The sequence below is a fragment of the Enoplosus armatus genome, chromosome 17 (assembly GCF_043641665.1).
Source record: "Enoplosus armatus isolate fEnoArm2 chromosome 17, fEnoArm2.hap1, whole genome shotgun sequence".
Lineage (NCBI taxonomy): Eukaryota > Metazoa > Chordata > Actinopteri > Centrarchiformes > Enoplosidae > Enoplosus > Enoplosus armatus.
The window spans coordinates 21,557,545-21,677,107 of record NC_092196.1 but is presented as its reverse complement, the minus strand read 5'-3'; the positions used below and the strand labels follow the sequence as shown (position 1 = coordinate 21,677,107).

General features: G+C 43.9%; 7 protein-coding genes across 8 annotated transcripts; 2 read left to right on the top strand and 5 right to left on the bottom strand.

Annotated features, from left to right (window-relative positions):
• Positions 1–944: 944 nt before the first annotated feature.
• LOC139300118 (E3 ubiquitin-protein ligase TRIM39-like) lies at positions 945–7,685 on the bottom strand. The gene is made up of 12 exons (XM_070923113.1): positions 7,563–7,685; positions 6,938–7,375; positions 6,591–6,695; positions 6,381–6,476; positions 5,797–6,030; positions 5,537–5,711; positions 5,362–5,451; positions 5,135–5,161; positions 5,018–5,044; positions 4,238–4,413; positions 3,994–4,149; positions 945–3,104 (listed from the first exon to the last, which is right to left on the bottom strand). Exons 1-12 carry the CDS (start codon positions 7,680–7,682, stop codon positions 2,898–2,900), a joined length of 1,851 nt encoding a protein of 616 aa, XP_070779214.1. The 5' UTR covers positions 7,683–7,685; the 3' UTR covers positions 945–2,897.
• Positions 7,686–17,193: 9,508 nt separating this feature from the next.
• utp18 (UTP18 small subunit processome component) lies at positions 17,194–23,318 on the bottom strand. Its single transcript, XM_070923526.1, has 13 exons — positions 23,100–23,318; positions 21,732–21,877; positions 21,499–21,594; positions 21,348–21,409; positions 21,116–21,234; positions 20,780–20,905; positions 20,496–20,670; positions 19,701–19,801; positions 19,336–19,426; positions 19,128–19,251; positions 18,489–18,663; positions 18,237–18,379; positions 17,194–17,788 (listed from the first exon to the last, which is right to left on the bottom strand). Exons 1-13 carry the CDS (start codon positions 23,316–23,318, stop codon positions 17,764–17,766), a joined length of 1,602 nt encoding a protein of 533 aa, XP_070779627.1. The 3' UTR covers positions 17,194–17,763.
• A 5,385-nt stretch (positions 23,319–28,703) lies between these two features.
• On the bottom strand, positions 28,704–39,507 carry LOC139300635 (WAS/WASL-interacting protein family member 2-like). Its single transcript, XM_070923790.1, has 8 exons — positions 39,442–39,507; positions 38,342–38,640; positions 33,582–33,610; positions 33,197–33,325; positions 32,237–32,911; positions 31,722–31,946; positions 30,468–30,569; positions 28,704–28,786 (listed from the first exon to the last, which is right to left on the bottom strand). Exons 1-8 carry the CDS (start codon positions 39,505–39,507, stop codon positions 28,746–28,748), a joined length of 1,566 nt encoding a protein of 521 aa, XP_070779891.1. The 3' UTR covers positions 28,704–28,745.
• Positions 39,508–48,745: 9,238 nt separating this feature from the next.
• nr1d1 (nuclear receptor subfamily 1, group d, member 1) lies at positions 48,746–58,369 on the bottom strand. Its single transcript, XM_070922764.1, has 8 exons — positions 58,324–58,369; positions 53,475–53,741; positions 53,014–53,102; positions 52,521–52,665; positions 51,662–52,368; positions 51,387–51,572; positions 50,521–50,731; positions 48,746–50,240 (listed from the first exon to the last, which is right to left on the bottom strand). Exons 1-8 carry the CDS (start codon positions 58,352–58,354, stop codon positions 50,020–50,022), a joined length of 1,857 nt encoding a protein of 618 aa, XP_070778865.1. The 5' UTR covers positions 58,355–58,369; the 3' UTR covers positions 48,746–50,019.
• Positions 58,370–61,480: 3,111 nt separating this feature from the next.
• Positions 61,481–74,846, top strand: med15 (mediator complex subunit 15). Of its 2 annotated transcripts, none has more exons than XM_070923047.1 (18): positions 61,481–61,618; positions 62,966–63,053; positions 63,185–63,236; positions 63,413–63,436; positions 63,605–63,769; positions 63,997–64,292; positions 65,264–65,662; positions 67,632–67,748; positions 68,690–68,842; positions 69,417–69,535; positions 69,617–69,744; positions 70,081–70,215; positions 70,367–70,430; positions 70,510–70,576; positions 70,944–71,101; positions 73,471–73,637; positions 73,768–73,866; positions 74,169–74,846. In XM_070923047.1, exons 1-18 carry the CDS (start codon positions 61,551–61,553, stop codon positions 74,303–74,305), a joined length of 2,436 nt encoding a protein of 811 aa, XP_070779148.1. In that variant the 5' UTR covers positions 61,481–61,550; the 3' UTR covers positions 74,306–74,846. The 2 variants fall into 2 exon arrangements, with proteins under 2 accessions (XP_070779148.1, XP_070779147.1); XM_070923046.1 differs by having other exon boundaries at positions 74,166–74,846.
• Positions 74,847–75,929: 1,083 nt separating this feature from the next.
• On the bottom strand, positions 75,930–79,446 carry thoc6 (THO complex 6). Its single transcript, XM_070923354.1, has 13 exons — positions 79,306–79,446; positions 78,302–78,393; positions 78,151–78,215; positions 77,777–77,880; positions 77,553–77,590; positions 77,405–77,453; positions 77,183–77,254; positions 76,994–77,096; positions 76,868–76,917; positions 76,641–76,703; positions 76,433–76,543; positions 76,208–76,336; positions 75,930–76,068 (listed from the first exon to the last, which is right to left on the bottom strand). The coding sequence occupies exons 1-13, from the start codon at positions 79,318–79,320 to the stop codon at positions 75,988–75,990; spliced, it is 972 nt and encodes a 323-aa protein (XP_070779455.1). The 5' UTR covers positions 79,321–79,446; the 3' UTR covers positions 75,930–75,987.
• A 10,400-nt stretch (positions 79,447–89,846) lies between these two features.
• LOC139300526 (zinc finger protein 850) lies at positions 89,847–104,480 on the top strand. The gene is made up of 4 exons (XM_070923654.1): positions 89,847–92,419; positions 93,100–94,209; positions 95,376–96,238; positions 104,053–104,480. The coding sequence occupies exons 1-4, from the start codon at positions 89,847–89,849 to the stop codon at positions 104,478–104,480; spliced, it is 4,974 nt and encodes a 1,657-aa protein (XP_070779755.1).
• Positions 104,481–119,563: the final 15,083 nt, after the last annotated feature.

Sequence of the window (119,563 nt, the reverse complement as noted above, 5' to 3'; positions counted from 1 at the left end):
TCCTTCCACCAACACATTTGGAGGAAGATTTCACTCACATCATCCTGCACTGACACATTTAACCAGCTGGGGGCGCCACGCTTCAACCAGCTGACCGTCTGCTCCAAAACCAGCAACAACCCAAGTGACTTCTTTGGGTTTAGTCAGATTGCAGCCAATCAGCTGACAGCAGCGGACACAGGAGGAACATACAGGAAGTGAACTGATGGTGTGAAACCATTTCCTGGTTCCAGCTGCTCAGATGCAGATGTGCTGCTTTTCCTCTGAATGCTGTTAATAATTGAAATGTCTTGTTAATAATGTGGAGCTTTGTGAAGGCGTCACTTTGGGCTCTGGGTCATTGTGACCAAACAATCCATCAATTAATGGAGAAAATAATCAGCTGATTCATCCACAATGAACTAATAATCATTAGCTGATAGTTCAGAATGAGCTCCACCTCAACCAACTCCAACAGTAACATCCTGCTTCACATTAATGATGAGGAATAATCCTCTAATGACAGAATCTATAACAGGAGGACAGACACAGGGGACATCTGACTGCTGGAATACTTTAAGGACAGTTTACTGATTATACTCACAGGACTTTTACTGTGAGTATTTGTGCAGTGTGGTATTAGTACTTTTGTCCTTATTTATTTATTTTCATCATCTTCATGAAAATTAGTCTGAAATATTTGTGACATTTGTCTTTATTTAACAGCTTTGCTCAAATGTTGCGTGAGCGAATCCTCATGATTGGCTGAAAGGTGAGGGGGGCGGAGACAACTCCACTGTCATTAAAGGCGACATCATGAAGTCAAAGTCATATTGGGAAAATGCCATTATGAAATAAAACAGACTTTTTAAAAAACGGCATTTTGAGATATAACATTATGTGAATTTCTGATAAAATAACATTTAATCATGAGTTTGAATAATTTATTAATTACGCAATTCATGTTTATGAATGTCATTGTTTATTTGTATATTCATTTATTTCACAACATTTTATTTAATTATTGAACTCTTTGAGTGTTGTTGAACTTGTTGTGTTCTATTAAGAAGATAGTAATAGAAGCTCCAACCAGGCTTCTCCACTTTTCTGCCTCCATCACCCAGAAAACCAAAGTCCAGACTCTTTTACCAGAAACATGACTTCAGACTTCTGATGCATCTTGTTTTTACTGCAGTGCTTCCACCGTGACAAAAAACATTTGCTTAGTTTCAGGAAAGACTCTTTTCAAATAATAACAGAATATTTCATATTTTTTCTTGTTTTATCACAAAACGTTCTATTAAGTCCACAAAATCAACAAGAAAGGATCTTGTTAGAACGCGTAAAGGATCTTGTTAGAGCGTGTACAGGATCTTGTTAGAACGCGTAAAGGATCTTGTTAGAGCGTGTACAGGATCTTGTTAGAACACGTAAAGGATCTTGTTAGAACGCGTAAAGGATCTTGTTAGAGCGTGTACAGGATCTTGTTAGAACACGTAAAGGATCTTGTTAGAACGCGTAAAGGATCTTGTTAGAGCGTGTACAGGATCTTGTTAGAACACGTAAAGGATCTTGTTAGAACGCGTAAAGGATCTTGTTAGAGCGTGTACAGGATCTTGTTAGAACACGTAAAGGATCTTGTTAGAACACGTAAAGGATTTTGTTAGAACGTGTAATGGATCTTGTTAGAGCGTGTAAAGGATCTTGTTAGAGCGTGTACAGGATCTTGTTAGAACACGTAAAGGATCTTGTAAGAACACGTAAAGGATCTTGTTAGAACACGTAAAGGATCTTGTTAGAACACGTAAAGGATCTTGTTAGAGCGTGTACAGGATCTTGTTAGAACACGTAAAGAATCTTGTTAGAGCGTGTAAACGATCTTGTTAGAACACGTAAAGGATCTTGTTAGAACACGTAAAGGATCTTGTTAGAGCGTGTACAGGATCTTGTTAGAACACGTAAAGGATCTTGTTAGAGCGTGTACAGGATCTTGTTAGAACACGTAAAGGATCTTGTAAGAACACGTAAAGGATCTTGTTAGAACACGTAAAGGATCTTGTTAGAGCGTGTACAGGATCTTGTTAGAACACGTAAAGGATCTTGTTAGAACACGTAAAGGATCTTGTTAGAGCGTGTACAGGATCTTGTTAGAACACGTAAAGGATCTTGTAAGAACACGTAAAGGATCTTGTTAGAACGTGTAAAGGATCTTTTAGAGCGTGTACAGGATCTTGTTAGAACACGTAAAGGATCTTGTTAGAACACGTAAAGGATCTTGTTAGAGCGTGTACAGGATCTTGTTAGAACACGTAAAGGATCTTGTTAGAACACAAAGGATCTTGTTAGAACGTGTAAAGGATCTTGTTAGAGCGTGTAAACGATCTTGTTAGAACACGTAAAGGATCTTGTAAGAACACGTAAAGGATCTTGTTAGAACGTGTAAAGGATCTTGTTAGAGCGTGTACAGGATCTTGTTAGAACACGTAAAGGATCTTGTTAGAGCGTGTACAGGATCTTGTTAGAACACGTAAAGGATCTTGTTAGAACACATAAAGGATCTTGTTAGAACGTGTAAACGATCTTGTTCGAACACGTAAAGGATCTTGTAAGAACACGTAAAGGATCTTGCTAGAATGAGGGACTTTTTAGAACTAAGGGGATATTGTGTTGCCATGGCAGCAGCGATACTCTGCTGTATGTTTCCACTTCTGTCTGACGAACAAACCAACATCTGTTTCATCGGTGGTGACATTCAGTTTCTCCACATCCGCGTCCTCCAACATGGCTGCCAACAGCCAGTAACATCCCAGTGCTCCCCCTTTCTTCCTCCCTCCTGCCCCATTCTTTCCTGCTTGTTTCTCCCCCCCTCCTCTCAGGTTTTGTCTCCGTCTTTGCGTCTTCATCTGGTCCCTCGTCCCTCAGGCCAGCTGGTGCTGTGTGGTCATGAGGACCAGGGGGACCTCTTTGTCTCCGGTGCCCAGCAGAGGAAACATCTTCCCGGTGAACTCGGAGGATCTGGTGAAGCTGTAGATCTCTGAGCCCGACTTCACGTTATAAAAGGACACCTGACCCTCGTCCATGTCCAGAAACACGCCTACCTGACGCAGCTTCGGAGGACTCTTCACCTGCACAGTCGAAACAAACACATATTAATTTATCTAAATAAACTAAACTAAGATGAGACAACAACTAAATCTGAGTTATTAATGTTTTCTGATGTGGTTGAAAGTTTGTTTACATCAGTTATATTTGGTTTTTGATTCAGCCAGGTTAATGCATCTGTGAATTATGGAAGCCCAAATACGGCGGGAAAAGAAACAAAACAGTTATGAATGATAAAAATGAACTTTTCAAGTCAAAATTATGAATATTCTAAGTATGACTTTTTAATTTAAAATGATCAGATACAAAGCCATAACTGTTCAATTTTAATTAAAAATATGCCTTTTTAATATGACTTTTAAAGTCAGTAATAAGAAACAGGTCAGAAACTTTACATTGGAAGTCAAAGTTATTTCCTTTTAATTCAATCTAAATTATAAGATACAGTCAAATTTATTAACTTTTATTTCAACATTACTTTTTAGTTCAAATTTCAAAATCAAAATCATTTCAATTTTATTCAAAATTAAGAATATTTACTTCTATTATTCTTTCCTTTCAAATTGTGATTTTTTAAAGTCATAATTACAAAAGTCAAAATTAAATGTTATTTTTCAGTCAAAAATCTTTTGACATTGTAAGTAAAAAGTATGATATATGACATGAGTTATGATTAGGACTTTTTTAGTCAAAATCTTCACTTTCTAGGTCAAAATCATGACTTATTACCTCATAATGGGAAGTAAAAACTTCATTTTGTAAAATAATTTTTAACTTTTCATCTTTTTTTCTGGCAGAAGTGGGCTTCCATATTGAAGCACCGCGTATTATTTAAATGTTTAAAAGGCTGATAGAAAGACATATGACCTCTGTCAGTGCTGGAATATGAAATAGAACATCATGTGTTTAGACCTTGGTAAGAGGCGGTGCGGTGAGCGCTCTCAGCTGGCTGCCGCTCCACCAGATGGCGTAGTATCCGTTAGAGGGACTCATGTCAAACAGACCCTTCCTCTGAGCCGACTCACTGACCACACCCAGCTTCCAGTCCTTACTCTCCCCAACGCACACCTGTCACAGGTGGACAGAACAAACAAGAGAGTTGTATATTTCACACTGGACCTGGATCAGTATTATCTGACTGTGTCCTGGGTCTGACCTCCCAGTAGTGTCGTCCGGTACCGAATCCCTCTTTAGCGAGGACGCAGGACCAGACGTCGAAGCGTTGCTGACTGTTTCTGTAAAACTGCAGCTTCTCGCCTCTCTTCACCTGCTTCCTGTCCTCAGACAGGATCAGGAAGGGATATGCCGTGACCGGGTTCAACGTCACGTCCTCTGGAAACAGCAAGGACACGACGAGGGGAGAAATGAACAAAGATTAAAGCATTTAGAGTGTTTGCTTATTAGCTTGCTAACATTAACAGTTAGCTGACTGCTAATAACAGAATATTAGCATAGCTGTAGTTATGTGAGCTGTGGTTTAACCTGAATGCTAATGTTAGCAGGCTCAGCTCAAACCACAGCTAATATTTATGTAATATTTAACATGTTGATGGTAAGATGCTAACTTGTTGCCAAAGGTAGCCCGTTAATATTCTATATAATAAATAAATAATAATAATGATAATAACAACAATCAATTTAAAAACTGGACTTTGTCAATCTCAGCTGGACTCAGCTTTCATCATCTTCAGAGTGTTTGCTTGTCATATTGTTAATGTTAGCATTTCAGCATTTTATAATGTTGTCAGACTCTAATATTAACAAATACCAACATTACAACACTGGCATGCTAACATCGTAACAACAAAAGTTAGCATGCTAAAAGTCCCTAAAACAACTGGGTGAAAACAAATCTGAGGCAAGAAAAGTTTGAAGAGAATAATCTATAATAATAAAAATAAAATAATAAATATTCACATTACAGTAAAGTCCTCACCCATGTAGACTCTGGCCTTTTTGTGTCCTGCGATAGAACAAACAAGATCATGATGAAACTCGTTCATTAGCACTTCAAGTCATTAACATATAATTTATTGATTAAACAGACACGTACCTGAGACCGCTTTGTTCTTCTTCAGATCTGAAGGGAGACAGGAAAGCACAGGCAGTTATTCTTTCACATGAAAAGTCCCCACTTTCTCATCAAAATAAAACTGTTTCTGTCTCAGTTTGTTTTTAAAATGACTGTGATGCAGTTTGTGTGCAGTCGGCTGGTCCAGAATCAGATATCTCGACAACAGTAATGCAGATATTCCTGCTGATGTTGGATCAGTCACTGACCTCTCAGAGACCATTGACTCTTCCTCAAACTGGCGCTGCTTCCTCTCAGACTGAGCATGCTCTCTGCCAACATCAGATCACCGGACGAGACTAAAACACAGACAACAGACGAGGCCAGGACTGTAGCGTTTGACTACCACATGACAAATATATATGTATACATATACACACTCACCAGAGCCTCTGGACCCTCTGGAGCGGACCTCCACCATCCTGATATCGTCCATCTTGTCCTTCACCTCAGACAGAGCGCTCTTCACCTCCCCCAACTGGAAGTGGAGGGAGAACTCGTCCTCGTCCACCTCGTCCTGCTGATCCTCAGCCAGAGGAGCTGTGGCCTCCTCATAACTCTGAGGGGAGGAGAGAGGGGTGAGGAGGTCCCAGGTCATGATATCATGCTAACAGGTCCCAGGTAAAAAAGTCTTCAGTTCTCACCTGCAGGAAGCTGATGTGATCCTGACTGATGGCCTGGACCTCCAGCGTGGCCCTCCTGTCAATAAGCTGGCTAAGCTCCGCCTCCAGACGGCTCACCAGCCCCTCCCCCTTTGACATCACAGCGTCCAGCTGGTTCTCGATCCCGCCCACCACCTGAGACCGGATCCTGTCCAACGAGCCGGACACTTCGTCCAGGAGGTGTTCCACCTCACCTCGCTCTCCATCTGCGTAGTTCTGAAAATAAATGACAATATCAAATATCAAATATCAAAATCAACAATGAGATAACAGCTAGTTCAGTTCATCAACAGTTGAATCGCCCGGTTTCCTGCGACTATCTCCAAAATGTTTGGAGTTTTGTCAACTACAAAATGAAAATAAGGATGAGGCTAAATATGAATCAAACTCTCTTGAACTTTTGATCAAAGACTTAACACGACTTCAAACCTCCACCCTTCTTTTAAAGAGCTCCATCTTTCACAGAATTACAATAGTAACACAGCCTATGAGCGAGGCACCTCCGTTCACTCTCACATGTTTCAAATACTTGGCAAAATCTAGAGAAAATGAACAAGATGTCCGACCTTGACTCCCTCCAGCTTCCTCTTCAGCTGAGTCACATGGATCTCTTTCTCTTTGATGCGGTTCAGGATCTCCTGCTCCGTCCTCGCTACCTGTTTCTGAACACACAGGTGAACACGAGGCAGCTCTCTTATGAGGAAGAAACACTAAGAACTAGTTTTAATGATAATGAGTAATGAGTAATAATAGGACCACATTTTCCTCCTCTCTACCTGTTTGCCGAGTCTCTCGGTCTGGACGGAGACAGTTTTGTGTGTTCGATGTTCCTCCAGGACACAGATGGCACAGATACAGTGCTGACACGTCCGACAGTACACCTGGACAAGTAAACACATCAGGAGGTCAGACAGGTGAAACTCAACAGCACAGTATGTAAGAATGAATAACAATGATAGTTGATGATAGATGTGCTCTGCTTTTCTCAGGTGGAAAAACGCAGTGTTTAAATCACACCCCCACCCCCCCACTACTTTGAATGTATGATGTATGTAAACTGACCTGAACAGTATGGATCAATCAAACACCACAAACGTCATAATAAGTATGTTTTTCCACTCACCTCCAGCAGGCGGTGGTGTATTGAGCAGGTGCGGCCCCTGAGGGCCTCCTGGGGGTCCATCAGTGGGTGTTTAGCGTAGAAGGGTGTGGTCTGATGTGGCTGCACATGCTCAACGCAGTATGAGGCGGTGCAGGTGAGACAGGAGCTGACAGCAGGCTGTTTAACACCTGTACAGACGTCACACCACACCACGTCGTCTGAAGCCGTCACAAACGGGTTGGGGCTGCCGGTGTCCGAGATCGTCGTAGCGGCGCCCGCCGGCGTCCCGTTCCTGGTCGGCACCGGTAGCCCTGCGGCACCGTAACGAGCCAGTTTGTATTTATCTGCGATGAGAGCGAAGACTTTGTTGACGCTGAGCTGAGGACGTTCATCAAACTGACGCTTACAGAGAGGACAGGTACAGACCGGACTGGACGCCCAGTAACCTCCAATACACGCCTGCAAATAAACAAGAGAAGAAGAAGAGGAGATGATGTCCCTGATTTAAACACAGGAAGTTCACAGTGTATCAGGATGTGGTTCAACTGTCTGTTACAGGACTTCACCTGTTTTTATAAAACAACTGAGTGAAAAACAGGATCAGACTTCGGGACCGGGTCTCAGGTGTTGTGTACGTGTATGTTACCTGGCAGAAGTTGTGACCACAGGGAGTCGAGACCGGTTCATCAAACAGGTCCAGACAGATGGAGCAGGTTAACTCCTGCTCTGAGAACAGATCTTGGGCCGCTGCCTCTGCCATCATCATGCTGCTGCTGCAGGACAGAAGAGAGGAAACACTCTGAGCAACATGACACAGCTGAGCTAACTGTTAGTGCTGCTGTGCTAACTGTTAGCGCTGCTGCATAATGAGTACTTCTAAGTATATTTTGATGCTAAGACTTTTGTACTTTTACTTAAGTAAAGTTTTCAATGCAGGACTTTGACTTGTAACAGAGTATTTGTATGATAGTATTACTACTAGAACTTCTTCCACCTGGTAGCTAACACCACATGGAGGTTTAAATAACCTGTTGGTTTGTTTCCTGAAACTTGTCGGCCGTTAAATCTGCACTGTATTTTCTTTAATGTTTTAGTTTCAGTAGGAGTCACCTAACAACCCAACCTGTAACAGAGAAGCTGGATCATCACTTTCCTTCCAACGGTTTGAGCCTCCTCACAAAATCTAACCTCCGATAAAACAACAACATTTTCTTCGTAGTATAATCTCTGCAAACCTTACATGAAAAAATTTACAGTTTCTCAACTGGTTTCCAGATTATTTCCAGTTAGTTTCCCACCCCCCCTCTCAAGAAGTCAGACACCTCCCTCCTGTGTGCTGATTTATCAGTCAGCAAATCTGAAACCTAAAAAACCATTGAACCCGTCCTGAGGACAACACAATGTTAATCGTGCACAGCTTCTCCTGCAGCTTCACTACAAAGTTTCACTCAAAGTGTCAACGAGCGTCTGCTTGTTGTTTTTCTTTGGAGTCAACTTCAGGTGACTTTGGAAGTTCATTCAAAAAGTAGAATTTACCTTCAGACTAAAAATAATGGTTGTTCAAAAGACAAATCACAGACTGACTGAAACTTTCTTGAAAAGGTTCCTTATGGTAACAACAGGAACAAAGAACCATCAATAAATGGTTCTTTAAATACTCATTGACAGAAAGGGTTCTTTAAAGAACCTAAACCATGAAACTATACAGAGTGCTTTTCAAAGTCTGCCACTGTGGCCTGAGTTAGCAGTAGTACTAAGGTTTTTAAAGTAGCTTAATATCCTCCATGGTTGCAGTTTTTTTTTTTTTTTTACTTTATATGTATTGACTCATTTCATTCATTTCAAACACAGGAATCTCAGAAACAGCTGTAAAACCTGGTGTATATTTAGATTGCTTTTCTCCCATTGACCTTCACCAAATTACTAAAACCATCTCTTCATCTAAGCCATCAACTTGTCTTGTCTTAGATAGACCCCATCCCAACCTGGCTGCTCAAAGAGGTTTTACCTTTAGTCAGCATTTCTTTACTAGACATGATCAATCTGTCTTTATTAACAGGCTACGTACCACAGTCCTTTAAAGTAGCTGTAATTAAACCTCTTCTTAAAAAGCCCACTCTTGATCCAGAGGTTTTAGCCAACTATAGACCTATATCTAACCTCCCCTTTCTCTCCAAGATTCTTGAGAAAGCAGTCGCCAACCAGCTGTGTGACTTTCTACATGACAATAAGTTGCTTGAGGACTTTCAGTCAGGTTTCAGAGCTCATCATAGCACAGAGACAGCACTGGTGAAAGTTACAAATGACCTTCTAACTGCATCAGACAGAGGACTTGTCTCTATACTTGTTTTGTTAGATCTTAGTGCTGCATTCGACACCATTGACCATCATATCCTATTACAGAGACTGGAACATTTAATTGGCATCAAAGGAACCGCACTAAGCTGGTTTAAGTCGTATTTATCAGATCGATCTCAGTTTGTACATGTTAACGATGAATCCTCCATGTACGCCAAAGTCAGTCATGGAGTTCCACAAGGTTCTGTGCTTGGACCAATACTATTCACCTTATATATGCTTCCTTTAGGGGATATTATTAGAAAACACTCCATACATTTTCATTGCTATGCAGATGATACCCAGCTATATTTATCGATCAAGCCAGAAGAACCTCATCAGTTAGCCAAGCTCCAAGCATGCCTTAAGGACATAAAGACCTGGATGACCTGTAATCATCTGATGTTGAACTCGGACAAGACAGAAGTTATTGTTCTTGGCCCTGAACACCTCCGAAACACAGTATCTAAGGATATTGTTACCCTAGATGGCATTGCCCTGGCCTCCAGCGCCACCGTGAGGAATCTCGGAGTTGTGTTTGATCAGGACATGTCCTTTAACTCTCACGTAAAACAAACTTCAAGGACTGCCTTCTTTCACCTCCGTAACATTGAAACATCAGGAAGATCCTGTCTCAAACAGATGCAGAAAAATTAGTCCATGCATTTGTCACGTCTAGGCTGGATTATTGCAATTCCTTATTATCAGGCTGTCCCAATAAGTCCCTGAAGACTCTCCAGCTGATCCAGAATGCTGCAGCACGTGTACTGACAGGAACCAGGAAAAGAGATCATATTTCTCCTGTGTTAACTTCGCTGCACTGGCTCCCTGTAAAATCTAGAATAGAGTTTAAAATCCTTCTCCTGACCTACAAAGCTCTTACTGGTCAGGCACCATCATATCTTAAAGAGCTCATAGTACCCTATTACCCCACTAGAGCACTGCGCTCCCAGAGTGCAGGGTTGCTTGTGGTTCCTAGAGTCTCCAAAAGCAGAACAGGAGCCAGAGCCTTCAGCTATCAAGCTCCTCTCCTGTGGAATCAGCTCCCAGTTTGGGTCCGGGAGGCAGACACACTCTCTACTTTTAAGAGTAGGCTTAAAACTTTGCTTTTTGTTAAGGCTTATAGTTAAGGGCTGGCTCAGGCCTGCCTGGACCAGCCCCCTAGTTATGCTGCTATAGGCCTACACTGCTGGGGGACTTCCCATGATGCACTGAGCTTTCCTCCTCTCCCTCTCCATCTTTACACATTCATGTCCCTCCAATGCATGTTACTAACTTTATTTCTTCCCCCGGAGTTTCTTTGTGCTTTCTCGTCTCGCAGGTTGCTGTGGATCGTGGTCCTGGTACGCCTGGGTGCTGCTGCCGCCATGGGCCTGCCTGACTCTCATCACTACAGTTATTATGTTTAGTCGTAGTTCTGTTACTATTAAAGCTGCTATTATTAATCTCAGCTACTATTACAGCTGTAACTACTATTATCAGTCATAATTCAATTATTATTATAATTATAACTGCTATTTCTACTGCTAGTGCTGCCATACATCTCTGCCTGTCTGTCTGTCTATCTGTGTCTCTACGTCTATCTCTCTCTCAAACCCAACCGGTCAAAGCAGATGACCCCCCCACCTAGAGTCTGGTTCTGCTGGAGGTTTCTGCCTCTTAAAAGGAAGTGCTTGCTCATGGTGGGACCTGTTGGGTCTCTGTAATAACATTATAAAGAGTCGGTCTAGACCTGCTCTGTTTGTAAAGTGTCAAGAGATGACTTCTGTTGTGATTTGGCGCTATAGAAATACAACTGAATTGAATTGAATTCATGCACATTCTTTGTTCACTGTGCTACAAACTCACGTCACCGTGCAACATCATCAGAGAACATAGACATCTTGTATAGATCCAGTATCCATATTTCTTTATGTGCAAAAAACTAAAAACAATCACAAAATAATAATAATAATACAAAAAGAATAAATAAATAAAACCAACAATAACAATAATAATAATAATTAATTGAGATTCACTAAAATAATGATCATCATAACAAAGTAAGATAAATGTTATAAAAATTTATCTCATACTAATTAGACAATAAACACAAGCTGATGGTCAAACAGTCATAGAAAGGAGGGACTCTACAAACTTCTCCCCCAGCACCCAAGACAAGAGAGAAAGAGAAAAATCAATGAATAAGTAAAAGTAGCATTATGAACAGCAATGTAGAAAAGCATCACAACTACAGTTACATCGTCATCCATTTCAGTTCATCTGGTTGCCGTACTCAGTCGTATTTACTCCATCTATTGTCTGCGATGTGTCTTTGGGTTCTTAATATGTGCCTTATTCTTTCCATAGTGTTGCTTGGTTGGTTGCAGTTTGTACCTTCAGTTATCTGCGTCCACAGTTTGACTAAATGCAGATTTGATCTTAAATGGGAAACATGTTTAAACGGGAAGTCTAACATCACAAAAAACTCTGTTCTAAAGCCAGAAAAGAAAAGGCTGAGTCTGTTTTGGTATCATGTTATATTAAACGACCAAGTGTCAGCTAAAGAGGCCAGGTCAAACAACATTCCTCCTGAAACAGCTGAACTCCGACACACAAACAGAACAGAACAGCCATCAGGTGAGTCACTGAGCGGAAACAGACAGACAGAAAGACAGACAGTTTTTCTCTACCTGTCTGCAGTTTCCTCTCTGTGTTTCTGTCTCTATTGAGGCTGATAACCACCTGTTCTGAACAGGTGTGAACAGGAAGAGAGGGGGGCGTTCAGTGTAGCAGTGTTCAGAGTGTGGACACCATGTGGCCAACAGCTTTCTGCAGCAGAAAGATGATGTAATGGTGTGAGGAAACAGCTCATTCATGGAATATTTATTCTCATTATGCAGAAAGGTCCATTTGAGAATAATATAAATGATATTAGTGGATTATAATTATTGATTCATTAATGTGTTCATCCCTTTAATGTTGCAGCTGGTCATTTTAATGACTTTATATTCTGCTGGCTTGTGAATTTCCCCACAGGGATCAATAAAGTTTTGTCTTGACTGATAATCATCATAATTTATTTGTTGATTGTATTTTGTTTTATTATTCTGAATCTGCAAAGTAACTTAAGTTGTCAAATATATGTAGTGCAGTAAAAAGTACAATATTTCCTACTGAGATTTATTGGAGAAGAAGTATAACATAGCATAACATGGAAATAATGTATATACAGTACTTAAAACTAGCTCCTTAAAGTACTTAAAACTAGTAAAATACTTTAACCACATGAAGCTGATAGTACTTTTACTGATTTAGGATTTTGAATGCAGGACTTTTACTTGTGATGGAGTATGTTTACATTAATGTATTGGTACTTGTACTTAAGTTAAGGCTCTGAATACTTCTTCCACCACTGCTCCTTATGGCAACAAGCCTAGAAAAAGACACACAGACTTCACACAGAAACCTAGTGAGAAATCATGAAGCTAACAGGAAGCTAACAGGAGGCTAACAGAGCGGGAGCACACATTAATACATCTGTTGTCACCGTGACGACTGCACCAGAACAGCATGTGATGAGACTGTTAGCTTTGGTCAGCATGTAGCATTTATCAGCCTGTGTCACGTCTGCATATATGCAGTCTGCAGTGTTTAAACCTCTGAATCGTCACGAAATCTACATCAGTCAGATTATTAATAACAGGCAGTTTGTGATTCCAGGAAGTTAAACTCTGGAAACGAATGCTCCAGATGGAACTGTGTCTGCATTTATTGACAGAAAACTTTGAATCAGCTCTCCTCAGATACGTGGAAATTCACAGTTTACACAGAACAGCACAGAAAGCTTTATCACATCAGGAAATATGCAAAATATGTGTGTGAACAGGAACAATACACAGGTAGAGACACGTGTTTGTGATGGTGACGATAATGTTGGTAACACTGTCAGTCTGAACACACAGACCTCTAAAGCTTAGAACGTGTTTATTTGAACCTATTTACTATAAATCCTGCATATTCAATAATCAAGGTTGGATCAACATGTGAAAACATTAACTTATGGCAGATGGATCCTGACTAAACTGCGACCGTCTCACAACGTTAACCACGCGTTAGAAAGCCTTTAGTTAGGCTTAGGAAAAGTCCACACAGAAGCAAACCACCTTTCCACTCAGCCATCCAGCTCAACACGTTCATCACATGGACTCTGTCGTCACCTGACGTCCTGAAGTCTCTCTGCGACGCCGGGTGTAAACAGACACTCGTTAACTTACAACATGGAGAATGTATATTTAAAGTTAAAAGACACAGCAAGATATTGGAGGCTTAGTAACAATAAGAATGAGAGATGTAAAACCTCACTCAGGTCCTCATTTCAAATTGGTACAAATGACAAGTGACTAAAAAATTGTAACCAACCAGACAAAGTGGGCAACTGCTCCAAACCCAGTGGTGGACAGATATAGTTACTAGTTACTGTCAGATTTTAACATTAAATTCCTCTATTAAAGACCTCTTACATAAATCTAAGTTCAAAAAAGTTTGAAACTCAAAGAAGTAAAAATATAAATAAAATACTTCCCCCAAAAATCAGAGATCATGGAAAAGTCAAAAAACTGGAAACAGATTTCTGAATCAGAACTTAGTTTCTTCGTCTTTCCTCTCCCATTAATCATCTCATGAGATTTATCTGGTGACTGTTTGGAGGGGCCAAGTCTAAACCCTGAAATAATCCGTTAAACCCTTGTTAAATCTTCAAGAGGGAGGTGGGTCTCACACCTGACACCCCACATCTGGTCTGGAGAACAAATTAATATATATGGTTTATTTGAATTTTTAGACTTGGTTTAAGGGTTGGAAACTATTTTATTTTTTTGTTTAGTTTTAAGTTGGGATAAGGTGTCATCTTATGTTGAACGCTATAAAATCTGTAGCACTGCAACTAAAGATTATTTTCATTATCAAATAATCTGACAATTCATTATTTCAATTAATCGGTTCATAGTTTAGTAAATAAATAATAGTGAAAAATTGTGAAAAGTGAAAAAGCCCAAGATAACTTCATCAAACTGACATTATGAGGACAACCCACTACCTTACAGGGACGCACCTCCGTTTTGGGGAATGAAAAGCAGGTTCCCACAACTTTATGGTTTATCTTAGGGTTTAGGTTTGGTTTTAGGGTGGACTATGAATACGTTTGGTTCAGGTGAAGCTGCTATAAAATAAATGTATCGTTTCTTTTAGGGTTTAGATTTGGTTTTAGAGGTAAAACTAACAACACAGATGTCTGGGAGGACACTTTGGAATTTGGGGGCGCTGTAACAAAGTCAGCGAGTTTGTCTGTACAGTGGTATGTTTTATGTTTATTGTGTTTAACATGTACAATCTGAATCTCCCGAGTAGCTTGTTGATACAGATGTGAGTTAAATGTAGTTGATTAAAAAGTATAAAGTTTTATAAAATGGAAAAAACATTCCAGTAAAATGATAAAGAAGAAAAGAAACAGTTTGACATTTTGGTTAAATGGTCTTCTTCTTTTAGAGCGTGAGATGTTCAGATGGACATCAGACTCATGTCTGTGTGTTCAATAAGAAGTTGGAGTCAGGACATGGTTAGCCTAGCTTAGCATAAAGACTGGAAACAGTAAGAAACAGCTAGCCTCCCATGAAGGTCCGTGCGGACCCTGTGCAGATGTCCACGTGGCGCCCAAAATCTGTGACTGTCCGTTCTACAAACGCACCGACTGAACATGCACCAGGTAAACAAACTGGATGCTCGTTTCGCACATTGAATCTTTGTACTTTATTTGTACTTTTCCCTGATTCTGTTCTCATTGGGCAGTCGCACACACATTGTTTTCTTCTTCTGACTTCTTTATGTTGTTCAGCCAAATACAACAAAGGAGCTCTTCTTCTTGCTGTCAGGAGGTCGCCATCTTGTTTCGTAGTGTGCATGTGTGGAACGTGTCTGTGTGAAAGTGTGTTTTTTTACATTAACACACACACGAGACAGATATCCATCTGAACATCTCACCCTCAGAACGAAAAAGACCATTTCTCCAAATGTCAATCTATTCCTTTAAGTGAAGCTAAAGATACTTATGTCTACACACAAGTATTACACAAAACCACAACAAACAACAAACAGCATCATGATGAACCAACGATGACAGACGTGGTGATTTGAACGATCCCTCTGTGACAAACACACCGGACTTTAAATCTACGCTGCAAGAAAACAACTAGAGAAACAAGTCTCTAAATCTCACATTCAGTTTCAAGATTTTCCTCAAATCAAGAAGAATTCTGATCATTTCACCTGGTTGGGAAGTTTCCAGAAGTTTGTTGAAACAAGACAGAATGAAACAGATTGCTGAAGTAAGCTCAAAGAAAGCTGACTTGAGAACCCTTCCTGAAACATCCTGATCTGTGATTGAAAGAGATCTTTGTAAAAAATGAGGTTCAATTTTAAAATCAACAAGTTATCTCACAAATACTTCAAGTTTCGGGTGTGCGCAAATGTTAAAATGAACTTCAACTTGACTGTGTTTCAGATAAACAGCAGCAGTTTCTTACCTTTCTCTGTGAGAGTCGAGTTGCTTCTGTCAGAAATCTTGAAACTCAGGTTACTGTCAGCCTGTGATGTCATCAGTGGGCGGAGACTCACTCATGAATGACAACAGGTGCAGAAAGTTGTCAGGTGAGTGTGGAAGGAGGAGATGTTTGTTTATACTGGTTACACTTTTATACGATGGATGTCTTTCTCTATTGGTGGCAAAAGATAATAACATCAGTGAAATCAAAAGATAAATACAAAACAACTGAAAGATAAAGAAAAGAAATACAAAATCCCTTTTAACATTCAAAAAAAATAAATTCACAATGTTTTTTTTCACATACTTTGTTTTCCATTTAACTTTGTAATTATATTTTATATTTCATATCATTTTGTAAATGTTATCTCCACTCTGCAAGTGAGATAATAACTGTGGCGCAGAAAATTAATTTATTATTTAGCTTCTTTTCCCTTCTTCTAACCCTAACCCCAACCATTTCAGAACAGCCATATAAAACTCACCATCTTATTTAACATTTTTTACACATATTTTATTATTTTAAGAAAAAATAAATAAAAATACCAAAATATATCTTATAAAATATAATAAGACAGAAATTAATATTACATCAAAATAATATAAATACACTACAATTGAGGAAAAATGAACATGATAAAATAAAATAAATATAAACTAGATTAAGTAGAAATAATATAAATACTATAAAAAATTAAATAAAGGGATAAAACAAACATGAAGTTAACAAAGAAATGAACACTTATAGTATAATTAAATAGATTCTCATGCATACACCTGAAGACAGACCTGAAGACAGACCTGAAGACAGACAGGACCGAGGACATTCCTGCTGCATGGGCGTGTGTGTGTGTGTGTGTGTGTGTGTGTATGAGGTGGTGAATCCTGTTTGGCGGTTGGTCCTCTGTGTTGTGCAACTCTGCTTGTTGACTCTTACTGTTTTTACGTAATAAAAAACACCCCTTCACTGTATGGAAGCTCATTTCAGACAGAAATTTAAAGTTATGATTTTCAAGTTAAAACTAAGTCCAAAAGTTGGAAGTTTTAGCAGCAGTCAGTGTTGGAGCTATTGGTTGATAGGGTCACGTTTGAGCGTCCAACTGTCAAATAACTTACTTCCAGGTTTAGTTAGCTTAGGTCCTGCTAGCTTAAAGTTAGCTTCTATCACTTGACCACTCAACTTAACTCAACCCAGTTGATTATAGGGTGGATTGGTGACTAATGTTAGCTTGTTAGCTAACAAGATAAACACATATAAATCAGACAGACTGAGTTGTTGGTTAAGCTTCCTTCTGCTTCCAGTCTTAGTTCTCAATATTTTTGGTTCTGGGTAAAAGAAAAACACAGAGACATAACACACGTTGAACTGTTCTATTATACAATCACTTCATACAGATGATAAAAAAACAATCATGTGGACAGAACGATGATCTTTTCCATCACACAACCTCTCCGTCCGTCAGGACATCCACAGTCAGTCAGTTGGTCAGTGTGGTCTGAGCCAAACTCCATAGGAAATTTTCATGTTTTAGCCCCAAGAACTACAAAGCCTTTCCATTCCTGCTGATCATTTTCCAAGTCATCCATCAGTTTTTAGATTGATTAGGCTATACTCGTTCCAGGCAGCCGTTGATTTAACTTAATTTCTATGAAACTATATCAACTTTCAGAGACTTAAAACAGAATCAGATCCCCGGGGGGGGGGGGATTATACAAAATGTAGATTTCTGGTCTCAAGTTTTGAATATTTCCCTGCTGGTGCATTCAAGGAGGCACCTTCTGAGATTTGACATGTGATGATTTAGGAAATGATCAGATGCAATGAAAGTATACAGTATTTACAGGGAATAGGCAGCTAAAACATGAAAAAACAAACAGTAGACTGGTCAGACAGATGTGCTGTTCCTGATGCTTCAGCCTCCAGAGTTCCTCTTCAGAAGTCTTTGTAATGAAGCAACCTGAACACACAGACACAAGATGGTAACACAGCAAAACATTCAGTCAAAACGGTGTTTAAGTTATGATGTTTGTAGCAAAAAACACCAAATATGTCAACCGTCTTTTTGTGGTTTAGTTATTTTTATTTACTGCCTCTCATGTAACCCCATCCAGGACCGTCTGATCCGGTTTGTAGGACATGTGAAAGGAACATCTGGGAGCATCATGCAAGTCATTCATTTATCTTATTTAAAATTGTAGGTTTTATTTTGGGTGGATGCTGGAAGTCAGCAGCTTTTGTTTCCCACTGGTGTTTACTGGAGCTCACTGATTTTAATCTATTAATCTATTAATTAATTACAAAAATACTAAACTACTAAAAAATTACAACTTAGATAAAATAAATATAAACATAAATAAAAGACAAATAAAGATAAGAGAGAAAGAGGAGCCGATTGGCTGTCTGACCTGAAGAGAGGGGCGTGTCCTTTGTTGTTAGCCAATGAGAAGAAGCCGCTGTGTGGGGAGAAGTCGAGGCAGCTGGTTCGATAAACGATCTTCTTCTTAGCGACGGGGAAGTTGGAGAAGACGGTGAAGCTGGGCAGGTGGACCTGAGGGGACACAACCAGGACAGGTACAGGGTTAATGTCCAGGTTCACAGACGCCCATGTCATCGAAGCACCATCACCATCATCATCACCATCATCACCATCGCCTTACCAGCCGTACGGCCTCGTCCTCGGCTCGGGAGGCGATGGCCAGGATCTCAGACGAGGGGTTAAAGGTCAGAGAGGTCGCAGAGGTCAGCAGGTTCATCACTGCTTTCAGAGGCTTGGGATTGGCTGAATTTAGACACGCCTCCTGGGAGTAGAGGTTGACCACGCCTGACTGAGAGCTGAAACAGAGACAGTGAATACTGACAAAGCTGGATACCATATTTACTGTTCATATCAATAACCACCGGTTCTATAAAACTAACATTCACAGGTTGTATTTATACAAACTTCTGTTATTAGTGAATTACATTAATATTATTTGTATTTTAATAATAGTTTGAGGGCTGGAGAGGTAATTATTCACTAATACAGAGTAGACAAAAGAAAAAATCTCCCCCAGACAAACATGAAGGGAACAAAATGTAAACATATTAGTTTTCTCAATGAAAGTCTTGGTGCTAATGACGGTGACATTTATCATGAAGTCATTATCATGTCTTTATGAGGTCACCAGGGAGTCGGTTACCGTCACTACATGATGTCTCATTGATGACTGATTTTAATTGGATATATTGCCTCATGATTCTAACAGACGGCTGTCAGCCAATCAGAGAGCGGGGTGGTATGTGTGGGCGTGTCTTACCCGCAGGCGAGATAGCGTCCGTTGCGTGAGGCGGCGATGGACGTTCCCTTCACACAGCCTTCGTCTGTAAACCTGTTAACACACCGACTGCTGCGCATGTCCCACACATACACCTCCCCGTCCTCTGCGCGCACACACACACACACACACAGTTTAATCACATGACTGACAGTTGATATGTGATGTCACTCTCTGAACATGGACTCACCTGAGTTGGCGAAGACTTTGCTGCCATCATGAGAGAAGGCGATGCCGCTGACATCACCGTTCATCTTCATACTGCAGACCACCTCCTTCGTCTGAACACACACACTCACACTTATTCATTTCATTCATCATTCAATTTGTATTTTGTCTTTCTATTTTGTCATTATTGTTAGTTTTTTGTATTCTAAATTTATTTTTTACCTTTAACAGTCTAGTTAATTTAGAGATACTGAGAATTAAAACACACGACAGTCAAAATATGAGCCGTAAAGATGAAGACTGAAGCTGTGACATCACACAGAGGACTTCCTGTCTGACTCGAGACTAAATCCTCCAACAGACAAACAGCAGAAGAAGAAGAGTCACCTTGAGTGTGAGGAGGTGCAGGTATCCGTTGGTTCCAGTGAGCAGCAGAGCGCCTCCTTCAGGACACACAGTGAACTCCTTCACTCTGGCTTCATTCAGACCTGAACACAAATAACATTTAACCATCTGACAGATCTGAGAGCAGCTTCATGAGCCACACAGACTGATGACCTCTGACCTTTCTCTCTCTGCTAACAGTGACCTCTGACCTCTCTCTCTCTCTCTGCTAACAGTGACCTCTCTCTCTCTCTCTCTGCTAACAGTGACCTCTGACCTCTCTCTCTCTCTGCTAACAGTGACCTCTGACCTCTCTCTCTCTCTGCTAACAGTGACCTCTGACCTCTCTCTCTCTCTCAGCTAACAGTGACCTCTCTCTCTCTGTCTCTCTCTGCTAACAGTGACCTCTGACCTCTCTCTCTGCTAACAGTGACCTCTCTCTCTCTCTCTGCTAACAGTGACCTCTGACCTCTCTCTCTCTCTCTGCTAACAGTGACCTCTGACCTCTCTCTCTCTGCTAACAGTGACCTCTGACCTCTCTCTCTGCTAACAGTGACCTCTGACCTCTCTCTCTCTGCTAACAGTGACCTCTCTCTCTCTGCTAACAGTGACCTCTCTCTCTCTCTCTCTGCTAACAGTGACCTCTGACCTCTCTCTCTCTGCTAACAGTGACCTCTCTCTCTCTCTGCTAAAAGTGACCTCTCTGTCTCTCTGCTAACAGTGACCTCTCTCTGCTAACAGTGACCTCTGACCTCTCTCTCTCTCTCTCTGCTAACAGTGACCTCTGACCTCTCTCACCTCTGACAGTGTGAACAGGTGTGACTCTGCCCTCCATCATGTCGTACAGGTAGAACATCTTGTTCTTCAGGCTAGTGGCGATCACCGTCTCTCCGTCGCGGCTGAACTGAGCTCTGTGGACGGGGAATCTCTCCAGGTGGATGCTTTGGATCTTTGGGTTCGTCTTCCCGTCCACCTGCAGGAGGAAACACAGACATGAACATTTTAAAGTCACGCGATCTTCCCCGCCTGACGATGAGTCCTTTGCTGTCTGATGTTAGAGAAAGCCGATTGGCTGTCTGTACCTGGAAGAGGGAGACTGATTGGTCGAGGCCGGCTGTCATGACGACCTGAGCGGAAGGGTGGAACTGGACGGTGGTCAGTCTGTCCTCTGATGGACGGGTGCTGTTGGCATGAAGACATTTCTTCACCTGAGACAGGTGAGACAAAATGTCAACGAATGTTCACCAGCGGCTCAAATTCAATACAGAGCCGGTCTGCAACGCCTCAGCACGCTGTGATTGGCTGTACACCAGGAAGTGAACGGACGCTTTGTGTTCACGCCGCAGACCAACTTTACATTTAATTATTTCATATCTAATTGTGTTCACTGTGTGTATGTGTGTGTGTGTGTGTCTGACCCTCAGGACGCCGCTGGGCAGACTGTCTGAAGATACCACGAAGTTTCCTGTCCTCCTCAGCAGGTCATCCTCCTCCTCCTCCTCTTCATCCTCATCTTCTTCATCATCAGCAGCAGCAGCTTCAGAAACACACGTTTGATTTTTACCAACAATTCATTTATGTTCACTCACTCACACACACACACACACACACACACACACACACACACACACAGTTGTATTAAAGTTCTACCTTTCTTCTTCTTCTTCTTGCTCTCTGCCCATGAGGGAGTTCCTCCCATCGACTTCTGAAACCTGAAACACACCAGGTCCAACAGGTAAACGTGTGTGTACAGGTGTGTAGGTGTGTGTAGGTGTGTGTGCGTGTGCGTGTGTATACTCACTGCTCTCTCATCCTCTGCTGTAGTTTCTGTTTGGACATGGTGGACTCCGCCTCTCCTCTGATCAGGTCTCTACGGTAACGATGCTTCATGTCCACCCTGAAACACAAACACATGAAACACCTGGTGCTTCTGTACGCTGCGACGTCACCGCCTCAGGGACGAGGCTTCAAATTAGACTCAGCCTGTAACCATGCTGAGAGCTCAGCCCACAAACACCAACACTCAGCACTTACTCTTCCTCCAGCTCGTCATCCTCATCCACCCAGGCAGCTTCTCTGGTTGGCTGGACCTGCAGATGAGCCCCGTCCTCAGCCTCCGATTCACCTGACTCATCGTCTTTCTCCTCCACCAATAAAGTTCCAGTCTGCTCCTCATCCTCCTGCTCAACGACAGGAAATGATGTCAGAGGTCCAGTTAAACACTCCTAAGTTATGTCGAACAGTAAACAGAAAGGTACAAAAAAAGAGGTAACATGAGAACGCAAATACAAGCTTTTAAAGAAGAACTTGGCGAAGGGGCACATAATGCCCCATTTTATGACCAAAGGCCAAACTCCATTCCAAAAGTATACAATTTTACATTCCTTGGCATGGGTATCATCAGTGTGAAATGAATCCGACAGTACAAATGTAAGAAAATACCAACCTGTTTCACCTTATTGTCACACAGTAACACTTAATGTGCAACCTACAGCAAATAGCTTGATTCAAAATTCAGTTTGACACCAAATCGTAGTCACATGTCAGAGGATAACTAGTGAGCGAAAGTTACCTGAAATGCCTGGAAATTCTTTAAAGTTACTGTATTTTGTTCTCAGACACAAGTACTTTTGCCTAAAACCGAGAGAACACAAAATTTGCAGAATTTTGAATGAAGTCTGGTAGGGAACATTCTAAAGCAAAAGGTTACTTACTAAATATAGTGAGGTTTGCTATCAGATAACTAGTGAGCTGGGATTACCAGATAAAAAGTGAAAATCATTTAAAGCTATTGTATTTTGTTTTCAAACACAAGTACATTAACTCACGTTAGCCTAAAGCTAAAAGGAAGTTTTTAGATTAAATTTAGATTAATATCTCATTTGATTGAGAGTCAAATGTTGCCCATGAGCAAAAGAACATAAAATGAAAACAATTTTGAATAAAGTTTGGTAGCAAAGAGCTTAAAGCTGAAGTTTGCCTTATACTAGATAACTTAGCACAAATTTCTGAATATATTTATTATCTAACAGTCTAACGTGAACAACATTTAGGTTGACATCTATCATTTAACTTAAGTTTACCCAATTTACCGGAAAGGTAATCATTTCTCAAAAGTTATCATATTTTGTTCTCTAACGTACTTTGCCTTTAAACTAGACAAAATTAGTAGAATTTTGAATGGAGTCTTGTAGCGAACAGCCAAAAGAGAACACGTTTCGTTTCCCGATATTTCGATCTCATTGAAGTGTTGCTAGTAAACAACAACTGGGCCGACGTTACCAGAAATAACTGAAAATTATTAGCAGTAATCACATTTTGCTTTAAGACACGGGTGCTTTGCCCACGAGTAAGAGAACCTTAAATTGGAAGCTTTTTGAACGGGGTCTGGTGAAAAGTTACCTCCGCGAGTCTTTCCACCAGCTCATCCTCCGCTCCGAACACCAGGTCCTCCAGCAGTTTCACCGAGCTGTCCTTCTCTCCCAGCACAGCCAGTCGCTTCACGTTTTTCTGCCGCTTTTGTTCCTCTTGCTCGGGGTCGAACTTCGGTGCTCGAGTTCTCTTCTTGGCCGGTCGTCTATCCTCCGTCACCGGCAGCTTGATAACGTTCATGTCCTCCATGTTTTTTAAACGCCAGCAAAACCAAACTCCTGACTGAATTGTACAGATCTATCCCGTCACCATACAGACATGTGAAATACAGATAATCTTTATGTTTTTCTTCCAAAAAACATCCAGCAGCTAATATTTGCACATGTGGAGATCAGTGTTTTCTTCACGTGCTTCCGGAAAGGTGACCTCTGAACATGCGAAAATAAGAGCCTGCCCCCTAGTGTTCACTGACAGAAATGCCTCTGTTCCTTTTTTTCTCATGTCAAAATTACTAAAACAAAATACTTCATTGGGCCTGTTTTTGGTCGATATTCTTCTCAGTTCTTGTGAATTGATGATCCATTTTATTGTTCTGTTACTATCAATAATACAAAAATATTCACTTTTTTTCTATTCATTATATTATAATTATTCTAATTCAAGTTGATTTTCATTAATATTTCAGACTTCAGACTGACGAGAGGAAACAGAGAAATGATGTAGAGTTTATTTCAGACAGCTGCAGTTAAAATACAGAGACCAGTAAGAGAGAGCATGCTGTTAAACTGGGACCAGTACAAACCATCAGTCCCAGTTTGAATCTAAAGCTACGATCATCACTACAGTACAGTGCGACTGTCTGTCCTCCATCACAGGAAGTAAGTCACTTTTTAATAATTAATAACATGTTTAGAAGCTTTTTACAGTTTATGACTCAACGAGGGGGGGGGGGGCTTCCTGTCGCAGTTAAAAATGCATCATCACCTCTACTGCACGTGTAACTGTAGTTTATAAAATGATATGACTTGGAGGAAGATTGAATGATCAGTAACGATGGAAAATTAATACAACAACAACAACAATTGATATTAATACTAATAATTATAGTTCATCATCAGTTTTTAAAGTAAAGCCTGTAACTCTCTCCTCTACAGGCTACAGGAGGGGGGACATGGAGGGGGACCATGGAGGAGGACCATGGAGGGGGAGGGGGACCATGGAGGAGGACCATGGAGGGGGAACATGGGACCATGGAGGGGGAACATGGAGGAGGACCATGGAGGGGGACCATGGAGGAGGACCATGGAGGAGGACCATGGAGGAGGACCATGGAGAGGGAACATGGAGGAGGAACATGGAGGGGGAACATGGGACCATGGAGGGGGAACATGGAGGGGGAACATGGGACCATGGAGGGGGACCATGGAGGGGGAACATGGGACCATGGAGGAGGACCATGGAGGAGGACCATGGAGAGGGAACATGGAGGAGGAACATGGAGGGGGACCATGGAGGGGGAACATGGAGGGGGAACATGGAGAAGGACCATGGAGGGGGAACATGGGACCATGGAGGGGGAACATGGAGGGGACCATGGAGGAGGACCATGGAGAGGGAACATGGAGGGGACCATGGAGGGGGACCATGGAGGGGACCATGGAGTAGGAACATGGAGGGGGAACATGGGACCATGGAGGGGGAACATGGAGGGGGAACATGGGACCATGGAGGGGGACCATGGAGGGGGAACATGGGACCATGGAGGGGGAACATGGAGGTCGATGGATGAAGTCGTCGTTTGACTTTTCGGCAGCAGAGGCGATTCATCTTTAACTGTGACTGAAACTCCACTGAGACTCAAAGAGCCGATCACATCAGAATCAATAACATTGATCTTCAAACTGAGTTGATATTTTTTAACCTGAAATGATTTTTTTGATCAATAAAACATGAAAACAGAAAAGTTCTCGGTGTCATGATTCAAATCAAAACATGAATTCAAACACAGAAGAACAACAACAGGAAATTATGTCATCATGTGGCACTGAGAGAGAAAACGTTAAACTGCTTCAGATTTATTGAGACGCGACTATATATATATTATATATATAAATATATATAATATATATGTATATGACAAAGGGTTAGGACTGAGAATAAAGTAGGAAATAAAAACAAGTCAATATTACAGGAACAGAGGTGTCATTTTACGAGTAAAGGTCTTAATAATGAGAATAAAAACAATATTAAAGCACTAGTTCTAATTTTATGCAAAGTCATAATATCAAAATGAAGGTGTCATTTTCAGGGTAAACGTCACAATATTATATATTTAAAAAATCCTGTTACAACGAGCTCAGATTTAAGGGTTTCAGGACAGATTATATCTGAGGAGTAATATAACAGGAACAAAGCTTTATCTTGACATCATGAGAATATTAATATATTAAAGCATTCTTATAATATTCGACTTAAGATAATTACGATTATTCTCATTGTGTCTTTTTGTCTCAACATTTTGATTTAATTCTCAAGAAATTACATCTTTTAAATTTCAACCTTTCTTGTCAAACCATTAACTTTTTTTCCTCATTCTGCAACTTTTCCTCAAATTTATAACTTTATTCTTTAATATTTAGATTTTCCATCTGTGAAATTATTTATTTACTTTCTTCTCATCATGTTGTCTCAAACTTGTAAAATTATGACATTCCTCATAAACTTGTGACTCTTTTAATCGTCCCATTATGACTTTTGTAAAATTTGGAATTTAAATCCGTTTACAACTCGTTTCTCCTTCAACATCAAAACTAATATAATAATATTACAACTTCATTCTCATGACTTTTTATTTGTAAAATAACTTACATTTTTAATGATATGATGACTTTACTCATTTATAATTACAGTTCATAACATTATGATTTTATTCTCATTAACTGCAACGTTTTCTCATAAAAAGATGAAGCCCTGATACTCATCACATCAAACTGTCAATGTGTTGAAGTTCAATAAAAAACACTTTGCATTATGGGTAATTATTTAACACTGCATGTAGAAACCAGAAGCGTCAAAATAAAGACGACATGCAACAAGTTCAGTTTGCAGTTAGAGGAGACGAGGGAGGGAGGAGGGAAGGAAGGAAGGGTCGTTGCTGCAGGTGGAAGACTTCCTGTTTGTCTGTCCCTTCACCCCCCCCCGTCATACCAACATGGTACGACCCGCTGACCGGCCTGCAGCAGGAGGAGTCAGGTGAGTTCAGGTGAGTTTGTTTTGTCCATCTTGGCACTTAAAGACTCAACCTCCTCAGAAACAAATCTGTGTTCGCGTCGGAGGTCACGTATGGGAGGTCACGTCAGGTCACGCCAGGTCACGTCAGGTCATGCCAGGTCACGCCAGGTAATGTGTGGGAGGTCACATCAGGTCATGCCAGGTCACGCCAGGTAACGTGTGGGAGGTCACCTCAGGTCACGCCAGGTCACGTCAAGTCACGCCAGGTCACGTGTGGGAGGTCACGTCAGGTCACGCCAGGTCACGTCAAGTCACGTCAAGTCACGCCAGGTCACGCGTGGGAGGTCACGCCAGGTCACGCCAGGTCACGCCAGGTCACGTCAGGTCACGTCAGGTCACTTCAGGTCACGCCAGGTCACGTCAGGTCACGCCAGGTCACGTCAGGTCACTTCAGGTCACGTCAGGTCACTTCAGGTCACGTCAGGTCACGTCAGGTAACGTCAGGTCACTTCAGGTCACGTCAGGTCACTTCAGGTCACTTCAGGTCACGTCAGGTCACGTCAGGTCACGTCAGGTCACTTCAGGTCACGTCAGGTCACGTCAGGTCACGTCAGGTCACTTCAGGTCACGTCAGGTCACTTCAGGTCACGTCAGGTCACGCCAGGTCACTTCAGGTCACGTCAGGTCACGTCAGGTAACGCCAGGTGATGATGATGCAGGTGAGTTGATGTATTTACAGGTGTTTTCTCACATCTGTCTGTCTGTAAACTGTAAATCCTTCATGTTGGTTCAGAGTGTCAGAGATCCAGATCCAGATCACTGAGATCAGCGTGAGTTTGTCTTCATGGTTTATCAGGACCTCTGAATTATGAACATTAGAGGAACAGTTTGTTTGTTTCGAGTCAACTGTTTTTATTCAATTTGCTCATAAAACTGAGAGGAAGTTAAAAAATAAAAGTGTAGAAGTCTGTCAGAAGAAGTGTTCCAGAAACAGACTCAATGAATAAATGAAGCCGAGACTGAAAGAGCTGGAAACAGCGATGAGGAGGCTGTGTTCTCCACATGGTTCTCCACATGGTTCTCCACATGGTTCTCCATCGTCTGAGCTTCCACTGGAGCTCTTTAATGACGTCATCTTGTCGCGTCCTCTTCTTCTGTGGTGGTTTAACAGCACTGACTGGAGAATTAGCTCCACCAGCTGGTTATTAGCTCCACCAGCCAGTGAACTCTGCAGCAGTGGATGAAACAGGTTCGATTCAGCTGAACTTTGAGCTCCGGCAGGATGAGCTGGACTTTGTGTGTCATGTTGAATGTTTTCAACATCTAAATCCAGAATTATTTACATCCACGTTCAGTAGTTTTCAGTCTTCTTCTTCAGGGCTTATTAACGCATCACAGCGTCACCTGCGTCCTCGTGCACAATACTGATAACACAGGGAACCTTTAAGTACAGAGCTGGAGTCGGCACGTGGTTAGCTTAGCTTAGCAAAAAGACTGGAAACAGGGGGAAACAGCTAGCCTGCCTCTGTCCTGCTGTGCTTCTATCACACGTCTGTCTGTCTGTCTGTTGTTCTTGTTGTTCACTCAGATCCTCCCCAAGAAAACAGTCAGTGAATGTAAATATTAGCTGATCACATGGAGAGTAGAAGCTATGAAAAATATGAAAGACGACTCTACTTTGTGTCTCGGAGTTAGTCAGAAATCTTAATGAAGTCTGAATCTGATTTTAGTGAAGCCGTGACCAAATGTAGACAGAATGTTTCCACATCAACAGACGAATAAATGTTCCTTCTTGCTTCTTTGACAGTTTGGGAGGTTTTCTTTTCAGACCTTATGCAAATAAAAATATATGAACACATTTAAATGAGCTTCTTTAAAAACATGTATTCTGTTAAAACACAACAGTTAATCTTCAATGTTCATAATCCAGGAGCACTCCCACAACACACTCCTTCATGGTCGTTATGGTCGCTTTACACTCCACCCAGAAGAGTCTGCAGACGGACCTCCACCTGTGGAGCTGCAGACAAAAAGTGCAAGTGCAAAAAAACTAAAGGGCCGTTCTGTTCAGAGAAGAAGAAGCTAAAACAAGAAGAGCGGGCGGCTCCGTCGGTCACATGATCACACCTCCCCTCAGCCAATCAGCTGTGAGCATAGATGAGGTGGTGATGGAGGCATCGAGACGCTGGACGTGATGTCATCAAACAGGATGGAGGTGTGTTTTTGTGTGTGTGTGTGTGTGTGTGTGTGTGTGTGTGTGTGCGTGTGTGTGTGCGTGTGTGTGTGTGTGTGTGTGTGCGTATGTATGTGTGTGCGTGTGTGTGTGTGTGTGTGCGTGTGTGCGTATGTATGTGTGTGTGTGTGTGTGTGCGTGCGTATGTATGTGTGTGCGTGTGTGTGTGCGTGCGTGTGCGTGTGGTCCAGCTGTGATGTCGTTGTCATGGTTCACCTCCCAACAGGAGGAAGTGGAGGAGCTCCTCTCATCACTGCAACAAACAAACAACAGAAACAAGTCATGCAGCAGCTGCAGACACAGCAGCGCCCCCCTCAGGCTGCAACACTCATCACACTAACATTAAGTTTGTCCTGATGGTGGCGCCAGAGCAGACGTCCTGATGTTACACAAATCTAAAGGGTTTATCTTCTGTACCTCCTCAGGACATTTCAAACTCACACTGTCAGACTGAAGGTATTTCCACACCAAATCTGAATTTACGTGTTTAAACTATGAAATATATTCACGCCAAACATTTGAAACAACGAAGACGGCCGAGTGGTCAGACTGACGCTGTGGTCCTGTATCTGGACAGGAAGTGATCCTCAGTCCTCTAGTGGAGCCGACAGTAAACATCTCTGTTTCTGTGGTTGGCTCTCACTCATAGACTGTGTATAAAGATGGCCGACGCGTCTCCACCACAGACTGTGTATAAAGATGGCCGACGCGTCTCCACCACAGGCTGTGTATAAAGATGGCCGACGCGTCTCCACCACAGACAGTATATAAAGATGGCCGACACGTCTCCTCTTCCTCCCACTGTATAAAAATGAAGCCAAACTCTCCCGGATACGGCCGCTGCCATCTTGCTCTGGTGACGTCAATTGGAGCCAGAGTCTGCACAGTGGGGATTGGTGGGTGGAGCCACAGTGCGAGGTCCCGCCCATACACTCGCCTGACCCAATCGCAAGCACACCATGGTCAATCACAGCTGTCAATCATGATGTTTCACCCATTTTCTGATCATTTTGGTTTAAAGCCAGACTTTGTGGACTGGTGAGACTCAGGTCTTTTGGAGTGCAGGGGGCACACCTGAAGACCTTCTTTGACTCGGTGGTGGCATCAGCCATCTTTTATGGAGTGGTCTGCTGCAGCATCTCAGCTGCCGACAGGAACAAACTGGACAGACTGATTAGCCAGCTCTGTTCTGGGACGCCCCCTGGACTCAGTGGAGGTGGTGGCAGAAAGGCGGATGATGGCTAAGCTATCATCCCTGAGGGAGAACATGTCCTACCCCATGCAGGACACTCTGGCAGCACTGGGCAGCTCCTTCAGGGACAGGCTGCTTCCCCCGCTCTGTGTGAAGGAGAGACACTGCAGGTCTTTCCTCCCAGCTGCTGTCAGGCTCTACAATCAGACCTGCTCCCAGTACACCTGCTCCCAGCAGACCTGCTCCCAGCAGACCTGCCCCGGCAGACCTGCTCCCAGTACACCTGCTCCCAGCAGACCTGCCCCAGCAGACCTGCTCCCAGCAGACCTGCTCCCAGCAGACCTGCCCCAGCAGACCTGCTCCCAGCAGACCTGCCCCAGCAGACCTGCCCCGGCAGACCTGCTCCCAGTAGACCACACACACACTGGAACGGACAATCCACATATCTCTGAATGTAACAACGGTGTAATACCCACACCTCTATGTGCAATACAGTACAATCCCTTTACCTTCATTTCTTTCTTCTGTGAATTTGTACATTTGTAAAGTACAGTTGTTTTGTTTTATAACAGTCTTTATTGTTTTTATTTATTATATCTTGATTCTCTACTTATGTCTCTATTGCACTATCCTGTATGCTGCTGGAACAATGCAAATTTCCCCACTGAGGGATTAGTAAAGGATTATCTTATCTTATATAGTAGAAACACACAGTACTGCAGTTCTGTCGCTCTGTGAGTACCTCTGTTGGCCTTGCTGGGGTAGATCTTGGCAAAGTGTCGGTACTCGTCTGGAGGAGGGAAGTCGTCCAGAGGATGAAACGAATACTTGGACTCAAAATCATCTGCAGAGGAGACGATACGTCATTTTCTCTCTTCTTCACTCATTTACAAGCTTCTATTTGATAAACAACTCAATACTAACAAACATTTCCAACAAACTCTGAGGTGGAAGACAAATAAAGGAGAAGTCAAAGGTGAGAAACAGACTGATGGAGGAAGAGAAGGAAGTCATGGAGAGACGGAGACAAACCATTAATGAATCTGACGTCTTAACCTCCTAAGACCCAAGCTCTATCTTAATTTCTCTTTGCTATTTGGGCTTATTGGGACCTGATAAGTATAAAAACTAAGCATCATCTGTTGACATGATGTGGTTCCACATACAGGGACAATTTTGAATTTCCATATAAGCAGAATTAAGTATTATGGTATAACCCAAAATGTGATGTCCACGCATGTGGATGCCAGGTCTTAGGAGGTTAAATAAAAGCAGCAGAAACAGATGAAGGCTCACATGGTAACTTCAGTCTAGTTACAATCTTTGGCATAAAGACAGAAACAAGTTGTTCTGATTAATCACAAATATAAGCACAAACGTCAGCATCTCACTTCCTCTCTTTAACACTCTTCTCATTCACTTGCTGTTGAGCTTCTGTCAATGACACGCAGCACTTCCTGCAGATGTTTCACATTAAAAGCCTTCCAGGAATTTTTAATAAGACTCCACACAGGAGGCAGTACTGGTTGTCAGTAGTATTAATATTAGAACAAAGACATCTCTTTGTGTCCTTTATAATCATTCATCCATTCATTACATCTACAGCAGGGCCGATGAAAAATAAAGAGAAACTAGTTTGATGATCGAATTCAAGCTCAAATATCCACTATTAGATAGTCCCAGCTTCTGAACGGGCTTTTCTTTACGTGTCAGTAAACTGAAGCCACCTTGGGCTTCAGGAAACATTTTATGTCCTAAACAATTAATAATCAGCAGATTAAATTAATAATGAAAATGATCAATGCAGCTTTAATTACATCCATTCAACACAAACAACAACTGGATGTTGTTGTTTTCTCACATTTTTTAATCTCTGGTTGTCTCACAGGTCTGGAGACGGTCTGAGGTCTGAGCAGGTTCAGGGACTCTGGACTGTGAGGAACTACAATAAACTCTGTTCTGATGTTGGACGGACAGACGAGACAAACAGACTCACCGACAAAAGAACGAGGGATGGAGGAGGAGGAGGCGTGTCCGTTGCGGAGAGGAGGGGGAGGCGGGGGAGGAGCAGCGGGGGTGCGGGTGGGAGGGGGAGGAGGTTTCCCTCTGGCAGGGGGGTCAGAGGAGAGGGAGGGGCTACCATGTGTCCTGTAAGGAGGGGGGGGCGGGGCTTCTCTGCCACCTGCCCTCAACGACGACGACTGGACCGGAACAGGAGGAGCTGAGGAGAGAGATCAGTCATCAATACTCCTGATCAATACAGGCAATCAAAACTCCTGATCAATACAGGTGACCGATATTGGTGATCAATACAGGTGATCAATACTCCTGATCAATACAGGCAATCAAAACTCCTGATCAATACAGGTGACCGATACTGGTGATCAATACTCCTGATCAATACAGGCAATCAAAACTCCTGATCAATACAGGTGACCGATACTGGTGATCAATACAGGTGATCAATACAGGCTACAAACAGCTGTGTGATGACGTGTGTTGAGTTCTCACCTGCTCCTCTACCTGGCGTCTCTCTGATGGGGGGCGGCGGCCTGTTGGCACCCTGTTGGGAGGGGGTGGGGGACGAGGGGGGAGGAGGAGGGGCAGGGCCTCTGGTGGGGGTGTGGCCTCCAGGTGAGGGGGCGGTCCTCTTGTTGCTGAGAGAGTTGTGACGCTGCGGCAGCTCGGGCGCCACCTCGCCACCGCCACCTGCTGGACCGTTAGTGATGCGGTAAGGTGGAGGGGGCGGGGCCAGAGAGGAGGAGGAGGAGATGGAGGAGGCGGGGTTTCCTCCTGAGGTGGGAGGTCGTCTGCTGTTGCCAGGAGACGGGGGAGGTTTGGAAGGGAGGGGCGGGGTGTTGTTAGGGGTCGGGGGGAGGGGTTTCTCTCTGTTATAGGAAGAGGAGGAAGAGGGAGGGGAGGGGGCGTTACCACGGCGACAGACAGGAGGAGGGGGAGGGGGGGCGGAGGAGGAGTGCTTCATGCTGGTGGAGGGGGAGGAGGCTGCAGACGAAGGGGAGGAGGGGGAGGGAGAGGAGGACAGGTTGGGCAGAGAGGGGCGCTGGGAACGAGGCGTCTCCATCGGCGACAATGCCTGAGGGGAGGGGCTTTCTGTGTCGTCATGACGATGGCTGGGGGGGCGGGGAGCTGCAGCTCGAGTGGAGGGAGAACGTCCAGAAGAGCCGTCTGCAAGAAACATGGAGGTCACCAAGTTTACCAAACTAACGTATAATAAATAAATAGTAATACTAAAAAAACTAAAATAAAGTAACCTTAAAATAATAAAAATACAAATACTATGGGGTAAAAAATAATGATAATTATTATGAATTTTTTAAACAATATAAATAACACAAGTATAGTGTAGTATGTCAATAGAAATTAATTATGAAATATTTTATAAATATAAATAAATAGTATGAAAAAATTACAGAAATAATAGAATAAGTTACAAACAATCGGACTCCTCACCTCCGACTGGTCGCAGTTTGGGAACTCCGCCCGTGAACAGCCCTCCAATTGGTGGAACAGAACCTGATGGGCTTCCTGCTGTGCTGCCATTGGCTCCTCCTGTTGTTGCTGCGCCACCTCCTTTGGGCTCTGAGAACCACAACCATTGGACAGGTGAATGAAGGCTCCGCCTCCTGAGGACATGATGTCACTACACTACATTGACACTACGATGACACTATGATGACATCACTGACTGTATGAATAAATGTGTGAAGGTGAGGAGGGACGCAGGTGAGATCAGGTGAGTATGTCAAACACTGAGGTGAGCCGAAGTGAGATGAGGTGGGGTGAGGTGGGGTGAAGTGCAGTGAAGTGCGATGGTAAAATTGAATGAAGTGTTTACGGTCCCACGCAGCTCCGATGACATCATCGACAGCACAACATGAGTGACAGACAAACAGTCGAAAACACATTAAAATCATAATCTATGACATCACAGGGCTTTGAGGTCACTTCATCATAAAACACAATTAAACAATCCAAATTCATCTTAAAGACATTTTCTTCTCACGTGTTCAGATCATGGACTGTATATAAAGATGGCCGACATGACAGCTCCCAGAGAGTGAAGCCAAAACACCCCTATCGCCCCCTGGTGGCTGGCTGCAGCATAGGCCATAAACCCCGAACCTCCATGTTAGCGGACGGGACATGGGCCAAACTCAAAAGTCAAAGTACACGTCAAATAAACGTTTCCCAAAGATGGTTTCTGTCATTTCAGGTCGTTCTTATCAGGTGTTCGTTTTTCTGATCAGTTTGGTTTCAATTAGCTATTTGATGCTACAAAAGGGGGTGAGACGTAATGATTGACAGCTGCACAGACTCTGGCTCCAAATGACGTACCCGGGAGAGTCTGGCCGTCTTTATATACAGTCTGTGGTGGAGACGCGTCGGCCGTCTTTACATGCAGTCTGTGGAGGAGACGCGTCGACCATCTTTACATGCAGTCTGTGGAGGAGACGCGTCGACCATCTTTACATGCAGTCTGTGGAGGAGACGCGTCGGCCATCTTTACATGCAGTCTGTGGAGGAGACGCGTCGACCATCTTTATATACAGTCTGTGATGGAGACGCGTCGGCCATCTTTACATGCAGTCTGTGGAGGAGACGCGTCGGCCATCTTTATATACAGTCTGTGATGGAGACGCGTCGGCCATCTTTACATGCAGTCTGTGGAGGAGACGTGTCGGCCATCTTTATATGCAGTCTGTGGAGGAGACGCGTCGACCATCTTTATATACAGTCTGTGATGGAGACGCGTCGGCCGTCTTTATATGCAGTCTGTGGTGGAGACGCGTCGGCCATCTTTATATACAGTCTGTGGAGGAGACGCGTCGGCCATCTTTATATGCAGTCTGCGGTGGAGACGCGTCGGCCGTCTTTATATATGGTTTATATACGGTTCAGACAGAATACAAAGCGAATTTTCACCTTAAAACGTTTTCTTAATTAATGAACGCGTCTTCGCCTCAGTTTGTGAACTGAATCTGCATCTGGTCACGTCTTTCCATCGACTTTGTGTGATAGAAAATGACTGAGGTGTAAATTGTGAAATTGCTGAATCATCTGCTGAATAACTCAAAAGTTTGACAGGAGGTTCAGACTGTCCAGCTGTGAAGATTAGAAGACCTCGGGTGTGGACAGTTGGACAGTGGAATATTAATTATAAGGTTGACATCGTACTGTGTGTTTTTAATATGTACTGTGATAAAGACAACGGAGACGGACCAGAGAGTTTCTTTTTTCATCACTTTATATGCAATCGCAGCGCCGCTAAAATTCACTTCAGGTTGTGTCTGAACACGGAGACTGTCAAAAAAGAAAATGACTTTAAGGCCCCTGCACACCTGTAGTCCCCCCTCACAGGTGCGTTCACTTAACATGACCTGATTAGACCTCCTCTCAGGACTCTGTGTATAAACAGCTTCTGCTGGTTTGTTGTACCTGTAGGGGCAGGACAACTTCATCATCATCATTCTCATTAGTACAGAGTTTGGTGACATCATGTTATTCCCAGCATAGCTCCGCCCACCTTACACCTGAGCAGAGGTCTGATCAACCAGAGTGATAACACCTGTGTGGGAGCCTCTAACGGACAACTCTGGTTCATTCCAACATGGGTCATATTCTCAAACATATTTGGAATCAAAAACATTTTTTACTATTTATGTTGGGGTATATAGAGTATATATAGCGTTTATGTAGTGTGCATATATGTTGTCATGCTTCAGACATGATGCACCTCTAAGCTGAGAGTGATGCTATAAACACAGGGCATGAAGGGAGGTTTGGTTATTTTAAACATTTCTTAAATTAATTTACAGAACAATCACTATCATTATATCTGTTACTAAATGTTACTGTGACATAAAATGAGAAATACCGTAGATTTTGGCCATATTATCCGAAGAGTACAGAAAGAGACTCAAGTACTGTACTTATGTAGAATTTAGAGGTACTTGTAGTTTACTTGAATATTTCCATTTCATGCTACCTTCAACTTCTTCTGCACCGCCTCTCTGAGGGAGATATTGTACTTTATACTGCACGACATTTGTCTGACAGTTTTAGTTACAGATTCAAATAATTAACACAAAATACAATCAGCTAATAAATGATGATCTATTATTGTAGATTAAATGATCCAGCAGAGTATAAAGTTATTAAAAGGAGCTGCAACATTAAAGTGATGAACATCAATAATTACAATATAATATTGCAACATACTTTTGGTACTTTGAGTATATTTTGATGCTAATACTTTTGTAGTTTACGTAAGATTTTGAATGCATAACTTTGTCACACACACTTGTACTTCTTCCACCACTGTGATCTGGTAGCTAACACTATTGAAATAATCTGGATGACTTGTTGGTTTGTTTCCTACCTGTCTGATCACCTGACTGCTCGAATCAGATAATAACAGTCTAATTATTATTTCTTATACAAATGATGGACAACGTGACCAAAATGAGACCTGAGTTGGAATAAATCTGAATCATCAGTCAGATGTTTCGGTGCTGTGCATCTGCTGCGTGGCTACATCGACACGATGTCTGCCACCCAGTCAGGTGTTACAGTCCTCCACGGCAGGTAAACAGGAAGCTTTATGTTGGCAGGAAGCAGGTGAGCTGAGTAGCCTTAAATCTGCTCATCAGCTAGCTTAGCACAGCCACGTTACAGCTAGGTGTAGCAGCTGCTGCAAATGCCTTTATAATGACAACTCAAAGCATTTTTATGCTAATAAACTAGCTAACAAGCTAGCGTGCTAACACATTCTGCTGCATGCTCAGCTCTGTAACTGGGGAGGACTGACAGAGTTTTACTCCAAACTGGAAACATCACAGTGGCTCCTCTGACTGACACTGTGACCAGTTGGTTTGATCCAGACACAAACACTTTGTGGTTTAAGACGGAGTTACATGCTGCAACTCATGACCTCAGTATTTCTTAAATCAACAAAAAGTAGTTCCAACATGTAACTCCCCCTAAAACTGTGTTTTTTTCATTTCAGATGAAACAAGCGAGATCCACCGTGTTAATCAGGGAGCCTATAACTGACAGCAGCAAGCATCATCACTTCAACAGGCGCTCTGCAGGATGCTGCAGGATCTGTCCTAACCAGCCGCTCCGTCACCTGTCTGTCAACTCAACAGACTGTTTGATGACGTGATTGTGATCTGTGGAATTACAGGCATCCTGTGTGCTGTGAGAGCAAGTGTTTAAATGTTTAAGCCAGGACGTGTGAATATCCAAACCACAAATCAGCTCCAATTCAGAAAAGATCAGTAAAAAAGGAAAGAAAAGTTAAAGCAGAGTTAAATCATTATTGTCAAAGTAAAAGTCACAAACAATAGGAACATATCAGACGTGGAGGGACAGTAAGAAGTGGAATAGAAACAAACAATAAAACATGAACAAACACAGAAAATCTGTCCTGTCACATATGGCAGATAAATATAATAAACCGTGTGTGTGACATGTTTACTGTTCTGGATCAGATTCAGCTTCAGCCTCAGAGACCTGCAGCTCGCAGAGTCATTGAGGGTTAATGAAAATGTAGGGCCTCACCAGTAGCAGCGCTAAGATAAAGATAGAGCTCCATTCAGACTGTGATCCTGTCTGTAGGGGAGGTGGGCTGATTTTAACTGGCTGCTCCTCCTGTCCTTATATATTAAAGTGGATCTCTGGGGTTTTCCCTTCTACTGTATTCTATCAGGTGTGCTGTTGTAATGTCAGCTGCAGGTCTCTGCTGCTGCTCTCTGTACAGACCAGTTTTTTAGTCTATATTTGTTCACATTAGTCACATGGTCTCCATGAAAGCAGCTGAATCAGCTGTTAGCTTAGAAACAGGAGGGTTCTCAGGCAGGTTCTGCAGCATGAGAGAATGATCTCCTCTGGAAGTGGAAGTCTCACTGAATGATTCAACATGTGTTTCATGTCTGTGAGTTCAGATCAGATCTTTCTCTGTTGTCTCTGTCCAGCTGAATGTCTCCCTGTCTGTCACAGAGTTAAATTAAAATAAATATTCATAATAAATATTTCATTCCTGTGATGTTAATACTGTCTGAATGGAGCTTAATAGTAACAATCAACAATCATTTTAAGTGTGACAATATTAACAATGACTCACTTGCAAATGTATTCAGCTGCAGCTACTAATTCTAGTGAGTTTGTCAAACTACAAAAAAAGTCTTGAATGTAGTCTGGTTAATGAGCTCTTTGTACTGAATCCTGGTGTTTAATATATAATGCTTAATATACATGCCACTGTTTAATGTCATTTTAACCATTTAACAAGCTGTTTGATCCGTGATTCAATGATGAGGGGAAAAAGGAAAACAAACCTGTGACAAACTAAATGTTAGTTTGACTAAAAGATGATTCCACTGAGAGGTAACGTATTCAGTATTCTGAGGTTTCACCTAATAATTAGTTTGTTTAGTTATTTTAACATTTGGATTCAGTGTGGATCTGCAAGTATTTCAGTCCAGTTTGGAGCATCATAAGATCTGGTTTGAAGGTTTTGGAAACATGGCGGCTGGCTGAAACCCTGCTGCCTCCTGCGTCGTCCTCTAACATCACAGAAAGTTTGTTGTCTTACTCTCTAGTGACAGAGCAGAGCTCTTATCTCCGGCCGTCCTCTGCTGCTCCTCAGACGGCGCCCCCTGCTGTTTAGGCTGGCTCTGTTGCTGGTGTAGGTATTGGTATAAGCGAATGTATGGGTGATCTGTGGGAGGTGTTTGGCTCTTTGGTGTTTGGCTCTTACTGTCGAGCAGCGGAGCGCTGCGGTCGTTCACCACCGCCACCTTCTTCAGCCTGGTGCCTTTACAGATGTCCGTCAGCAGAGCGCCGCGACCTTTAGCCTCCTCTCTGCTCAGCTTGGGAGGGCTGGTGTTGGCCTGGGGGGGTGAAGTGGAGGGAAAGAGGGGGAGTTACACCATCAGTCTACCGTACATTAAATCTAAACTGGTGTGGGACTCTAACTGCTGCTGAGGCCACTCAGTATTGTCTCTCTCACTGCATGCTAACGAAACGTCACCTGCCACCTGTATTGTTATTACAATTGTTAAATATGGAGCCAGGCAGGTGTAAAGAATAAAAAACTACTAACGTGTGCACACAAGGTGGACATTTCTTTTACAAATTTGCACACAAATAAACCGAACGTGTGAGAAACATTTTACACAACTAGAGCTGTTTTCATTATCGATTAATCTGCCGATTAGTTTCTTGATGAATCATTGAATTCTTTGTCCTATAAAATGTCCAAAAGTGAAAATGTCTATTACAAGTTTCTGAGGCGTGAGGTGATGTCATGAAGTTGCTTGTTTTGTCCAACCAAACTTTAAGACTGCTGGAATTAATTAATGAATTAATGAATTCATCGACTAATCGGTTCGGCTCTTAAAAGACACTATTTGTGAGTTTGGTCTGGATGGGACTCTGGGGACAGCAAGCAGACCTGAACCCAGACCGCCTGAGAGGTCTGGATGGAGGGACATAATATAAGCCCCTGTCAGCCTGCAGCTCTTCAACATCAGCTCATGTCAGAGGACTGAAGAGGATGATGAAGGCAGAGAGAGGAGAGGATGATGATGAAGAAGAAGACGACAGACGAAGACGTAATGGAGTGAGGCTGCGAGGCGGGAGAAGAGGAAGAGATAGTGATGATGATGATGACTGTGTGTGTGTTGAGTTACCTGGCTGAAGGTGGGGGGAGGTGGGGGTCCCCCTGGTGGTGGGGGAGGAGGGGGAGGGATGGGCATCCTGCTGCTGTTACACACACCTGATCCCCCTGAAACTCACAAACACAGCTCATTGCAGTCATTTCTGCTGTTGTATCCATGGAAACCAAACAGGAGAAACTAAAATGGGATATTCTTTTGGTTTCATGACGGCGCCTCGTTTAGAGGTTCTCTGCTGCTCATTCAGTCAAAAGTAATCTAAAAGCTTCATTATTAAACAGCGTTTATCAAGTTTCAGGTCAGACATGTTGACCGGCCTCCATATTACCTCTTTTACTCTGACCTCTCACATATTAGCATGCTAAAGTTAGCTTTGTCAGCTGGTCCAGCTCTGTAAATGTTCAGTCATGTCTACGTCAGAACCACTTAGTGTTTAAAGTAGTGATGCTAAAACTCCACTCAGTGACACTGACGTCAGAACGAGGCTCAGTTTGACTCATGAACAGCTGGTCAGTGAACACAACATGATTCTTCACACATCTCTGCAGGATCTCCAGCTCGTACCCAACGCTGACAAAACTAAATGTGTTTTATTCTCAAGAGCCCATAATTCCAGTTCAAATCTCCTGGACATCCAAACACTGGACGGTGCTGAAACGCAGTGAGTCTGACTTTTAAACAGCTTGTGGGGCAACTGGCTCAGAAACTAAAGAGAAATGTTCCCTTATCAGAATAAAGTTTGTGTGACAGTCAACCACCATGTCTGTGCTTCACTACAGAGATTTCCTTCATTCTCATGCTGCTCCACCTGAAAACACCTGGATGCAGTTTGTGTTTCAATACAGGAGTCAGCTGGTCCTCACATGCAGCAAGAAGAGGACTACATCCCATCACCTTTATTTTGAAAGGTCTCCTGCAGAAGCTGCCTCAGGAAATCTCTCAAATCTAACACCACTGCTTAGCAGAGCAGGTCTCAGGTCTGTTTAACTGTAATGACCTCCTCTACAAACCATCCAGACCACATCAGACCAGATCTTGCTTAAAAGCCACAATACTTAAGACTTGTCAGACCTGGACTATGTTCACATGGTGTCTCAAAATCTGTTTCAAATTAGCGAACCTTTTTTTCCTCTATATCAAAACAGAATACCATGAAGACTTTACTGCCTTTTCTCAGACCACATCAGACCAGGTCTAGATAAAGTCAACTCTACCGGGACTAGTTTAACTATTAGACTCTAAAGACTGTTTAACACCCAAATTCAGATAGATGAAACATTGATTATATTTGTTCAAACAGAAAAGAAGCGATGCTGTTTCTCAGCATCGTCAGCTGAATTAGCTCCGAGCTAGCATCATCAGCACCGGCCTGACTCTGAATCTCTGCAGTCTGCTAAGCTAACACTTTAGCTTCTCTCCTAAGTTCTTCTCCAGCTGTTTAGTTTAATGATCAACATCTGTCCGGACAGACACACAGATACAAACCGGCCCGTTAGCTTGTTTAACACGATGTTAAAACAATGAGTTATTGATATGCGGAGTTAGCTAACCAGCTACCCCAGTGTTAGCATTAGCAGGAGGTCTGGGCAGCATCACCGACACATCCAGGTGAAATAAATCCTACCTGTGAACGTTACCGGCTCTCTGCAGGTTAACTCATACTTTAATCTGTCTGTCGGTGTTAAACCTGCTGTATGTATCCCCAGAGGACAGTTAGCTCTGCGGTTAGCCGTTAGCTTCTCTGCTGCAGATCTCTGCTGAGATTTTTTTTATTTCTCTACAGTCAACACACAGGAGCACGTGACCTGACCGGGAGGAAACGTACTGCAGCTGCAGGCTGGACGTTACACTGGAGCCACAGACTGTATATAATATATAATATGTATATTATACATTTGATTGATATAGTTATATACAGTCCATGACTGGAACCATGAAATGTTTTTACATGAAAAATGACTTCAACCATCAAAATAGTTGCCAATTCATTTTCTGTCAATCGACTGTTGGGGAGTTTTATTTATAACAAAACATCATATTTTATAAACTCTTCATATGTTTTGTGTGTACAAATCTTAATTTGAAAAAGTAACTAGTGAAGTAAAAAGTACAGTGGAGTAAAAGTAGAAAGAGTTAATAAAGTACAAGTACCTCAGATGTATACTGTATAGTAGAGTACTTGAGTAAATGCACTTAGTTACATTCCACCACTGATTTATTGTGCTCAGCTGTCACCTGTATTTCCATCCTTTAATGATATCATAATTGTATCACATTTGATGTTTTTCGTCTAAATAAAAAGGAGAAACTCTGCTGAAATGTAGTCACATTTTATATATATAGATACAGTGTAAAGAGACTAGAAGGTCTTCCTTTTGGAGTGAGCGCCTCACTATTATCAGCTGACTCGTCTGTTGGCTAGATGACTTTTTCTGCCACTGAAGGGAATGAAAGAAGTTGGTTTCAAGATAACATTGTTCTTGTTTGTTTCTGTGCATCACATTAGAATTGTTTTGTTAAGGATATTAGGAATTGGAGAAAACTGATCTCTACAGAATATTTTTTCTCATATCTAATAAAAGTAAAATATTTTCAGTCAATTCACACTTTGTATCAAGTGAGGTTTTTCCTTTAGACGTCTAATAATGTTGGATGTGATTATTATTATGTCACTTTTACAAATGTAAATTTACAGAAACGTATTTTTGAAGGAAATTGGGCGTTAGACTGCTAAAACATCACAGTCGATAAATATGTATCACAACTTTACTTATATTTTAATTTATTTTTATTATTTAAATGTTTAATGTCATCACTGTAGTTTGTCTATTCATGCTATTTTAATTGTAGTCACTAGATGTCACTGTTACCACATTTAATGTCAAGGTGCTACAGCGTCATCATCGACTGACCAATCAGATCGCTCGTGGTACCGCGGATATTTGAAAATAGAAATGGCTGAAGTTCGAACGTAAGTCTCTCACATTTAACCAACACGTACCGCTCTATAGTCACAGTTAACGTCTGTAAATGTTGCGTAACGCTCAGTCGGCTGTTTTCTGTTCCAACTGATTTAAAGTTCAAACGAAAAACTGAGCTGAAAACGTGAGAATTAGCGACAGTGAAGAATGTTAGCAAGCTAGCTGAAGCTAACTGACTGAGCTAACGCCGGTTGTTAATTATCTCTGCTGACGGACTGTTAGCTTTCAATCTGCCTGTAATAAACCGCTTGTGTGTGTGTGTGTGTGTGTGTGTGTGTGTGTGTGTGTGTGTGTGTGTGTGTGTGTGTGTGTGTGTGTGTGTGTGTGTGTGTGTGTGTGTGTCAGTGTACTGCAGCGCTGTGATCCTGCTCTCCTGGATCCCTGTGGAGACCCGGAGCAGCCGGACTGTGCTGAAGCGGCCAGGATGGTCCTTTACCTGACGGTCTGTCTGCCTCTGTCCAGGGGTGACCAATAGAAATTCATGTTGGGGATGGGGCGGACGCTAACGAGATAAAAATCTTTGTATGATTACATGAAATAATAACAAACAAACGAGATGTATCACTCCAAATAACCAAAGCAGGAAGACTGTTTGTCACTAATGACAGTAGACCCCATTATGTGTTCTCCACTGGGAGGACTGCAGATTCCTCCCAGTGGAGAACACTGCCTCATCGATCATGTAGATCGTATAGATGTAGTCAGTGACTCAAAGTAATGATCCTACCATGTTGGTGGGTGGGACTTTTCATCCAGGCAGTCAGCTTGAATAAAGTTGAGGCGGCACTTTTGACAGTTAACTGTGTGTGTGTGTGTGTGTGTGTAGGACAGCCGTCGTGTCCAGAAGGTTCTGTGGCGTCAGCTGTTTGTTCTGGACTCCATGATGTCTCAGTTGGAGGGTCTGGAGTCTGCCCAGCAACTGATGACACAACCCTGCCCCCCCCAACCCGGTACACACAGTATACAGAGTACATATAGTACACACAGTACATACACAGGTCCATAGAAATACTGAGATCATGGCCCACCTGAGCCACTAACCAAAATTGTATCACATTTTACTTTTCAATCATGTTTTAGTCTCCGTACACCAGAGATCAGCAGGGCCAGGCTGCCTCACACCACGGTCTAAATGTTGTTTCTACTCTTCTTTACAGGTGGAAAATACTACATACATTTTATTTTCATTTATCATAAATTTGTTGATAAAACCTTTAAAATATTAAGATATTTAGTCTAAAACACATCAGAATCAGTCTTAAAAACACAAGGATGAATTACTGAAGGAGCCAACACAGGGACCCAAGGACTGCCCATACTCATCTAACATGTATTTTCTTTATATTTCCCTACAGAATAATAAAATTGCGCCATGCATAATTAGGCTACAGATATTACAATATTTTGGGTACCACTGTCTCCCTTCTTTCGCTTTATTAACGGTTCATAGACTTTATAGATCAGTTACCAGAAGGTGGTGCCTTATGTTTTATAGTATGCGTATAATATGTGTCTGTAACCTGCAAATACCACAGAAAAAGATTCAAAATGACCTCAAACAGCATGGGAGGGGATGATTGTGTTGTATTGAACATAAACTTTTGATGCCTTGAAACCACCATTTCTTTTACTACTACTGTTTATACTTGTTTATACTGTGTGTGTGTGTGTGTGTGTGTCAGAGGGTGGGGCTCGGGGCAGGTGGAAGGCCCTGAAGGCGGAGAGCAGGTCGAAGGTGGAGGAGACGGAGACTCTGCTCAGATCTCTGCAGGAGAAAATCCAACAAATCCACAACAGACGACACACACTAACACAGCTGGTCCAACAGCTGCACAACAAGGTGTCAGCACACACACACACACACACACTCACACACACAAACTGATAGTTAATTATAATTTAAAAAAAAAAATTCGGGGGGGGGTGTGTCATGGCATTAGTAGTGGTTGCTACATGGTTGCGATGGTATTTCAGAAAACTCACGTGATCAGAGTCATGTTACTGTTTACTGTTCAACTTTTATTACAGTACCCAGAATTCACTGCAAGTACTCCTTTCCTCTCTCCCTTTCTCCTCCCCTTATCTCCTTCAGAAGCAGCAGTGTGAACAGCTGGGGGAGTCTCTGCAGAAGGCCCAGAATGCATTGCAGTCATGTGATCGTCAGCTGACCCAGCTGAAGTCGGAGTCAGAAGCGGCACTCAGTCAGCTGATCAGCTGGCAGCGACTCAGAGACGAGTGAGTGTCATCAGGTCAGGTGACCCTCGGTCAATCGTTCTGATTGGTCTCTAACTCAGCCTCCTGTTCACCTGTCAGGCTGCAGGTGTACATCTCTGCTGTGCAGGACGTCATGCAGATCAACCTGCTGTCCTTCAACCAATCTGAGCTGTGTGTGGAGCTTAGACCACGCCCCTCCTCTAACCAGTCGTCGAATGAGCTGGAGCCACTTAAGCTGTCAGTCACCTGGAGCCATGATGACCGCTTCAGACTGCAGGTAACTAATCCAGGTTAACATGACCCTGTTCGACTCAATCAGAGCTTTGATTCGTTATTCTGAGATGAAGCTAAATGCTAATAGCAGCATGCTAACATGCTGGTGTTTAGCAGCTATAATGTTCACCATGTTTACCATCTTAGTTTAGTGTGTTAGCATGCTAACATTAGCTAGTTATCAGTAAACACAGAGTCCAGCTGAGGCTGATGAACGTCATCAGTTCTGCAGGTATTTGATCATAAACCGAAGTATTGGACACATGAACATGTTGACCTGATGATGGCCCAGATGAAGAGTCAGAGGATCACCAGAGTTATTACAGTTCATCCTGAGGGGACCATGAAGGTCTGAACCACATCTCACCACAGTCCATCCAGCAGCTGTTGATCTCAACAGCTGCTGGATGGACCGGTTTTCCAAGCCTACACTGTGTGTCCCCCTTCAGACAAAAGACCACTCATGGACAGATTATCATGACCCTGGTCTCACACACACACACACACACACATACAAAGAAAAAAATTGGTCACCTGCAAGTTGAAAATGTTTGCAAGCTGCTGATTTGTTAGTCCTTCTTAAAGTGACAGTGTGTCTGTGTGCAGGTGAATGAGGGGACGTTTGGCCTGGTGGAGGACTGTATGTCGGGCAAACGGGCTGGACTGAGCGCCGCCATGCTGGAGGTGATGCAGAGTTACATGGGTCAGTTCGAGCTGCTGTCTGAGATCCAAGGACTGAGATCCAGGTGAACCTCCACTTGCTGTTTGTTCTCCTGTCAGTTGGTGATGACGAGCGAGACCTCTGATGGTTCTGATTGGACTAAAACCCGTCAGATCAATAATCAGTAATCACCTGTCATGAAGAGCTAACACTGCTGAGACTGACCAGCTGCTGTTTCATTTATCTACACTTCTATAGTAGATGATTTAATTCAACAGTTCCTTTACAAACAGAGGCATTAGAGGTGTTTTTAAAGGAGCAGTCCAACAGATCAATAATCATCAGCAGGAGAGACACAGTCCACCTTCTGACTCTCATGTTGTATGTTGTTTAGAAACAGAAATGTAAAGAGGAGACTTTGTGGTTGTAGCAGCAGTTAGCTTTGGAGCTATTTGTTGTTGAGTCCTTCAGTTTTTACCCTCAAATACCTTTAATTCATCAGTTAGTCATTAATGAACCCCAGATTTGGGTTCAGTCTTGCTTATCAATAGAAATATTTTGAGATGCAAATTCAGAGGTAGTTTCCATGGTAACTGCTGGATTGGAAGGGTTTCCTACTGGATGAGCCTGTGTGACCAGCTTGTCAGCTAACAGCAGTTGGATTTTTTTGTGCATTTATCTTTGTGCTAAGCTAGGCTAAACACTTCCTGGACCTCTGTCTGTGTGTACTGGACGCTGATCTTCTGTGTGTGTTTTCAGTTTTGCCATCGACTGGCGTCCTGCTCAGCGTCTGCTGGTCTACCTGAAGTCAGCGTTGTTGGTGTGTCACCTGGAGTTGGAGGAGGGATACCCGGGCAGCGGACGAGCCCGACTGCTGTCAGTACGAAGGGATGGACAACCTCTGGACACATCTGGACTGAAGGTAACAGTGTACAAATCCTAAAATATACTTAAAGCACTCTACCTAATTAAAAAGCACTCATTATAATAATAGAATAATAATGTATATATAGAATAATATATATTATATTATTGATGCATTAATGTGTTCATCAACATTCTGACGTAAATCGTTTATTCTGATCTCGCTGGGAATCTGACCTGTTGACAGACATTAAGACATCACTGTATAGAAACAGCCAATCGTCTCGTTGATAGTCTGGTCAGTAGGCATCAGTATCAAACTGAGACGTTTCATCACCAAACTCCTTGTTGCTGCTCTCATCTGAAACTAAAGGTGTCAGATGGATGTAGTGCAGTAAAAAGAACTATTTCCCTCTGAAATGTGGTGGAGTAGAAGTACAAAGAGTCAAGTACAAGTACCTCAGAACTGTACTTAGTTACTTTCCACCACTGTTAACTCGTCATAATAACAATAACATAAACACCTCATAACATTACAACTTTATTATCTGTTTTTTCTCCTCACAGTGACAGCTCTCTACTCATGAAAGTGAACTAATCTGTCTCTCTGTCTGTCTCTGTCTCTCTGTGTGTGTGTGTCTCTCTCTCTCTGTCTGTCTGTCTGTCTGTCTGTCAGCCTCATAAACCTGATCCCAGTCTGACGGACTGGTTGGCGTTTCTCTGCAGCAGTCCACTCATCTGACTGGCTCGTCTTCCCTCCACCTTTGACTCTTTGTCCTCCCTCTCATGTCCACTAGATGTCAGTCTCTCACCTGTATATTCCCCCTGTGTGATGATCTTATTTTCCTGTTGTGTCTGTTTATCACATGTTGTTTATTCCTGTCATCTGATCTTCAGTGTTTCTGTTGGTGTTTATTTGATCACTGCACTAAACATCAAAATGTAAATAAACCTTTTGCACCAAGAAAAACAGTGAAATGTTAATTCTTATATATTCATCAAATCTGTGAAAAACGACTTTTTAATAAAACGACAGACTGTCCACGTATTTACACAAAAGCTCATTAATGTCTGAGTTGAGGTGGGGCTTTTATTTTGTGAAGCTGCCCTGCAGTGCTGCCCTGCGGCCACCAGGAGTCACTGTTTCTTGTCTGTTTGCTGCCTCTCTCTGTTGGTCTCCCAGCATGCACTGCTGCACTCCTTACTGTACACTGTGACATAACACACACACTTTTACACGTGTTGAGATAACATGACAGGGAAAAGACTCCAGACCAGACAGACTGAACATGTCCCCTATCATGGAGGTTCAAGGTACAACTCAAGGATTCAAGGACTTTTATTTGTACAGGATGTACAGTTAATCTAACAGGTGACATACTGGTACTTTACTTTGTACTACATTTATTTGACAGCTGTAGTCACTAGTTTTTACATAAGAAAACATAATATGCTGATATGATATAACAGGACTACTCTACTAATCTATCCAGTAGTACACAACGTGTCTAAAATTGGCTCCAAATTGGCATCCATTTTAATGTTAAAATAAATACTGCAAAGAATATAGTCCAGGCCTGATCCCTGATCAGTCTCTGAAGCAGAATCTGACTTCAGTTAAAGTGTCGACTTGTTTCCATCAGCGTCTGCAGATGAAACATGTCATCAGCTGTTGATGGACTGTGATGAGATGTGGTTCAGACCTTCATGGTCCCCTCAGGATGAATTGTAATAACTCTTCGTCTGGCGCCATCATCAGGTCAACATGGTAAACATTATATGTATCAGTGATGTATGAATCAGTCTGAAACTGGGACACTCGTGTCTCCGCCTGCTGGCTCCTCATTGGTTGGTGGGGATACTGAGGTTTTTGAAGCAGCTGACCAATCAGAAAGCAGAGTGTAAAGTTGGTTATGAGCCTCCAGTTTGACCTACTTCTCATCCTGTGACTCACTCATTTCTGCATCTCTCTGTCTTTGTGTAAAAACCTCCTAAAGAAATACAGAACGTTAAATTATTAGCTAAAATAGTATAAATTATTTTCATTATTCCTTCAGTAAAAAAACATGATCTTTCTGTTTTTCTCTCAGTATAGACTGAGTGTGAAGGTGCTGATTATTATTTATGATTATATATATCGTGTGAAAATAACTAGTGAAAGGTTCCTGTACATCTATGTATGTGGTTATTATTTTTGTTTTATTTTTAATTTAATTTAATTAATTAATTCATACATCTTTAAATATACTTTTTCTGTTATATGTCTATTCTTTTTATTCAAATTACTTAATTTGTGCTCTCAAAAGAAAAACAAGACGTTCAGGACTCTGATGTGTATTTTTATACATAATGTCTTTACAACATAAAACACATTAAAATACATCTCATGTCCATTAGATGCATTTCATACTCAACACTGTTTAAAATCTTGTACATACAGTTTGTGCTCCACACACTTTTATACAGTCATAATATTTGCACAGGCATATATTCATATTAACAAAAAATATAAATGTATAATATATCTTTGTGTGTCGAACACAGTTCTTCAAACAGTTCAAGCATAACTGGATATTTGTATTTATTTACAATTTTCATACAGATGTTCTGCTGCATGTTTGTTAGAGAGACGACAGTTTGAGGCTTCTCACAGCAGCTCACTGTAACGTCAGATTTTCTGATTGTACTTAAACACATCGCCTCTCCTGCAGCGCCTCATTGGTCAGTGGAGCTGTCCGTCACTGCCCTTCCTTCGTACGATTGGCTGGTGTTGGTGGACTCTGCCTCCTCATGTTCACAGATTCAGACAAAAACAAGTTGCCACTTGAATATTAAAAGTAGGACGATGAAGTTAAGATGAAGCTTTTGTCTGTTTGTCGTTTTACAACAAAACAGCAAGTCAACTTGGTGCTTGGAAGTTCTGGATGTCCCCTTTCGCCTGGAAAAGTTTGTACTGGAAGAGTCTAACATTTTAATAAATCCAGTTGACAGTAGAGTTCAGACCCATCAAAGAGGGTTTCCTGGGTTAGTGGGCTTCAGGGATTTAGATTGATAGTGATGGGGTCAACAAAAAGCTCCGATGCTAACAGCTGCTAAAACCACAATGTCTCCTCCTTACATTTCTATTTCTTCTGTTCCATAAACAACATACAACATGTAGTTGTTGGGATTTTTTCTGTTTTGATGGAGCTAGGCTAGCAGTTTCCCCCTGCTTCCAGTCTTTGTGCTAAGCTAAGTAAACCACTCTGTACCGGATTCACAGAGATTCAATTATTATTGATCACCTCTGGGTCAAACGGCTAACAAGTGTTCTTAACATGTGGGACTTTAACTCGGCCAGTCGGAATGTAAGCTGTAAGCTGCAGACTCTTATTTTGGCAGTGAGCTGTGTGCTGAACAGTTCTGTTGATGACATCAACATATGTCAGGTGTTGGCAGCGATGACATCATCAGCACACTGGGATGATGATGTTATGAGCTGGCATCGTGGCGATGGAGAGCACCACATGATATTGTATTTATTCATTTGTTATCCTCAGAGACCACAGGAAGTGATGCTGATCTGAGTCAGTGATGTCAGTGACATCATCAGTGAGGTCATCAGGCGTCGATGCGGAAGGACAGCAACTTCTCAGAGTGCATGTTGTTGAGCGTTCGCAGGTCGGGCAGCTTCAGCAGCAGTTTGGTGAAGCGCGGCGAGTCCACGTTGTGATGGTTGTTGCCGGGGGCGACGGCCGACTTGCTGACCAGCGAGCGAAGAGCTCTAATCAGGTTCTCCTGCAGCTGCTCCACCGACGCCACGTTCTCGATACCGGACCGGTCTGAAGAGGAGGAGAAGAAGAACAACACTGTTCTTGAAAACTGTTCAATATAAAGATAACATGCAGAAACAGTAGAATATTAGTGTCCAAGATGTAGAGCTACTGGTTCATTGATCCATGCTTCATTGATCTGCGACTGTTATATTCGAGATAAATGACTCGGCAGAAATGAGGCGGAAATAATGACAGGTTAGCAACAGTAACTAAGGGAGGCGGGGCTTAGCAGCCTGCCAATTCAGATGATAAAGGAGAATTTTGTCCACTGCCCCTCCCTCCTCACCTGCAGACACCAGGACCACGGCGGTGAACAGTCCCAGCTCCTGGGCGTTCAGCTCCAGTGCAGCTAGTTTGAGGCTGAAGTCAAACATGGCTCCCAGCAGCTCGCTCATCCCCATTGCCCTCAGCTCCTCCATGCTGTAGGTGGCGCCAGAGATGAAGGTCACTGTCTGTTCCTTCACGTTGAACAGGGATGCAAAGCGCACCATCAGCACCTGAGACAAGAGAGAAGATGTTGGAGCCAATAAGCTGCAGTTCCTCTAACGGCCACTAGATGCTGCAGGAAACAGGGAAACATCCAACTCCTCTTTAGAAATATAAAGTCAGCACATTTTGACTCGACTAAATCAGGTCTTCTTTTGGGGAAATCCGCTGATTCTCTTTCTTGTTGAGAGTTTAGTCGGTTAGCTTAGCATAAAGACAGAAAACAGCTAGCTTGGCTCTGTCCAAAGGTAACAAAATCCAGCTAGCTGCAGCACTAAAGCTCACTGATTAACACGTTATATCTCGTTTGTTTCGTATGTACACAAACCAAACGGGGGGTTTTGGCCGGGGAGCAAGTGACTTCCTACAGTCAGTTTACTACAATTTCATTACCTTTGGATAGAATCCCTCTTTCCAGTCTTTATGCTAAGCTAACCGGCTGCTGGCTGTAACTTCATATTTACTGTGCAGACATGAGAGCGATATCAAACTCTCAGAGAGAACGAGAAGAGGACTTCACAAAATATTGAATGAAAAGAGAGCCCACCCATCTTTACTAATTTAAAGTCTCTCTTTCTATCCCCTCAAACATTATCAAACATGAGATGAGCTAACTGACTAACAGAAGACGTGGCGAGCGTTAGCGTGACGCTACATCTGTCGTACCTCGAAGGTGCCGGCCTTGAGCAGGGTGACCTGGTCGTTCTGGGACAGAGAACCGAATCCTGGGATGTGTTTGGCGAACTCCACCACCTCCTTGACGGCAGGGGTGAAGGACAGAGAGAAGTCCTCCCAGATCTCCTGGGGTGTCTTTGAGGGGTCGGCCTGAGGCTGCATGTTCATCGGACAGGCCTGGAGAGAGAGGAGAGGTCGATCAAACTGTCAGTAAACCCCTCCCCCCTGAACATCCACCGTCCAATCACTTTTTGATTGGTTCTTACCAGCACTATCGCCGTGCGGTTCTTCATTGGACAGTTCTGCCCCTGGGTCACATGATCACCGAGCCCGTTTCCTCCAATCAGGTTACTGTTGTGCAGGCTCCGCCTCCCGTTGCCATGGTGATGATGTGTGATGTTTCGGCTGTTGTCCGGCGGCAGGTAGCGCCCCGTCCCCATGTTGTTGTTATGGTGATAGATGGTGTTGAGGCCATTGGCATGGTAACCGTTGGGGCACCGATTGGGTCCCCACTGCTCCGCCTCCCCATTGTGGTGGTGGGCGTGGTTATTCTGATGCTGAGGTGGTGCGTGGGGATTGGCCAGTTTGTCGTGAGCATACAGGAAGGTCTCTCGGTGAGCGCGGGCGATGGCGCTGATGGTGGAATCCAACCCGGGGCTGGGGGGAGGGGAGGAGGAGCTCTGACAAGGGGGAGGAGGAAGAGGAGGAGGAGGGGGTGAGGAGGAGGAAGCTGGAGCAGGAGGGGAGGGGGAGGAAGGAGCGAGTGGCAGGGCTGAAGGCTGGGGCTGGGAGGCGATGGTCACCCCTGGGCAGGGAGAGGAGGAGGAGGAGCAGGAGGAGGAGGAGGAGGAGGACAGGCTGGTGAGCTGGAAGTCGTTCTGCAGCTGGTTGTTGACCATGTTGTTCATGGCGCTCTGCATCTCAGCCAACATCCTCTGTTTCTCACGCTTTGGGATCCGACCGAAACGAACCGCTGTGGACAGGAGGGGGGGGGGGGCGTATGTTCAGAATCACAAATACTTTATTGATCCCCGGGGGGACAGGTGTACAGACAGACGGCTGCTCAGACAGACAGGTCTGCAGGTGTACAGACACACAGGTGCGCAGACAGACAGGTGGTCTCACCGTCTCGGCTCATGCCCACAGACAGGCACTTCTTGAAGCGACACTGCTGGCAGCGGTTCCTGTTGATCCTCATGATGGTGCAGCTCTCGTTCTTCAGACACTTCTTGTACTGGATGTTCTGCTGGATGCTGCGACGGAAGAAACCCTGCAGGACGACGAGAGGAAAATCAATAACTAAACTTAGCTTGGCCTAAGGCTAGCCGCAGCTATCTCACAAGCTAGCTTCCACTTCCTCAGCCCTCGTACATTAGCTGTCTTTCTACGAGTGCAGTAATACTCAGCCAAAGTACAGATACTGCGTTTTGGGTTTTTAGGTCTGTTTTGTTCTCTGACATAATATTTAGAAGTTATAACTCCAGTGGGACCAAATATGTGATATATATGAAGCAGAACAAACAGTGATGAGGTCATGTGATGCAGATGATCAAATATTCTGTGAGTGTGTGTGTGTGTGTGTGTGTGTGTGTTTGTGTGTGTGTGATGAATATCTCACCTTGCAGCCTTCACAGGCGTGAACTCCGTAATGGAAACCTGAAGCTACGTCACCACAGACCTTACACAGCAACACCATGCCGTTCAGCTCTGAAACACACACACACACACACAGTTAGTCGCTATTTTAAAACCATCTGAATGAGTCACTTTAATGCAGAAACAGATCTGAGGACAGCACTGTGTTCTCTCTGCAGCCATTAAACATGTTAAAAAGTCGACTATTGTTTGTTATACTGTTGTTAATGATTTATCATTTTCAGTTTATTAGAAAACTGTTTATTAATGATTTATTCAGAAGGACAGCCAATTAAATAGCATTCAGCAATGACTGTTTCTTCATCAGGTCGCCATTTTTGTTTGGGTGAAGAAAGACGACACACACCCTGAGAACCTGGAACCTGCTGCCTTTCTCTGAGGCTCAACTGTCATAATCAGCTGGTTTAGCTGTCAGGCTCTTACTGGTAAGACTGGCCACGGACTTGCTGGGCGACGCCCTCAGAGAGCCTCCGTCATCTCGGCCTCGAGGTGAACCTCCTGCTGAGGAGGAGCCGTCTTCTCCTGCAGAGCCTGAACTGGAGCTGCTGCTGCTGAGGAAGGAGGGAGTTAAAGAGGAGGAGGAGAAGGTGAAGCTTGGCTGGGAGTTGGAGTTCTCGCTGTACATGGAGACTGGACTGGTCCGGGTTGGAGAGCCTCCACATGAACCCACATAGGAGATCACACCTCCTGCAGAGACAGACAGACAGACAGACAGACAGACAGAGAGTTGGAGGTCAACAGCTGAAAGAACAGATGTCTATCAGATCTGTGTCTGGACCAAAGAGAAGGACAGACAGACAGACAGTGTTCATAAGTAAGAGCAGCCGAGTCAAAGACATCATGAGCTCCTGACAGCCGATAGCGACAATATCTCCCAAAAGTGTCGACTAACTGTGAGGTGAGCTCCGTCTGAGATCCAGCAGGACGACGTCACACTGCTCATGATGAGTTTTAACGATGTGACAACAGACAGAGATACAGGACACACATCCATTAACTCAACTCTCAGCATCTCACAGTCAGTTAGAGAAAGAAGAACTCTCAGCAGCAGCAGCTGGTCTGAGATCAGTTTAATGTCCTCACACTGCCAGACATGAGGGGGCGGAGCCATCTGCGTTGTGTGTGTTTCTGTGTGCGTGGTGGGTGGGGAGGAAAAGAGGGGAGGATATTTATGCAGAGGAAGCCTGGCTGTTTTCCTGTAACCATGGTAGCCGCTGGGTGGAGAGAGGTGGGGGGTTGTTCAGTGGTAAAAGTTCACAACAAGACTTTCTAGGAATTTAGGCAACGTGGGTGGGGGGGCAGGATGAGATGAGATGATCATCAGCAGAACGTCACAGAAACAGACTGATGAGCATCAAGTTTCATTATTTGAGGTCTGTTGTGTTATTTTAGTGAAATGTAATTTAAAATCTTCATTATTAAACATCATTTATTAATATTTAAGTTTCAGGTCAGACATGTCGACCGTCCTCCATATTACCTCTCAGAAATTAGCATGCTAACGTTAGCTTTGTCAGCTAGTTCAGTTAGCTACACAACAGCTACAGCTGCAGTTAGTGGCTGCGAGCAGCTAATTGCTAATTAGATTATTATCAGTAAACACAGAGTCCAGCTGAGGCTGATGAACGTCATCAGTTCTGCAGGTATTTGATCATAAACCGAAGTATTGGACACATGAACATGTTGACCTGATGGTGGCGCTGATGAAGAGTCAGAGGATCACCAGAGTTACTACAGTTCATCCTGAGGGGACCATGAAGGTCTGAACCACATCTCATCACAGTCCATCAACAGGAACCCTGCAGCTGTTTAAACTACAGGTGTGAATGTAGTGTTCTCATCCTGCAGCAGTGTCTGTTTCCACGTGTCACTGCTGCACGTGACGCAACACACACACACACACACACACACACACACACACACACAGTCTGCTGCTTCAATAACAGCACAAACACAATAAACACGTCGATGACTCACATTATCTGGTTGTCACGTGCACTCAGATATTCTGTTATTAACGCCTGTTGATGCTTTTAATAATTATGATGTTGAGAGTTTATTGAGCAGCTTCATAGCTGAGGTTTGAAGAGATATCAAACATGTTCATATATATTGTAACGACTTCATGTCATTGTTGTTAAAAACACCAATGTGTTGCAATGTGCAGTCAAAAGCACCCTCTGCAGTTTTAATAGATGGAACTGTTTACTGAGTGTTTGCCATGCGTCCTGACTTCAGGTCTCACACACTAACAGCAGCAGGAGTTTAGGTCCGTAGTCCTGGTGTGTTAAATATGTTGTTGGATGAGGATTAATTCACCTGTTCATGTTGCCATACAAGGCGGCCATGTTGCATTCACTAAAATGTTACCAAACAGTAAAAACAACAGCTGGCAGAAAGCAGCAGACATCTAACAGAAGACGCTCTTACTCTCTCCAACAGGAGGAAATGGTGCATCTGTTGGGGACTATTTTCAGCGGCGGATGAATCCACATGTGGTGCTCTAGCGAGTATTTGGGGCAGCAGGACGGTGTGTGTGAGTCAAGATAAACTACAGTGTGTGTGTTCATGGTGATGAAGGAAACAACAGTGTGGCTCACTCACATGTTTTAATAATAATAATAATAATAATAAGTAGCAGATATATCAGCTGTGATACACACACGCCGTCAGTAGAAACATTCACTGCTGCTTCGAGTCTGAACATGAAGAGAAATACAGAAAGGCTCAGTGACATAATCAAAAAATCAAAAAAATACAATAGGAGTATTGTACAGTAATATAGGAATATTATAGAAATATGTGAGTACCCCCCCCCCCCCTCGTGCAGGCTCTGTGGGGGGGGTGACTCGTGCGTTGTCAGTGGTCACACCCCTGAGCCACGTGCCTCCTGCACACATCAGACTCTGCAACGGGACTGGCTCCAGACCGGCCCGCCCACACACACACACACACACACACACACACACACACACACCTCCCTCTGCTGCTGCTCTCACGTTCCCTCCGTTCATCACCAACACAGGCTGGACTGATATACTTGTGAGGACCCTCACTGACACAGTACAGTTCCAGGCCAGCTCAATGCCTTGTATCTCTATCAGTCTAGGTGTCCCGTCTGGGGGTGGGGGGCCTTTTACATGTCTGAGGGGCCGTCGTCTCATAATCTAACTTAAACCTGATTCTGACAGGAACCTCACGGCTGCGTTCACACCTAATTAGGTGTTGTGGTGAAAACTGTCCTCCATTCATTTGAATGACGGTTTAGACTGCCACGGGGGGGGGGGGGTGCAGCACCACTGCAGTGAGAAGTTGAAACCAATCGGTCCTCACAAAGATAGACATATATGAACAGACAGGATTCAAACCATCCATGAAGGTCTGATTCTGTTACTGCTGTCATATGTCAGTTTGAATCCACATCTGTGAGTGGAGAGTTTAGATCTGGATCTGGATCTGGGACACTGCACTGTACCACCAGATACTCCTCTAGGACCTGATCCACTTCCCCTCCACCCTGATCCACGCAAGTTAGCAATAATTTCATCCATTCACTCATCCTCCGATCGGCTGCTGCTCCATTCATGCTTCAATATCACTGGCTCATTGACAGCTACCAGCTGACCCGTAACGTCCAATCAGGTTCAAGCAGGTGTTCAACATAGACATTACAATCTGACCCCGTTGGTCAGCTGACGCTCACAGTTCCCTCCAACAGTCTACAGTTTAAACTTGAGACAAAGCTGAAGACAAAGACTGACAGTCAGACGTCAGACGAGTAAATCCACCAGACACCACACTAGACCTCTGCTCAGAACCACTGGACCTCTGCACTCGACCTCCGCTCAGGAACCACTGGACCAGAACCACTGGACCTCTGCTCAGGAACCACTGGACCAGAACCACTAGACCTCTGCTCAGAACCACTGGACCTCTGCTCAGTAACATATCAACACCAGCTGACCCAGACTGGAGCAGACCCAGTCCACCTTGGTTCCATCATCAGAGGAACAGTCCTAATGTGTGTCCGTTGTTAAGATTTAAAATGAATGTATTTGTGTCTCTTGTCTCTGAATCTAAATGGGATCCGTTCTTTAACAGAAGTGACTGAAGGATTTATTGGCTGGTCGGCTGCCTGGTGTGACCGTGGAAACCAGAGGGAAAGGAGAGAAGGTGATTGGTTTCTGCTGCTGTTCCACTTTCTCTCACAGGAGGGGGGGTGGAGGGGGAGGGAACACCCAATCAAAGCTGCACATGGCTCAACAGGCATGAAGGAGGAGATCAGATAGGAGGAGGTGAAGAGAGTGTCTGTCTGAAAACACACAAACACTGACTGATCGGGACAAATATATATATTGATCAAATATCGGTTATATGTGCCAACATGTAGCAGAACTATTTGTTTTGCACCTGCTGTATTTATACATGTATGTATTTTATATTTATTAACTTAATGTGGTTCAATACAAATGACAGCGGTGTGATATAGCCTATAAATAAACACGTGACACACATTCACATCTGATGCCTCGTGTTAATAATTCCTCCAGTTATCAGATGATTGATTCATTTTAATAAAACGTCCAGATGAAGAGAGACAGTGAGGAGGAGGAGGAGAATTATGTAATGAGCTCAGTGTGCGCAGCAGCCAATCACAGCGCGCGGACTCAGTGAAAACAAAGCGCACATGGCCCGGTTTGCCGGTCCATGTGCACCGCGCGCACACACACGCCCGTGCATTCACATACACATCCCTGCTGGTTCACTGACACCAGGAGACTCAGCGACCGACCGCCGTCATCATCATGACCCAGTTCCTCGAAACTCAACCGGAATCACGGTGACGGTCCCCGTGACGATCCGCCTCAGACACACAGACACACTCCTCGCGTCTTTCCAGGCCTACATTTCTTTACGTGTCACGGTGTCCTGCCGTCTGACCGAGCAAACAGCTTCGGTTATAGATCACTGATTGGTTTCCTGTCACATTCTTTCAGACCACCCTTCCCCGTGTTTGAGCAGAGCGGCAGAAAGCTGCAGGTTCCCCGTGGTCGTGTTGGTGCTTCACCGGACCCGTAACTCGTTGATTTATGTTTCCCATGTTAACCAGAGTCCAGCCTTCAACAGTCCTAAAATCTAACATCTGAAATGACACGTCAAACGCAGGTGCTCATAAACTCACGTTAAACAGAGACGCCGCGCGTTTGGCATCACCTTTCCTTGAATGGGGGGTATTTACCTGTGGTGTTGTTGTTGTTGTTGTTGTTGTTATTGTTGTTTGTGTCCATGGCAGTGGTCGCCATCCTGACATCCAACAGCGTCACGCACGAGAGCGTTTTTTAAAAAATCCCGGATATTTTCCGCTCCGCCGACCGCATCACAAAGAAGGAGAGCGACAACCGGACAGACGAAGAAGACGAAGAAGAAGAAGAAGACGAAGAAGAAGAAGAAGAAGAAGAAGAAGACGAAGAAGAAGAGGAAGAAGACGCAGCGTCTCTCGTGACTCCCTTGTTCGGTTCTTCTCTCGCTCACTTTAACAGAAGTGGTGTCTGTCATTTGCTGCACGCGCTTCCCTCTGTCTCCGTATTTTTTTCAAACAGAGCGCGCGCGCAACAAGCAGTCTGCTGGATGACGTGAATGTGCGGGGGCCAGCGCCCGCACGCGGCAGAAAACGGGACCATGTGACCGCGGGGAGAGCCTCGTGCCCCAGTGACACACTTTCCCGCCCCTCCTCTCTCCACTCCGTGTAGTACATACTTTAACTCCCAGAGCACGTGGAGCAGCCCGCTGCTCTCCAACAGCGGGGGGTTGTGGGAAATGTAGGCGTGGAGATGAGTGAACGGAAGGAGAGGAGGGAGAGAGAGTTTACGTCAGCACATGAAATGTTTTGGAAATGATTTTGTCGTTTAAAGTGTTTTGAGTAAAAATACAATAGAAGCAATGGGAAAGTAATGCACACGAAAAAAGAGATATACGTGTAAAATGTGAATAAAAGTGATGAAAACATACAATAAACAGTATTAAATGTTTGTATTTGTTTATTTGTAATTATTGTAACACAGAGCTGCTGCTGCTCAACTTACAGGCCATGCTTGATTTCAGTATCATTCATATCATTTAAAAGAAATACTGATAAAATAAAAATGTTTAATTGAATAATCTTCAGGAAAACAACTGTAATAACTTGCCTGTTGAGTTTTTTTCAATCATCACTTCTATTAGAGACCATTCACACGCATTTAATACAGTTTCTAATATATATTCCTACATTTGCAGGAAAATCCACAACTATTATAAACAAGCAGTTAGTATTTAATTTAGTTTCAGCCGTTATCTTGAAGTACAGATATACATGTTCACATGCAATATTCTTTAAAAATAAAGCCACCCATCAACATTAGAAATGTCATAAAAATATAATAATAATGATAATAAAAATATTTACTATGTCATTACATGTTTTCTCGGCACACATGACTTGGCAGTTACTTGTTTTTCTGACTTATTTGTAGTTATTTTAAAATGATTGACAAATTACAACTAAAAGTAAAGTGAAAGAAATATTTGGAGGAGCACAAGTTGTGTTCATGAGAGCAAAAGCTATTTTGATGTGGATCTCTGACCTTTAGAATAAAAATAGTGTGGGGGGTTAGATAGTGCAAATGTAATGCCATGTTATTTATACCCACTGAAAGCAAGAGAGACAAGTCAGAGTCAAAACGCCTGCATGTTCAAAACAAGCAAGAGTCAAAAAAACAGAGGACACAAGTCTGAGTCAAAGGTCCAGAGACAAGGAGCCTCTTTGATGAACCAGATTCTGCAGGTTCTGTCTTACTTCACTGAAGTACTGCTGAATCTCACGCTTCTGCCTGCTGTACCTGTGATCATAATAAGCCTCAAAATATTTGCCATAGTAACCCTGAGTATCAATGGCATGCCACTTTGAATCTTCATCCACCAGATATCTACTTATAACGACCATGTGGGTCGCCGACCCTGTCTCCCTGCACCTTTCTTCTATCACTTCCCTGTGCTTTCTGAACAGCAGGTCCAGGTCGCTCAGGTAAACAGAGAGGAGTCTCTCTGCAGGGTCGCAGGTTCTGAACCCTCCGAGTCTCACCAGGTGAATCAGCATCTGGATGTGGAAGGCTGCCCCGTTCACCCAGGCCTTCAGAGCCTGAGACGACATGTGCCCGTCCCTCACCATGGAGTTCTTCAGCTTGGTGAGGGCGGCGCTCAGCTGACTCTCGATCCGCTCAATGTCGCTCCTCAGCTTATCGTTGTTCTTAAAGTTCATCACGCATCTCTTCAGGCACTCATCGATCTGGTCCCAGACCTCGGAGGCCTTCTCCTCAGCAAACACACATCGCAGAGCGTCCTTTGTGCTCTCCTCAGGTGGACTGAAGGAAACAATATCGATGAGGACGGCGATGGCCAGTGATCCGAGGCCCGCTACTCCAGGTGCTGGTGTCAAGTCGCCCAGCTTTTCCACCAGGCTCTTGATCCAGTCGGCAGCGCAGTCTCCCGCCTCCATTGCCCTCTTCACGTAGTGTTGTCGCAGGTGGTCTGAAGAAGCCAGACTGGTGAACCTCATGATGCTCTTATTGACTCTCAGATCTGGACCCTCCTCGAGTCGCTCCACAAATTGTTCCAGTTGTTGCTTTTCTTGCTCCCTCCTCCGCTCCTCTGCTCTGCTCAACACATCACCCATCTTCTTGTTTTCAGGATCAGATCAAAGATGAAGGTTGTAGTTTTCTGTGTAACACCACAACACACACACAAATCAGTCTGAGAGAGAGATGTGTCCAGTTTCAGTCTGCCGAAGATTTTCAGTCCGACCTCAAACTCTGATCTTTGAAAGTCAAACCAGATCAGCTTCTGGTTTCACTTTCACTTTCAAAATGAGCCCCACCTTCACCAGCTGCAACGTTAAAGTGACAAACACATTTCTACTAAAGAACTGAGAGAAAGAGAAGGATGACATGAGAAATGGAGTGAAAGTGAATACTTCCTCCTTAATTAAAGTTGCTGATGATTCTGAATACATCTAAATGGAGCATCTCGTTTTATTGTTGAACTTACTGTCTATCTTCACTTCACTTTATCTTAACACTGTGCTACCTTCACTGAAGATGTGAACAATAAAAAAAGACTTTCAATATTTCAAATGAATTTAACTTAATTTAAACTTGAACGAAGATCAATGGGTGGATTTCATATGACTTAATGTTTGTACCATGTTTTTATGACTGTCGTGGTACCTCGTCGTCATAAATAAAGAAACTTCATCATCATGGGCAGATACATTGACAGTTTGTTGTATGTGGGCTCGTTTGAATCAGCTGCAGTGAACAGTTCACCGTTCAGTCCAGCAGGCGGCGGTAGTTTATTAACACAAACACAGCAGCCGCCATTTTCCTCGGAGCGGAAGGAGGAAGAGCAGAGGGAAAACATTAAACTGTTCAAGTAAAAACCCTCCATAAATATCTAATTTCTGTAATGGAAGTCCCCGGGCCGGACAGCGACTGGAGGAGCCCACAGTTCCGACAAAAAGTGGTCGCTCAGATGTGAGATATTTTGGTTCAGTGTTGTGTTTTTAACTAAATCACTGTTTCTGTCTCTGTTGCGTTAGCCTAATGAGCTAGGCTAACGTTAGCTCGGCAGGAAAGAGCGTCACGTCAAACCGTGTCTAAAAATCGGTAAATTAAGACCAATTTGTAAAAAGGCAAACTTAGCACATGTCCATAAACACAGTAGAACATATTTGGCGAAAGGTTTGGGTCCACTCTTTAATTCGGCGTACAGAAAAGTAACAAAACAAAGTTAAGTGGGAGTTTCTATCAGATTTCATTATTAGCATTATTAGCTGCTAACGTTAGTCAGTTCATACAGCGAGTTAACTCTTTACTTGGTGTAGCTCTGACCTGGTTAGCATCACTCGTTAATTCTGTACTGAGTAGAGATAAACAAACATTTCCTGTGGTTGAGTCATTTAATGTTCTCTTTCTCATAATGTCAAAGTATACATTATATCTGTATTTTTGTACATATATATTATCGTATATGATCACATTAAGTATTTGACTATGAATGTCTACATATAACGACATAACACTATATTTTTAATGAAAAATAAGACTTATATTTAGCATAAATATTAGTTTTGTATATTAACTATACTATTTATGTTGGCATACTTGTATTTCTAATATACAATATGTTGTGCAATAAGACATATTCAACATAAAGCTATGTATTTGTAGTTTTATTTGGTCATACCATATACGTGTAATGAAAATATGGCTTTACTTAATATAGGTGTGTAAAATATTAATCACAGCTACTGTGTAGCCCACTGAGATAATGAAGTGTCTTTTGCAATTTTCATTTTATTTTGTTCACAGCAAATATTCACATTTTAGAAGCTAAAAACTGAATCTTTGAAGTATTAGAAATATTTGAAATATAAGGAAGTTCTTCCTCTCCTCTGTCGCCAAAGTGCTTCTCATGGTGGGAACTGTTGGGTCTCTGTAATAACATTATAAAGAGTCGGTCTAGACCTGCTCTATTTGTAAAGTGTCATGAGATGACTTTTGTTGTGATTTAGTTAGTTTTTATAACTGAATAATTACTGAAGTTTGTTATAACCATAACCAAGAAAAGTGATGCATGAATGAAGGTGCGGGGTACTTGTTACCATGTTATCAGAATCAGAAATATTTTATTGATCCCCGGGGGGAAATTACACAAATGAATTATAGACATTAAAACTACAGAAAGGTGTTACTATATTACAGATTTTACAGATTAAAAGCCCAGAAATCTGCAGTGGGAATAGGATAAAAAAAACGTTGTTAAAGTTATTTGAAGTTATTAAAGTGTATTGATCAGTGTGATTCCTATGTTTCCTCCAGTGAAGAGGCGATGAGGAAGGCAGGAACCGCACACACCAAGTCCAGCAATGACATGGAGAACCACGTTTATGTCAAAGCCAAATCCAGAGTAAGTACTGGATCCCTGCAGCAAGTTTTTCAGACCAATCAAGTCTTGTTAAAGACTTAATGAACTATGTGTTTTTCTTAAATGATGGTCGTAATGCGTTTTAATGGACCTCATTGTGGTTCTTTTTCCAGGAGGAGTATTTATCTCTGGTAGCGAGGCTGATCATACACTTCAGAGACATCCGTAAGTATTTGAAACGTGGACCAACAGCATTAACACATAACAATCAAACTGTGGTCTGCAAGCTGACTCACAACATGAAGTTCAGTGGGCAGCCCCCGTCCTCACCATTAATCAGACAGTGATTTAAAAAGGAATTAGAGTGGAGTAGTTACTAATGACTTGCGTCTTATTTACAGACAAGAAGACACTTGGAGGTCCAGGTAGGTGGACTTTGTTTTTGTCTCTGTTTGGGTCACTTTTGATTTTGTTTTTTCTTTGCTGTGTTCTGTCCTCTGCTGGATCTGTCACCACCAGACTCATGGTGTTCATGATTTCTGCTGTGCATGTTGGAGCTGCGTAATATTGTCTGTTGTCTACCCTTCTGCTAGATCCCATGAATGCCCTGACTAACCTGACAGGGGTTGGAGGGGGCCCGGGCGCCATTGGCATGGGGCCTCGCCCCACCGGTGCTCCAGTGGGTGGCATGGGGGCCATGGGGCCGATGCAGATAGGCCAGCATGCCATGGCAGGGGTGGCTGGAAACCCACAAGCCAGTGAGTGTTTCCTCCATGTGGTGTGTGTTGGCTATAAATTCACATCCTCAGAGCGTTCGCTGGATGCTGGCTGCGTCTCAGCTGCATATTTTGGTGTCGGAGCCGGTTTTTACTTTCAGTCTCTGCTTTGGCATGTTGTGTGTGTTTGAGACTCCAGAGCTCTCCTCAGACCAGTTTTGAGATGTAGACTGGGTCTGTCCTTCATCTTCTTGTCACTCACTCCACAGTAGGGGGTCCAGGCCAGATGCCGATGCAGCAGATGGTGCAGGCGCAGCAGCAGCAGTCCATCCAGTTCCAGCAGTTCCAGCAAGCCCAGCAGCAGCAGCAGCAGAACGCCATGCAGCAGCAGCAGAATGCTGCCATCCAGCAGCAGCAGTTCCAGGTGCAGCAGCAGCTAAGGGCGCAGCAGCTGCAGCAGCAGCAGCAGCAGCAGCAGCAGCAGCAGCACCACCAGAACCAGCAGCTTCAGCAGCAGCACCAAAACCAGCAGCAGCAGGCTCAGAACCAGCAGCAGCAGAACCAGGTACACAACCATGCGAACACCAAGTTGAATATAGCATTACACAGTGGCCACAAAATGGGTGAACATCCTCATGTTAGCTCTGAAGCAGCTCCAGCTCCCAGTTACTCTCATGGCAGCCGACATATAGGTTTTTCGTTACAGTGATTGTCTCCGGCTAACAGCTGGTACCGCCGTTGCGCTGTGTGTTGGCTCACTGTGAAGTCACCAGATATATCAATATTAGCTCCTGTTACGGTCACCCAAAGGAAACTGGTCCCAGACCAAATCAAAAACTCTTATGAAACTGTAATTTTGTGACAGAGCTACCTCTGCTAATATCTGGCCTTCTCTAAGTCTTGAGAATAGCTTGAGAAGAAGACCCTTGTTTACCTTTTAGTGAAAGTAAATGTGTGTTTTTAATCTGCTGATGTGGACAGACGATCACTCGTACGAGCAGGGGTTACAGTTCTTCTTCTTCTTCTTCTTCTTCTTCTTCTTCTTCTTCTTCTTCTTTTGTTGTTTAGAGGCAGTTGGCAAACTGCTTTTAAGTGCATTACCGCCACGTTCTGGATTGGGGGGTTAAAGTTCACAACCTGACGTCACACAAATGGCCACGTAGTGTCACTCCCACATCGCCGCAACCGCTGGATTCGGTCTGAATGCAGCCTAAATGCAGCCTAAATGTCTCAAAGTCGTTAGGTAACGTTAGCACTTTACGTACAATGAGGGTAAAAAACACTGATCTCAGACCTTCTGCTTTCTTACTGTGCGTTCACGTTTTAACCAACCAGATGTTGCTGGTGAGCTTTTATCTGTGTTTCCAACCGAGCTGCCTCACTGTAACTGTACTTCAACATCTTAGAAAAAGATTCCAATACACTGACGGAAACCCTGAATGCTGCCGAACTATAAATCAAAACTACGCTGCAGTTATCCACAGCTGGACTGATGTTAACCCCTCGTGACCTGTCCTTCACACACTGTGTCTGCAGATGCACCAGACGAGGATTCAGCAGCAGCAGATGCTGCAGCTCCAGCAGCAGCATGCTCAGGCCCAGGCCCAGGCCCAGGCCCAGGCCCAGGCTCAGGCCCAGGCTCAGGCCCAGGCTCAGGCCCAGGCCCAGGCCCAGGCTCAGGCCCAGGCTCAGGCCCAGGCTCAGTCCATCCAGCACATGGTGCAGCAGCAGCAGCAGCAGCAGCAGCAGGTTCAGGCCCAGGCTCAGCCTCAGCCAGGTCAGATGCCTCCACACCCTCAGCAGCAGCAGCAGCAGCAGCAGCCCGGCATGGTGCCTCAGTCTCTGGCCGGACAGATGGCGTCCGCTCAGCATGTTCCCATCAACTCGCTCAGTCAGCAGCAGCAACAGCACCAGCTGAAGATCCAGGCCTTCCAGGTGAGACGGAGCAGGTCCCTGCAGATGTGTTCAGGGTTTGGAGCTCTGCATATCATATATATACGTATAACACCTGCAGCTATGAAGGAACACATTCGGCTGAATTATTTGTTAACTCAGTCTGACAGGAATCACCGGTTACTCCAAACACTTTGTGGATTATTATATGATTTATGATTCATTGTGCCGCAAAAAACCCAAATCTATTACCTTCAGAGGTAAAAGAGAGTCATGTTTCAGCACTGCTGTGTCTTCATCAGAGTTAGAGTGGACAAAGACAAGAAGCAATACACATATAGTCAACCTAGAATTATTAAAGAGGACCTCTTATGCTTTCCCTTATTTTCTGTCATATACATCGTGTTACAATGTTGGATATTCCTATTAAATGTTACTAAAGTTGCCAAATAATGAGGAAAACGTATGTAAAAGTAATCCCTGTGAGCCGAAAGCTCAGTCTTCAGACTGCTCTGAACGCTCCCTTCACTTGTCGTGTCTTATGTCCGTGAGACGTATTACGTAATAAGCCTCAGGGATGGTCATCTGCTCAGGGCACAGCAGTGACAGCACGCCCACCAAGAAGAAGGAGAAAGAAAACAAAGCACGGCCACAAAGTAGAGGGCCGCTCACCCCCCCTCAGTCTGTCTGAGTTGCTGCTCTGCTCAGGACGGCTCTTTACTGCTACTCAGGTTGTTCAGTGTCTCACAGAAAGAACTTTTTCTGTAGTGAAGGAAAGTACTTAGGTAGGAGGTTGTTTCTTGATGGACAGATGGCTTTACTTGTTGCTAAAGTCATCGTTAACTACTGCTAACTGTAGCTGCCGTTCGCTAGTTAGCTGTGCAGCTAGCTGTCCTCTTAGCCATAGATATATATCTATATCTATGCTCTTAGTTAGCTGACTCTAACCATCTGACTCTCTGAGGCCAGGACTGAAAACCTCCTCCTCCCGGCGGTCCAAAGCTCCTGTGCTGCCGGTGTAAACACCAACACTCCCCTGGTGCTCAGAGCGAACTGACCTAACGGCAGCTACAGTTAGCAGCAGTTAGCGGTTACTTTCTAAAGCTTTCTGTCCATCAGAGAGTTGAGGCAGAGCAGCCGGAGGACATCAGAGGGAAAACCAGAAAACATTTTCTCCATCAAATGATGAAGTTTCACTAAAATCAGTGAATGAAGTTGTCTGTTTTTGTACAGTAATCAGTGAAGCCCAGTCGCCAGCAGCATCTATCATTTTTCCAACCTACTTCTTGTTTCATTTGTGGTCTGATAAACAGGAAGTTCATCACATTCAGTCCCCAGGTCTCTATTGTCCAAGCTAAGTTACTGTTGCTGTCACGCAGTCGACCACAGCGGCTCAGTATGAAGCGGTGCGCTGTGCTCAGGGCCACAATAAGATGAAGAAGGACTTGTGGACTCTGTGAATCATGCAAAGCTGCTCTAGTGGAGTCCCAGAATAAAGATGTAGAGCTGGACATGAGCAGAATACCTCCTCTTTAAACCTGAAATACTTTTCACATGAAGGTAAAAAGATACTCCTTTATAAATGTTATTGTCTAGTTGCTGAAATGTCCTTGTGGTTTATCTATATATATATAAATATATATATATATATATATATATATTTGGTGCTCCTCTTCATACTGGCCTTGGGATTACTGGACTGGAAATCTTTTTAGTACAAAGTTCCCTCTGAAGATAGACGTGAAAGATGGTGAGAGCCCTCTGTGAAGCTGCAAACCATCAGTGTGAATAAGTTTCAGTCTTTGATCTGAGAAACACCAGATTCAACAAGAACCAAATCACCAAATCTGTTGGGCCAGACTGCCAGCTGATAAATCACCATGCAGGGTTCCAGTAGTCTTGCTTACCCTTCCCTCTGCTTGCGTGCTTTGCTGTGTGTGTGTGTGTGTGTGTGTGTGTGTGTGTGTGTGTGTGTGTGTGTGTGTGTGTGTGTGTGTGTGTGTGAAAGCAGGCCCGTGCAGCCTTGCAGCAGCAGCAGCAGGTCCAGCAGGCGCAGCAAGCAGCGCAGCAAGCCCAGCAAGCTGCAGCACAGGCGCAGCTCAGTGCAGCAGCCGCCGTACCTGGACAGGTGAGACTGCAGCCACCTCATCCTCAGGTGCTCAATGTGTAACAACTACAAACAAATCACAAGACGCTGCATACAACACTGAGCAAACACCTGCACACCTTTCACTAATTTCTATCATGCTGTGAATTATTACTCCGGTGTAAATTGTAAGCTGCGTGGTATTTATTTAGGGTTAGAACAAACTGTATAGCTTTCCTGTCATCAACTTTGAATGCCATTTTGTCATCATTTCTGTATTAGACCATGTGGCAAACAACACACTTAAACACAAGGTAAAGAAAAGATGTGGAAACAGAGTATTATGAAATATGTGTGTCAGTGGTCATGTTAAAAGTATAGACTCCTGTTGCTCCTGCAGGTTCTGGAGCTTCTTAAAGGGGGGGGGGGGGGGGGGGGGGGGCGAGTCGTTCAGACAGAAAGCATAGTAAACACAAACTGCTCCAACGGTTCAACAGTCGAGTTCATGTGAAAGTCGTTTTCTGTCTGAAGAAATCATCTCAGTCTGCATAATTGGTGTGTTGTCATAGCAACCACCCCATCCTAACCCCATGAGAGGGAGTGCATGGTTACCAAGACGAAACTCAGCTGTGACAGACAACATCTGTATCTGTGCATGTGTGTGGGCTTGTATTGCTATTTTTATGGGGACGAATTTTTAAAGCATTGTAGTGAGGACTTTTCTGCTTTGTGAGGACATTTTGGCCGGTTTGAAGGTTAGGACTTGGTCTTAAGGTTCAGGTTTGAAGGCTAGGACTTGGTCTTAAGGTTCAGGTTTGAAGGTTTAGGTTAGGATAAAAGAGAGGCTGTCTACGTTGGTTGTTTAGTTTTGGTGATTAGCAGCTAGGGAATACATTATGTGGGTCCTCACAAGTATATACAGACAAGCGTGTGTGTGTGTCTGACTCCTCCCTGTTCACCTGTCCTGGTGTGTTCCTCTGTAGTTGGTCCGTCCTGGGATGCAGATTCCAGCCCGGTTGCCTCGAGCCCCCCTGAACACCTCCATCCCTCCTCCAAATGCTGCTGCCGCCGCCGCCGCTGCCGCCGCCGCCGCTGCAGCTGCTGCGGCGGTGGGAGGACAGCCAATGACACAGCAGGTATTTATCCCCAGTCTGACCTCTGACCCCTTGCTGCTCATCCTGTCCTGCTGCTTCCACCTTTTTAGGGTCAGACAGTCAGCTGAGGGAACATGTGTTCGTATGAATCTGACAAACTAAAATCCTCCGACTGTCCAGCTGCCACCCCCCAAGTCTACCTCTGAACCCTGAACAGAGCCCCTCCACGTAGTTTTGGGGATAAAAAAAGTCATTTCCTCCATGTTTTAATTCACTTTCAATATTCTCCTGAAAAGATGAGAATGCAGGTTGTGAATGTAAACGATCAGTCGATCAGTAGAAAATCAATCGGCAATAATTTCAAACATGAGAATTTGCTGCTTTTCTTGGTCTTACGTTGCTGTAAACTGAATATTTTGGGTTTTCGTTTGTTGGACAAAACAAGACGTTTGTCTTTGGTTTATAAAACATGAGAAACAAACGATTAATATTTGCAGATTGTTGGATAATGAAAGTAGTCGTCTCTGACGTCGTGAAGTTCAGTTCCAGCAGCTGCAGCTCCTCCTGTGATTGGTTAATTCGCCTTCTCTTGTTGTCCAATCACTTCCCTCCACAGGTACAGCAGCATTCAATGATGTCATCGCCCTCACCGGTGCAGGTCCAGACGCCGCAGTCGATGCCCCCCCCTCCCCAGCCGTCGCCTCAACCCCCCACCTCACAGCCCAACTCGGCCAGGTACGACAAGTGTTCTCAGGTGCATCTCGGAGGCCGACCGTGATGCTGGTTTTTAAAATCTGTCCCACTTCATCTCTCCAGCTCTGGTCCCACTCCGTCTCCGGGGGGTTTCCAGCCCAGCCCGTCCCCTCAGCCCTCACAGAGCCCCGCCAACGCCCGAACCCCCCAGAACTATGGAGTCCCCTCTCCTGGACCGCTCAATACTCCAGGTACTCACTCAACCTTTATTTATATATTTACAAATCAGAAACAAATCCGAAAGGCCAAGAGCCGGTTCAAAGGTTTGACTTTTGGTTCCTGAACGCGATGATCTTTTATTCTTGTAAACAAAGGCTACATACCTGCCGGGACATCAACACAGCAGCGTGCCGATTGGTTTAGAGATGTCACAACAATAGTGACACCTGTCCCCCTCCTGTCCTCACCTGACCCTCTCCTGTCCCCCTCCTGTCCTCACCTGTCCCCCTCCTGACCCTCTACTGACCCTCTCCTGTCCCCCTCCTGTCCCCCTCCTGTCCCCCTCCTGTCCCTGTCCTGTCCTGCAGGTAACCCCAGCTCAGTGATGAGTCCTGCTGGAGCCACGTCTCTGGAGGACCAGCAGTACATGGAGAAACTGAAGCAGCTCTCCAAATACATCGAGCCTCTGCGCAGGATGATCAACAAGATCGACAAAAATGAAGGTCAGAGCCGAAACGAACAGAAAGTTCCAACATTTCCAAGCTGAAGTGGAGACGTCTCCTGGGACCCGAGCTTCAGGCTCCGCTTGTTTATTCTCATATCTACGAGACCAGACGAGTCCGGGTTCAGATGTGTGTTTGTTTGTGTTCACAGACAGAAAGAAGGACCTGAGTAAGATGAAGAGTCTGTTGAACATCCTGACCGATCCAAACACCAGGTAACAGCTGATCACCGACGTCCACGCTGCTCCTCAACAGCGACTGGTTGATTAAACACCTGTGTCCTCTGACCTGCAGGTGTCCCCTGAAGACGCTGCAGAAGTGTGAGATCGCTTTAGAGAAACTGAAGAACGACATGGCCGTGGTGAGAACGTTAACTCTTCCTCTGGAACCGTTTGTTGTTTTTAAAGGTGTCTCTTGTCAAACAGAGCTGTTCAAACTAACACGTCCTTCTTCAGACAGTCTCTGTCCTCAGTACTGTCTTAGTTTTATGTTCTGTCTTCATCCTGAAAACCTCCCAACAGGCTTCTTCTCCTTCATGTTAATCTGGAGGAGGAGGTGGAGGAGGTCTACAGTTTTTAGTTGACCATGTGAGGAGCGCCCTCTGCTGGAGCCTCAGACGCTCTGTTGTGATGACAGACTGGAAAGTTTGAATTCAGCTCAAACTGTGAATAAAAAGTGACGTCCTGTTGTGAGAACGTGTCTCAGTGAGTCTGTCCCTGTTGTTTCAGCCGACCCCCCCTCCCCCCCCAGTGGCCACTAAACAGCAGTATTTGTGTCAGCCGCTGCTGGACGCCGTCATGGCCAACATCCGCTCTCCGGTCTTCAACCACTCTCTGTACCGAACCTTCGCCCCGGCCATGACCGCCATCCACGGACCCCCCATCACGTACGTCTCCCCTCTGCAGAACATCTGGAGCCAGATAAGATTTAAAGGGTCACTTCGACCAAATAGCAGAAACCATTGGTCCCAGAGTGATCTGCTGTCTCTGTTGAATATTTGAAATGTCATGTTGTAACAACTCAAACTGCTGCATGAAGAACATCTGGGTGAACTGACCAAACTCAAGCATCTTAAAGGGACACTTCACCCCAAAATGAGCTGCTGTCTATCATCCAGATTGTTCCGCAGATGTCGGCGTTCTCTCCAATATAATGGAACCAGATGACCCGCGCAGAAGGAAGCGTGCGTCTGCTCGCGGACGGGAGGCAGGATGTGGACATTACTGCCGTCCTCTGACATTAGCTTATAGCTAACTGCTAGCTCAGCTAGCACCACCGAGCTAAGAGTAGACGCACGCTTCCCTCTGGACGCGTCTTTCATTATACTGGAGAGAAGGCAGACATCTGTCCCGTTAACATGAGAGGAGGAGGTGAGGTGAGAGGAGCTGAGAGGAGGAGCTGAGAGGAGGAGGTGAGGTGAGAGGAGCTGAGAGGAGGAGCTAAGAGTAGACGCACGCTTCCCTCTGGACGTGTCTTTCATTATACTGGAGAGAAGGCAGACATCTGTCCCGTTAACATGAGAGGAGGAGCTGAGGAGGAGCTGAGAGGAGGAGGTGAGGTGAGAGGAGCTGAGAGGAGGAGCTGAGAGGAGGAGGTGAGAGGAGGAGGTGAGGAGGAGCTGAGAGGAGCTGAGAGGAGGAGCTAAGAGTAGACGCACGCTTCCCTCTGGACGCGTCTTTCATTATACTGGAGAGAAGGCAGACATCTGTCCCGTTAACATGAGAGGAGGAGGTGAGGTGAGAGGAGGTGAGAGGAGGAGCTGAGAGGAGGAGGTGAGGTGAGAGGAGAGGAGCTGAGAGGAGGAGCTAAGAGTAGACGCACGCTTCCCTCTGGACGCGTCTTTCATTATACTGGAGAGAAGGCAGACATCTGTCCCGTTAACATGAGAGGAGGAGGTGAGGTGAGAGGAGCTGAGAGGAGGAGCTGAGAGGAGGAGGTGAGGTGAGAGGAGCAGAGAGGAGGAGCTAAGAGTAGACGCACGCTTCCCTCTGGACGCGTCTTTCATTATACTGGAGAGAAGGCAGACATCTGTCCCGTTAACATGAGAGGAGGAGGTGAGGTGAGAGGAGCTGAGAGGAGGAGCTGAGAGGAGGAGGTGAGGTGAGAGGAGCAGAGAGGAGGAGCTAAGAGTAGACGCACGCTTCCCTCTGGACGCGTCTTTCATTATACTGGAGAGAAGGCAGACATCTGTCCCGTTAACATGAGAGGAGGAGGTGAGAGGAGGAGCTGAGAGGAGGAGGTGAGGTGAGAGGAGCTGAGAGGAGGAGGTGAGGTGAGAGGAGCTGAGAGTAGACGCACGCTTCCCTCTGGACGCGTCTTTCATTATACTGGAGAGAAGGCAGACATCTGTCCCGTTAACATGAGAGGAGGAGGTGAGAGGAGGAGCTGAGAGGAGGAGGTGAGGTGAGAGGAGCTGAGAGGAGGAGGTGAGGTGAGAGGAGCTGACAGGAGGAGCTGAGAGGAGGAGGTGAGGTGAGAGGAGCTGACAGGTATGGTGAGAGGAGCTGAGAGGAGGAGCTGAGAGGAGCTGAGAGGAGGAGGTGAGATGAGAGGAGCTGAGAGGAGGAGCTAAGAGTAGACGCACGCTTCCCTCTGGACGCGTCTTTCATTATACTGGAGAGAAGGCAGACATCTGTCCCGTTAACATGAGAGGAGGAGGTGAGAGGAGGAGCTGAGAGGAGGAGGTGAGGTGAGAGGAGCTGAGAGGAGGAGGTGAGGTGAGAGGAGCTGACAGGAGGAGCTGACAGGAGGAGCTGAGAGGAGGAGGTGAGGTGAGAGGAGGAGGTGAGGTGAGAGGAGGAGGTGAGCGGAGCTGAGAGGAGGAGGTGAGGAGAGGAGGAGCTGAGAGGAGAGGAGGAGGTGAGGTGAGAGGAGCTGAGAGGAGGAGCTGAGAGGAGGAGGTGTGGTGAGGCTGAGAGGAGGTAAGGAGATGAGGAGCTGAGAGGAGGAGGTGAGGTGAGGCTGAGAGGAGGAGAGGAGCTGAGAGGAGGAGGTGAGAGGAGCTGAGAGGAGGAGGTGAGAGGAGGTAAGGAGATGAGGAGCTGACAGTAGGAGGTAAGGAGCTGAGAGGAGGAGCTGAGGTGAGGAGGAGCTGAGAGGAGGTGAAGCACTAAAGAATGAATAAAAACACAAACTGAAGGTTTGGCTGAAGGTCTCCATCTACAGATTAATACTGAAACATTGAACCACAGTGATGAGTGTTGTATATCTCCTCTTCCTCCTCCTCCTCCTCCTCCTCCTCCTCCTCTTCCTCAGGGGGCCCAACGTCTCTGGTAGAAAGAGGAAGCACGAGGAGGACGAGCGGCAGACCATCCCCAACATCCTGCAGGGGGAGGTGGCTCGCCTCGACGTCAAGTTCCTCGTCAACCTGGATCCTTCGTTCTGCAGCAACAACGGCACCGTGCACCTCGTCTGCAAACTGGGTGAGACTGACCGACAGACGCACGCGGATCAGTTCTGCAGCGGGACCTGGACCCGCCCGGTCCCGCTGAGACGGTCTGTGTTGAGATGTGATGATGTTTTAACCCCGTTGTGTGTTTGTTGTGCTCTCAGATGATAAAAACCTTCCCAGCGTTCCTCCTCTGCAGCTCAGCGTTCCTGCCGATTATCCGGATCAGAGTCCGTACTGGGCCGACGACGGGGAGCAGTACGGTGAGTCCAGCATCTTACATCATCATCATCATCATCACTGAACATGAGGAAGAGGATCAATGATTCATCAGATCTCTGTAGTGAACTGTGTGTCGCTGTTCTGATCAGAAACCTGGATCAGGTGTCTACAGGCCCCAGTATCCTGGTTTCTATAGAGAACTCCAAGTAGCTTATATGGAAACCAGGATAAGAGGTTTATAAGCACGATTCAGAACCAGGACCCACGTAAACACAGAGTCTGTAGTGATTCATTTGTTTTCAGCTGGTTTTGATGACGTGACCTGGTCTGTGTGATCCAGCAGGTGCCAACAGCTTCCTGCAGACGGTCCACAGAAACATGACGTCCAAACTGCTGCAGCTGCCGGACAAACACTCAGTGACGGAGCTGCTCAACACCTGGGCCCAGAGCGTCCGGCAGGCCTGCCTGTCTGCTGCCTGAAGCCCCGCCCACCTCTCGCCTGACATCACCTGCTGCAGCCACTCACACGTTTACATGGACGTTACAGTCGGATCTGATCTCAGACCTGTTACTATAAACAAACTCTCATTAAAGGCTGTTAGAGACGAGCTGAGCAGCTGTCGTTCCCCACGCTCATCTTAGTCCCTGAACGCTCCGTGACTGTCAGGTGGATCAGGCCAAAGTCATGTGGTCTGATTCAGACATTATCCCTGATGAAGACTCTTTAACTCCTCCCTCCTGCGATCATCAGCGTGTCTGTCTGTAAATAATGTTGACTCTCGTGTTTCTGCAGCAGCAGGTTGTTTCAAGCTTCCAGGAAACACAAAGGGAAGAAACCCAACTGTCATTTATCCCGATATATATTCTGCTCCATGAACGCAACACGACTTTCAGTGTTGTACCACAGGAGGGCGCTGTTGTAAAGAGAAACGCTAAATAGGGTTCGTGCACTTTGCTTTTCAAAGTGAAAATATAAATGTATTTTTTGCATCATAAATAAAAACTTTTCAGTTTCACTTCATCACTGATGGAAATGAGTTTTATAGAATATTCACATCAAATGTCAACTTCAGGTTCACTGGTGGGCAGGGAGTGTGTACCTGACAGTCTTCATAGTGACTCGGCTCCTGGTCTATCTGTCCCGGTTCGCTCTCGGCTCCTGGTCTATCTGTCCCGGTTCGCTCTCGGCTCCTGGTCTATCTATCTGTCCCGGTTCGCTCTCGGCTCCTGGTCTATCTTTCTGTCCCGGTTCGCTCTCGGCTCCTGGTCTATCTTTCTGTCCCGGTTCGCTCTCGGCTCCTGGTCTATCTATCTGTCCCGGTTCGCTATCAGCTCCTGGTGTATCTGTACCAGTTCGCTCTCGGCTCCTGGTCTATCTGTCCCGGTTCGCTCTCGGCTCCTGGTCTATCTATCTGTCCCGGTTCGCTATCAGCTCCTGGTGTATCTGTACCAGTTCGCTCTCGGCTCCTGGTCTATCTGTCCTGGTTCGCAGACAGACTCAGAGACCAGCTGCTGAACATAGTGCAGCATTTAGCAGCTAAGGAGCCAGATGTTTCCCTCAGGAGGTGGAGGAGACCAGAACCAGAGCTAACAGAGAGAGAAGACTGGACTCAAACACGACTCCACATGGAGGACCATGTTGCTCTGCAGCTGCTGGAGGTGGAAATAAGCAGCTGCTTGATCACAAGTTCAACATATAAACGTTAATGTTGAGTGCAGCTTTAACTGAAATCTTTAGTTTAATCAGGTCTCACTGGATATAAAGTTAGTCTCTTAAGAGAGTAGCATCACGACCGTCTGAACAGCAACACAGTCGAGGTGAGTCAGACAACTTGGAATCAGTGATTTTCTCTTCATTCTATGTAAACCAGCGTCTTCAGACTGTGAGGACTTAAACTCACATTGAATCATTCAGAGCGACGTCCTCTTCAGAGGAGACCATCACCTCTGACGTCCGTCAGAATGAACCTGCAGAACCTGCCTGAGAATCCTCCTGTTTTTAACTTTCCTTCAGTTGGACTTCGTTGTGGAAGTTCAGATGATTATAACAAATAATAAAAGTTTGTTTAAAATGAGACAAAATATTTTATTATCTTCAAACTACATGATCTCAGCTTTTCTAACAGTAAAAACAGCGACAGAGTAATGAACGACAGAGTGTGTCAGAAGCGCAGTGAAAACGCTCTGTACGACAGGTTGGTGAACACGTCGACGTGGTCGCTGCTGCCTCCGGCTGTCAGCACCTGCACAAACACAAACATCCCACAAGTCTAGTTTTAGTTCAACTGAATCTTTTTGGATGAAAATAAACGTCAGCTGGACTGATGACCACGTCCTCAGCCCCTCTGATGTCATGTAGTTGTGATGCGTTCACTGACTCACCCGGTGCTCCGTGCTGTTGGTGTTGAGCTGCAGTGTGTTGAGGCTCTGTGGTGAACAGGGGATCTGAGCTTTGACCTCCCCACCCAGCAGACAGTGAGACACAAAGGGACCTTCACCTACAGCCAGGATCTGAGGAGGAGGATGATGAGGAGGAGGTCAACGTGTTACACACACACACACACACACACACACACACACAGCAACAGCGTCTGAACGTGTCCTCACCATGTCCTGGTGGAAGGCGGCTTGTCTCTGGCAGCCTGTCAGAGGGAAGATGGAGGTCGGAGACAGTGAGCGGAGATGCCACAGAGACAGAGACGGACCTCCACCACACAGCTGGAGGACACAAACACACAAAGTCAGAAGGGTTGAAGAATTAAGTCATTATTAATAAGTAATTCATTAGAATAAATATGTTGGAGTGGTTTCTTACCATCCAGTCGGAGTCGGTGGTCACACAGCTGATCCATTTACCGTACTGAGGCCGAGCACAGCTCTGAAACACACCAGACTCTGTTCACTTTTCTCTGTTTTAAACTGCAGTGACCTCTGTTACACCCAGACTACATTCATGTGGATCTCGAATTATTATTATTTATGGGTATGTTTGTTTTATTAAAGATCAGCTGGACAGACGGACGTCCAGCAGCGTTTTCTCACCTCGTACTTGTGGACCTCGATGCAGTGGACGGACTGACCCGTCCTGCCGTCTGAGGAACAGGACATCAGTGTTATTATTAAAACTTTTTTGATAGACGTGAGACCAACATGGCCGCCATCACTCACCCCACATCCTCACCGCTCCGTCCTCCCCCCCCGACAGGATCTCGGCCTCCCTCTCTCTCACGCTCACACAGTGGACGTAGTCCGAGTGACCCTGAAGGACCGACTGAAAACAAGAGACCGTCACACAGAGCTCAGCTGCAGGACCGAACGAAAAACCCAGGACTTCCAGGACTGATAAACCTGACGGACCTTGAAGACTCCCTGCTCCAGGTCCAGGATGTGGATGTTGTTGTCTCCTCCTCCGACTACAAGACTGTTATCCTGAAACAGAGAGAGACAGAGCTGAGCCCCTGAAGGTGTCAGACATCAACACCGACTGATGTGTTTCCATGGCAACAGGCATCAACAGCTGTGTTTCTGAGCTCAAATGTTGGTCCAGATTCTTAAAGCTGTTCCAGGGTCTGGACTCACTCTGGGGTTGATGACCATGGCGTTGATCTCTGGGATCTCCAGACTGGATCTGAGGACAGAAACACAACAGAGACCTCAGTACCGGCAGTCAGCCGTGACGTCCTTCAGGACCGACAATCATGAACTAAGACACAGAGAGTCGTCTCACTTGTAGTCGGGTCTCTTTGTCCACAGAGGTTTGACGTTCTGGGGACACAAGAAGACAAAAGTCAGAGTGAGGACTGTTGTGTCCTTCAGGATGGGAGGACAGACACAAACTGTTACCACGGTAACAGAATTAAGTCTGTTTCCCTGGACTAAAGGGTTAACAGACTTTCTGGAGCAGATCCCAGATCATCTGATGTACGTGTTGTGGTTTAAAGTGACAGTCACCTTCTTGATGAGCTCGGTCCAGCTCCAGGACCTGATCTCTCCGTTTCCTGCACTCAGCAGGTGACAGTCAGTGGAGAGCAGAGAGAAGACCGGACCTTCATGAGCTGACGGAGAGAAGAGACCAGAAGACAAATCCATCACAGACCAGGAGCCACTCACAGACCAGCTGAGTCAAACTGTATTACAGAGACCAGGAGCCGCTCACAGACCAGCTGAGTCAAACTGCATTACAGAGACCAGGAGCCGCTCACAGACCAGCTGAGTCAAACTGCATTACAGAGACCAGGAGCCGCTCACAGATGATAAAAACATCAAAAATAAAAACACAGATGTTTGATCTCAGGACTCGCTGCTTCCTGTGTGTTTTCACTCACCTGTGAATGTGAGAACTGGTTTCTGACTCAGTCCGGTCGCATCTGGACTCAGAGCTGCAGACAGGCTGCAACAGTTCAACACAGTGATTATTAATAATCATCAATAACACACCTTCACTCTGACGACAGCAGCTGTGGTAAACGCTCCCACCTGAAGAGGGCGATCTCTCCGTAGTTGTTTCCAGCTGCCAGAAATCGACCGCAGGGAGAAAAACTCTGAGAGAAGACGGACATGTGCAGCAGCTGCAGGACAAACACTAGAGTTCAGTCTCTGGAGAACCAGGACCTGATGAACAGGCTGAGGTTCCCGCTACACAAGTAGTCAGTGTCATTAGCTCTGTGCGTGGACACATGCAGCAGACATGTTGTATTAATAATAAACTCTTCTTTTTTGTCACTTTGGCTCCATCTGGTGGTCACATGAAGAATGGCACTTTGTTACACAGCCAAGCACACTAACATCAGTATCATCTCCTCAAAAGATCCCATGTAAAAGAACAGCGACCTGTTTATCAAGTGAGCACGTATGAAACTACTGACTGAGAGGAAGGACATGTTCAAAAGGTCTGAAAACACTAAAGCAGGTTTGGAAAACTAAATAATAGTAATGTCGTGGTCATTTGTGATAAATGGGCTGACTCATGCAAAAACACTGGCAAGGTCCTTTAACATTAGCCCAGAATCGATATATATATATATATATATATATATATATATATATATATATATGTACGTCTCACCAGCAAGGGTTAGGGTTAGGGTTTGATTTATGGCTGTAACGGCCGGGTAACTTATTCAACCGCAACCCGAATTAACCGGGAGATTCTGTTTAACAAGAAAGTGAATTAAACGTGTTTTCATGTGTGAGCATTTTTAATAATTAGCAAGAAAAGACACATTTAGAAGAATTCCGAACGGAGTTTGGCATAGAGCTCTCCCTCCTCATACAAAGGAGGCACAGACAGCAAAAGGGGATTAATTACCGTTAAACTCGATGTTTAGTAACTTATTGTAAGTTTTACATTAAACCATCAGAGAAATGTATCAGATGCTAACGTAGGTAGCCACGTTTGTGACGACAAGACAACACAAAGCGCGAATCCAGCCCGGAGCTGAGAGTGTAAATGTCGGCTGAACAAAGATGTTAAAGTTTACCTCTACGGGACCCATCCTGCGGGACACACCGCACTGGGACACACCGCACCGCGACACTCTGCACCGGGACACTCTGCACCGGGACACTCTGCACCGGCTCCTCCGAGAACCACTACCGATACAAGGCGGTGATTAAAACAGTAAAATCACAAACGAAGCGAAGAGGGAAAGAGTTGAATACAGGCGAGGAAATATGACGTCCTTACTGACGCAAAGGATTCTGGGACATGTAGTAAACAATCAAGCAGTGGGGTTTTGATTGTATTTGAAGGACAGAGAAAACTATAATTAATATAACAAAATGTATTTGTTGTATCGTATGAAGAATACGATACAACAAATACAAATATTAAGCGTTATGTTATTATTATTATTATTATTATTATTGTTATTATTATCATTATTATAGAAACATGTCCTCTCTGTAAAGGAAGAAAAAGACAAAGAATAAATTATTTTATTTTAATAAAAAGTCAATAAAATCAGAATCAGAATGAGAAATACTTTATTGATCCCCGGGGGGAAATTGTACAGTACCGGTGCTCCCATTCAAGAGTAGAAAGTAGCATGAATAAATACCGGTTTCTCACTTTTCAATGATGAGTTTGAGTTTGTAGTATAAATGTTTGAATATTTATTCATATTTATTTACTTCACAGTCACAAAAAATCAACCTGATGATGAAACTGTTAAATGTTCTTTGATTTCTTTTCAAAACCTCATTTTTTGCACTTGTGAAGGTGGATCACTGAACAAAGACTCAAAATCATCAAATACTAATAATAATTTGTTTACATGTTCTAATGAATGAAAGAATGTAAACACATGAGATATACATTGGATTGACAGTCCCTGTTATCGTCTGTATGAGCATCCTGATGTGAACCACTGCATAAACATTCAGCTGCAGCTTTTATTTATGTATTATTAATTATTTATTTTAGCTCCTGGTTCAGAGTTTTTGTGGAGAGACATTACAAAAGTGTCCCACATCCTGAGAGTGCAGCTGATTATTTTGTACATTATTTATTTTCCCATCGTCAGGAGAAAGGCGTTTGTTGACTCGACAAACATTACATTAAAAACATTTTCATATGCATAAGAAATACATAAACAGAAAATATATAAACAATGAAAAACTGTAAAGATAAAAAAAACGTATTTGTTTTTATTTTCATTTGATTTGTTTTTGGATGTATCAGTGAGGGTGATGAAGAGGAGTACAGGGCTGCTGTGGACAACTTTGTCACATGGTGCGAGCAGAACCACCTGCAGCTCAACGTGACAAAGACAAAGGAACTGACTGTGGATCTGAGGAGGACCAAGGTGCCGATGACCCCTGTTTCCATCCAGGGGGTCAGTGTGGACATTGTAGAGGATTACAAGTAGCTGGGAGTCCACATAGACAAGAAACTGGACTGGGTAAAGAACACTAATGCCCTCTACAGGAAGGGCCAGAGCCGTCTCTATTTTCTGAGGCGGCTGAGGTCCTTCAACATCTGCCGGACTATGCTGAGGATGTTCTATGAGTCTGTGGTGGCCAGTGCTATCCTCTATGCTGTTGCATGCTGGGGCAGCAGGCTGAGGGTGGCGGACTCCAACAGACTCAACAAACTGATCCGCAAGGCCAGTGACGTTGTGGGGGTGGAGCTGGACTCTCTGACGGTGGTGTCAGAGAGGTGTCAGGTGTTAGAGGGGAGACTTCCCAAATGTACAACAGAGCGCCACAGGAAATCATTCCTGGACCTGCTTCACCTGCCATATACTACCTCACTATTTATTCTTTAAATAATAACACTTAACTATTGTAAATGTGTATATTTTTTATTTCTTATTTTTTTATATTTTATTTTTGTACATACTTTTATTTCTAAATTTATGCTACTTTCTACTCTTGAATGGGAGCACCGGCACTGTACAATTTCACCCCCTGGGATCAATAAAGTATTTCTGATTCTGATTCTGATTATTAAGTCCAGCTGAATCAATCAGGATGTTAATGGATCAGTGGACTGACAGGAAGTGAACTGATGGTGTGAAACCATTTCCTGGTTCCAGCTGCTCAGATGCAGATGTGCTGCTTTCCCTCTGAATGCTGTTAATAACTGTAATGTCTTGTTAATAATGTGGAGCTTTGTGAAGGCGTCACTTTGGGCTCTGGCTCATTGTGACCGAACAATCGATCCATTAATGGAGAAAATAATCAGCTGATTCATCCACAATAATCATTAGCTGATAGTTCAGAATGAGCTCCACCTCAACCGACTCCAACAGTAACATCCTGCTTCACATTAATGAGGAGGAATAATCCTCTAATGACAGCATCTATAACAGGAGGACAGACACAGGAGGACAGACACGGGGACATCTGACTGCTGGAGTACTTTAAGGACAGTTTACTGATTAAGTGACGTTCTCATGTGAAAACTAAAAACAACATTAAATAATGTAGAAATCTTTCTACCTACAAACTTACAAACAATATTTTAACAAACGTGTGACTCTTCGAGGACAGACGGCGTCACAGATTGTCAAGTCCACATCCATCAGCGTCCATCAGGACGGAGACAAACATTGAATGTCTGACATAAATAGGAATAAATAGAAAATCGGAACTAAAAATCTACAAAATGGAATCATGTCACAAAAGACAACAGCTGCATGAGAGACATCCAGATGTAATTATTTAACGTCCTGCTGTCCAGCAGACATTATTCTGCCTTTGTTTTAAAGGTTGATTAAAGGACAAGACTTATTTACAGGAAGGAGTCCGGACTCATCTTAGACTTCCACAGGTCAGTTTAGTGACGGGAGACTTCCTCCACAATATAATAATCTGAATAGGACTATATCAATAATCTGTACACTAATAATAATATAATAATCTGAATAGGACTATATCAATAATCTGTACACTAATAATAATACAATAATCTGAATAGGACTATATTAATAATCTGCACAATAATAATAATACAATAATCTGAATAGGACTATATTAATGATCTGCACAATAATAATAATACAATAATCTGAATAGGACTATATTAATGATCTGCACAACAATAATAATACAATAATCTGAATAGGACTATATTAATGATCTGCACAATAATAATAATACAATAATCTGAATAGGACTATATTAATAATCTGCACAACAATAATAATACAATAATCTGAATAGGACTATATTAATGATCTGTACAATAATAATAATAATAATACAATAATCTGAATAGGACTATATCAATAATCTGTACACTAATAATAATACAATAATCTGAATAGGACTATATTAATAATCTGCACAACAATAATAATGCAATAATCTGAATAGGACTATATTAATGATCTGCACAATAATAATAATACAATAATCTGAATAGGACTATATTAATAATCTGCACAACAATAATAATACAATAATCTGAATAGGACTATATTAATGATCTGTACAATAATAATAATAATAATACAATAATCTGAATAGGACTGTATCAATAATCTGTACACTAATAATAATACAATAATCTGGATAGGACTGGGTCCTCAGACCTGATCCCAGTCTGGTTTGTGCTCTTTGATGTTAACAACACAGTCAACAAACCAAAGAACCAAGTTAAGTCCACATCTGTGAAATATGAAAACCTGTCAGGTGAAGAAAACAAACAGATGACACATCAAACACAACGCTCAGTGGGGGGTGGAGGTGGAGGTGGGGGGGTCAATAGGGGCCCGACAGCAGATAACTGGCTGAGGGAAACCTGCAGTTGATGATCAAGAACAGACTAATCAATGATGACTGTCCGCAGGACGCTGAGGACCCTCTCTGCAGTGAAGCCCCCCCAGGTTCTCTCCCAGGACGCCCACATGTGTCCCGAGCTGATAAAATGACCTCCGGGTGTCATTTGTCCCTTGATCAGCCAGCAGCAGCAGCCTGGCTCGGCTCGGCTCGGCTCGGTTCGGTTCGGTCATTCCCGGCGGCCGACAGGCCGAGCGGCACCAAGTCTGTGTGTTTGTCTCAAATCTGCATCAAAATGGACACAAGTGGCCCAACAGAGCTCCGCGAGACTCTAAGTGAGACCGCGCGCCTCCCGGGGAGCCGTAACACGGTGTTTAGACACCAAACGGGAGGTTTTCGTTGCGGGTGAAATTTTGTTCTGCGCATGATGACGCGTGACAGTGTGCGCTCCGGCGCCGCACGGCTAGCAGCGGCAGCGGCAGGAAGTATGTTGTTGAAGCGGCGGTAGGGGGAAAAGAGCCAAGAACCAAAAGTCGGTGGTTGAATAGCAGGAGGAAGAAATAACCATGCCTAATCCGTGAAACTTGCACATTTTGCATCTCCACGCTGTGCATCGTTCACGCTGCGGGCGCAGACGCCAATTGAGGGGTAAGTGTGGCGCGGAAAACGGCTCAAAAACGAGGTTTTCCATCAATGGGGGCCGCGGTGTGTTTGTCGAGATCTTTGTGTAGCTCCGGGCTAGCCTGGGGTTGCTAGGGCTAGCTGGAATGCTAACCTCTGCGAGCTCATGCAGCGGCGACAGTTTCCACTCAGGCAGCCTCGGTGTGCTTCATGTGGAAATGAATCTGAGCGCGTCAGTAAAACGTGCACTTTTGTGTTCGGGTGGTTTGTTGCTTTTGTTTACCATTTTGTTGTTTTGAACTTCCGTTTTACCCCCTTTCTCTCATCGCGGGGGGTTGCTAACTAGCCTGGCGCTGATGCTAACGTTAGCTCGGCCGTGTTTCCGACTGCCTTTCACCTCATATCCACAAAATGCTGTTTTTATTAAAGCCTAAAATCATCACGGTTATTTATATCGGTATATGCATCTTGTTTTCAATAAGCACAGCCCCCAGCCTGTAGCTGTAGCCGGCGTGCTAGCAAGTTGTGTTTGTGGGGCTAAAAAGCGAGGCTAGCCCGTTAGCATGGGGAAAATGGCTTGCTGCTCGAAAGCCATTTTCCGATGGAAATGGGGTCTCAGTGAAAGTGGGCTGATGGCTGTAGGTGTCGTCCCTGCTCTGTTGGTGGCATCATGCCGGAAATACATGGCCAACACTGGACGCTTTCTACGGTGAACCCCCTCCCCGTGTTCCCCTCCCCGGCCGGCCGGACTCGGGTGTCACACTCCCGGTTAAATTGGGGAGTCGGCCGAAGGAAATGTCGGCCGTGTCTCGGCGGTGAAAGCTCCGCTTTTGTCCCGATAGATGAATGCCGAGGCTGAACCCGACCGAGAGGAGACGGGCCAAGGTCAGGGAGCCCCGCCGCGGCGGTCACGGATGTGGATGTGTCACATCTGCTCTCATTAAAGTAAATGTTGGTTTTCTGGTGGGAGTTTAATCAGCGGACAAACGGCGGCGGCTCGAACCGTTGAAGCCGCGGATGTTTCCGCCGATTGCCTCCAAAACAACGCATGTGTGAACAGATCCGGTTCTCTGTGCACGGAGTTTGAGTCCCGGCGACCTGATCCGGTCTCAGGACCGAAACGGTGAGATGCACCGACGGTCTTTCTGAACGCAGAGCGAGTTTAATGAGTCCGGTCGGTTTGTTTACATTATCGGGCCGAAGGAACAAACTACAAGCATTTGATTGGCTGCTGCTGAGAGGCCTGATTCCAACCTGTTTGTGAATGAGAGGCTTCATTTGTAAAATCTGCAGATTATTGATCTCCAGGAGGGAAGTTCAGCCTCACAGCAGAAACACACACAAATACCATTTCAATCCAACTCATTAAGATGTGAATCCTTTTCATGAGCAATGACTTGTTCGACCTCTTCAGAAGAAGAAAAGCAGCAGATGTTCATTATGTTCAGGTGAATTGTTGACTGACGGGTTCTAATTATTAGAATCACTCAGTATAAGTAAGAACGCTGTTAGTTTCAATATATTAATATGAAAGGAGTCGATGTACAGAAATATGAATCGGCCACTGAATCTGAGCTGTTGGACTTTGAACATGTGATGGAGGTTTTTCAGCGTTTATTGATTAAACAATTCATTACAAAACTAAGTGATGGATTAATTGATAATGATAACAATCAGCCACATTGAACATCTTTGGAAAATGTTTTCATCGTCTGATGTTGGATGTGGGTCAGTTTCTTTGTCCCCCCCCCCCCACTTTGACCTCTTCTTCACTTTTCCTTCATTAAACTGAGCTGCTTCACCTGCTGACTGACGGCTGCAGCTCATAGAACACGTTCCTATCAATCATTGTCATGTATGTTCATTTAGTGAAAAGGAGACATGATGGTTTTAGCAGCCGTGACCTGTTGATAAAAAACTCTAAAAGGGATCTCATTCATGGATTATGTTATTATTATTATTATTATTATTATTATTATTATTATTAGACTTTCTGCACAGTTTCAGGGGGTTTAAAGGGTTAAACATTTAATGGCTTTAATGAGACCCAACAACACATTAAAATCCCCTTTTAATGTGCTTAAATCATTATTGATTAATTAATTAATTAATTAATTAATTAACCCTAAAGTTACCCCAAAACTGTCATCAAAGCCGTTCATTCATTCAGGTTGAAATAGAAGTCATTTTGAACACATTCATTAGTTTGTAATTAGTTTTCAAGATACTGTAATACACAACATATCACACACTTTCTCTGCTGATGGAGCCACGCTAACAGTTTCCCCCTGTTTCCAGTGTTTGTGCTAAGCTGGGCTAAAAATGCCGATCTCCTCCTTGAAGAGGTTGTAGGATTCTTTGAAACTGTTCCTAATAGAGGAGGTTCAAGGGGTCCTTGGGGAGGTTCCAGCAGTCCTGGAGACCGTTTCAGGAACAATTTAGGAAGTCTGGTGGCACAGAGGAGGGTTCCAGGAGTCATTGAGGGGGATCTCGGTGTCCCTGAGGAAGTCCCCAGCCTTTGTCGGGGTATTCTGTTGGCTATGAGTATGTTACAGGGGTCCTTAAGAAGGTTCCAGGAGTCCTTGAGGAAGTTGTAAGGGATTTGAAGGAGATGAACGGATATTTATACGTGTTGTTGTCTTAACCCTTTCAGTAATGTAATGGGCCAGTTTGGGTCTCTGGGTCCTGGTCTTGAATGAGGTGGTCTGATCTCCAATTCAGGACCGAAACTGTCCTGACTGACTGTCTGTGTGTGTGTGTGTTGTGTGTGCTTCCTCTCCCATCAATCAAATCCTCTACACCTTTATTTTCCACTGTTTTCCCTTTTTTTCTTTCTTCATCTGTAGCTCTACCTGCCCCCTCGTAGCCCCCCCCGCTCCCTTTTAATGTGTTGCTCAACCACAAGAGTTCATACATACGAGTGTGTGTGTTTGTACTTTAAGAGTTAATAAACAGACATTTTGACTCGTGACATGAAGTCCTGCCAGATGAAACCACATGAGAGCAACTATCGATCACTGTCCTCGTCGATGAATCTGTCGAGTGTCTTTGATTTGTCATTAAGCTCAAAGGAGTGACATGTGTCCATCAGTCTTCAGCTGTGGAGGCAGAGTCTGTCTTGAAAGTCACGGGACAGTCCTTGAATGTTTGAATCCTGGTGCAGGTTTGTACAGATTAACATGGCCGCCTGCTGTAATCTGCTACAGATTACAGATCAGCCTGTTAAAACTGTCTCAGACAAACAGTCACTTTAATCACCTCTGCTGCTTAAGGAGTATTGATCGGATCACTGACTGCTTACTGTGTGTGTGTGTGTGTGTGTGTGTGTCTGTGTGTGTTGTCGGTGGCGGCGTGGATGTTTGGAGTTTTTTACTCTTCTGTTGACATTGTCTTTAATAATAATAATAATAATAGCTACATCAACCACTGTGAAATATTTTCTGTTCTTCTGACTTTTATTAAATAATTATTAAAACAGAAGATGTATAGAAGTATTAAGCCTTTACTTTGACACAAACTGGAGTTGATGAAGGTGACAAATTATAGGAATGACCATAAAGCAAAGCGTCATGTTAACCTCCATAGTGAGGTTACTGTGTAAGGACAGATGGACGAGTGTGAAGTGACCACAGATGATGTAATTCACCAGGTTTCACAGCTGGAGACTCCAAACACAAAGACTGCTTCATTCTCTGAAACATGTCGTCAGTTCAACATCAGTCTCATAACATCTGAAAAAGTCCTGAAAAATCAAGATGACCAAACAAAGTTCTGTAAGAGGCCGAGGTCTCCTGGACCTCAAACGCAACACGAGGGTCTCATTAACAAACAACGACATGAACAAACAGACCTGTTCCACTGCAGGAGGTTCAGGTTCAGGTTCAGTCCACAATGATTTCAAACGAGCAAATCTGCATATTTTTAATAAAATGACAAACGATTCACAAATGACTGAAGTTCAGTCAACTAATCGCTGAATAATGAACCTTGAATATCGTCGGTGTGTCCCAGGTGTCCTGAAGGGGGACAGACGTGTTTCCTTGGTGTGGAGGATGTTGTGGTTTGGTTGGAGGGTGAAGCCTCTCTGCTGGTTCTGCCTCCTTTAAACATGTTGGCAGCTGCAGCGTCACGTGACGTCAGGAACAAACAGGACTGTGTCAACACGAGAGCTCCTCTTCTTCTTCTTCTTCTGTCCATCGTTTCAACGTGGACATGAACAAATCCAACAGTCAAAGAATAAAGCAGACCAGTCGTATCAAACTGCAGGGCATTCTGGGTAACCACCAAATCAGAAACAGGCACTTAGTCAAACGTCTGGTAATGTTGACTTTTATATTATTATTTTATATTCTGGCTGCGACTATTATTAAAGATTGTTTTCATGAATTAATCTGCTGGTTTCTTTGAAACATTTAACTTCATTCTGGGACATTTCAGATAAAAGAGTTCTGCTGCTAAAAGCCCATAAAATGATCTCTATTAATAAAGATCGATAGAAAATTAATTAATCAAATATTCCCTTGTTGCAGCTTCTTCAATGTGAAGGCTGTATTATAGCTGCAATTTAAGATTATTTTCATGAATTCGTGTGTGCATTGTGTTTTGTTGACAGCATTTCATAGAACTGAAGAAGGTATATAATGATGTCCCAGAGTCTAAAGGGGGTCTTCCTGGTTTCTGCGGTGTCTCATCCCGCCAACAGTCCAGAAGCCAAAAAGAAGTTCAGTGTATTTTCAGAAATGACAAATTCAAGGTGCAAATCTTCACATTTTCAAAATGTGTTGGGCCACGCCCTCTTCAACATCGGGCCCCATGTTTCTTATCATAAAGTGAGGTTACCTGTAGAATTTGAACAACATCGTCCTCATCTGCCGTCTTTGTCCAGCTGCGTTCTGCTGTAACGGTGTAACTAACTTACAGTGGATGCCAGCAGTGTCGTGAGCGCAGGCTGTGTGGTTGACCGTCTGTGGGGGGGCTTGTTGATCCTGTGGTGGTTCCACAGCGAGTCCTGTCCTCTTTACACTATCAACAAAGGTGTGTCCTGCTGTCAGGTGTGAATGCTGCAGAGTCTCGAGCTCCGGCCACTTTGATCGTCTCACATCAAGGGAAACGTACTGCTTCAAAATACTGAGTCTGTGAGATGAACTCGAGATGTTGAAATTAGATTTGAAACAATAAGTTGATCGACATCATTGATTCATTGTTCAAGGAAAAATGCCAAACATTCACTGTTTCCTGCTCTTTAAAATCTGCTTTCTCTGTTTTATATCACGGTATAGTGAATATTTTGGGCTGAAGAACATCACCTCTGACAAACTGCTGCACTGACTGACAGATTCATCAAGGAAATAATCCTCAAATTAATAAATAACGTACTAATCAAAAGTTGCAACCCTTAAATTCATACATTTGATTTCCTTTTTGTGGCGAAAACATTTAACCTCAAACTGAAATAGTCCATTCATTTATAGAGCCCAACTGATATCAGTATTAAAGAGCTAATAATAAAATGTAAAACAATATTTATTTCCCTCTTCACATAAAGACAAATGTTTCAGAGCAGGATACAATGAATTTGTCTCATATTAAATAATTGTGACACCATTCACATATTGATATGAAATATTATTAGGGCTACAATTAATGATTGTTTCCATCATGTATTTGTTTATTTTTTCAATTACCAAATTAATAGTGACAAATGGCCATCACAAGTTCCCAGAGTCTGAGGCTACGTCTTGTTTATTTCAGCCAACCCAAAGATATTGAATTATAACAATATAAAAGACAAAAGAGCTGAAAATACATTTTAGAAGCTGGAATCAGAGAATGATTGAACTTTTAAGTTATTCATCAATCTAAAATTCAATCATCAAAATGTTGTTTAATAATCTGTTACACGTGTTCGAGCTAAAACAGAGAGTTGAATTCTTCTCGTTTCCTCTTGTCTCCACAGTGATACCTCATTGGCTGGTGTGACCCCACAGGCCCGCCACCTCCCAGGGTGGGCCCCGATTGGCTGGACCTGACTGACGGCTCTTTGGGAGAAAATGGCCGGCGCCGCCACGCCCAGCTGAAGAGCTAAGCCCCGCTGTTTCCTCCACCTCCCTAACATCACTGTTCATTGCTTTGTTGTGAACCGTGATTCCCTCCAACCAATTTGCTTTAGAGTACTATGGCAATGCATGATATGAGTCGTGCCAAGGGTTTCCCCTGTAAAGAGTGTGATATGGTTTGCCCGAGTACTCCAAGTCTTCTAGAGCATATGAAAGCACATTATCAGCAAGAAGAGACAGGACGTTTTGAGTGTGAACAGTGTGGCCGAATTTACAAGCACGCAGCTAGCCTAGCCAATCATAAAAAATCTCACGAAGTGGGTTCATTCCAGTGTCCTGTTTGTACGCGCACCCTGCCCAACGCAGTAGCTTTGAAGAACCACTTACGTATTCATACATTGTCCCCCAGTAGTGCACACACAGAAGAAGAGAGCGAAGAAGTATCAGAAGAAGCAGGCCACGACGAGAGGGACTACGGCCTCGCCCAAGACCTCTCTGACGGGTTTGGGCGCTCCCATTTGAATAATAGTGGTATGGGACATAGTGTCCTACAAAGCCACGAGACAGACGACCACGGAAAAAAAGGCTCACCTGAATCCGACGACGCTTGGGACAGACCATTCAAGTGTGATCAGTGTGACAGAACCTACCGGCACCACGGTAGCCTGGTGAACCACAAGAAGTGCCACCAGCAAGGAACTTTTAAGTGCTCTGTGTGTTTTAAACAATTTAGCAACCTGGCTGCCCTAAACAGCCACGAGAGAACTCACTCGAAGTTCAAGACCCCCGGGGCATCCATGGTGAGCAGCAGCAGTAGCAGCAGCAGCCTCCACGACTCGGAGCGCAGCAGTGGCACCCAGTCGTCCCAGAGTGACGACACGGCCTCCTGTTTCTGCCATCTGTGCCAGGTAGCGCTGCCGAATAAAACGGACTTCCAGGAGCACATCCTGCTGCACAACACGGCCTCACCCTCCCTCGGGCTGCCACGCAGTTTCCCAGGCATCATGCCTCACAATCTGAGTGCGGTTCGATCCCCAGCATACACCCCCACCCTGGGGGACCCTCTGCCTCTGCCACCCCTGCCCAGTGAGAAAAGAGGGCCCTATGACCCCATAATGGGTCCTCCAGTTAACAATCCCATTTACACATGTGCATACTGTGGCGCAGGACACCCAGATCTGGAGACCTTAAAAGTCCACTATCTGACTCATGATCCCCACCCTGCCTCCCATGGCCAGGACAACTCCATCCTCAACTCCGACACACTAAGCTCTGGATCCCAGGGCTCGGTGTCTTCCCCGTCCGGAGGCCGTGTGCCCCAGGCCAATTCTCCAGATGATGGAGAGCGGCGCTTTAAGTGTGGGGAATGTGGCAAAAGCTACCGCCATGCAGGAAGCCTGGTCAACCACAAACGCTGTCATCAGACAGGCCACTACCAGTGCACCATCTGCTGTAAGCAGTACCCTCACCTGGCAGCGCTACACAGCCACCTACGAAGCCACAAGGGGCGTCCCTCAAACCAGCCAATTGGTAACGACAGCAATGACTGGTTATCTCCAGAACCGCTAACTCTGGACTCCCAGCAGAACTACGTCCAGGAAGGCAGTGGTGCCACCACTCCAATCTCACTGCCAGGAAATCTTGGTGATGCTGCCCACTTTGTCCCAGATGGTGGCCACAGCAGTGGGTTGGACTCTCTTGAGTTCCATGATCGCTTTGATGGCAGCTCACTTTCACAGAGCAACTCTGCTCACCGTCAGGCGGACAGACATGTGTGTGCTGACTGCGGTGAGATGTATGGAGATGTATCTGGCATCAAGTCGCACATGTGTCCCCGCCGTGGCCAGCAGCAACAGCAGCAGGGCAACATGTCCAACGGTTTTATGGGGAACATGAACTACCACAGCTCCAGTGGAACCTCGCTGCCTGCTGGAAGCTCCAGCAGCCTGAAAGAAGGCAGCAGCCAACGGCAATACTCCCAGAGTGGAGGCAAGAGAATGGGGAGCAATGACAAAGATGATGAGGATGATGGAGAAGTGTATCAGTGCTCTGTGTGCGGCAACCACTACGCCAGCCTCAGAGCGCTCAGGAGCCACCTGCGTAGCCATGCCAATAACCCAACAGGGGCAGGACCTTCCAACCTGGAGCAGGAGTGGAGGATGATCTGCTCCACCTGTGGCCAGAGCTTCTCCAGGAAGCAGGACCTCTTGAATCACCAGTTAGTCCATGGCCCCCAAAGGCCGGACAGCCAGCAACAGGGTATTGGAGGCAGCTCAGCTAATGGCAATGACAAGATGGATGGGCGCAACCACATTTGTGTTGACTGTGGCATGTTTTTTGCTGACCGCCACCACCTCATCACCCACCTGTGCCCTGGTAAGAATCGGGCCAGCTCACTCAGCAAGCAGGGCCTGAATGGAGCCAAAGGGATGTCGGGAGGAGATGGCGTTGGTGGTGGGGTCGCTGGAGGAAGCCGCGATGTTGGTGGTGATGGACGTAGGCCTATGGTTGACCAAAGTGACAAGCCCCACAAGTGTGACCAATGTGGAAGAGGATACAGACACCCCTGCTCACTCCTTAACCACAAGAAGTCCCATAAGACTGGCGTTTTCCGCTGCTTGGTGTGCCAGAAACGCTACTACAATCTGCTGGCTCTCAAGAATCACCAAAGGACCCACTTTGATCTAAAGAGGTAGGTCCCTGATTCTGTCCATTTTATGTTATGTTTTATTTGGGCAGATGTTGTAACAAGTTTAAGAATAATCCTACATTTTATATGAATTAAAAAAAATTAGAATATTGTTTGACATTAGGGTAAAAATGTGTTTTGTCTTGGTTTACAAAGTGAATGAGTAAAATAATCTTATTCTACTTTTGTTGTGACTCGTCCTAAATGTGGACAATGTGACAAAACACAACTTCTGCTTTGCATTTGGTCAGCCGGTAAAGTTTGTATGTAAAGACGAGGCATGTTTCGGATATATCTATGTTGATTGAACCACGGCTAGATTTCAGCACAATCAAGGTTCCAAATGTCTAATAGTTGATTTGAGACTTTTGAGCTCTGTGGAGGCTTATGGGCTTCAGTATTATTTTTTGTGGACTGTTGGCCTGGGTAGACTTCTGATTTTTAACTTCAGAGTCAATTTGTTGCCAGACATGTTGCTCTTTAGTTGATCATAATAGCATTGTACCAGGACTGCCAACCTTATTAGGGATTTGACTTATGGGCCATAATTCATAAAATAATAGCCTCCACAAAGGGCCATGTTTGATACCATAGCTGCCTTCGTATTGGTTGAAATGTATTTATTTCATGTGTTTACAGAGATTCTATTGTGTTTTCCTCATCTCTGTCCATTCCTGCTGCAGGCACAAGTGTGAAGAATGCGGCAAGGCTTTCAAGATCCAAAAGCAGCTGATCAACCACCTCCGTCTCCACGAGGAGCACCGGGCTAAAGGTCTTGTTCGGTCTGGCCCCAATGGTTCCCGCTTCCAGCAGCCTGGTCCATCTCAAATGCAGACTATGAGAGGGGAGTCATCAAAGGGCCAGGTGATGGGCGTGAAATACAGCCATCAAGGGTTCAAAAAGCCCTACTCTTCAGCTGGAACTTCCAGGCCCCAGAAATTTGACCCAGCTGAAACTGGACGGCGGCCTTTTTCCTGTGAAGAATGTGGAAAGACATACCGCCATGCAGGCAGCCTGGCCAATCACAAGAACCTTCACAAAATTGGGGAGTACCACTGCAATGTTTGCAACTCTACATACCCCAACAGGCTGGCAATGAAAAACCACCTACGTCTCCACTTTGCCCAGAAGAAGCACAACTGCCAAGAGTGCGGAAAGGGCTTTCGCACCCAGAGGCAGCTTGCTACCCACACTACAGCTGGCCTGTGCAAAGGCCCGCAAGGCCCCGGGGCCCAGATGGATTTTGAGTGCGATGGCTGCTGTGAAGGCTTTGCCACTGCTGATGAGCTTGCAGCCCACGACTGCCCAGCCCAGCACTTGCCTTCGTCCTCCTCCACCAACAGCTCCACCAATATAAGCATGGAGAGAAGCTCTGTGGACCTGGACTCTGACGAGAGACCCTACGCCTGTGACCTGTGCAGCTGCGCTTACAAACATGCAAGCTCCTTGCTGAACCACAAGCACACCCACAAGACGGGCAACTTCCGGTGCAACTTCTGCGACAAGCCCTACACCAACTACATGGCGCTACGCAACCACATGCGCATCCACACGCAGCGAAAGAAGCACATCTGCCATACGTGTGGGAAAGCCTTCCGACTGGCCAGGTTCCTCCGCAACCACCAGAAGGTCCATGAGGAGGGTGCTACCCCCTTTGGCTGCCCCACCTGTGGGAAGAGTTTCCAGGGGAGATCCGGTCTGGCCAGGCACCGCTGCGGGGACAACCAGGTAGGCATGGAAGTCAGGAGGAAGGCCACTGCACCCACGGGAGAGGGCGAAGAGTGTCGGTACACGTGAGTTCTTGTCAGTTGTTTGTGATTCTTCGAAGTTGAAAAAAAAATAGTGAAGATAAATTTAGGTCTCTACATGTCTATTACAGGTATATGATCTCCAATCCGGCTTCCTTGGGACCATACGCGTGCCGGAATTCGGATTTTTCTGAAGTTTGGACAAATTGAATTAGTGGAGAGACCAGATAAGTCAACCCTGTTTGCTTTCAGTTAGCATATATCACACACTTTAGTTTTTTTTAGGCTACCTACAATCAAACATTTCATGTTTAGATGTATTGTTTTCATGCTTTCAACTTTGACACAGATTTGATTTAAGTAGTATTTTGTGTGTAGCATAATAGCAAAATTTAAAGTATTGATGTTGTGTGTTCCTTGCTCTTGTTATGATTTTGATTTTAGTCTTTGATTTGTTTGTGTTTGTATTCTTTAGGTAGTATGATGATACTGGCCAGTTATGTGATGGGGCTCTTGCATTTTGATGTCTTGGCAAACTGAAATCACAGGGAAGATTAGGAAGTATTTGGAGCTAGCTGCACTGCACATGTCTAGAGGTTATTATTCTTAACAGTTTAAGGATTCTGTACTACAGCACAGTAGCTGCAAGCAACCACAGTCTGGCTTGGTAGAGGTTCTTTGGGCATGTTTGATGGATTTTCATCATTACATTCAGAATTTAGTAATCACCCAAAAGAAGGCTGTGACAGAAGGTCTTTGAAATTGTTTTCAGATGTGAAAGAAGCTGTTTGAAGCTTGTGTCCATTTGTGCAGTGCAGGGAGCGGCAGATACCTCCCAGTTCCCTACATGAATCCCAGTTGTTTATCCATAGTTTCTCCCATGTCCCTCCCTCCCCCACCCAGCAGTCCTCTCCCCTATGTCTAGAAATCATAACTTTAAATGGTACACCACTTTGTAGTAGTCTTCTTTAAAAGCTTTAAGCCGGATTTCAGATCATATACCTGTATGTGCAACATCTTAGATGATGAGTGGTCAAAATATTTGAATAATTCTAAAGAAAAAGTGGTAACCAGTAACTGAGATAAACTTGGCTAGAACAGTGAAAACAAACTACCATCTTCTGTTACTAATCTCCCTTTTCTTTCCTTCTGTCCCTACTCCCACCCCCCTTGTTCCTCCCCCTTGTTTTTCCTTGTTTGTCTCTGCACAGATGTGATCAATGCGGCCGCTCCTACCGCCATGCCAGCTCCCTCCTCAACCACAAGAACACCCACACTGTCGGCATCTACCACTGTGCCGTGTGCCTCAAGACCTACTCCAACCTGCTTGCCCTCAAGAACCACCGCCGTATCCACTCCGAGACACGGCGCCACCGTTGCCATGACTGCGGAAAGGCCTTCCGTGTTTCATCCCAGCTCTACAACCACCGACGCGTCCACCAGAAGCAGCGGGAGCTGACCTGCCGGTCCTGCCAACGAGCCTTTCCTACACATGCCAGCTTCAGGCTCCACATGGAGATCACACATGGCCAGGCGCCGCAGCCCCGCCAGCCCAGACCCCAGCAGCCCCGACCGGGGGGCTCCCAGGAGCTGGGCTGGGGGTCAGGCTTAGACCTCACCTTGATGCAAGAGCAAGGACTCGACCCCAGCAGTATGACCAAAGCCCGCAGCCGTGGGGGCAACAGTGAGGTCATCAAGTCTCATGTCTGCGACCAGTGTGGTCGCTCTTACCGCCACGCCAGCTCCCTGCTCAACCACAAGAACAGCCACAAGACCGGGACCTACTTCTGCAACTCCTGCCAGAAGGAGTTCCCCAACCTGATGTCCCTCAAGAACCACAGACGGATCCACACCGAGCCCAAACGCTACCAGTGCCCCGACTGCGGCAAGTCGTTCCGGGTGTCCACCCAACTCATCTGCCACCGTCGCATCCACACCAAGGAGAAGCCGTTCTCCTGCCAGCAGTGTGACAAGCGCTTCTCCTCCAAATCCAACCTGAGGCACCACATGAAGGTGCACTGGAGCAACTCGACGGCGCCCCCTCCCATGGCCATGGGTGCGCCCAACTTCCTGGGTATGCCCGGCGGCCCCTTCATATAACCTAAGGGATTGGGGGGGGGGGGGGGGGGACATGGGGAGGGGGGGCCAGTCACATGCCAAGGTTTCTGGAGGTGCCAAAACGTAGCTCTTCCTACTGCTCACCCTCCTCTTCCTCATTTTCCATGTGTGGCTGTAGTGTGTGTGAAGGACATGGTGTTTAGACTCAGTCCAGGTCCTGCATGACAGAACATACACACAAAGCAGGAGGGAGAAAACAAAATGGACGCCACACACACACACACACACACACACACACACACACACACACACACACACAGACTGAAAATGGAGGACGTGCACACACACGCACACACACTCTGTTGCTCACACACCTCCAACGTCTTTCCTGACCTTTTCCCGAGCTGAGGCTTCCTTCACGGACTTTCCAGCAAGGCCCTGGTTGTAGACCTGTCTGACTGTCCCACACAGACTGACTGACAGGCAGACAGGCAGGCAGGCAGGCAGACATGGACGGTAGACAGACATGATGTAGTTTTTTATAAACTGCATGGACTTCACTACACCTGCCTTACTCCCTACTGCATGTTGCCCCGTAAGTTGAGGTTTTTGAACCCTCTCGCTCTGGACCGTCGATGCCCCACTCAGCTGCAGTGACTGAGCTGTAACCAGACTGTTTACTAAAGACAAAGCCCAGCTCGTAAAGACTGACGAGTCCTGTGGTAGTGACTTGATTGACAGACTGCCTGTCGGAGCAGAGCTGCTGTAAGGGTCCACATGAAGGCGTGAGGAAGTCTGATGTTTGTTTTCGAGTAAGGAGCCATCTTGTCCGTTTGAATCCCAGGAGCTGATTGGTTCTGTGTTGCAGTTGGTTTCCCTGTTTTCCGCTCCAGCCCCGGTTCAGATGATGTTTGTAGGGAGTTTTGTCTTGATGAAATCTTCTCTCGTGGCCTTTGTCACAATGTTTTTAAACCATATTCTGACCGAGTCAGTCTAAACAAAGTTCAAACTGTTTTTATCTGTGACCAACATGTCGGTGCAGTGGACGTGCTGGTAAAGACGGAGGTTTGGTTTGTTTTTCCTTTTTTGTACCTAAGTGGTTTGACGGGAGACAGGAATGACTTCTGGGAGTTTTTAGGCCTGAAGACGGGACGCTTCGGTCTCTGAGGGTCTTGTTTAAATGTGTGTGTGTTTTTGTGTGTGTGTGTCTTTCAGCACCAAGATGAGCTTTATATTCTTGTAGCTTTCCAAACAGACCACTTCCTGACGCCTTGTTCTCACACGCAGATTCAACAGTAGCAGCAGTGTCTCGTCTCTCATTAGACTGAAGCTTGCAGGTGTGTTGAGCATTAAATGTGCCTTTACACACTCGGTTCAGATTCTGTCGATGTGCTGACGATGAAGCCGTTCGTTTCCTGAGCAACATGTTTCCGCTGATCGCTGTCCCTCGTAGAGAAGCTGTTCACCGCGACAACCAGCTCCTGAACGTAGTGACGCAGAGTCATTAACTGGACGTTAAGTAGCCGTCGTTCTGCAAACTACTGTTTTCAAGTTCAAGAATCAAAATGAGCGCGATTCTTCGTGCTGTCACGTCTCCGGCGTTCAACGTGCCATTTATAAAGACACGGTTACTATGGTAACGCACTACAAAGCGATGCGTTTCCACGAATCATTTCTTCAAGTCTCGGTGGCTCGTCACAGTCAGACCCTAGAAGCCGTTAACCGACGATCGCTTTGTTCAAACTGCTTTTTTCTGGGTCAAAGAGTCAAAGATAGTAAGTGGACCTTGAGTTTGGATTATTTTGTCAAATGACAAAGTCTTCTTCGCTTTTGTTTCTCTAGAGAATCAGAATGAGAGCTAAAGGACGAAACAGGACTTTCATTAGAGATTAAACACAAACACGTAGCGGCCGTCATCCTGTCACATCTGCTGTCTTTGAATCTGAGCGTGTGAACAAGTGCTGAATCTCTTCTTTGATGTGACATTTGTAGATTTCCCGTCCGGCCCTGATCTCTGTCTCGAAGGTTTCTGAATGTGGCTGTAGGTTGAAAAAAGGAGAAAGAAACCTGAAACCTAAAAACACATCAAGTAAAGAAAGATGTATATTGTTCGGCCTGAGCCGACACAATTCTGTTTGTTTGATCCTGTATTGTAATCGTACTTCTGACTGTATTACCTGCAGTACCTCTTTTATAAGAAGGAAAAAAGACGACAGATCATTGTAGTAATGCATTTATTTATATTATGATTATTATGATTATTATTATTATTAACACTTGTAATGGACGGCGCTAGTCTTTAGGATGTGTGAGTTTAGAGCTGTGTTGATGTAAAACACCCACCTGACACCCCCTCCTCTACCCACAATGCCCCTGTCCTGTGGAGATGATGGACTCTGAACACTGGGCTCCACTGAGACTCTACTCTGTTCTGCTGTGTGAAGATTTAAGGAACTGTAACCACACGATGGAAAGTGTTTTTCTTGCCTTTTACCAAGTGATGTTGTGACGGTCTTTCTCAGTCGAGCCTTCCCATCATCCCTCTCTTCCATATTTATCTCTCCACCAAGTTTGACTGACCCCCCCCCCCCCCCCATGTTTCACTAAAATCAACTCACATTGAAAAGGGACGACTCGGTGATTCTCCTCTTTATTTGGAGTGTCCTCATCATTTCAACCTTTTTTATGTTACACTTTATGGTAACCTCTTGTATTTATTGGTGTTATTTTTTCCCCTTATATTTAATTGCGTTTTATGACTATTTGGAAGCCTCTGTGTGTGTTTTTAAAAACACAGTTTGTCAGCGTTTTCAGGAGCACTGGTGCTAGTTTTAAAAAAGAAAAAAGACAAGAAGTCAAAGCCGTGCAGTGACCGTCAAGTGCTGTAGGAGTCGATGTGATCTTGATCTAGAACACAGAAATAATAACTGTACATTCTCTATTTTTATTTTTGCATTTTCCTCTTCCACCATGTCTGATTTTGGTTTTCTGAGTGAACACTTTCCCGCCTGCATTTCAAGTAGTTTTTAGAGAGAAGAAGAAGAAGAAGAAAAAGATTGGTTTGGAACAACTATAACCCCTTTTTTGTTTTAAGTTCTAACTTTTTGTTTCCATGCATATATATGTAATGCTTACTATACACTTTTATAAACTATGTTTTGATAATTCATTTCTTAACAGAAAAACTTGTCCATATACTATAACCCTTACTGCTGAGTACTGAAAATAAATAGCTGAAAAAAAACACAGTGGAGGTCGGTGTTTTCAATCCGTTCACCTTCTGATTAACTTGGACTGTAATTTACACTCAGTGGCCACTTTATTAGGAACGCCTGTACAATCGGATGCGCTCCACTTTCTTACATTTTCTTGTTATTATTGTAGTTGTTGATAGTTTATTTTTTATATCTTCAAGTGCAAAACAGTTTTGAAGACGAGTCACCACTGTGCATCAGTCCGTCTGTCCTCTCGGAGATGTGATCGTTAAATTTACTGAAGATAATGTTTCCAAATGACTCACCGCAGCTCAGCTAGCAGCTGTCGAGCTCGCTACTTCTTGACTGAAACCTTTTAACAATTCATTGATGTTGACTTTTTACACATTGTACAGCAAGTAAGCATTTAGCATTAAGGTTCACAGATACACAGATAAGCCTCAGGATTGCAAGACTCATTGCCTTGTTAATAATAATATTGTTTTTTTATTCAGCCCGACTCAATAATAGATGTGAGTTGGAGTAAAACGAGGCAGAACATTAAAAGCGTGAAATGATGGTTCCATGTCCTTTTGTATTGGATTGCATTACTTTGTACAGGTGTACCTAATAAAGTGGCCGCTGAGTGTAAATCTGACAGGAAACCGAAGCAGCCGTGAGCTCCGTCTGCTCTGTTCTGTTTCACACTGACAATAAAGTCCAGTTGTAGATTTAGTCGGAGAAAAAAAACGGCCGCACGCTGAACTGAAGCTCTCAAATACAGATACAACAACTATGGAAGATTAAAAACGCCTGAGTTAAAACAAACGTGAAATACAGTACACTTTTATATTCATTTCCTTTACGTGAATTTACTGTCATAATCAAATATAATGTGGTAATAGGATAAATATTCAAGTTTTTGCATTCAAACCAAATCAACAGTCCAAGCTGTGATTGGACTGTTGATTGTTTTTCATTTTGGCATTAATGATAAACATCTGCATCAAGATTATTCAAAAAGGAAGATTGGCAGAAATGCAATTCACCTGTTTTGTTTTCTGTGTCCTGATTGGATTTTGATATGAAAAGGAAAACATATATTATTAAAGACAAAAGTCATTTTACCGTGTTTATAATTAATGACACTGTACCTGCATATAATAAAAAGAATACATATAACAGTGTGTATTTTATTTTGCTTTATGTCTTTGATTTCTGTTTAATCAGGCATTTTAAATCTTCCGTACGTTTCATCACCACGTCAAAGCATGTGACCAGGAAACCATCAATTACATCAACAAGTACACGTAATTCAAAATATTCAACATCAGTTACATATCAATCGATAGAAGTAATAAGATAAACTAATCAGATAAATATTTGTCCAAAAAGACGGAGACACGATTCAATAGTAAAATAACTTCATTTCATCGGAGTCAAAGTGGACAAGAACATAGAAAGATGCATGTGTGGTCGGATGAACTGTAGATCCACTATAATCAATACAGAATCAAAACATCACAAACGTGTCTGAAAGTTATGCAACAAACAAAACATCAATCAGGAAACACGACCAATCAGGAAACACGACCAATCAGGAAAGAGCTCAGCTGAGTTAATGAGCCAATATTCCTCCACTAGCAACAAATAAAATATGATATATAGCTGCCCAGCAGTATATAAAGTCAGTAATTACAATCCAATAACATAATTATTATTCTGAAATAATTACCAGATAATAATTCTATTATTCTATTATCTGTAATTATAGATTCAATATTTAGGATTTAATTTTGAAATGGAATCATGATGTAATTAGAAAAACAATTATATTTTTTCATTGATCATTTAAAGGCAATAAATAAACAGTATTATTAATTGTAGAATTTAGTGATCTATTAATGTTTTAGAGTTTTATGATGCATCATTTAAACGCAAATGTAATCAATAATTAAATAGCTTTTTAAAAAATGGTTCTTAATTGTTTAGAATTTAAAACAAAAGTCAGTAATTACTCTGCGTGTTGGCACCCCTCACACTCCATATATATATATATATATATATATATAAAACATTAGCTACGAGCAAAACTACTGAACCAAGTGTCCAGATGTTCTCCTCTACTGAGTGTTGACTGATATTTGGATCTCTTATAAATCTTTGAGGTGATTTGTGTTCATGTGCTGATGTCACTGATGGTGGACTCAACCTGAGATCCAAATCCAGATCCAGTCTCTATATGAACCTTCCTGGTCACATGACGAGTCCCTGATGAAGACGAGATGTTGAAGTAAATCAATTTAACAGTCAAATTTGGCTTCAGACCATCCGTCAGTTAAACTGGTCTTAGGCCGATGAATGGCAGACTCACCTTTCCCCCAGGCTGTCTCCAAACCAAGAGCTGTTACCACGGCAACGGCATCCGCGGAGTCTCAACAAGTCTCAGTTTGTGGTCGAGCTGAAGACAAAAATATCTGATTGGTGACAGAAACTTTGTGCCAACAGCTGGAAAAAGTACGCAGATCTGTTAATTAGTAATACTACAGTGTAGAAATACTCTGTTACAAGTAAAAGTTCTGCATTCAGAATTGTACTTAAATAAAAGTACAAAAGCATTAGCATCAAAATATACTTAAAGTACCAAAAGTAAAAGTACTCCTTATACAGAATAATATATATTATGTGATTGTTATTGATGCATGATGCAAGTAAAGTAAAATGAGACAAATTAAACTTTTATTTTAGATTTTAGTCTGTAGTTTTGTTTTTCGACAGTAGAGGTGAAACAGCAGCTGGAGGGCTTTTACTGTGAAGGAGCTGCCGGCAGGATGTTGTCATGTTCTGAGTTTTGATTTGATTTGACAGCAACATGTTTTCACTTCCAGCGTCACTGAGACACTTAGTGTAGAGCACGTGGGGTCGCCATGGCAACGTCAAACACGTTCATAGTGTTTGAAAATAGAGGCTGCGACCTCATGAACGTCACACAGACAGACAGAGAGACAGACAGACAGGTTGTTATTCACTGCAGCTCTCAGTTAAAATGCCACTTAAGTGAATGAGATTCTGTCTGGTTTGTCTGAACAGCTGAAGCATTTGTTGGGGACTATTTTCAGCGGCGGATTAATCCACACTTGGGGCAGCAGGTATCACATGACGAAAAAATAAAGTTGGCTAAACACCGACTGTGATGTTTCTGGTCCTTTAAAAGATGTTTCTGACATTTTTTGTATTTAAAATATTTAAAATTTGGCAATGAATGAATCTAATTCTAATGAAATAAAAATGAATTCAGTTTTAAAAAGAGAAATTCGGGACACTGGTCTAAATATGACGTGTCTCACAGCTTCATTATAGCAGGTTTTCAGTTGTTTTATGAATCATAAATATTACATATGAGATCAAATATTAGAGAGGAGTCTGATTTCACTGTTTTTCAGAACAAAACTTTATTTTTTTGACATTTTAAAACCACCTAGTTTCTACAAGATTTCCACCGGACAACAGTGACATGTTTCTAAACCAAACTCCATTCATAAAAACTTGATTTTTATGATGCTTCTCTGTTTCATTAGTTTGTAAATGAGTTTCGGCCAAACAGCTTTTTCCATTAAACTAATCCAACAGCAGAGAGTGTGACAGCTTCCTCACCTTAAACATTAAAGGTGGTTCAGTGTCAAACTACAGTGAAGCTGCTAGTTTGCATTTTATTTTGTCTGTGTCAAACATCACATTGACTGTTTCTGTGGATTCTGTCTTTATGTCATTTGTGTGTAATGAACCTTTATGGCAGGTTTGTCAGACAGTCTGTAAATGAAAATCCTTCGGTCACGCAGCTCCGATCCCACCAGCCGACGGCGTCTCGGGAACCAAACTGCGTAAAAATAATCACTTTAATGTGATTTTGGTTGTAAACCGACGCGCTCATTAATTAAGCTGACGTCTTTGTTTTATTCTGAAAAGCTGTTTCCTGGCTGCGGACACTCAGTTTTCTTTTGATTTTTAATGTTTCCTTTAAATCACCAGTTCATCAGTTTGTCTCTTCACACTGGGAGAACTGGGATTGACCCTTGACCCTTTGCTGCTTCCTGTGTTTGTTTTCCTGTCATGTTTTTTTGGTTGAAATATCAAAAAATTTGTGAATTTTATTTTGTCACACTGCATTTAATTTTCACTGCAGGTAAAAAACGTTTTTTTTATTTTTGTAATTATAAATAAATACAGAATTTGTAATTATGAGACATGAATCATGTGAATTCACTTCTCATCATTTGGGCCGTTTGTTTGCAGATGTGGTTTTCTTCATGGTGAGGCTGTGGAGCTGCTCTGTCTGAATATTAAACTCTGTAAACTCATTGGACTTGACCCGACCGACTCTGGAGTTCGACCGACTCTTGGTTTAAGGGGGAGCGTAGTCGGACTCACTAGATGCTGTTGGGATCAGACTATTTCACTCGGCATTCTCCTCCTCTTCCTCTCTGCTTGTTATCGTTGCCGTCAATAATGTGTCACATCAGTCACAAGACAGGGACCTCCTCAGTTCTTTGGGGTCTGCATCAGTTCCCTGCTTGTCACACAGTTCACTTCGGTGCAGTTAATGTGAACTAAAAGCCTGGTCTTTGTCTCTTCTCAGATCTGAGTCCGGTGGGTTCAACCAGCAGCACCAGGAGCTTCGTCTGCAGTCAGTGTGGTCGCTCTTACCGCCACGCCAGCTCCCTGCTCAACCACAAGAACAGCCACAAGACCGGGACCTACTTCTGCAACTCCTGCCAGAAGGAGTTCCCCAACCTGATGTCCCTCAAGAACCACCGACGGATCCACACCGAGCCCAAACGCTACCAGTGCCCCGACTGTGGCAAGTCCTTCCGAGTGTCCACGGCGCTCGTCTGCCACCGTCGCATCCACACCAAAGAGAAGCCGTTCTCCTGCCAGCAGTGTGACAAACGCTTCTCGTCCCGGTCCAACCTGAGGCACCACATGAAGGTGCACTGGAGGGGTCCGCCGCTGTCCAGAGGGACGTCATCTGCCTTCCTCACCGTCCCCTCCAGACCTTTCATCTAAATGTTCTTCTTTCTCATGATGTCCTGAAACAGTCCGAAAGGCCACAACAACCCCGGACCACATTGTCTCCTGAGGAAAACTGGGTACGGGTTTAAATCTTATAAGTGACTGAATACCTGACTGAAAGGTTGAATTTAAATACCACCAAAGTTATATCACTGAAATATTGGACCTGAAAACCTTCGATCTGAATCTCTGTGCTGTCTTTGAGCTGTTGGAGTGAACCAGGATGTGAGGACTTCTTTCAGACGTCCTGGTTCTGCAGAAACAGCTTCATGTTCAGTGTGTAAGAAGATATCTGGTTCTTTGATAAACAGCCAATCGCATCTTCACATTCTGCTGTGTGAAATCATGTTTAGAAAACGGACTTAGGTGACGTGTTTTGTTCTCAAATTCAACGATGAAGCGTTTTGAATTCACTCTGATTCAGAGGATAAAAACTGTATCTTCCTCTTCTTTTGTTGACATTCGACACTCATAACGTACCGACGTGAAGCAGAGAAAACTGACACAGGATGCCTTCAGGTCGTAATGTAATGTGGACGGACACCGCGGACACTTGTGGTTGTTTGTCTTTACTTTCAAACCTGCATCACTGAGTCGGATCTTCAGTCTGATTCAGACCCTCAGCTGTGGAAGTCCATTAGGAAAACAACAAATCAAACATACATTTTTTTGTGTTTTAGAATCTCATAATTATTAAAAACTATTATGACTCATTATCTTGAAATCATGATAAATAAATGTAAAATACATTATATACATGTTCACATTTTAATTTTGAGTTTCTCCAACTTCTGAGAAAGTTTATCATAGTTATTAGATACAATCTCATAATCATGAGAAGCTTTAATTATGAGATACTCAGTGATACTATCTCAACAATCTGGAGAAACGTCCTATTATCTATGAGATGATATCTATCAATCATGAACCTTTCATAATTTATAGATACTACTAGTACACTGCTCAAAAAAATTAAAGGAACACTTTGAAAACACATCAGATCTCAATGGGAAAAAAAATCATGCTGGATATCTATACTGATATGGACTGTGTAATGTGTTAGGAACCAAAGGATGCCACGTCGTTTGATGGAAATGAAAATGATCAACCTACAGAGGGCTGAATTCAAAGACACCCCGAAAATCAAAGTGAAAAAATGATGCGGCAGGCTCGTCCATTCTGCTGAAATTCCATTGCAGCAACTCAAAATGGTACTCGGTACTGTGTATTGCCCCCACTAGAGGACGTCGGGCCCTCAGGCCACCCTCATGAAGTCTGTTTCTGATAGTTTGGACAGAGACATTCACACCAGTGGCCTGCTGGAGGTCATGTTGTAGGGTTCTGGCAGTGCTCATCCTGTTCCTCCTTGCACAAAGGAGCAGATACCGGTCCTGCTGATGGGTTAAGGACCTTCTACGGCCCCGTCCAGCTCTCCTAGAGTAACTGCCTGTCTCCTGGAATCTCCTCCATGCTCTTGAGACTGTGCTGGGAGACACAACAAACCTTCTGGCAATGGCACGTATTGATGTGCCGTCCTGGAGGAGTTGGACTGCCTGTGCAACCTCTGTAGGGTCCAGGTGTCACCTCATGCTACCAGTAGTGACACTGACCCTAGCCAAATGCAAAACTAGTGAAAAACAGTCAGAAAAGATGAGGAGGGAAAAAATGTCAGTGGCCTCCACCTGGAAAACCATTCCTGTTTTGGGGGTCGTCTCATTGTTGCCCCTCTAGTGCACCTGTTGTTAATTTCATTAACACCAAAGCAGCTGACACTGATTAACAACCCCCTCTGCTACTTAATGACCAGATCAATATCCCAGAAGTTTCATTAACTTGATGCTATACTCTGATGTGTTCCTTTCATTTTTTGGAGCAGTGTATGTTTATTATGAGAAAAAACAGATTCCAGATTCGTGGTGCATTTCTTTCATGGACAAAGCTGATGTCGGGAGCCATGTAGTTTTGTCCCTGAAGAAAGTCTCCGAACACAGACTTCAGCAGCCAGGTGACCAGCAACACTCCCCATCACAGGAGTTAGTAACACCAGTCATTCATTCCTCCTCCGTCTTCTTGTTTCCAGGTGCCTGACTGCTCACACATCTGGACAGTTAAAGGATTGTGGTACAAACTAAAGAGAAGTTGAATTTTTGAAAGTACCGATGTGATGATGATTGTGTGTCTTGTGCTTTCACTCGGTCACAATCTGCAGCCGTTCTCACACCAAGGCAACGCTCACATGACTGATGACGGTTCAATGTGTGTCGATGAAGACAGCTGCAGTCATTGTGACGGCCATTTTGTGTCCCTTCCTCAAACCTACATTTCTACAGCGCCGTGCGTTCACCAAAGAAAGAAATCTGTTCTCACTTAGTTTCTCATGATTCATTTCATAATTACAAGATGATCGTCTGGTAATTATGAGATTGTTTTGTTGTAATTATGAAGCCTTTTCTCATAATTCTCATAAACTCATAATTAAAACTTATCATATCATGTTCACAAGAACAAACGTTCCCATACTTAGAAACAGATCTTGTAATTATTTAAATATTTTATTCATTTATTATTAAATACAGATCTATGAATTATGAGAAATGAAGTCATGCGAACATTGAACAGTGAACAAAATACTGTATTTTGTTGTAATTATGACAATGTTTGCTCGTAATCTTCACAACTATGAGAAAACGTATAATCATAATCACGAGAAAAATCTTTTTCTAAATAAAATGAATATCTCATTATTATGAGAACTTTTTTTGTCTGAGAAACAGTCATAATTCTTGTATTTCTCATAATGATAAGCTACAGAAAACGTTCAAACAAGACTAAATGATACGAGATCTGTGTCTTGATCTAGTAATCACCAGATGAGTGAAGACGTCTCACATCGTCTTTGGTGAATGCATCACGTTTACGTTCATTCCTGACAAAAACAAATGAAAATGTTATGAAACCGTCACGCTGTTAAAGCTGTGACACTAAACATTTTCCTCCTGGACACAAGTTCCATTCAATTAGAGAAAACGTTAAGTTAGTGTTAGATGTACCTGCGTCGGTGTGGTCCGAATGATCCGGGGCATCGCAGCTGGGGATGCAAAATGTCGCAGTAGAAAGCCTCTTGTAGAAACATAGCAGTAGACTCTTGGTGCTGTTTGGTTAGATGATGTATTGTCATTGTACCTCTGTATCATAACCTCTGTATGACCTTTTATACACAAAACAAATAACTGTAGAAAGCTTTTATTTCTATCTACTTGTGATGAACTGATGTTAACGAGACTGATGGTGAGAAATGATTTGAAAGTGTTGAGAATCTCGCTGAAACGCATCACTTCCATAAAGACTGTAACACACTTCTTTTGACAAATCTTTTTTTCCTTCTTGATGGTTCTTATTGTCCTCTAGAGTTTTTAATAAAATGTTTATTGTAGTTCATCTTGAGTCCCACACACACCGTCCTGCTGCCCCAAACACTCACTAGAGCTCCACATGTGGATTCATCCGCCGCTGAAAATAGTCCCCAACAGATGCACTATTTCCTGCTGTTGGTTTGATAAGAACTACAGCGAGCAGCTGTTGGAGGGGACGACTGAGCCTTTTAAACATGAAACTATATGTTTGTGAGGAGTTTTTAAAGATTGACGTCTTCAGGAGGAACCAATGGGCTGAGAGAGCCACAGACAGGAAGTGAGACAGGACTGAGAGACGGACTGACACAATACACCAGACTGATCCTTCAACATCACACAGTGTTCATACAGATATTAAAAGATATTAAAGGTTGTTGGTCTCACCTGCTCCACTGGGTCCTCCTGCCCTCCACCTCCATCGACAGCAACATACAGTGATTTAACCTAAACGCAGTTCACACAGATGCTACAGACAGATACCAAAGTGCTCCATAACTTCTTTTTCTACTTGCTTATTAATTGAGAATACTTTTCACAGTTTGCTGAGACTTTCACACAGCAGCAAAACAAATATAATTATAAAATCTAATCAAACGGGGAACAATTTAGGTAACAGAAGACATTAGATATTTAACAAAACTACTAAATTCTCAACAAACTTACAATGTATTTACAGAGAAATAAAAACAGGAAATGCAAGTAAAAACACAAATGAAACACAAGGAAAATAAGACCATGTTAAAAATGAAAGAAAACCACAAAACGGCAAAAATGAAGAAAAAGATGAAATATTCAGTGATAACAGGAGGTCATGTGAGTCGTGGCTGAATGTGGAGCTTTGGAGGACATAAATCTGTATTTTGTCTATTTGTTTTTCGTATTTATACATGTTGTCTGTATTCTTTACTAACACCATTCCTAATAAAAGTATGACAGTAAAGCAAAGACTCAAATGTCTTCTTATATCTTTTTATCTCAGTCTTGATTGAATCCATGAACTCACTTCCTGTCAGTGTTTGTTTAGTCAGATTGGATAAAACAGGCAACTTAAATGATGAAGATGTATCCTTCTCCTTTCCTCACCCCCCTCCCTCTCTCTCTCCCTCTCCACATAGCAGTGATATATATTCCTTGTCTGAAGTCTGTTTTTTGGGATAAAGCTATTGAAACCTGCAATTTCAAATTAAAAGCCTTTCAGCTGCCCAATGGGGCATAATCCTCCCCTCTCCTGGAAGGCTTTTACTGTGAAACATCTACAGGAAGTGCTGAGTTTCAGTGACAGTAGCTTATAAAACAAGTGGATTATTACTGAATAAAGGCAGAGAACACAGACATGATCCTGAATTCAGTGTGTGAGACATCATCGTGCAGGTCTGTATAGGACTGGCCTTTGTTATTAGAGAGTTTATCAAAACTGGAATCAGCTGATTGTGATGATTTGATAAGAAGAGAGATTAAAAAGACACAAAGCAATAAAGATCCCGTCAGCCAACAAGAGTACACTGAACAATCCTTTTCTTTATTCATTTTTTGTTATCATTTCAATATGTCTGTCAGGGTTTGTTTTTTTTAAGTTTTTATTTTAAATTAAAATTTTGACACACTTATAAAAGACAGCATCTGCATAGAGTTGTCATCTTAAAGATCCATGAAGAGAGAGAGGGGGGAGGAGGAGAGAGATAGAGCAAGAGAGAGAGAAGGGGGGTAGTGGGGGGTGGGGCAAATGGGTAAAGTAGGGGGAGGGGGAATACTGGCACGTCACATGAACTAAACAGAACAGCCAACAGCAGTACGAGAGAGGGGGAGGAGGGGGGAGACAGGGTTGGATGTGAGGGTGGGGGGTCGGGAGGGGGAGGGTATTTCTTTTAGAGGGGAGGGCTGAGAGGGGAGGGGGGGGACAGATCGCTTTTACATTACACTACGCACACATACACACACACAAAAGAAACGGGACACAAGTTGCATTTCCGGTCAAAGTTGCGTCAAAAGAGCGATGGCCCTGTCCTCTTTCTGTTTCTATGTTTTTGAAATTTTGGAAATATTTTTTTAACCTCACGTCTCCGTCTCTCGCCTGCCATTTCCCCGAGATAGCTTCTTTCTTTATTTGCCCATCTGCACTACAAAACGTAGGGGTTTTACTTCCTCAGGGCCTTTACGGACGCTCCAGAAGGTTCTGTGTTTATGTCGTCTAAAATGGGGATTTTGTTAATGGAGTTCCTGCAGGACGTCTGAGCATATCGGTCAGGCCTGAACGCCTCTGCATGATGAAGAAAGCCCTTGTTTCTCTGTATATTGCACACTTTGTTACAGTAGGCCTGTGTGGGCCCCAAATTAGGTGGCGACACTGGGAGGACTGTGTTCCTCAAACCCGTCAAAGGCGTAAAGCTGCGCTCGGACTACATTCACATTCATTTATTAAATTTCCTCGGCACAAACCTGAGCTACTTTTGGGAGTCTGACCAGGTAAAACCATAAGATTGTTTCCTCTTCAGAGATCCACAAGTAGCTTAAATCTGTTTGTCGCAAAGACTTTGAGATCCAATTTTCTGTTTGACCTTCGAGCGATCTCTTGCACTTCGACACCTTTGAGAAACTGAAGCTAAGACCTCCTCCAGGAACCCGATGAGGATTAAATGATGGAACGTAGAAGGAAGACTGTGGTGGCGTTTTGAGGTACGTCAGGAGGGCTGAGCGGACGTAGAAACACATAATGTGATTTAAAACTGCTCTGTGGCCCATTTTCCAAAAGCATTTTAAGGCTAATGATCTTGGTCCATAACATGTCTGTTAACATGAAGACCAAGGAGAGGATCAGTTAGAAAGCAGATCTTGTGTCTTACGTTAATTACAGACAAAGATGAAAGCTTATCTGGCAGACTTGATGGGTATAAGCAACATTTCACTGTGACACTTCTTTGCCACTGATATATTCAAATGTAGAGCTGCTTATGCCAATCAAACTGTTAGCAGGTGGATGCTGCATGTTGCCCCTCAGTATGGTTCCTAACTGGTGGGGCAAGGACTGAGTGGAGGCTTAACTCTGGGGAAACAGGCAGGTAAAGAGACCAAGTTTTAGGTATGTAGTTTGGCTAGCTAGCTGTGGTTGAGAGACATAGAGTCAGACAGAGAGAGAGAGAGTTCGGAAACCCGCTAACAGGGCTTCCGAAGTGATCAGGGGGCGTGGCCTGGAAAGCCCTGGAGGCGGGGTTAATTTTCCTAATATGGAGGGAAGCACTTTCATCAGAGGAGCCAGTGGGTGGAGCCTCTGGAACTGGGGTGATGGACAGAGGTGTGGTTGTGGCTGTGTTTACACCACGAAGGCAAACATTTGTCAAAAACCCGCTGACACAAAATCTTTCCATTTCCGTCTAAATGGATTCGTCCTCAATTCAAACAGAAATGAAGAGACCGAAAACGGTACAACAGTGCATCTCAGTGAAAAACACCATCATACATTTTCTCTCCAGCAGGCTGGTGTAAACACAGCGTCTGAACTGAGCATGGCGGACGAGGACGCTGGAAGCTATGTTTCTCTGTCTCTCTGTCGTCGTCTCTCACCCACATAGACAGAATAAGGACTGTGGAGATGGGAGGGCGGAGGGGTGGAGGTGAGGACGGTGGGTGTTTAAGGGGGAGGCGAAAGTGGCAAAAAAGGACAGAGATCGAACTACTTGTCAACTTTGACGGGAATAGATATCTCAGTAGATTTATACATAGACATGCAAGTCATTTTTTCTCTCTTTGAAGTTATTTACAATAATTACATAACACAAAGAATCCAGTTTCAGTTTGACAAAATTGCGAGCATTCAATATTCAATATTACTACTATTATTTATGATAACATAACTCCTTTTGTACTTCTTTAAATCATTGCTATTATAGAATCGTCATCACCTCCCTTTTTTAAGTTTGTTTGATCACTTTGTGTGAAGCCGTTCGTTCTTCTTCTGGGTTTTTGCAAATGTTCTACTGCATCTTTATTTGTCATTTATGGTAATAATAATAATAATAATAACAACAATAATGATAATAATGTTATTTAAGTGTCTTTCCTACTTGCTATGGCAGAAACCACGTGGGCACGGTCTGTCTTCGTGGCCCCTCCCCCTGACTCCTCCCACCCCTCCCACTAGGGAAAAACACTGATACAAACTGAAATACTGTCTCGTACAATGCAGAGAGCAGAAAGACCTATGGGTAGAGCTTCACATAAAAAAATCTGAAACAATTAATATCAAGTCGCAGCTGCTACTGCTGACAAGAGCAGGCCGAAGCCACAACAAACAAACAAACAAACATTTTCATTTTAGCATCATCCAGAGCAGGGCACTGAACAGGTTTTGGTTTTTGAAAATTGTTTCAGGAAGACAAAAATCATCGTAGAGAGGAGTTTAATCGTCCGACAATGGAGGAACAAAAAAGCATGATTAACTTGAATCCTCAGAGTCTTTGAACCTGGTGCTGCTGGTTGACATTGAAAAATTAACTTGCAGAAATAACTGCAGAGCGTATTGTGCCTACACACACGTGTTGTGTGTTAAAATGACTTTAAACTACAGGAACTACGAGTCATTTTTCAATACGCGTCTGAAACAATACGCCACACACAGGCTAATGGCTAATGGCTAACGGCTAACGGTAAGTCAATCTTTGGAGTCTTGGTGTCGCACTCAAACTCTCTCGGGATGATTTTTTCCTGCTTTCCGTACCCCGCTCCGACAAAACTGTACACAGCCAACAGAAGCAGTAATGGCTACGGAGCCACATACAGTTATAGAAATGCAGTATGTTGGTGTAAGATTTATATATTCTTCCTTATATATGTGAGTTCAGTTGACAAGGCTGTAGTCCTTTCTCACACACAGGAAAATGCTCACTGTAGGTTTATGAAAGCTAGCTAGCTAGCAAGCACTGGACTGTAGATGTCGATGTTAGTACCCAATTCTCTCCCAGTCGCAGTAAAAGACCCATTATCTCTTCTGCACATGATTTGGAAGCAAACATGGTTGTTGTAGGACCATTTACAGCAAAAAACAACATTTCTTTGATCAAATGACAAGCTAACTGCTAACTGGCAACCGCTAATGCAGCTGCCTGGACAGATATGTAACTAGATGCTAATTAGTTAGGGCAAAATAACACCCCCTCACAGAAAGCTAGCATGAACGCAAGTAAGAATAATGAACTGAAGACGTAATGACAGAAAAATCTGATTATCAGGCTACAAACCTCCTTATCTTACAAAGCTAACTAACATTTGCTAGCTAGGGACAAGGTCTGAAGTTTGGAGAATTACATAAATAAAAATGTTAATGTTAGCATAACTAACAGGGGGGCACCCTGTTAATAAAGGCTTGTTACACTTGGCAGCCAGCTATCTTTACCTATGAATCTCCAAATCATCGTATAGTTGTGCATACAGAGTAGAGGTAATGAGCCAAGCAGCAGAAAATAATCGACTATGATGATCACCATGAGGACAATTACAACGAAGCATTGTTAGCCAGCACTGCTTCATAGTAATTTACCTGTTTATTTTCATTATTGTCATTTGCACAGCCTGTGGAGAGGGGTGGCAACAGAGGAGGGTTGGGTTGTTTGGCTTTGACCCGTCGGCCATTTCACAAGCGACTGACTAGCTAGCAAAACCTTAAAACCTGCAGGGAAGCATTGATCCTGTGGTGTGAACACAGAGACCGATAAACAAGCTGTACAGAAAATGACACCAAAATAATACCACCAGAATAACAGCAATTAATAATTAGAATAAGAAAGCACCACCGTTGTCTCCGTATATGCCTCAAGTGGAGGAGAAGCGTACATATGCTATTTTTTTTAAACATCTACAGGTGAAAAGGAAAGGAGAAGGGGTGAGGAGGCAGACATCGTTGTTGTGGCGTGAGATAACTATTGGATAGCTTTGCCGGTTTGACTGGTGGACAGACCAACATGCAGTGAGGGCTGGTGGTGGGCAGGGGGCGGGGCTTTTGTTTTTACTGGATGTTTTTTTATTATATTCACCATTTGTGATGAACGTCTCAGTGTAAACTTGACTCGCGTTGTGCTCTTTGATATTAGCGGCGAACATTTTGAGAACACATGAGGGGAGGGCAAAAAACGCTTTGGTTTGAATTTTAATAAATATAATAATAACAGTGATCATGGCGTCCATAAATATGTCTGATCTCTTATCTCTTCCCTTCTGTCACAATTTTCAAAAAACAAAGTTCAAAATTCTTAAAACGGCTGCAACCCGTGGACCTGCGATCGGATGCTTCGCACATCATAACAAACTTGTGCTGCTCCAACACACACACACACACACACACACACACACACACACACACACACAGTCACGCACCAATCTTGTTTCACTGAAGAGGAAGGGAGGCATGCTGCACTCACACAGGGCCAGGTGGAGGGGCAACTTAGTTTTCATACCTTCAACAATAATTCATGTTCCTCCACAACAACACAACACAAATGAAAGTGTGGAAGCAGACGAGCACAGAGAACAGCAGTGGTGTGTAACCTAGCGGGAGGTTTAGAGGTGGATGTCGGGGGTTGGGGGAAGCAGAATGGCTGAAGTCGACGGCAGCGTATTTAAATATTTTGCCTTTCACAGGTTCACATGAAATATCAACCCGCTCCTTGAACAAAACGTTAAACACGTTAAAAATCCAGTTACTGTTCCAACAATTGTACAAAAAAGCACATGTTGACATGTAACGCCAACATGCGTTTAACTGTAGCGAACGCAGATTAAGTAGGAACGAGTAAAGTAGTTAGCTAATGTGCTAACTAACGTGCTAACCAAAGACAGGTCCGATGAGCGGTAAAGTGCACGACATGGAGGGCAGGTTGGGGGTGGGGTACAAAAAACACCATCATGCAAACTCCACAACGCTTTTGCATGCCTTTTTTATTATTATTATTATTATCATTATTACACACAACAGGATGGGCGGGGTCTGCTGGGGAACGGAAGGGGCAGACTCCCGATCCTCGACCTACAACCAAACAACTACAACATAAACGGGAAGAGGGAAGACAAAAGGACAGGGGGCCGAACACTCGGACAAACCTCCTAACCTTCTCAGAGTTGTTTCATTAACCATAACCTTAAAGCCTTCATGGTTTTGTGATGTTTGTCCGTGTTTTCTTTCCCAAGAGGATGGCGGCAGGACCTGATGGATGGCTGCCAGACAGGAACAGGAACTTTACAGAAAACACACACACACACACACACACACACGGCAAAGAAACATCAGTGTCAACAAGCTGGCTGGTGCTACGACGGCATCCTCACGTCACTGATTTATATCCACCGCAATCACCACCGCCTAACCATTGCAAGACTACCACGTCGACCGTGACGCCACCTTGACAACCATCGACCACCGAGAACATGTAACTGAATTAAATATTGTGTGGCTGACCTTATGATGTAACTGGCAGGTGATGAACGAAGCACTGTGATTGGTGGAGGTAAAATCTATTGACTTTGAAAACAGCCAACAGCCAAGGCAGTTTAGTTTCCCGGATTTGTCAGTTCCCTCAATACATGACTGAAATTTTCCAAAATGAAGCAGGGCATAGTCCAAAGACACCTGGGAAATGTAGTTCAACAAGCACACTTGGGTTTGATTTACAGGAGCCAACATTATTTGATATATATTCCATTTGTGGACAGATTCAGTGTTTGTACTACAGTCTAAATACGGCAAAACCACTAAACCACTTATAAAGACAGAATGTAGCCATGAACGTTGACAACACAACAGCAGAGAAAAGTGCTAAATTATTCTAAATCTACTGACAATTCATTTGAACAAACATCTATTGGATTTTGCTGCTTGGAGGGATTGGGGGTGTTTGCTAAGCTTTGGTGAACACAGAAGTTAAGTTTTGGTTTTGGGAATTCAAAGAATAAAATAAAAAACTCCCACCTCCGCTCTTCTCCAAACCTGAAGCTAAAAATCATCGCCCTTTATTTCATCTAGTGACTACACAGCATCACGAACATCTACGACTAACAACGCTAATTGCAATGACTCCCAAGAAAACACAAAGCAACAACTACTTCCTGGTGTCGACACATCGCCCTGGCAGCCAGAAGTATCGTTAGCTTTGACAAAGCAGCTGACATGATCTTTTGTTGGACAAAAGTTGTTAGTCATGCCGTGGCTTCGATTGTTTGCTAACAATACTTGTCAGACAACACATCACGTTAGCTTCTTCTCAGAGCGTAGCCTTCCCGAGCAACACAGCTGCAAAGTGGCTTTGACTTGTCATCAAAGAACCAGATATTTTCTAGGTGTTCATCTTTTGAATTGATTACTGAGTCAAGAGAGTCAAGAATCTAGACACAGAGAGCTAGCTAACACTTGTTCTGTCAAATGAAACTTAACTATAACAAACTGACTTTATTGCTTTGACACCAAGTGTAGTGCTGTCAGATTTGGTGGAGTTTAAGGTAGTATTTGTGGTTGTTGTTACCCTGACCGTAATTGTGATGTAACGGTGCAGGATCGTCCAGCGTAGGCCTCAACCGAGGCAGACTGCCTCCGTATCACAGAGCCTGTACACCGACACACCTTCCTCCTTAAACCCCCCAATCTAAAGCCAGAGACACAATACTGTGTAGTAATTTTCAACAACCCGTGTGTCCAGTTTGTGGCGACACACACATTTGTGTTACTTCTCAACACAAACCACATTAACAGTAACAAAACCAAACATGCTTGTACAACATTATAGTCTTGAAATGTAACGCACTTGTATGTTGTCCCAATCTGGAGCAGTGTTGAGGTTAACGCCTTAATAACTTTTTACTCAGTAAGGACTACCTTATTTCAAATTAGCATATTCATTTCTGTCATCGCTCTTCATTTGTGTAAAGAAGTAGTAGCGTGAAAGTCCTGTCTGTGCAGACATACCGCTAACTCTTAATGCTAACGCAATCTGTTATACAGTAAATACATTTTAAAATAACAACTGATGATAAATTGGGTGTCATTCACTTTCTGTATATTGCTACATGTTTGTAAGGGGCCACGAAAACGCTGAATGTTTTCCTTGTTAAGATTGAACTAGTTTGACAAAATAATCTAACTAGCTCCTAATTTACACGTCCTTTCCAAAACTTTGAACCATCATTGGCAGATTAAATAATAATAAAAAGCTCTGTGAGCAAAGTCCAATCGCTGGTGAAGTTAAACTGGAACTCTGGAAAAAACTAGAAAGTGAACCTTGTCTTAAGAGTATTTTGTCAAACTGCAGTTTCCAAGGTCATGACTGAACTTTCACCCCATCTTATTTCGTCATTCTTTCCCCAACACTGATCTGGACACACGGAAAGTGCCTTCAACATTAAAAAAGAGCATAAAGTCTCCAAGCAGCTTCTACATGATCTACACGTAACACGAGCTAACGCTACAGCATGCTAAGCGACCCAGTCAACACTGGCGTGATGTGTAACACGGGAAAGTTCAAAGTGTGTATGTTAAGGGGGAACTTCCAGTGTGTCTGTGTGAAATGTTAAATGTATATGTCAGGTGTGTGTGAAGTGTGTGTGTCACATGTTCCACCTTCCACAGAGAAAATCCACCAATAGGAAAAGCCTCTCCTGTTCAGTAGCACCTGTGCAACTCAGGCATTTATATGGTGTGAATAAATATCACAAACTGCAAACACACACTCAGGCAGGAGATGGAGGGATGCAGGGAGGAAACAGGCAAATGCATCAAACCATACAGACTAAACAATAACTGCTAAATGATGTCAGGCCGATACGTCACGGGACACGTCACGCACGCACTAAAACAGCAGCACCACGGAACAACGAAGCAACAGACGTTCCCCATTAAAAAGCAAAAAAGCAACGGTATTACCACGACACTCAGGTGACCAGGGCACACCAGCATCTTCAGGTGTTTCTACATTGTTCCATCTCGTTTGTTAGTTTTATATTGTTATGTTTCAGTTTATTTTTCTTCTTTACTTTTTAATGTGTTCTCTTCATTTTTTAGAATCTTCCTGAAGAACAGTCGTGACAGCTTGGAGATGACACCCGGCCTTAACTACCATATTTCTACAGCCATCAGCGCGATGAGCCTTTTGGTGCGGTAACACGAACCCCCGATCCCCATTGGCAATGTCGGGTGGGGGAGCGGGACAAGTCGTCTTCCTCTTATCTAAACTGCATAGATTGACTGTCCGTCTCCTCCCACCCTTCTTTAAACCCTCCTCCTCCTACCCCCCTTCCTTCCCACCATTCACCTGTCAGTCAAGTTTTCTGCTGCTGGATAATCGGATTCAGCAGGAAAACCAGAGGCCCTCCCTCCCCCTGCTCTTTGGTTGGAGAGGTGTGACAAGAAGGGGAGGTTGTTGTCGTGGAAACCTGCCACGTTGCAATGATACCCCCCCCCCCCCCACACACACACACACACTCATGGTGTTTTCCCAACCAATCGGCTGGCTGTGAAAAACGGTTCGGTGGGCAGCGTGTCTCATCCTCTTTCCTTGTCGTTTTTTTAAATGGCGTGTGGCAGGTCGGGCTGTGCCAGTCTAAGCTAGCTTAATAGGCTGACTGAGGTGAATGACAGGAGTGAACAACCAATGAGAGGTGGTCTAAAGAGGCGGCTGAGCCAACAGCGAGGTTGGTCCCTCCCTCCCAGAAACACAGGGACCTAGTTGGTTCTACCAAAGCCAGAGGGTGCTCGTCCTGCAGGACAGCATTCCGGAACATTCCAACGTTACTGACAGCATTCCGGAACCTCACCCTGTTCCTGTCTGTGTTACGGAACCTTCCATTCCGGAATACAGCGCAGAGTTCTACAGCTCCAGAATATTCTGACGGAGCTGAAAATATGTTTCTTTCTCCGAGTTGAACGTCCTCTAACAGGACAACACTTTGACTGAGTCTAGAAGGTTCCTCAGCTCCAGAACCTCTTCGAGGAAATAAATGTAAGAACCCAATAAATAAAGGTTGGCTCTGGAACGCTCGTCCCGCAGAACTCCCACCCAGCAGCAGTCACCCTGACTGTCCTCGGAGACTCCCGAAAAACGAAAGAAAGTGTTAAAAAATAAGAAAAAAGGCAAAACAAACAAACAAACAAGTAAATGTCATATTATAGGTCATCATTTTTTACAGGTAGCTAACCCACGTGTTGCTTCATAAGTTCAATACATTTACATGTACATCTGTAATAAATAGTAGGTTTATTTGTACCCTCTTTTTGTATACGTTATGTATTTAAGTCAGCTATAATGTGATGGCATTTTTATTGTGTTTTTTTTGTTTTTGTTTTTGAACCCCACCCAACCCCGCGGTGTTTCCTCTTATCTGTGATTGGACTGTTATCTCTTCCTAGCTGATTGGTTATCTGTCTTGCATTTGTGTTTCAAGTTTTTGTGTTGTTGTTGTTGTTGTTGGTGTTTCTTTTCTCTGCTGGCGGTCGGACGGTCGGTCGGTGTCGGTCGTCACAGCGGCAGGTGGCGGAGCGTCTTAGAAGCCCAGCGTGCCGCCGATGGTCGACGCCAGGACCACGCCCAGGATGACGCAGCAGATGATGATCATGATCTTCTTCTGCAGGGCGACAGGAGACATACACGGGTTGGTAAAGAACGAATGAGAGAGCAGGACTTCGGGGCCGTGGGG

Bases quoted from the DNA above. Each gene is read 5' to 3' on its own strand.
- utp18 (XM_070923526.1), bottom strand. From the start codon at position 23,318: ATGGAGGACATGAACGTTATCAAGCTGCCGGTGACGGAGGATAGACGA. The intron at 19,427-19,700 runs GTGACTCTTCTT...GTGTGTGTTCAG, and splicing joins TGCACCTCCTCACACTCAAG to ACGAAGGAGGTGGTCTGCAG. The intron at 18,380-18,488 runs GTAAGGCGATGG...GTGTCCCCTCAG, and splicing joins AGGACGAGGCCGTACGGCTG to GTCCACCTGCCCAGCTTCAC.
- LOC139300118 (XM_070923113.1), bottom strand. From the start codon at position 7,682: ATGATGATGGCAGAGGCAGCGGCCCAAGATCTGTTCTCAGAGCAGGAG. The intron at 5,045-5,134 runs GTACGTGTCTGT...GTTCTATCGCAG, and splicing joins GAAGAACAAAGCGGTCTCAG to GACACAAAAAGGCCAGAGTC. The intron at 4,414-5,017 runs GTGAGGACTTTA...TGCTGTTTCCAG, and splicing joins AAAGGCCAGAGTCTACATGG to AGGACGTGACGTTGAACCCG.
- nr1d1 (XM_070922764.1), bottom strand. From the start codon at position 58,354: ATGGCGACCACTGCCATGGACACAAACAACA. The intron at 53,742-58,323 runs ATAACAACAACA...TGTCTGTCTCTG, and splicing joins TGCCATGGACACAAACAACA to CAGGAGGTGTGATCTCCTAT. The intron at 52,666-53,013 runs GTGAGATATTCA...GTCGTCCTGCAG, and splicing joins ACGCCTGTGAAGGCTGCAAG to GGTTTCTTCCGTCGCAGCAT.
- med15 (XM_070923046.1), top strand. From the start codon at position 61,551: ATGGAAGTCCCCGGGCCGGACAGCGACTGGAGGAGCCCACAGTTCCGA. The intron at 61,619-62,965 runs GTGAGATATTTT...TGTTTCCTCCAG, and splicing joins CAAAAAGTGGTCGCTCAGAT to TGAAGAGGCGATGAGGAAGG. The intron at 63,770-63,996 runs GTGAGTGTTTCC...CTCACTCCACAG, and splicing joins GGCTGGAAACCCACAAGCCA to TAGGGGGTCCAGGCCAGATG.
- LOC139300635 (XM_070923790.1), bottom strand. From the start codon at position 39,507: ATGCCCATCCCTCCCCCTCCTCCCCCACCACCAGGGGGACCCCCACCT. The intron at 33,326-33,581 runs GTAAACACTTCA...TGTGGTTCTCAG, and splicing joins CATCGGAGCTGCGTGGGACC to AGCCCAAAGGAGGTGGCGCA. The intron at 30,570-31,721 runs GTGAGTCTGTTT...TCTCCTCTGCAG, and splicing joins CATCCCTCGTTCTTTTGTCG to ATGATTTTGAGTCCAAGTAT.
- LOC139300526 (XM_070923654.1), top strand. From the start codon at position 89,847: ATGGCAATGCATGATATGAGTCGTGCCAAGGGTTTCCCCTGTAAAGAG. The intron at 94,210-95,375 runs GTGAGTTCTTGT...GTCTCTGCACAG, and splicing joins GGCGAAGAGTGTCGGTACAC to ATGTGATCAATGCGGCCGCT. The intron at 96,239-104,052 runs GTATGCCCGGCG...GTCTCTTCTCAG, and splicing joins GGGTGCGCCCAACTTCCTGG to ATCTGAGTCCGGTGGGTTCA.
- thoc6 (XM_070923354.1), bottom strand. The intron at 78,216-78,301 runs GTGGGAGCGTTT...GAACTGTTGCAG, and splicing joins GGAGAGATCGCCCTCTTCAG to CCTGTCTGCAGCTCTGAGTC. The intron at 76,704-76,867 runs GTGAGAAAACGC...GGTGTGTTTCAG, and splicing joins TCGAGGTCCACAAGTACGAG to AGCTGTGCTCGGCCTCAGTA.